Below are 127,500 nucleotides of genomic sequence, written 5' to 3'. Positions count from 1 at the left end.
GTCTCCTCCTCAGGAGGTGGAGGGGCAGGAGATGTCCGACTGGGAGAAGTACGCGGCGGAGGAGTACGACATCCTCGTGTCGGAGGAGAACGGCAACAACCAGTGCAACGAAGTGTAAGGACCGTGCTTCATCCATCACCGAGCAACCGCGGCAACGCGCTTTCCGATCCGCTCACGAATCGCTGGTCAACGTGACGTTTTGGTGTATGACAAGACTTCCTGTTTCTGAACCTATTGGCTTCAGCACTTCAGTCATGTTTTGATAGATGATTTTATTATTGATTGATGTTATTGCATAACTGCATTAAGGAAGTAAACATACGTAAAGTCAGCTTGTTAGGACAGAGGGCCTTCTGGGGATCCCATGTAAGATGAGACTGTTGTGTGGCCATTTTTAGGCTCGCCACCGACTTCTAGAGACTGATTTATTAGCCGGGCCAGGTAAGACACCAAGGAAGAACTAACCGTCCCTAAACTCTCCACCTGTTGACTTCCTCAAAGCCTCTCCTACCGCAGTGTCCACCACCCGCGCCCCAGTTAGGAACAGATGTTTTAATCCTTCTCGACCAAACCTTAAAACGGCCCCTGCAGTGTCTGTCCAGTCTGCATGCGCTCAATACTGACCCTGTACTAGATATATAGTACTTCCTTGTACTATTTTATTGAAACTGAATAATCTTATTTAACTCACCTGCATCAATCACTGCATTGTATTGAAGTGACTCACCGGATCCAAGCGACTTCCTCTGAACTCCGATCTCCCGTCTCTGCAGATACGAGAACCCGCTGAGCCCCATCGGGACCGACGAGCTCGGCCTGAGGGCCAAGAGACACTTCTTCGAGATGCCCATTCCACACTTCGACGAATGCGAGGACGACTACGAATGACCTCCGACCGCGGGGACCCGCCCCGCCCCCAGCTGAGACACGCAGGTCCGGTCCGGATCCCTGCCGGAGCAGGAGGTGGACGCCAAGCCAAAAGACGCTCGCAGAGTGCCATTCAACCACGACTTGACACAGAAACGCAGTCAGAGGTCACTCTGTCGCTCCCCACCACGCAGAGTTCTTCACCCTCACATTTATATCCCCCCCCTCTTTTTACGGCATCTTCACTTGAAATGACTCGAGCAAAAAATGTTTTGCTGCAAATGTATTCTCCTGAGTTACGTGCACAGACTACTACAGTTTCCTCTGCACTCAACCATTTTAATCTACCGGTAAATCATTGGATGGGCACCAGGCAGCCTTTCAACCACTTAGTATTTGAGGGTATTGGCTAATGGGACATTCCAGGGTTAACAACCAAAACTACTGTCGGGTGGTTTGTCGGACGGGGATGGTTGGAGATCGCTGTAAATGCCAAATGAGTCAACAGTACACACACAGAGCAGCCACACAGAGTGTGTCGTATAATGTGTCCATTTATAGGGCTGCCTCACCTGTACGATGTAGACCTCAGCGTGAGAAACGGGGCTCATAAGTTATTAGATATTTATAAATGGGTGTAAATATTTGTTTGCTGTGTTGTAAATGATTTGGCCAAATGTCTTAGACAAATTATGTTTTCTATCTAAGAAAAATATTTCAATGTACTTGAATCCAGGGAATGACTTGTTTTTAACTATTTTCCTCAAATTAAAAAATAAAAGGGAACTATTGCCTTTATTAATGAATATTTGAGTATCTTCATTTTTGTTCCTAGTGCAGAGGTACTCACACACACCACATTTAAACCACAACAGATGCAAAGGGATACAACTTGAACATATTTGTACAGTTTAATTGACTATTTACTACTGCTGTTTGATATTCTGCACCTTTTTATGCATTCCAAACCATCATGGAATATAAAAAATATTCTGGATTTGAGTAAAAAGTGCTTGTCTTCCTAAACTTTGTTTAAAGCATCCTGGAATTTGAAAATTACATACAGTGGCTGATAAAGACAAGCACACCCACTTTAACAAAAAAGTTACAATGAAATTAAGTGCTACAGTACAAAACAAAGTATTAAAAGTGAAAGTACTTAGAGTTCCCTATAATAGAAACTATCATACAGCATAGAGTACCTGTACCTTTTTTGTTTTGATGTGACGAACAAACTTTACATGTGAAACTCTACTGTTCTTAAAGCTCAGAAAAGTGCATACTGGTCCATCTTTACGATAAAAGGGAGCCATCCAAGGTTTATAAAAGTGCAAGTCCCGGTCCAAGAAGCTCACTGACTGTAGAGACGATTGCTACAGAACCGCCTTCTGTCACAGGTCAACCTCCACGGTTTCGTCGTCCACTTCTTTACTGATGACGTGGGGAGGGACCTCTGACTTCTGAGGAGGTTCCACGGGGACAGAGAAGACGTCCGCCTCTGCCGCCTTCCCCGGGAGGCTGCGGGCGGACAGGGAGAGGATCAGTCGGCATAGTGAGGTGACTCTGCTCATTGAGGTTGGGTGACATTCGAGTCTCACCTTGAGCTCACGCTGGGCTTGTGCATTCTACCACATTTGCTTTCCAATGGGCTGACAGGGCCGGGGGATTTGTTTCCTGCAAACGGAAGAGACACAGAAATGCTTGTATTCCGAAAGCCAATAAAAGGCATAATTAAATACTAATTAATGTAACGCCATACCTTCCAACAGGGAGTTTTGTTTGTGGAAGGGGGAGCGGCCGGGCAGATAGGGCTTCCTGTCAGAGCTGACGTACGACACCACGTCCTCTCTTTCGACCACAGCCAGCAGCGAGGCACGGTAGTAGATGAGCGGCTGCCAGCATTCCTCCCTGAGGTTGATGATGTGCTCAGTCGTGTGCTTCTGCAGGTAACAGTATCTGGATGGACAGACATGACTGGAGTACAGGGCTGCAAGTGCTTCTCTCGTTGAGGCCAACAAGAAATGCTTTCTTTTGTCATACTTTCCGTCATACAAAAAATATTGATCAGACATGTAAGTAATATAATCCGGAATTAAGAAATCAAGTAATACTTGCCACCATTATGGTAAAAAATAAATGTTCATGTGCCTTTCCAGCCTTTCTGGTGAGATTATAAGGTTGACAACTGTCCCATAATACCTTTTTGCTTGTACCTTCAAACTTATCACAGAACAGGATTGGTTCATAGCAAGACAGCAACTGAAAAGAATATAGCTCAATCGACTGGTCAAGTCAACCATTCCAGTGCACAAGACTTACAGCGTCTTTTTGTCCGGCTTGAGGAGTTTGCTGGAGAATTCACTGAGGATGGTGAGGTAGGAGAGGTACGGAGGACACGTCGCATCCGGGGTCTGGACAAACCCGCTGAACACAAACTCGACGCCGTTCCTACACACACACAGACACAGACAGACAGACACACACAGAGGAGGAGGAGGGGACGGGAATTACTCATCTCACGTCTTATCTGAAACGAAATGAGCGGGGACCGGCGCCCACCTGTGTATCATGGCAATGGACTCGCGGAACTTCATCACGTCGCCGAAGGTGAGGGAGAAGCGCCGGGCGAGCTCCTTGATGCTGGTGAAGGTCTGGACCCCCGGGTGGCCCCTCCCGCCGCTCTCCTGCTCCTGCCTCAGACGCACGTAGAGCTGTGGGCAGAGAGGCTCAGCTTCAGCTCCGGCCCCGACAGAGCCGAGGCTTCGGAGCGAAGCGAAGGTCGGGGGTCGGCCGTACCTCCTGCAGGCAGAGCAGCAGCGTGCGGGCACTCTCGATCTTGTCCACCTGCCTCGTCCTGTACAGAGTCTCCTTGATGATGTCGCCAAAGTCGTTATAATACTGGGGACGGAAGGAAAGGGTTCACGCGTCCTTCCACAGACTTTAAACCCATAAGGCACCGCGCCGATAGAGCTGAGGATGCCCGCCCCCCACGCCTCCTTTACCTTGGTGTAGTGCATGAGGAGCCCCGAGGCCATACTCATCTCCAGCACACCGTGCACGATGAGTTTACAGTAGGCCCCCAACAGGTTCCTCCGCCTGTGAAGGTCCCCCAGCTTCTCCACCTCAGAGTCCCTGCTGACTGGACGGTCGGATGTTTGATGTGCGGCAACAGAGAGAGAAATTGGGGAATAAAGAAGAATGATGGTTTGTGAAAGACAGGGTGGGTGGATGAGGGGGGTGGGGGGCAATAAAGAGGGAACAATGTGACGTTAAAAATATGTGGGGGGAAGAGAACAAAGCGGGGGAATGTTTTAGTGGGTTTCGGGACAATGGCTTTAGCAGGTGGAAATCAAAGATAACAGCGGAGCAGAGTTATGGTTGTGACACCATGTGGCTTCAATCTCTGGCAGGACTAATAAAAAAAAGGGGGGGGGGGGGGGGGGAAACCGAAGAAACCGACTCTGAGGTGAACCAGAGTTAATGGGATTTTCTCACGGAAAGGCATCGCCCCCGATTTCATAACTTAACTCAATGTGTTTGCCCCCACACTGATCCCTGATCCAGCACTTCATCGAGATCGGCGTGTCTGTGAAGCTCAACCTGAACCGAGCAAATCCAATAAAACCATCCCTTTTTATTATATGTTCAAAAACCAATAATTCCAAATTGCATTTGTTTAAACGTTTTAAAGTTTCGCCATCGGGACAGTTATTGACTTCTCTGGACGACGCGGCGTGAGGAGCGCAGCGCGGCTCAGAGCGTACAGGATGTTGTAAAGATAATGAAACATTTTAAGTTCTAGTCGCCCACCAATAATTTCATGAATAACTTTACTCAGTACCGTACCAATAAAAGAAAAACATTTTTTGACTTCATATTCCGACTTCTCACTTATTCCGACTTTTTGGGTCTCTCAGAACCCTTTTCATTTTGGGAGATGAGAGAAACATTACGTTTCCGGCTGGATCACTTTGCATAACAAAGCGTAACATCCCTTTGGACAAATTATTCATTCCGTTTTCAGTCAAATGATATTAAAGGAATACCTTGGCCATTTAGAGTCGACTGTCGGGTCAGGTTAAAAATCAGAGCCTGCTTATAGTTATTTGGCAGCTCCGTAGAAGAGCCATTAGCCATAAGTGTGGTTGTGCATTTAATGTCTGAATGCATGTACCCAGCCCGTCAATGCAAGCTTGCTCTGTACTTTGCTGGACTGACACTGCCACCTGCTGGATCCTTGTCGCTTAGGAGTCTCCTAGCTTGCTCACGCGCTCCACTGGAAGTATTTGTAAAGCCATTCTCCCTTATGCAAACAGCCCTGGGGTCAGACATTCTCAACCTTGGGGGTTCGCGACCTCACACGGGTTCACTTGATATGCACACCAGGGTTGTGGGACTTTTCTAAGACTGTTTTTTTTTTTTTTTTTTAGGTTAGGTTTGAAATATTTCCGAATTTCGATATAATCTATATGGAGCATCCTCCATGTGTTATGATATACTAAAAGGAAGAGATAACTGCTGTTGTGGGTAGAATTTTGGGAGCTAAAAAACACGGTCAAGGGCCAAAATAGGTTGAGAATCCTGTCTTTTTAGGCGCTGAGAATAAAAAAACAAATGTTTTAAGCATGTTGAATACTCCTTTTCTTAGAAAAATAAAATTGGCTAATAAACTTGACTACGGCCCAATGAACGTTTTCAAGCTCCACAAAGCTGGAAAAAGAGACAAAGAGGAAGCTAACATCTCACCTCTGCTTTGGCTGTCGCCGTCTGGCCCGTTGAAGGCGCGCTCCAGTATGAAGGCCAACAGCGCCCTCTGCAGTTTGGGGTTGGGGGTGTAGAGCAGCGGGCCGTAGGCCGTGGGATCCCACACGTGCAGCTGGTAGGAATGAGCTGTCAGAACATCGCAGACACCCTGGAAAGCCTGAGGAGCAGGAGGCAGAGAGAAGAGGGAGGAAGACTGAACACCTAAGGAGTGGAGGGTCAACGGCACCGTTATTATTTCCCCCAGGAACTTGACCCCGCCCTACCTGATCCCTTATGCTGAGGTTGGGGTGCGTGAGACAGTGATAACTCCTCGTGCAGAACTGGCTCAGCTGAGCCCTCTGGGCCACGGCCTTCTCCTGGAGGGAAGGCATGTTGTACCACGGCTGCTCAGAGCTGAACAGCGAGCGGCGCAAAACACTTCATCCTTTGCCCTCAAAATTATTTGAGTCGCCCCAAGAACTCACCCTGGAGGTCAAGGTCTCCCCACTGGTGTTGAGGCTCCACAGCGTGGCGAAGCAGAGGCACTGCAGGACCTCCAGGATCACCTTCAATGAGTCAGAGTAGGACAGTCAGAGCCCATGTAAGAAGCAAAAGGTCAAAGAAAATTGGTTTGATTTGGAAAATAGAACTGTCCCAATTTTATTTTCTCCATAAAAAATGTATATACAGTATATATATATTTTTTTGATCTTTGGTGGACAAAAAGCTCAAAACGAACATTTTCTCCACCATATTTTCCAACTAATGGGTCATATTTCAACATAAATTCAGTGTTTTTGAGAAGCTTCAAACTGACAGATGACATGTGTTCGTGGTGAACATGGTTTTGGGGCGGGGTCCTGGTGCTACCTGAGGTGGGAGTCCTCCCTGCATGCAGTCTTCCGACAGCAGAGGAGACAGCAGCTCGAACAGGTTCCACTGAGACAGATCGTGACCGCTACAAGAACACACAGATGTCAAAAAATAAATGAAAAACAAATAAATCCACACATGCCCTGAAAACTCAGTGGGAACAAAGCAGATATCTTACTTGTGAAAAGCCCTGAGCTTCTTCAGCGTGGCCAATATCTCTCCCGTTTTCTCCTTGTCCGCACAGAAGACATCGTCCTATGAAAAAGAAGGAACCGTGGGAAGTGAAACACTCTGGCTCACGAGTGAGGACATAACCCGAAACATGTCTTCCCACCTTCATCGACTCCCCCAGCTGTCCTGCCAGTCTGGTTTTCCAGGACTGGACCAGGGAGTCTCTGGCAGGGCAGGTGGTGCGGTGCCAGGCCGTCTCCTCCCTGCACAGGCTGATGTAGGTGCGGGTGGCGGCCTCCAGCACCGCGGGGCCCGAGTGGTGGTCCAACACGGCCCCCATCTCGGCCATCAGGTTCGCTACCGCCTGGAGGGGAGGAAGAGGAGGAGGGCAAAAACAAAGTCACTCGCTTGCAGCGGCTCAAATTTGCATTCAACCTGAAAGGTGAAGTCAACATTTCTATGTTTCTTTGATCAAATACGTGACGGTACAGCCAGCGTCATGTTCATCTTCAAGACAATCCCAACAATGCAAGAATGAAAGAATAAAAATAGCAATATCAATATCAGATGACAGTAGGTTAAAAAGAAAAAAAAGTAAGCAAGTCAATTAAAGTGATATTATGAATAAAATTAAAGTTATAAAATAAAGTGAGTTAAAAGCAAAAGAAAGTCAGACCTCCGTCTTCTCGGCAGCAGGACACTCTGGGAGGAAGTACTGAGGAATCTTCATCAGGGAGGCCACGATGTCGCAGCTTTGTGAAAACTGCCGAGCAACATTATCATCACCACCACCACCACCACCACCACCACCAGAGCACAGACATTACAGACATGAGACAAAAAAAACAGAAAACTAAAAACAAACCATCACTGCAGCCGGTGTCACTGTAATTTTGTTTCCATTCCCCAGATGAATCGCCCCGATACGTGAGAAAAGAGGATTCAGAAACAACAGATACAAACACTGCAGGATGGAAGAAAAAAAAAGGAATACCTTGGACAGCAGCTTGGGAAGCTCCGTGAGGAAATGCTCAGTGAGTTTAGCACCGTCGTCCATCTGAATCTTCCGCTCTTTGGCGCTCATTACCTGGGCACACACACACACACACACACACACACACACACACACACACACACACACACACACACACACACACACACACACACACACACACACACACACACACACACACACACACACACACACACTTTCTATTACCTAAAAAAAACTATCTATAAAAATGATCAAGTGTCAAAATTTCCCAATGTTTTCACATTACGGTGCTCTAGATAGCAGGTCGGGAGAGTATGTCAATCCTCCTTTGTTATGATGTCTGAAACCGGAAGTCTGGACGAGAATCAAGGAATGGAAAAGGAATAGAACCAGTAAAGCCCCTTTCCCCACATGGAATGAAAGTCGTAAATCCACTGGCAATGTTCCATACTGCCGTGATGTGGGAAGAGGAGCCGGTGTCGATGTTCTGTAAGAGTCATTCCGTAAATTTCCCCACTCTTGATCTAGTATAATTTCCGGGAAAATGCCAGTACGGCTGTGAATGGAAGTATGTGGAATGGAAGCAGTAACATTGCCAGAAGCAGGTAGAGTAGGGGTGGAGCCAAATCAGAATACCGGCAAAGCGCAAATAATGTGTTTCTACAGATATTTATTTTGTACAAATATTTAAAAATTTAAAAAATGTGTTTTCGGAAATAAATAAATAAACATTCAGGAAAAAATGTGAGTCCGATACATGGAGCTCGGCTGCAAAGACAAGAAACTGAAACACGTCCAGTCTATGGAGAACTCTTCTTCTTAAAAATGCCACTCAGAGCCTAGACATGTCTTTTAGAGTTAGGGTTGCAGTGCGGTCGCATTGGGCACAAGCACTTTGCTTGACCCCCGGCTGCACCGGAGCGCGGAGAGGGAGCGAACGGACAGGGAGAACGTTCCTTCTCAGGTTGAAAATGACCACACTGATTTAATAACATTGGGTTAGGGTTATTATGTCCAGGAACGGCTCCGTCAGTGGAGGGAACCGAGTCCGTCCCGGAGGGGTGGGGAGGCGGAAACCGAAGCGCTGCTCTCTGAGAGCCAGGGAAAGGGGGGAGAAAAAAAAAAAAAAAAAACAGACTCAGATTAAACGTCTGCCCGACAGACTGTCCAAACGATCGCATCTACACTGGACATAACGTACTGACCCAAACCCACTACGTACTGGATCCATGAGAGTCATCTAATGTGGGAACAGACTCCGCACGGAACTTCTCCCTTTAAGGAGGCCAATGTGTGAATGACTACCTACTGCCTTTCCCAGATATTTATTATCCAGCGAGGTTATGGATTCCATGTGGGAAAGGGGCTTAGGAAATGCAGAGTTGTGGATTTTTCTTTGGATTAATACAGTGGTCGTCAGCCCCCCAGAGATGTGTATCATACAAATCCGTGGTTAATTTTAGGCTCGAAGCGTGGACCTCCACTGACCTTTTTGCCGCCACTTCTTCCCACCAGCGTGTGTCCCTCAGAGGCCTGGCGCACCGAGGCCACCAGGATCTCCACGACAACCGCTTGCTCCGCTCGCATTAAACCTGCATATATCCACACAGAGACACATACACTCATCTGATGTCGACTGGCTTTGAGATATAAGGTTAATATGCCACATATTACAGCTTGATAGGTTGCATATCAGTATTAACCAATGTAAGATTATAAGACAGCAGGGTTGCAGTGATAGTGGATGCATTGTGATGTATTTTAAGGCATTTGCGTCAGGTTTGAAACCGATAAGGTTTTAAAACAGAGTTGGAATCTACAGTATATTGCGACTCTGGTTGTAGGCAACAATTGAGCGGTACATTAACCTTATGCTGACCCGTGTTCTGAGGGGTGGGGTCCTTCAGCAGTATGGAGGTGATGGTGGGCCAGTCCTTCAGCAGGGCTCCAGCAGAGTCCCACAGACTGTCCACCAGGTAGACCACGTGTTTGTGGAGCTGAAGAACCACAGAGGAACCAGACACAACATTAAACCTTTGATTAAGGCTAGAATGCAGGATAATATGAAGGGTCCCGTCGTGACTGACCTCCGACCCCCGGTAAAAGGTCAGCAGGGCCCTGAGTCTGGCGAGCGTCTGCTGCATGTGCACCTCCTTCTCGCTCGCTCTGTCCTGGGCTTTCAAGTCAGGGGCTGGCGCATTGAGAAGTCTGGAGGAGGATGAGGACAAACACATGGGCGTTAGGGGGGGAAAGAGCGAACGCAATTTGGTGCCGTGTGCTTTTTCCTCAAATGTAGCAAACCGCATAGGTTTGCTTACCTGGAGTAGAGCATCTCCCCGGCGAGGGCGGCCAGGGGACGCTGCGAGGAGTAAACAAACTGGAAGAGCTGCTTGTAGTCCCCGTCTGTCACGACCTCGCCACACGACCTGGAGGAGAAAGCGAGAAATGACACCAAGAGGTAAAAAAATAATAATAATAAAAGGGAAAGGAAGGAACATCAACCATGCTGAAGACTCACTTGGAAATGATGACCAGCAATTTCATGGCTTGTACTGCCACCTCATAGTCCTTGTCCAGGGTCATGGATATTATTCGGTCCTGGAAAAGGGGTGCAGAGGTAACGATATTCATACACGTGCACGCACGCACACACACACGCACGGACACAGACCCCCTTCTTCCATTGCTCCGTGGTCCAGTTCTGACGCTTACGTGCCCATTGTAGTAGCTCTTCTAGGGGATCTGACCAGACAGGCTCGCTTTCACTCCCACGCGCCTTAATGAGCGCCCATGACCCTGTCGCCTGTTCACAGGATGTTCTTCCTTGGATCACATTTGGTAGGTACTAACCACTGCATACCGGGAACATCCCACAAGACCTGCCTTGCTGGAGATACTCTGACCCTAGCATCTAGCCATCACAATTTGGCCCTCAGCAGTTGCTTGCACATTTTTTCCTGCTCCCAACACATCAACTTCAACAACTGACGGTTCACTAACTGGCTGTCAGGCCAGCTCGGCTCTTCCTAGAGACGAGATAAGCAGCCGCCTAGGGCCCCATCCTGGGGGGGGGGGGGGGGCATGGAGAGGGAGCGATTGTGGCACAATTTGCGCACCTGTCTCCCTCTGACAGGACTGACGATGCGCGCTAGCGATGTACACGGCAGTGATGAGGTGCCCCCGATCAGCGCGCCAAAACAGTGTCTTTATTTTGGATGTAGGTTGTTTGATTTTACGTCTGCTTATGGCAGGAAACAAGTGCGTATGGGGACACTTTCTCGTGACTCTCTCCACGATCATTTCCTCTCCGTGCGTTACGCTCAGAAAATAATCTTAACGAGTCTACGAGTTGTGCCCCATTACTCCGTGCTCCGTCCCCACACTGTACTTAGTTGTTTTATTTGGAGGAACGGGACGATTCTCTCAGTGTTGCTCCCCACCATCGGGGCGCACAGAGAGCCTGACAATTCACACATAAGAAAATATTTATGATTCCCCAGATTTTTGGGGGGACAGTCCTTGTAATGAGGTCAATGGAACTGTTATGGCCCAAAGTGTAGCATAAGTGATAGGCTTATGTTAAATGAAGAAAAAAAAAAAAACACATTTATTTGAAAACTTCTTAAGAATCAAGATATTGAAATAAAACAATATGTTGATTTCTAAGGCCACCATTTGTCACGTCTATTCAATGCTTCATTCTTCGGCCACAATAATCTAATGACTTTGAATTGAACTATCTTCATTTGGGGGATTTTCCCAGCAAATATTGATTGAACTATCTCTTAATTATATATCTTACACAGACCTGTTTCTTACACACACACACTTTTTTTTTTTTTTTTCATCATTGACTGTCTTCCATCCCATGTTCAAGGGCTTCTGGAGATATATATATATATATATATATATATATATATATATATATATATATATATATATATATATATATATATATATATATACACACAGTGTGTACACACACACACACACACACACACACACACACACACACACACACACACACACACACACACACACACACACACACACACACACACACACACACACACACACACACACACACACACACACGATTGGGTAGGGTTGGTTACCTTAAAGCGGCTGGTGAACAGGTCTAGTTTAGAAAGGAGAAGAGGATCTCCATACAAGCCCTGGAGGCCGAGCACACACTTAAGACGCACGTCAGGAATCTGAAAAGGTGAATTACAGAATGCGATGCATTAATGTCAATTTCAAAAAAGTAGAGTTCACACCTACAGGCCTGTGTCTTGATTTCCTGAGTTATCGTCACCTGATTCCAATGCGCAGTTACACAGCAAGATTTAAAAAAAAAAAAAAAAAAAAAAAAAAATTCTTAGATAAAAGCACATCACATACAGGAGCTGTTGTTTACCTTGTCGTGCATCATCCAGCCTACGTATTTCAGGTAGCTGTCGTTTAGAAAGGCAGAGCTGTAGAGCTTCATCCACACAGACAGCTCCTCCATACACATTGCACGGATTTCTGGCAGCACGTCGCTGCACACGTACGCACAGACAGACAGACAGTAAGCCAGCTCCAAATGCAAAAACAAGACAATCCACTGCCTGCAAGCACATTATTATTTTAAACATGTGGAGAAACTTCATTTTACCGGTATCTCTTGAGAAAGACTCCTTTGAAGATGGCGTCCATCATACTCTCGATCTCCAACCTCTTCTCCTTCAGCTGGAACAAAAATTAGGCCATGACAGACGATGCAGTCACACCAAAACTACATCCTTCTAAATCACGTTTTAAAAACACCATTGTCAGGGCCCACGATTAAAAATTATAGGCTTGATAATCTTTAATTTAATCATAAATATCTCACTCTTCTACATAATTGTCATGCTTTTTCAATATTTTAATACAATTATACACTAATATTTTGAATATCATTCATCATTAATCATGGCCCGCTGTGCAGTCTGCAATGGCAGTGCTGGTCCGTGAGCCAAGTTACACACACACACACACACACACACACACACACACACACACACACACACACACACACACACACACACACACACACACACACACACACACACACACACCTCTTTAATATTCTTCTGCATTCTGTCCAGTCGGGGGGTGCTGTGCTGTCCCGAAGTCTTTGCTTTCTCCACCTGCTGCACTTTCTGTGTGTTCTCCACGCCCACACCCACGCTCAGGCTCAGAGCCACGCCCGCCAAGCAGCTCAGCAGCTTCACTGCTGCAGAGTCCTCAAAAGCCAAAAGTCAGGCAGGGAAGAAAACCAAAAGCGTTTTCTTTCATTTGCGTATGACTGTGTGTGTCCCGTTTCCGCTTACCCCCCAGCGTGCAGGTGTGCCTGAAGGCCCGGACGTAGGAGTCAGAGAGCTCCGTCAGCAGGGAGATGAGCGTGTTCATCAGGTAGCTGTCAAATACGATGCCGTGCTGGCACTGAGACACCAGCACCGACATGAAGTCGCAGAACTCGGAGTGGAACCAGCGGCCGTACGGCCCCGACTGTATCAGAGGATATTCTAAACAGTCCTGCATCGGAGAGAAAGAAGAGATGGATAGTTATTATTCCATGTAAATAACAGCTACACTGATCATCGTGCCTGAGGAGATTTAGTCAGAATCGATAGCTGTTGGTTCTGCAGACCTGCCAACCTTGGGAAAATATTTTGAGTAACACAATAATGTATCAGGGGTCTCTGTGGCATTTGAGTAACTGCAGCTAAATGACTCCATCAGTTATGCACTGATTGCAATTTTCTTGGCCGCTTCGATTTTTGAAAAGTCTAACCTCCGGATTCGGGCTGATTCCATTTTCATTCAATTGTGTGTTCATAATAAAACACTGACTATTAAATATATAACGCTCACATGATAGGACAGCTGCACATATGGACTACCGCTGCAATTTTCAGTTACCATAATAGTGAGATTGCTGATTTTGACACCGTTTATTATTGTTCATTATTCACTATGGAACAATAATAGAGCATGAAACTCTTCCTGAGTTCCAATAAAATAAAATACGACATGGAACAGTTGCTGAGTTCAGTAAAATAGAATATGGGACTGTCACCAACTTTCAGTATAATACAACCTGTAACTCCCACTGAGTTTTAGTAGAACACAACATATAACTAACATGGAAATGTCAAGTTCAAACTTCAGATTAAAGTCTCTTTCACTTTTAAGTGCAAATATACCTTTCTATTTTATGCATATGGTACTTGCCATTCCAAAATAAATTGTAATCATTGCAAAAAAAAAAAAAAAAAAAAGTAATAATAAATGGCCTCCTTCACTCACTGTGCATTAAACCAACTGAATCAAATCAATCGACTCGTTTTGGTCAGTGACTCGTCAAGAACCTCAAAAAAAGAGTCTAGACTTTCATCACGAGTGGAGCTCATGCACTATGAACAACCAGAGCAGACGCTCTGCCTTAGCAACAGTGATAGATACGCAGTCTGCACAATTTTGGAATATTGTCAGGCGATGAATAAAATATTTATCTATTCTTTGTTTACCTTGAAGTACCGCCAAACAGCCAACATTTTCTTTCTGTCGCTCTCTATTTTGAGCGTCAATGTAACGTGGTTGCGTACCACGTTACATAACGTTGTATCGGAGCATTTTTACCAATACATGAGCACTGTATGGGGCATGTCAATTTGACCGGCACAGAATCTGAAAATATATCAGACACTAATCGGCCGGTCACCAGTCATTTTTGGTAGTGATTTTTTTTCGTAATTAAATTATGATAATATTTTTTTTTGCGTAGTTTCACTTGGCATTTCGTACCTGCGTATTTTGACCAAGAATTGCGAGGTTGGTACACAAAATATCTGCAGGTTGGCAGATCTGGTTCTGTCAAGATGTCCTTTAGCAAGACACTAAACTTAAATCACCTCCCCTATCATAATGCCTCGTGGAGTCAAAATAAAATACCTACCATGTGCATCGGCCATGTGACTGTGAGGATCCACGGGAAAGCCATGAACTTTTTATATTGCAGACCGGTGTCCTGGAATACATACACAGTATTCGTATGTATAACAAGTAGAACACAACATTTTAATTTACAAATTAAGGGCTGAGTTGCACAAAGTGACCGAAAACGAACAAGGAGTTCACTTAAAATAAAGTAGGTCAGAATTAGCATTAGCATCTTGTGGAATCCAATCTAATGTAAAACAACTGCTGCAATTTTACGCACTCCACAGAAAAACAATTTTAATTGCATAGATCCATAAACCACCTTGATTTATTGTTCTGTGACTTGTCTTGCTATGTGTGGGCATCGCAACCACCTGGCTTCCACTTTTGTCAAAACCAGACTTTCACACTGCATAAACCAGACACACAAACACAAGCGCTCTCACCTCGTCCAGCTCCTCAACCATTTTGCTCAAGATGTGGGAATCCACTTTGCTCTGACACATCTCTGCTGTGACAAGCCCTGCAAAAAGCATGAAGAAAGCATTGACACCAACTCCCTGTCTGCCAGTGTGTGAGTGTTTGTGTGTAAATATGTGTATATGTGTGTTACAGCTGCTTGCCTTTGCACCCAGAGCACTGGATGAAGAAGCTGATGAGATCCAGGAGAGCGCAGTCTCTGTCCACCACGTAGGCCTCGATCCAGTCGTCAACCACCACCTGCACGGACCGCACAGCATGAGACAAATGTTTATCAGTAGGGATGTAACGGTATACCGTTTTGAGGTATACCGCGGTATCAAGCAACCATGGTTCTGAACCGTAGGCTTTTCCCTGTAATACCGTGCTCATGGTATAAATTTACGTTGCAAAATTTAACATGTAAAATTGTATTCAGCCTCACCTTATGTAGTAATTAATAACCTTATGTAAAGTAATTTCCCCCAGTGCTGGGTTCCGCCATCTTTGTTTACACTTGCTCCCATGCCATAATGGCGTAAAGCAGTATCGCAATGTCGCAAATCATCTGCAAAACTGCTTTACAGGTGGTGTTTGATCTATATGTGACTTATTTTCCATCCATTTTATATTTATACACACACACACACACACACACACACACGCACACGCATCCACGCACCCACGCACACGCACACGCACTATATAAAATACTTCTCAAAAAGTTTGGGATATTTGGCTTTCGGGTGAAATTTATGGAAAATGTAAAAAGTTCACGCAGAGCTACGAGCCTCTACACGGCGACTCAGCTGATCCCATAGGTTTTCTATGGGATTCAGGTGTGGAGAAAGTGCAGGCCACTCCATTTGAGGTGCCCCAGTCTCCAGCAGCCGTTCCCTAAGGATGTGACCTCGATGCGCTGGACCATTGTCGTCCATGAAGATGAAATGAGGCCTGTGTTGTTCATGCAAGGGCACAATGACTGGATTAATGATGTTATTCAGGTAGTATGGGCTTGTCACTGTACCATTCACTAAGTGTAGGGCAGTTCTGTATTGACGAGACACACCTGCCCACACTGTAACACCACCACCACAGGCTCGTCTGATAGGTGACAAGAGTGGCTGCTGCATAGCGCTCTCCTTGACGTCTCCAACATCGTTGGCGGCCATCATTTCTGCTCAACGTGAATCGACTTTCATCAGAGAACAGCACTGAGGCCACTGGTCCCTCGTCCAGCGCAAATGCTCCCTGGCCCATGCAAGACGATGATGCCTGTGCCTGGTGGTGTGGTCAGGTATCCTTGCAGGTGGTCTAGCACGCAGACCACGCTGATGGAAACTGTTTCGAATGGTCTGACGTGACACTTGGGTGCCTCTCATCTCCCTTAAATGTGCCTGGAGTTGAGTGGCATTCATCGTCCGGTTCCGCAGGGCACTGTTCACAATGAGTGTGGGATGTGGCCAAAGGACGTCCACTTCTATGCCTTTCTGTGACTCTTCCAGTCTCTCTGGATCTCTGTTGCAACCTGCTGATGACACTCTGTGACACTCTAAGATCAGTGGCCAATTCCCTCTGAGAACATCCTGTTAGAAGCCTCGCAAGGCGAGGTCCTGTTGATCAATTGTTAGGTGTCGCCTTGGTCTCATGATGTCAAAATGTGAACAGCATGATGAAGAGGACTGTTTAAATACCAATTCTAAATGAACCAGGAAATGTATTGGTCGATTCATGGATCAAACACCTGTTGTGAATTTTGCCGTTCAGCTCCTTGTTAGAGAACAGCAAGTTGTGCAAAAAGTACTGAAACATTGAACAGTTGGACATGTGCATTCAAAAGTTTAGAGAAGGTCAAATTAAGTTCACCTGTAAAGGTTATAGTGTATTTTATCTTCATCCTGAAATTTCACCCCAAAGCTGATTATCCCTAACTTTTTGTGAGTAGTGTGTGTGTGTGTGTGTGTGTGTGTGTGTGTGTGTGTGTGTGTGTGTGTGTGTGTGTGTGTGTATATATATATATATCATCATTGACTGTCTTCCATCCCATGTTCAAGGGCTTCTGGAGAAACTACACTTCAGTCCCTTAAACATATGGGGGATTTTCTTCTTTCTTCTGTGTATCTGATTATTATTAATTATTTCTAGGGCTGAAATTGCTAAATTAGCATTCTTAGTCCCTATTTATCAGTCCACCTGATTTCCATAGTGAGCCAATGTCAAAATAAAGAACCGCAGGTGTCCATCTGTCCTTTGTCATGTCTTACCTGCATGGCACTCCTTCCCATGGTGACCACCTCAAACAGGGTGACAGCCTCCACGTGCGGTCGTTTCCCCTGGACACGACCTGCTCTGCCGACGCTGCCTCGGCTGGCTTTGGCATGGCTGCGCTTGGCATTCTCTGAGCCCACACGGGTCCGCTTCCTTCCTCTCTGTGGGACAGATAGAAATGCACATATATATAAGGCTAAAAATCTATAAAAAGCAATAAAAGCCTATGCCCTCCGCCACCAATGCCCAACAATCAGCCCAAGTCTGTGTATTTTTGTTATATCTATCTATCTATGTGTGTGTGTGTGTGTGGCTTTTAGTGCCGCATTAATGAATCCCAATGGGTTTGTATAACTGCATTGCTCTCCACTGAAAGTAAATTAATTTCAAATGAAAGACCTCATCAGCACTGTGCCCTTGAATGCCTTGGCGATGCATTGAGCACAATGGATTTTTCCTGCTTTTGTGCTGAAAATGCATATGTTCACAAAACTGGATATAGTAAATCAAATTAATTGGTGAAAATATTGTTTTTGATGTATTTAAAGTATACATAAAAATATGAATTTACTATGAATTATAACAAACTGATGATTATTCTTCTTTATTGGATGTTAATTCAGCAGCATGCTCATGCTTCAAGTTTTTACAAGTGTTGCAAAATGCCTCCACATTCAACACAACGGGTGTGACTCGGGCATTCCCAGCACTTGCCAGAACTTCCAGGGACAAACAGCAGAAGTAAAAGTCAATCACCTACCGCACTTTTCTGTCTGTTCTCATTCCCAGACTCATCTCCTGAATGGTTGACTGCTCCGGCGTTGTTCATCTCAACAGCAGAGTTCTCACTAGAAGAAAAAAAAAAAAACAGGATATGCGTCATTAGGGCTGGGAGTTGTTTAAAAAATTACGATAAAAAAAGGGTATCGAATGAAGTACTCTATTGGTATCGGTATCAATTTAAGGATACTGGTATTGGTACTGGACCAATAACAGAATCCTTAAAGTGATATGTGAATGGAAGCCTTCAGTTGCAAAAAATGCCACAGACATGTAGCATAGCCATACTTTTGAACGTTTAGGTAGCATCTTGGGACGCTGAACTGCCAACTCCATGGTCGACTTCACCACCACAGACTGTTGTAGCTGCTGCTGCGGCAGTGAGCCGACCGAACGTTGCATTAAAATCGAAAAACGCTTGCTGTGATTGGCTGGCATGTAGCTGCTGCAGTAGTGAGGCAATCACGCGTTGCATTAAATTGAAAAACACTTGCTGTGATTGGTTGGCTTGTAGCTGCTGCGGCAGTGAGCCAATCACATGTCGCATTAAATCAAAGAATGCTTGCGGTGATTGGCTGGCTTATGGCTGCTGCGGTAGTGAGCCAATCACACATCGCATTAAATCAAAGAACGCTTACGGCGATTGGCTGCGAGCAAAATCCTATAAACTGTCGTTTTTTTTCGAGATCTGGATACAAAAAGGATTGAACACGGTCTCGTTTGACTAGAGAAGTCTCAATACTACTTGGTATTGGGTTATTTCAGTCGATACCTTCAAAAGGTATTGAGTACCAATACCCAGCCCTATGTGTCATATAAAACTAGTGCAGTTACCAGTGAAGGGCACCGTATGGTTGAAAGACACAATCTCCTTACTTTTGCTCTGTCGGCCTTGAAACTGGTGTCGCCTTTGATTCCGGAATCATCGCTCTCTCCGTCCATTATAACAAGGTCTCAGATGTTTGTGTCAGGATCTGGGAGAAAGTTTAAATGTTTGATCCATGACCTGAAGAAATTAAAGATGAGAGCGCCTGAGTAAAGCCAGAAAGGGATGCAAAGCACAGGCCACCAATTGAGAGGTGTCTAGGGTAGGTCGTGACAATTCCATTTAGTATTTATCTAATCTAATACATGGAGGCCATAGCTCTCAGACAAACAGCAGGAGAGGTATGGCTAGGGGGTTGAATGCAACAAGGACAAAAAATAAATAAATACATACAATATGATGACAGGGGTGTTGCTAATGCTGGTTAAATATAAATATTTAGTCGTTTTGATATGGTTTCCAATGGAGAGAATTCGGTGTCACGAACGCTGTTAGCAGCACAGGTTAGCATCATATGTTATTATCTCAGGTAGTCATACTCCATTTCCGGACATGCTGACACAGACTGAGCCCTGATTGGCTGGCGCTTTTGCCACGCCCAGAAACGCCGCAATGTGATTGGACCTTCTGGGCGCCGGTCAGGCTTTCGCCTCCTCTTCCAGAAATGAAATATGCAACAACCCGAATAATCACCGCCAATGCTGTTAACGCAATTCAATCAAGATGTCTTACCGTTAGGAGCGGAATTGCGAGTATTCCTTTTTTTTTTTTTTTTGTGACAGCGCCGCGTTGGATTGCGCCGACAGCAGGGCGAGCGCGCCAAGCTCAACGACGAGCACCCGCGTCCGCGACAGTGGCGCCGCATTGGAACCCGGTCGCGACTCGGAAATCCGAGCTCCGACGAGGGCGACGGAACGAGCGTTTAAGTCGGATTCTCAAATTCGCTCGGGTTCGAGCTTGTCGAGGGAGCAGGTTCGTCGCGGTGACACGGTGGCACGCGTCGTTGCCGGCGAACAAGGCTCCCTTTTGCGTGTGTCTCTATTTGAAAGCCCTCCTAACTTGTGATTTAAACTACTCGGGTGTTTGTTTGTTTGTTTGTTTGTTTGATTCCGATTGTGCAAACGACAAAGCCAAGATGATCATATTTACATGGATGGTTTCATGTTCGCTACCACATGGAAGGCCTGAACGTAATTGTATAATATGCCCTGCCGTGTGTCTGCGAAATGACATCATGTGTATTTTCCCAAAGGATCGCTCTAGAAACGCTGCGCCCTGGTGGTTGAAGCCGCGTGGTACACCCTTCGACTTGCACAGAAGCCTGTTGGTCAATAACTTCGACGCAGGCAGCTTCGATCAGTTAATGTCATTTTTTTCCCATTACTGGTTCATTGTCCTCTCCTGCTTTACATGATGTATTTGACATCAGTTTCCTTGGCGACAGGTTATTTTGGCAAACAGGTGGAGAGAACGACCAATGAATTCATCTCAATACATGATATTGTTGAAATTGTCATTTTATTGTTCTGTTTTGTGTAGAAACGTTGGATTATAATATAACTAGGGGATAATACAGGGAAGCAGGCATACATTCATTGAAACAGAAATTAATCACTGAATCACCTAGGCCTAATATGGGCCACATTTGGTAGCACAAGGTAAAAACCTCAGTTAGTGTGTAAATTAGGTATAGAGTCCCACCATGGTTGTGTCAGGTTAATGAAATCACAGCACCTTTTTTTTGTTGTTTTTTTTACAGTCAGATCAGTGACATATTTGATTGACGCACAAGACCCTTGGAGTAATCGGGTTCACTTCATCAGAACCAAAGCTGTCTTCGGTGGAATTGGCTCTGAGCGTTGGTCAGGTCAAAAACTGGGAGATGAAAGTCAGCGCCGGGTGAAGCTCGTCTGTCAGCTCGTCTGGCAGCAATGACACTGCTGACGCTATGGACCCTGTGATATCTAATATCCTAGACACACACAAAGGAAGATCACCGGTGTTATCACATCAACCGCACAAAGACAAAAAAATGAATGAAAAATGAATTTGCCAGGTGCAACAGAAGTAAAATTGGGAATTTCTCTCACCAGCTTACGTAACTCGCTGCCAGCTGAGGTTCCTGCCTGGAGCCTTCCTCCGGTACCAGGGACTGTCTCATCTGTTTGAAGTTGGCCTCGATATCTTTCTTTATTTCCCCCAAGCACTGGATTCCTCTGAAAGAGCTGACGACTTGCTGCAACAAGGGGATTTTTTTTTTTAAAGGACACATTAATTAAAGCAGAATACGAGAGAATAGCAGCGATTCACTCCACTAACATATAAGACCGAGAGCTGGTGGGCGATGTATTTGTGACTTCCAAGGTGACGGACGTCCTCCTCTAGTTGTTGACTCAGCACCAGAAGCTGGTTCAGTTTAGCGATGTGGGAGAAGTATTCTGTAACACAAACAACACGTTGGATACATCCTCTTGAAACAAAGTTGTATTTTGGAGACATAGTGAACAGAAACTCTACTCTTAAACTAGAAATAGTACGTTTACACACATAATTATACATTGCATTAGTGACATTTTGTTATTGTCACATTACTGTGTAAAGTAAACATTTTCATCTGATGGTATAGGAATCTCTATAATCCTGATCTAAATGAAAGTGGAAATCCATGAGATTGTTTTGTTAAAAAATAACATTTAATATTTATCCTGTATTTATTTAGTCGGCAAGAAACACAAATTAATAGAAGACATTATATTAATTTGCATTATGCATGAGCTCCTCTACTGTATACAAAGTTTCCCCGGTTGGTGGCGAGGTCCACCATTCCTTGAAAGAGGGCACTCCAGAAGTGAAAGGCAGCCATGGTGAATTTGCTAAACCAACGTAGTTATAGTGATATGGATGAACATTCCCCAAAAAAAACATTCACCAGAAAAAGTCATACTTTGGAGGAAAGGAAGTGAATGTCTTAAGAGCGAAGACGAGGGTAAACCCGGATGTCAGGGGGACAAAAGATACGTTTTTTTGGCTGAAGCCCCCTCTCACCATCCATGGGAGGCGTCTCCAGCATCTCCACTGGGCTGCCTTGGATGAGGTAAACCTCCACCCGAGGAAACATGGCTGACAGGCCCACCATGTCGAGGTAATCCTGAGGAGGCGTCAATACACACCGCATTACAATTCCTATTCACAACATAGTACTACACTTCGATTTCACCTTAATTGGGATTATACTTAATAAATAAGAAATACAACCTCCAGCTGCGGCATGGGCTTTGGTAGATGTTCCAGGCACTGCAGCATCTGGTCAAGAATCTCTGATCCTGATGGGTGACATACGGATTAGTGGAGTGACCGGTCTTGCTGTAACGCAGAGAGAATATCTCACCTTGAGTCTGGAAAGCGTCGGACTCCTCTGGGCTGCAGTCCTGGCTTAACTGCTCCTGGAACTTGGAACACAACAGAGACGTCACCTCAGAGGCAACGCGGGCACGGACCATTTCCCTCGTACCTGGCGGCGACATCTGGCGCTCATGGTGGCGATGGGAGCAGCATCTCTACCTGGTGCATCTGGGCCCGGATGAGGAGGTCCAGCTGCCCACAGAGACACAGCATCTCCAAGCCCACCTGCTCGGGACTCAGCTGCAGGGGCATCACGGGTCTCCTCACCTGCAGCTCGACTAACAACACAAAGACAGAGTCCAAGAATCAATGATGATGATTATTATTATTATTATTATTATCATCATCATCATGGAATCTCCACGTTGACTCTTGGCCGGACAATGGTGTCATTTATAAGGAATAGCATCACATAAAGGTAAAAAGTAGAGAAAAAACATTATACTACCCTAAAATACCCCACAGTGACCGGAGTGAATGCAAAAGAATAATCATAATAATAATAATATGAATGTAATTCCACGTACCTTTAAATTTCTCGTGATAAAGGTGCGGATGACAGAGCGGCTCAGTGACGCTCACTGCCATGGCAGTATTTACCTTCGTATCTAGTGAGCTGAACTGATGCACACAGCAGCATACAGGCAGTCGCGTTTCTCATCGAATATAGAGACGAATCAGAATATTCTTCATTTTCTTATCCGAGATAGAGGCGGCGCTTTTTTTGTTGTTTTTCTTGACGCGAGTCGACGCTAAAGAGTCGGGCGAACGAGTGCGATTAAAAGGTTTAATGTGATGTGCAATCAAATCCTCATCGCAGGCGGCGCAGTTCGCACTTGAGCGAAAGTAATATAAATTCAATTCCACTTGAGTACCAATATACTCAATATATATCCACATACAGCGACGAAATCAACGCCCACGCCCTTGAAAGCCCAGATTTCCGGACCTGACACAAACGTCTCTTTATGAGCGACCACCCGGCTTCCTGGGTGACGTCATGTTTTGGGGCTCACAGAGTCACGTGGTGGAGGGAAGCCGACTCCACACAACAAAGCAAAGCTCTGCTAGAACACCACAGAACAAGTCAGTCCCTGGCATCATTTATTAAATAGTAATCAAAAACCGACAAGAGGTCTCATAGATTCTTCTTCATTCGGGATTCCGAAGCAGTCTTACTAAAATACAACTGCATATAAAGTTTGTCACAGTTTTATAGTATTCAAAGCGACAGCTCGAAATAAGAGGAAAAAAAAAAAAAAACACGAAAGGCTGAGGTCCGGATATAATAAAGGGAAAAGGACATTTAAATACTGTGCCGAGAAAGAATATATCTCCAATACCTCCACAGTATTGATCTGACATTTTATATATATTTAAAAAAACAACAACAATGACAATCCTTAGAAAAAAATCGAACAAATGTGGACAATCTTTCAATACTCAAATTTACAATAATGTACATGTCTTGGTAAACAAACCACATTTTCAATAATATTTAGAAGTGCACCTGAAAGAAAAACATAATAGTTTTTATTCTTTTGCATCAAATGCCTGTCTCGTTCAAGACACACCTCTGAGTCACCTGTTTAGCAAGAAACCAACAGAACTTCTGAACAAGTCACTCCCTTTAATATTAGAAACTGTACATGAAGCGTTGGCTGAAGCAAAGAGGGTATATGTTGCATTTTGACATCTTGAGCCGATGGTCCATTCACTTGGTGTGTCCCAGTGTTGAATCGTTCCAATCGGGCTCCGGCTGAGGTCGCTGTCGTCGCTACTGACGACCAGGGGGCAGCGTCAGGTTGGCCATCAGCTCATGCACAGAGGCAAATATTGTGCACTCTCCTTAAGAGAAAGACAGACCAAAATGTAAAAAAAAAACCCCCCACATCCAGTGTCAAGTGAAATGTATATGTATAATAGACTTTTACAGGCTTTGCAGTCCCACATTTAAAGAATGGCTTTGAAAGCACCCCCCAAAGCCCGGTCCCTCAGACAGGTCAAAGAAGAACAAAAACAAACATTTTAATACTATACGAGAGCATTAACAACAGCAAAGATTACTATGTGTTGAAACATTTAGGGATAGTACTTATTCATTTTATCTAATTTATTTTGGGATAGCATCTCACCCTGTCTGGCCGGGTGAAGCTCGTTGAACCTCTTGAGGATGTTGGAGACCATGAGTGCGGCGGCGCCCGACGAGCTGTGTTGCCGGGGAATGTCGGCCTGCTGCGTGAGGCCAGTGGCCATGTCGTACACGATGGGCACGATGATGCTGACCGGCTCCTGGGGCACCGGGATCCGCTGGGTCAGCTGGAGCTGTGGGAGTGGACAGCGGGAGGAGGAGGTCAGCCAGGCAGACACGTCGCTACAAAGCATGTACGACACGAGAGCACGGTGGAAGGGCAGTAACTCACGAAAAACAGCATCTTGGACTTGAGCACCACAGCGATGGTCCCGGGCGGGGCGATCGGGGGGGCACTGGGAGGGATGGTCAGGCAGAACTGGACGTTCCACTTCAGCTGGCCGGCCTGATCGGGGAACTACAGCCACACAGAATCGGACAATGAAACAGACATGTTGCTACGCGTACAGACGCTTCTCCGCCAAGGCACAGGAACTAAACGAGAAACAGTCGGCCCTGAACCTTCTGAAATGGAAACCTATGCATCACCCCTTCCCTAGTACACCTCCACCAAACGGCAGCCCACTCACCAGCTCCAGCTTCATGATGCGCACACAGTCCCTAAGGATGTTGGTGGGAGCCCCCAGCAGCTTGGTGAAGGCATTCAGAGTGTTGTACTTGAAGGGAGGACCAGCCACCTGATGGAAATTGAGAATAACCTCAGTGCACTCAGGTGCAGGTGTATGGGTGCGTGTGTGGTTGTGCGTGTGTATCGCAAGCACCTACCCGGGTCTCAAAGAACCTCTCCAGCACCGGTAGCTCCTCTTGGGACCAGGGGCCGGCGTTCTCCGGCGTCACTTTGAGCTGCAGCGTCTGGTAGTTCTTTGGGTTGAGAGCGACGCGGCACTTCAGCACCTCTGTCTTGAACATGATCACCCCCGGCTCGTTGGAGTTCACGATGGACAACTGGAAGAGGAAGAGGAGAGCGTGAGGTGGCAGCCGGTCACTTCCTTTTTGATAAGCCGTGGCCTGGATAAGGCTGCTCTACTTACGTTGGGCTCCTGCTGGATGATCCTCTGCAGGTGGCGTCTCATGATGACCGAGCCCAGGAAGCGCTCCAGGGGCGAGCAGAGGTAGCTCCCCGCCAGGCCCGACACCAGGCAGGGCGTGGGCGACGGCAGCAGAAGTACGTGCAAGGCGCTGTGGGTGAGGATGGTGGGAATGGAGGCCGCCCACGGCCGCTGAGGTAGCTTGCGGGGTGGAGGCATACTGCTGGGCATGACCTGGGAGCCTGAGAGACACAGGGAGGTCTTGTGTTTCATCTCAGACCAATTCCACACAATAGTTATGGGACAGGCACATCATCTGTTCCAAAATGCTTGAAGCAGTTTTGAGCCATTTGGGTTTTATAGTGAGCATTGACATTCAACTGCTCAATATTCAGCCACAATGCAGCACGCAAAGTTCAATGTTTTTGTATTTTGACCCAATTTGGCGTTAAGCTTTGAAACTGCTTAAAATGACAATACATCTTTGGCAAATATCAAGTCTTGTTCAAACATTTTTCGAATTTCAAACTATTATGTAGGATATGTACTTATTGATTCTAATCACTTGGAAAATCGAATTTGGACACTCCTCAAATTTCTTAGAGCTAGAGTCAGTGCTGAACCACAAGCTACCTCGCATTAAACACCATTCTTCAGGTTTAAAACCTTACAGTGGATTCTTCTTGAAGGATGTGAAAGCGAAGCAAAAGAGCACTCACTTGTCCCGGCGCGTGGAGAGTGGGGGTCGGGGATGGGTGAATGCAGAGAGGGGTTTCCGGGGGACATGCCGTGGATCCGGGCCCCGGGCGAGGGCCCCGACACCTGAGGCGAGCCGGGCCACTGGCTCCTCTGGCTGGGAGACACCATGGCGTACGGAGAGCTGGGGTCCAGAGCGCCTGGGTGAGAAGGCAGATGGCAAAATCAGCCCTCACAGCGAGATCAATTCAAAGCAACAACTACGGCCAGGTGGATGGACATGTCAACCTCGCTAACGGGCCTGTCTCTGGCTAACGTCTACGGAAAAGAAAAGCGCATTATCTTTCAGTCTCGCCCCCGCCAGTCCTCGTCCACACCAGCCTATCAGCGGCCAGCCAGCTTTATTCGGGTCACACCTCCAAACCCCGCCACTTACCGTGGGGGCTCGCAAAGCTGGTCGGGCCCATGGCTATCCCCAGAGAGGAGGGAGACGGGGTGGGCCCAAAGGGAGAGGGGGCCCTCAGGGCTCCGCTGGGGGAGCCAGAGGCATGGATGGTCCCTGCACACACACACACACACGCACGCGCACACACGCACACACGCGCAAAGGGCTTGTCAGACTTTGATGTCGACCAGTTCTCCAAATGCCCAGACAGACAAACACACCCTTGTATACACACACACACACACACACACACACACACACAAACACACACACACACACACACACACACACACACACACACACACACACACACACACACACACACACACACACACACACACACACACACACACACGGACGCAGGCACTAAAGCTGGGTGGGGTGGCGGGTGGGGGAGGGGGGGGGTGGTATCTTTGGCTGGTGGGCTGAGATGGATGGAAGGAGCAGGACTGGCTGCATGCTTCATGTCTTTCTGGGCCATGACGGGTGCATTGATGCTTGCACAATATACAGTACCAATCAGCAGTTTGAGTACACTCGCTGGAAACACTTTTTTCATAATTAACTACATTTTGTGTTGTATACGTTTGTATAAACACTTGAAAATTAAAGTGCGTTACAATACACAAAACAAAACTTGGCAGTATTAAAGCAATTCTAAAATATGTTGGGGGGGGGGGTTATCACTAAATCTTGGACTCATTATACCCACCCCTTGCCTTAATAACAGCCTAACAAGCACACGACATTTGGTTATTAACTTTCATGTGTTGATTTGGATGGATTTACTTCATTTGGAACTTAAGTTCTTACTTTGCATTAAGCTGTCTCCAGACAGCTCCACTGAATAAAGTTGAAGGCCCTTTAAACAAACCAAGTCTGAACTTTTCCTTGACAGGCTGTGATTGGGCCTCTTGGGCACCCATCAGAAGGCCCGCCCCCCATTATATATACTGGGTCACCGCCTGTCATACTACCACTTTGCTTATTCAGCTCTCCGCTATCGGAAGCAAGCCCTCTATAAAGAAAAGAAGAAAGATTTACGTTGGCTACAGACCTGAGGGCCCCTCAGGTCTCAGGTCTCAGCCCTCGCCTCCCTAGTCGTCCCCGTACTGCCTTGGACAAGGTTTACAAGCAACTTGACAACCATCCTTAGTCTTGTTTCGAGGCCACGCTCCCCCACCTCTCTGGATCTCCCTTAGCATCTGTGCCAGGTGGATTGGGAGGAGCTGGCCGCGCACCAGGAATGGCGGAACATACCACGCAACTCAGTGGGGCTCCGAGGTGGAGGAGAAGGGGGAAGGAGAAGAGCCAGGTGAGGAGGCACAACATGCGACTCACAAACTGTCCCAGGGGCCTTTATACCAGGAGCTGCTGCACATCCTAGAGTGGGCTGTGGGGGTCCTGTGGGCAGACCCGCTGCTTCCTCCATGCTGTCCAGGGCGTATTTAACGGAGGCTGGGGATCGGCCTCCCCACACACGTCCCCTCCCGGTGCTGGAGGAGTTTACTCAGGAGGTGAGGTCTTTGTGGGGCGCTCCACACAAGACACCCTCTCCCATCCAGGTATTCAACCAGTGGACGACCCTGGACAATGAGCCGGGGTTGGGACACCTGGCAATGCCCCCCCCCCCCCCCCCCCCCCCCGGAGGAATCGGCGACGGCGAATCTGGAGGAGAAATCCTACAAGGCCGTGGGGCAGGCTGTGGCTCTGGTTAATAATGTCTACCTGCTGCAGGCCTACCAGGCCAGGCTCCTCCAGGACCTGACAGGAAAGGCCACGCCCAAGACGTATGTGAAACTGCGCAAAGGCCACCGACCTTTGCCTCATGATGGCCAAAGGTGCAGCGCAAGACGCAGGGCTTGTGATGGGAATCCCAAAACAAACAAAAAAAAAGATGCCTGGGGGGAGCCCACAAGACCAGATGCATCAATGTGTGAGAGTTGGAGGCAGTCTGGTTGGCCCTGTTACACTTCGCTCTGTGGGTGAGGTGACACGACGCCCTCATATGTTCCGGGTGGCATCCGCTCCCTAGCCATGCATCACGGCGTCAAGGATTTTGCTGTGGGCCCATTTCCACCTCTATTCCATGTCAGCATCTCACATTCAGGGCAGGCCAAACTTATTAAAGAGAGGATGGCCGCAATCGGCCGCAAGCACATTCATCTGCTGGTCATGGACATGATCTGGCGTTGATGCGGCCGAGCAGAGGTGGATCTGTTCACTTCATAAGACACGGCTCATTGTCCTCTATGGTACTCCATTCTGGCTGTATGTGCAGGTAGCAGGGGGCCCCGTCCCTCACTGTGGGGAGAGGGTGCAGCGAGCACTCAGTCCACGGCTCCGGGAAGCAGCAAAGTCTGCGCAAGGGGCGTTAAAACCAAGGTGTATATTATATTTGCGTTTGTAACATATACCTATCAGCCACAACATTAAAAGCACCTGCCTAATATTGTGTAGGCAGGTGCTGGAAAAATAGCTCTGACCCATTGAGGCATGGACTCCACAAGACCTCTGAAGGTGGTATCTGGCACTAAGATGTTAGCAGCAGAGCCAATTAAGTTCTGTAATACTGTTTTCACAACAAAATTTGCCGATAATTTTAGGTGATTGACACTTTTCCCATTGCCAGGAGAAATGCCCTTTTTTTTCCCCGGCGTGTCACGTTCTATGTTCCGAACACGTCGGAGAAGGGGTGTGTCATGGTTTCAGTGTGATTGGGAACAAAAGAGTAGAGGAGATAGCATGTTAAACAAACATAAAACTGTTAAGGTGAGTGACTCGGAGCCCGGCAGGGAGTGTGGGGGTTCTCTGCTGTGTTGCCCACGATGCGATCCCCACACTCTTGGTCCCCCATGTGGGGTTTGGACCCCAAGTCAACACCTTCAACTCTTTGTCATGTTCCTCAAACCATTCCCGCCAATTTTTGCAGTGTGGCAGGGTGCATTATCCTGTTGAAAGTGGCCACTGTCATCAAGGAACACCGTTGACATGAAAGGGTGTAACAATGGCACAATGTTTAGGTTAGGGCTGAACAATTAATCAAATTTAGACCAACAAAGCGATGTAACAGAATGCAATTTTCAAATCACAAAGGTGTTAAAATAAATAAATAAATGTTTTTTCTTTTAATGTTACACAATCTAACCCAGTGATACTCAACCAGTGGCTCGCAAGCTGCATGTTACTCTTTTATGACTAGTTGCAGCTCTTTCAAGTGTTTAAAGTGTTGAACAAAATCTATTAAAGTACTCTTTTAGATTTTTTTCAAATTTTATTTCAAATGAGACATTGTCTGCAGTATTCAGAACTGAACTTCCCATTAGACACGTCAACCTGACATCTATGGAGATCTGTTTCCTGGTAGTGATTAATGATCTGTTAACTGAGTGATTAAAGGCCGATCACCTGGTTTCCACTGGCAATTTTATTATTAATTATTCATATTTAATGATATTATTACGTATATAAGTCATAACCTGGAGCCGCAACTTATCACCAGACGACTGTGTCCAAATCCTCTATCAGCTTCCATGCTACAAGTACCACATGCAATTAATAAATAGAAAAACAGCTTTTACACCATTCCACGGTTTTTATTTAAGCCATTGAACTTAATTTAAGTGCGATATTCCAGAGAACAAGGCATCTATCGCTGCAGCAGACATGCGCAGTAGAGTCTGCACGTCGCTTTCTCTACGTAACTTCCGGTTTGCTGTCTCCGTTCTACATTTGTACATAGTTTGTGATTTATAATATATAATGCATTTTGGGTTGCAATGGTAATAAAAACATGGTAATAATAATAAATTGCAATTATTGCATACATCATGCTTTTCATTCCATAATTAGATATTACTGGTAGCCTTATTTTAAAATGCATAATGATTTGATGGAGTAAAGGGACATTTCAGAAAAAAATGTTTTGTTAATGTGGCTCCTGAGATGGGAAAGGTTGAGTACCACTGCTACAGAATGATTTATTGCTTGTGTTTAGTGAATAATACAGAAGATAAGGAACTTAAAAATAAAATAGAATTCCATACAAATCGCATTCGCAATATTGGTCAAAAAAGTCGCAAATACATAATTTTCCCAAATTGTTCAGCCCCAGTTTAGATAGGTGGTACGTGTCAAAGTAACATCCACATAATTGCCAGGACCCAAGGTTTCCCTGCAGAACATTGCCCAGAGCATCACACTGCCTCCGCCGGCTTGCTTTCTTCCCATAGTGTATCCTGGTGTCATCTCTTCCCCAGGTAACGGACACACATGCACCTTGATGTAAAAGAAAACGTGAACCATGCTCCATGGTCCAGTTCTGACGCTCACGTGTCCATTGTAGGCACTTTTGGCGGTGGACAGGGGTCAGCATGGGCACTCTGATCGCTCTGCAGCCAGCAGCCCCGTACGCAGCAAGCTGTGATGCACTGTGTGTTCTGACACCTTTCTACCACTGCATACCGGGAACACCACACAAGACCTGCTGTTTTGGAGATGCTCTGACCCAGTCGTCTAGCCATCACTATTTGGCCCTTGTCAAAGTGGCTCAGATCCTTACGCTTGCCCATTTTTCCTGCTTCCAACACATAAACTTCACAAACTCACTGTTCACTTGCGGCCTAATATATCCCACCCCTTGACTGGTGCAATTGGAACAAGACGATCAATGTTATTCACTTCACTGTCAGTGGTTTTAATGATGCAGCTGCTAGAATGTTATTGAAACGTAACCGATAAGGTTCAAATTTGTCCGGTAAAATAAATTATTTTTACATCAGTAACATCATGCTGCTTTAACTGATTATACAAATACACATATCATATTACAAAATATTAACTGTTTAAAGACCTGATTTGAAGCAGGTGTACTCCAACTTTTGACTGCTACTGTAAAATCATAGAATAATCTCCTAACATTTAATTGCACATAAACGCTGCCAATCACCTGCTTCTCATTGGTGCTCAAGATGATGTCACACGCAGACACAATTTAAACACAAGATTGTAAAGATGATCAGCTTGATCCATGCGAAAACAGCGTGGATGGATTTTTGCTGGAAAGTGGCACATAAAGCACAAGGCGCGCGCGCGCACACACATACACACACACACACACACACACACACACACACACACACACACACACACACACACACACACACACACACACACACACACACACACACACACACACACACACACACACACACACACACTTCTACCTGGCGACTGGGTGGGCATCATGGATGGCGACGGAGCAACGTTGGCGTGATAAGGTGTAGGTGGTGAGGTGAGAGGGGGATAGACTCCTCCTGTGCCACCTCTGATTGGCTGCTGCTGCTGCTGCGCTTGCAACTGGGTCATCAGGTTGTCCATCATGTCCACGCCCACCGGCGAGGGAGGGTTGTCGTCTTCGTTGACTGAGCGCCTGCGAGCATCCTGATTACTGTCCACAAACATGTTGAGGAAAGTCTGCAAAGGAGGGGAGGAAAGAAGTCCATTGACAAAAACGTATATAAAAAAAAACAGTTATTTAAAGATGTAAATGCAATGGTGTCCGCCTCAGACTAATAAGCAGTACCTTTTGATTCTAGTAAAGGTTTGCAGGTAGATTTTTGGTTTTAATGCACAAGCACTGGTTGCAAAGTCTTCTATAACTAGATTTTCAGATTCCAAGTCCAACAAAATAAGTAATATTTTACTTTTTACTCAATGTAAAGTGGATAAATAACTTCAATTAGACAATCATTATTGCCACTGACCCTTAATGTAATAACCTATCATTGTGAGGGATAAACACCTAAATCAGTCAAACTGTGAAGTTGTATTTTCTTTTCTCCTTTTTCTTAAATATAAATTGCAGCAAGAAAAGTTCCATGGTATTACAAAACCGAGGCAAAAAATAATTCCAATTCCATGACTTTCCCCATTCAGAATTAGTATTTTTTTAAATTCCCTTTACATACATTCACTACAGCCTTTTAGGACTGTGCCCTCAAAACGCAGCTAACTTTTTATAATAATAAGTATGAAAATAATACATTTAGAAAATAATAATAATCAACCATTCAAGTCAAGCACCGGCCGGTTGTTGGGACGCCTGTGCTACCTTGAGTCCCGGCGCGGGATGGAAGCCATCAACAATCTTGGTGTTATCAAAGAGACTGTAGGCTCCGTCCCGGATGGCCACCACACCCCGGCTGCGGCAGTAGATGTCAATGCAGTACATGTTGCGGAAGGCAAGGCGGATGTGCGTGGGCGACTGCGGCAGGATGGAGAAACACTGGTAGGCCGTGTTGGTGCGCTGGGTCAGTCCCAGCATGGGCACCGTGGGCAGCTTGTTGATGGCGTTCAAAGGGGCCTGCGTGTCAGACAGTACCTGGAGAACACGCAACAGAAATACACTCGTAGGCATGTGACTGCAGAGGCAGAGCTAGAAAGTATGTGTGTCTCTCTATTAATATTCAGGAGTGTGGTTTCCTCAACAATATAATAGCATGGCAGCATAGCAAGAACATTTATGGTTCTATGTTAATAAGATTGGGAAAGCTGTGGAACATTTACAATCCTGCCGTGGCTCATTTCAACAGGGGTACCTGCAGGAGCTGGACCACGTTGGGGTTCTTGTTGAACATCTCCTGCAGCTGGTGAAGGATGATGTTGTGGCAGTTAGAGCAGCCAGAGTTGGGCCCCACAGTGCCAAGGGCCAGGTGGAAGCGCTGGCTGGCGGAGTTCCACTGCACGGTGACGGAGCTGCCCTTGGTGCTGCCGTAGCACAGCACCAGCTTGCGGTAGTTATACAGACGGATCTCAGAGAAGAGGCTCAGGTACGACGGCATCTCTGCAAAGGAAATGGACACCCAGTTAATTTTTGATGGCGCATACTACCACTAGGGCTGTCACCATCATGGAATTTTAGTTACAAATAATTGCAATTAACAATTCAATTGTCTTGTCTAATTAACATAGACAGTTAACTTTCCTCTGCTCGACCAATGGAAATGCACCAGATTTGCATTATATTTGTTGCAACATTTATTGCTGAAATTTCCCTTAACCTTAGATGAAATCATGATTATAGAATCTATTGTTATAAAATCAAAGCTCAAGTGATTGAGTTCAGGCAATTATGTTATAATTGTGACAGCTTTACCATCAGGTAATGAGTAGAGCACAGTGCCGACTTGGGGCAGATTCTGAAGTGGTGATCACACCTTAACTTTATCATACTGATGCTGACAGCTAAAGCTAAAGTTTGGTTACATATGTTGAGACAAAAATATTCTCAACTATTTAAGCTTTAAGCTGGGGTAAAATATATTTTTTGGTATATTCATGCGTTATGAATCATGAACAAATTAAATCTCAAATTCTATCGCAATACTTTATTCAGAGACTCGGTCACTGGAATATTTCCATACAATTCAAATTAATAATGCTGTGGGTGTGATGTGATGTGACGCGCGCGCGCACACGCACACGCACACGCACACACACACACACACACACACACACACACACACACCTGGTAGTGCACGTGAGAAGTCCATGACACACTGGTAGAGCTGGCTAATGGCGCTCCAGTCATTGAGGAACATTTCCACCACTTTCCTTCCGCCGACGGGCTCAGACAGTGGGTTCTCGTAGGTCAGGTACACGTGCCGCGTGGAGGCTAACAGAAGAAACGGCAACATTACGACTGACTCAGGGGGTTTGATTCTTTGTCTTGCTATAGTGAGGAGTGTGTGTACCTTGCTCCTTGCTGTGCGTACTGTTCAGGGGACAGTTGGCCAGCACTAGCTCGGCCACCCATGTGCGGTTGTTTCTGCCCTGCAGGCGAAAAGTGCAGTCCAGCAGGGAGCGCTCCAGAGCTTTCCTGGTCTCCTCTCCTACACCCTTGCAGGGGGGGATTCTTGAGGAGGGAGAAGCGGGGAGATACATCAACATTATTTCGGGTGCGTGGATTTCATTGGAAAGATTACGCCCCTTCATTGGCGATCATCTGGTGCATCGGCATGAACGCGTCCATTTAAGGGATACTCCAGTATTGACCTTCTTGTCTGAATCTGAGTAAGATGGACCAAGAGCAAATTTCCCTAAAGACTAGAGTATCTTTTTAACTGCTGTATATGTATGCATTACTTGATGAGGCGTATGGCGTGGCTGCAACCGTCTCCTTCTACTTGGACACCCTGGTTGGCGATCTCCATGTTGGACAGCTACACATACACAGAAAAATAAATAAAGAAACGCAGGACTCAGAGGGAGTAGTAACATCAGAGAAAAGAAGAGATGAGAAAGGCGACCAGGCTGTACCAGGAAGAGCTGATCAGCACAGCATGACATTTTTTTTTTCAAATTTTCTTACCTCTGCTCGGAGACCGATGAAGGGCATGTTGGTGTCACACATGGCTACTAGGTGGGCCAGCTCCTTGTTGAAGGCACACATCTCCCCCGAACGCTTGGGCTTCTTCGGCTCCAGAATCCCCTGGTCTCCAGACAGCTACAGAGAGAAACACACATAGGCACAACATTAAGTATCAACATATTTACCAAATGGATTGAGGTAAAGAAAAAAACAAAACAACCTATGTTTTAAAAAAAAACGTGTTTGAATTCATTTCCCCCCCCCCCCCATAATTTGAGGAACTCAGAATAACTAATTAACCAACTAGTTTATGAAGTAAATCTGACAATAACATTAATAGAAGCAAAATAACCTGACTATCTATCATGAACGTATCAATACAAAACAACTTCGGCTTTTGTTTTTCTTTTTTTAAATGCCAAAGTTGTGACGGCCAGTAGATCAAGCATCACTGAAGGGTATGATGAGTCCAATCAATACCGTCGTCGTATACCTTTCTCTTGGTGCCGGGACGGGCCCCTTTCCCTGACGCGGGGTCCTGCACCAGCTGTTCCAGTTTGGGCTTGAAGTGCTGCAGGAGCTGGGCGCATGGGGGTCCCTCCTCCCCCTCCAACTGAGACACAGAGAGGAAGGAATACTTGTACTGGAGCTCTGTGGGGGAGCCAGGAACATCCAGCATCTCCACCACCTGCAGGCAAATATGGCAGGCAGAAGGAACAAAGTGTTACTGGAACGTGCATGCCTTTTCCGTCAAATATTGGGTCAATAAACTCACAATGTAGTACTGTGGCAGTCTGGTGAGCTTGATGAAGAGCTTGTGTTTGGACAGGCTCCCCGCAGGGTGCGTGGTGGAGTTGGAGAGGTGCAGGACGTCCGTGCACACAGTGGGGAGGTGCTTCACCGACTGCCGACACCGCTGCTCGCCCAGCCAGAATCTGCAGGCGGAGAGAGCGAGGGTTGATTGAAAGAAAGACAAGCTTAACGGTTTAAAATTATTGATTGTACTCGCCTGTGTGCTGTACGCCTGTGAAATTATTTCCCATAAACTACTTTCAGTCTTTCATTATTCAAACCTTCCATCTGGCCTCTCACATTCACTATGCCTCCCCTCCGAACAGTGTCAAACAGTTATTTACACGAATATACTTTTATTTTAAGGCAATCTGTGATTTCAAAGCAATGGATTTACTTGAGCTGTTGAAGCCAGGACACAATGCGTTTCATGTCGTCGTTGATGGTTTTCTCGATGTCGTCAACCATGGACTGATCTAGAGAAGGAACAGGAGAAACACCTTATTGTTTCTGTAGAAAATGTGACAGGGAAATGATTTATAGCTAATATATCAAGAAAGACCCAGAGCGCTTGAACATGTTTGGAGCCAAATTGTCTGTAAATATTGATATGACATGTTGGTGTGTTTCTGCTTCCGCTTGTTCGTACCTATTCCATACAGCATGGGCTGGAACATCCCAGAGTGCAGGTCCACAAATATGTGCAGGCACTCAGAGCGACCGCAGGGTTCCAGTATGGGGATAACCAATGTGGGTAGAGCCGTCTCGATGAATGCTGACATTAAAAGAGCATATTGATAAATTCTCTCGGCTGAATAAATCCTAAGTACACATAGCCAGTCATGATTACCAACATCCTAACATTTAATTTTCCGGTAATACACACACTACGCATTCTCAAGTCTGAATAATGGAAAAGGGTAAAGAACTACTCACAGTTGTCACTAGGGTTGCTAGCTTTCAAAATGGCCTTCAGTTCCTGAAGCTTCTGATGAGAGCGGGCGTGAACGCTGTCGATCAAAAGTTTCTCCACTGAAAGGTGGTCAATCTACAAGATGAGAAAATGATTTATCACAAGATTCAAGCTACATTCTTTAGTTATTACGTAGCGAATGTGAAGATGTTTAACCTTCATGGCCCTATCCATGAGTTTTGAATCACACGCAGGGAGAGGAGGCTCATGGGATATCTGGAGCGGCTTGGAGCCGTCGGATTCGTCGATCTTAATGGTGACTTTGTGCACTGAGGCGGTGCCAGTTTTCCTGCCCAAGACTTGTTGGCTGAAAGAATAATAACAGTGTTGAGAATAACAGCTAAACCAGTTATGGTTAGTCAACTAGGGGTGTGAAGATTCTCCAAATCCACGATTCGATTTCACTTTCGATTTTAAGGTACTTGACATTCTGGTCAAAGCTGCACTGTGCCTTGTACACACAGTGAACCGCCGGAGGAGAGGGAGACGCGCTGGTGCGCAGTGTGTCTCCACTGACGTGGATTTTGCATACCGTAACCGGGAATATTTCTCTGTACTGTGTGTTCACTGTGCAACAAACTGGATGAACTTATATTGAACTTTATTGTTATTTTTTGGTCATATTCGAATTCTATTCGAATTTCATTCCAGCAACACTAATGCCAGGTTGCAGTGTGGAAGGATGCAGCAGACCCTCCGGAGCCGACCGCAGCCCTCCAAACTCCTAACCAAATTTCATGAAAGTCGGATCTTGCCCGCAACAATATGACACCATGTCTGACAATATTACCCACAAAAATACAGGGAGAATAGCGAACCTGCTTATGATTACGAAGTTTGCAATCGAACGCTCATTTCGATTCGGAATCACGACACCCCTATAGTCAACCATTGAAGTTACTGGTGGGTTTTTATTTTATTTTTTTAACCTAATACATGTGTATTATTTGTGTATAAGTGATCCAAATACACATAGGTGCACATTAGTCTTACTTCCAAACGGCGAGTGTGAGGTATTTCGCGGGCAGGTATCTCTCCACCTGCACCAGGTCGCCCCAGCGCTCTCTGACCAGCATCAGGGTTTGCGAGTGGAGCACCTCCAGCTGCAGTGAAAGGCAGAAGGAGTCTGGAAGCAACAGCGCTTAAGGAAGACACGGCGTGGGAACAAAAAAAACCCTCTAAGACTAGGACACTAAGGATAGATTATACTACACATTTTCCCCATTAGTAATCAGCACACACTCGGGGGCCCAGGGACACATACACATCCTCCAGACACATACACTCCTTTTGTAGGAAGCACTCCTTAAAAAAAAAAAAAAAAAAGGGCTGTTTGTATCGAACACAGACTGCTCTTTGAGAGGTGAAGCTGCACCTCTAGCTTCAGTACAGAAGAGGCAGAGCAGAGATGCTCTGATTAGCATGTCGGTGCTCAGCTCGCAAGCTTGATTAAAGAGGACCTATTATGCTCCTTTTCAACAGGTGGTAGGTAGGTAGATGACTCCTAGATCAGATAGGTCTCTGAGCTAAAATATGTCAGAGGTTTATTGCTGAAAATACGACTCAGATTATACATTCTTGCCATTCTAACATGCCTCTATTACCCTCTGTTCCTCGACAAGCTGTTTGAGTGTGTGTGTCGCTTAAAATGAAAATGATGCTGCTTCCCTTGCCCAGTCCAGATCTGTTTGCCCCAGTCTGAGCTCATTGTATCAAGTATGTAAACATTCACTTATTTCACCTTAGCAGTCCACCTAAATCTATTTATGAACAAATTTGAGGTGAGAAATAAGCAATCTAGTTGCTGAAATTTCACTCATATTAGATCTACAAGACATAATGTTAAAGTTTGCTCCGGCAAGGGCACACATCGTTACACTGCACAGGGATTTTTTTGTTTCATTCAATAAACGTTGTAAAATAAAATAAAATAAAATAAATGAAATGAATACACCTACAATATGTTTTTACGTTAATGTTTTGGAAATAAATTGAATGTTAATTAAGACATGTTTACTTTAAATTAAGCATCTTATTTTTGGCTTAGGTGGTTGTTAATGTTTTACACAGCTTTTTAATTATGGCGGTTGCTGGTGCTGCATTGGCTCATGTGTTCGACCTATCACCGTGCACTTATGTCACCGAATGATCCTCTTGTGCCAGTAAGTGCCTGCCCTGGAGTAGGAGCTAAACAAATAAAATTAAAAAAAAAGTCTCTCAAAAACAGTGTTCAAAGAACTACGATCGTACTTAGTTCCTCCAGTGCAGACACAAAAAAGGGAGGGATCACCCAAAGGTTCTCAGAACTATAAAAAAGTTCCTGTGGTGCAAAACACCTAAAGTGACAAAGGACTGAAACATCAATCTGAACAGCTTGGTGAAACACATGTTTTCTGAATTACATAGCTCACAAAAAAACTGACTGGGTTGTTTTATTTCAGTTTGAGTGTTAGTAGGCCCATTAAAGACCCAAATGTATGTGCATAAGCACTGAAAAAGTGACTTTTTCATAATAGGTCCCCCTTAAGGCCCTTTGATGTTAGCTTGGATGCTAAGATGCTCCTTGTTGCATTTCCTCTTTGCCCGAAAGGACTGAAACATTAAAGCTGTGGTTTAAACCATTTATAGGTCTGACTGTTGGATGAAAACACATAATTTGCCTCTCTCTAACGGTTGTGACAGTGAGACGAATGGCACCCTTATTGCGTTAACATGACTGCCGTGTGTGGTTTTGAAATGTTTACAAGATGTGCTGTGTAGGAAAGGTGAAGGAAAAGTAGATAAACGCTGCTGTTCGCATAGCTCTTGACTTATTAAAACGGCAAGTGTTTCCATAAACAATAACATAGCCTACATCAAATGCATTATCCTGCCAAGACTTGGGTGATACTGTGAATGGCCACCGTAATGTTAACAAAAAGCTATTGGGTCGGTAATAGCAAGGCAAGAAGGAAAACAGGTCTTTAAGAGGAAGGAAATTCTGCAGCTGTGTTGATCGTTTGAATGCTGTGCGTGTCTGCTTCACCGGGCAATACTCGGTATGCTACTGCACACACTTTGGGTCCAAAGCAGTAGTTGACACCAGACTGGGACAGAAGCCAATGGTTTCCAGGGCAAGTACAAAAGCACTGGTGTGGACGCGCACGCGCGCACACACACACGCACGCACACGCGCGCACGCACGCACACGCACACGCGCACGCGCACGCACATGCACAAGGATACGCAAGCAGTTGTACATGTCCTGCAGGGGCTTCTCATCTGCAAACAGACGTGCCTGGACTAACTCGTGGATGAAGTTGACCTGCATACTGTGGACCAGGGCTCTGCCATCTAAGGAGAGGGATGGAGAGGGGAAGGATGAATGGAGAGAACAGAATGGCAGGAACATTAATAGAAATTGTGAAGCCAAGAAAATGAAAGGGGCATGGAATTGTTGAGATATGTATGTGTGTGTGTGTGTGTGTGCGTGTGTGTTTTGTTTTACCTCCCGTCTCTTTGTCCTCCACCAGGATCTCCAGCTTCAGCAGCCGCCAGGGAATGTCGGGGTCGTCCCCCATCACGGTCAGGGTGGCCTCAAACTCCCCTTCCACACGGAACTTCACACGACCGTTAGCTGGAGAAGCATTCATGCGACCCAAAACAAGGACAGCCATACATCCATGTTAAGTCTTCTTCAAGGTAAAACTGTTGGAAATATACAGATAAGTTTGTGATTGTATGGAAAAAGACACCGTTACTTACCAACAGTGAGGTTGGCCAGCTGAGGAGGTAGGTCGGTGGTGACAAGGCGGTGGCGGAGAATCTGATTGAGCTGGCTCAGGGTGGTCTGCTTCTCCACCTTAGTTATGGGGTCTGGAGGAATGATCTTATCCTAAAGGTGGATATGTGCACACAGACAGACACACAGATAAAACAATTTAATACAAGTGAGATCAAATGGAAAATGACTGTGGCGTGATTTACTTAAAGTGGCAATCTATAAAATGATCTGTGTTGGGTGGATGACACTTCAAGTCCCAGGATTCCAATTGAAACTGCAACAGGTTTGTTTTCAACATCCGGGTTTACCCTCGATCAACTGAGGTGGTGGTGATGTGTTTTGTCCTTTTTCGTGAATGTTCATCCCTATCAAGAGATTACGGACCCAGGGTTTCGGCAGATTTCAACTTGTTGAATGTAAGACTTTTTAGGACCTTTTTATGACCTTTATGGATGCAATCCAAGTCCTATTAAATGTCCATACTGGCAAAAAAAAAGCACAAAGGATATGAAGGAAAATCTGAGCCCCAATAATGGAAAGAGCATATAGAGAAGGCTGTTTTTTTCTAATGTGGCAGCCAAATAAATATGGAACAAATAGCAATTATGGGACTTTTCAATTCACTTTCATTTCCATTTTAAACCACCAATTTCCTGTACATTCAATCCAGAAAGCATTAGCTGAGAGGGACGGTTTGTGAACAGCCATGACAGTGACCTACTCGTATGCATGTGGGCAGGCGTGGGTAGGACCCTGTGGTGAGCACGTCGATGGCGAAAGGGATGGCGAAGCTGGGCAAACGGGCATGTACCAGGGCATCTCGGGCGAGTGATGCAAGCCTATCAGCCGTATCCACAAACAGGAAGGCCTGCTGGTCCAGGAAGCTGGAGATCATCTGTTACCATGGAGACCAGGGATGAGTCAAAGCGGATGGTGAGTTGCAATGAAAGAAGTTCGTAATAGTATAGTATTTTTCACGGCCACCTCTGATGGTTATCATTTCATCAATACGTACCGCACATTTTTCAACCTTCCCCGCATTGCTCGCCCACTTCACCAGGGCTAAGAGACGCACAAACAACTGCCTGGTCCGGCTGGCAAACTGGACAATCTCAATTTTCCTGGGGAGAAACGGGATATTTATATTAGATGGCATTTCATAGATGCAGTTTATATCTAAAGAAAAAAAAACTTTATACAAAAACTAATAACCCCTTATAAATCTTTCTTTACTCCAGAACAAATCTTACCTTTCCATATCGGTCTTTCTAGGGAGTCTGAAATAGACAAAAGATTGTTATTAGCATCAACATTCTCAATGCAAAAGCGAAACCTCATTCATAAAGTTTATGGATTGCCTGCCTCCATTCAGCAGCTTTCCGATATCCATCCAACCTTCTCCGAAGATATAACTTTTAGATCTAATAAATTGTCATCTGATTTCAATCCAGTTTGAGTTTATCGCCTATCTTTAAGCCCTGCTATTCATGACAGACTTTATCCTATCGAGGACCCTCAATTTGGCATGCATTAGGCCAGGGACCCCATTTGATATGATTTTTTTTCTCGGGACCCAAATCTGAGAAGTTCTTTATTGTTAGTTACTACATGGCTCAGTGGAATGCTCAATACTTATTAGTCAATGACGCCTATCAGTGGCCAGTTATTTTTGAATAATGACTGCCTGTGACAATGGTCATTATTAACAGACAGCAACCACTTCTCCACCTGGATTCACATTTTATGGAAATATTGTGACGTAGAAACGACAATGAAAACTTCAAAACATGAATGCGAATATCACACTTCAGTTAACAGTTAATAGGCATATGTAAGGCAGATGACAGGAGTTTTTTGTACAGTCAATAGTCTTCTACATGTTTGCATTATTAACTATATTGTATTGTTGTGGAGTATTTTTCCTAGTTCTGAAACTAAGCATTCTAGTTATAATATAATTTCAAATCAATATCGCATGTAATAAGCCATGTAATAAGGGGGGAAAGGTGCAGCCAGCCGGTCATTATAGCAAAAGAACCCCCTTCGGAGTGATAGAGGAGCTGGTCCAGCTCCTGATCGGGGTAGTTTGGGATGCAGAGGACCGCTGTACATTATCCCTCACATGTGATTTAGTCCAAACTTCCATTCCTGTCGATACTGCTGTCAAAAATGGTCAAACCCTTCATTGTTTCACATTCTCCAACTGTGCTAAAGTCTTGTAAATGAAAGAACGTTGCTAGTTTAACTAATTCGTCGTTTTAGCTGGAAGACCTCCGGGAGCCTATCGAAGGAGAGCCCCGGAGCGGGTCCCGAACCACAGGTTGAGGACCTCGGCTTTAGCGCCGAGGCCTACGGCTAACAGTGAACTCACAGCTCCGCCAGCAGGGTGATCTCATGGTAGGTCCTCTGCAGGAGGAACTCGATGAGCAGGCTGAGCCGGACGCCCTGCGTGGCCGGGGCGCCGGGCGGCGGAGGTGGAGGCTGGGGCCCCGAGGTGGGGGCCCCGAGAGGGACCAGCTGCCCGTCCGAGCCGAGCTGCACCGGAGCCATTTTACAACGACAATACGGGGCTAGCAGCGACGCTCCCCCTGAAACACAACCACCGAGTCGCAAAAGCCTCCCGCGTAAAAAGAAAAAACAGGCTTCGGGATTCGGGCTTTTTTAATTGCGGCTCGGTGTCTTGTTTCTTTTTTCCGCCGAAACGCCGCTGAGGACACAGGGTTTAGTTGGTCATCGCAGGGTGGTGTTTAGCGCCGTGTGGCCGCCATCTTTGCTGTCGGGAACGATCACAAGTGCGGTCGGTGGGAAAACGTGGAGTGGGGAGTAGAAAAAAAAAAAAAAAAAAAAAAGAAGGATCAGGATTTCGGAGCCTCCCGAATACCCCCCCCCCCCCAAAAAACGACCAATAATCAATAAACAACAAACCCCTGTATCAACAATCGACACTGCAAACACACGGAATTGTGCACGTTTGCATAAATACACAGTGCGTACAATCTATACTCTTACTGCGTGTACCAGGATGGAAACGGTGAAAATGGTAATAACGATATAATATGTACAGCGTTACGACAGATGAGCGTTGAAAGTTTAAACAGCAAAATATTGTTTCTTTTGTTTCCTTTTTCTCAGAATGAGGCTTCAAGGACATATCCGAGGTGGGGTGGGGGATAAATTAATAAATAAATAAATAAATAAATAAAAAAATTAGGATGTGAGATGACACCCGAGTTCACTTGAGTTCAAATCAAAATGAGGAAATACTTGATTTTTCATTATTTTGTTTATTTCTCCCGGACTTGATCAACACGGTGCAAATAATACGACTGCGTTGATGTCAACCGTAATAAGTGACAACGTGGGCAAATGAGAACACAGGCTTTCCATGCGGGAGGCCTATGCAGCGATATTTGGCGGGAACGTTCAGTTGCTTTCATTTTGAAGACATCTGTTTGCGGAGAGGTAAAAAAAAAATGAACTGTTCATGCAGTAACTCATCATTATATTTCTTTTTTTTTTTTTTGCAGATCCCCATTAAACCCCTATTAACCCCTTTTCAACGGGTTAATATGGGTGTCTGAGGCCCCCAAAACATGTCTTTGAAGTTTTTTCTTTTGCTGACAATACCACTCAGATTATGCATTCTAACCATTCTAACATGCCTCTAAACCATCCTGCTGTCGACAGGCTGTTTCAGTGTGTTGCTTTAAATGCAAATGCACTGCTGTTGCCCACGCCCCGGAACTGTTTGTGGCTGGGGGGGGTTATATCACTATATCATACCATACCATATCATTAAACACAAATGGGGCTGTTTTTGTTTCACATAAGAAAAAGAAAAAAAAACAACATAAAAAAGATACACTGCAATAGAAACACACTGTTTTTATTGTTGTTGTTTTTTGAGAAACAAGCAAGGGAGCGTGTGCCACAGCCTACTGTCAACGTTGCCGCCAAATATTTATATTATTCTTATTATTTTTTAGAAAGCTTAAAAATACGGGAGATTTTTAGGAAAATGTTTACAGTTTCTAAGGTTCGCTCTGTTACTTGATAGTTGACCTGTTTCCTTGTGATTTCTAAATAATTACTGTGTTTCAAGTGGTCACCATTACAGAGATCCCCAGAAATCGAATGCGTAGTGGGAATTCAACATCAGTACAATGTGAAACCTTTTTTAAAATCTATTTGTGAGTGATTAAAAACGAATTATGGCAAAAATCAAAATCCCTCCAAAAAAATTGGAAAACTCCAATAGTAACTGTTTAGCTTCTAATGCCTTTTTAAGATATAATTTATGATATAAATAGCTTGGATTTGTTAGACTAGAGTGTCATGATTTCGGTAGGTGGGTTATGTTATTAAGCAGTCAATTATTATTCAATTCATAACTGGAGTGGACTCCTGGAGGTAGTAACATAAATAATATATATATGTATACTATATGCTATGTAGTAATATATCTATATATATGCATATATATATAAAAAACATTTTTTAATTGATTTCATCTCCCACTACCAATACGGGTATAGCTTGGTTTGGTATTTGTCCAATGCCATGTTTGATTGTAGAAATTGAATTTGATGAATAAGAAAATTCAAATGCAAATACAGAAACATTTGCATTTATATTACAACCCAGATGGTGTGACAGAAAGGAATGGAAAAACAATCCTATATTAAATGATCTCAGAAGTATTTTTATGTTTTGCAAATGGATGTGATGGTGGGATAAACATTCTGTTTAAACAAAGAAGTTTATAAAATACTGAAATAAATTTAAATCTTTGCCATTCCTTGGAGACTGTGAAACTGCATGTTTAATGTGAAGGCATTTGAATGTGTACAGTATACAGTCATAACATAGTAAACAACTAATCTGATCAAGAATACAATAAAAAAAACAATCCTGTCCCGCATGGTATCGCATCATTCCCGATGTCACTACTCGTGTGTGTTTTTGTGACAAAACGTAGTTTGGACCGGGCAGGACTCCTCCCGATGAAAGATCTAGTTACATGTGACCCCCTGTCACCGATCAGTCACAAGACAGAAAGTTGTGTAGTGTGAACAGCGATCTGATGACTTTCAAAGTCTGGGCAGTGTGCCCATGGCATTAAATCGGTTCTGAAGATGCGTTTTTGTGGTTCCACAAATAACAACCGCTGAGTACAGAACCACTGGATTTAGAGAATGTTCTTCAAGTTCAAGTTCAAGAGGTCTTTGTGTTCATTGTATGATTCTGCATGATATTCAAGGTTCTTAATCCCTTTTTAAGTAATTGGATGGTGGGGGGTGTCAATACTTCTTCAAATAGCCTTTGTATGGAAGCGTCTTTACTGAACCACCAGTGGTTAGGCTATGGCAGTGGTCGCCAGTGGTGGGTCCCCAAGTGATTTGTAGTAAAAGGTCACCGTTTTTTACAACAATGACTGTTTTGCTCCTAGTTTCACTGTCTCTAAAACTCAGAGGAAAGTGGGCGCTTGGGCGCACTGCCGCCAGGTTGTCAAGGTGAAAGAGGTTTTGATAAAATATCTTCAATATCTAAAAAATATATTTTTTTATATATATGGTCAGGAAATAAATGTACAATATATTTCAAGTCTGCCAGTGTTAACTTCTAACCCCCCCCCCCCCCCCCCAAAAAAAACCCCATTTTCTTCCTATTTTGTCTAATTTCTGTTGTATGAATCTTTTTTTCCCCCCATTGGCCATTTGAAGTGCGCCCATACGATGGAGAGGGGCTTTTTGTTTTTTGTTTTGCTTCCAGTGACGTCTTTCCCGACCTGCGATTGGCGGACACGCAGAGCTCCAGACTTGGCACCGTGAGCCAAGCGCAAACAAGACCACAGGGCAAAAGTGGTTTGGCCAGGTGGACTTTTTAATCAGCTTTGGAAATGATTTACCGCATAACTTCATTCACCCTCCCTTCCAAAAAAAAAAAAAAAAAATGGGTTTGGGTTAAGGTTAGTGTTCGTATAGGAACTTTAAAATCAACATTACCCACGGCCGCCACTCTTATAATATGAGCAGGTCTATGGAGTTTTGGACTCAATCCAATCCGACGGATTGAAAGGTTGGGGTCCAAGAGACGAAACGGAGGGATCTTGATCCGAAAAAAGGGGTTGTGCATCACTAGTCTGTGGCGTCACTCAGAACAGCCCATTTATTTTGGTGCTTTGTGTCACTTTTCAAAGCAGCCCCCCCCCCCCGGTGCGCTGCCCCCCACTGCGCAGCCCCCCCCCCCCAGTGCGCAGCCTGCAATACCGGTCCCGTGCAGCGGGGGGCGGCAGAGTCCGAGGCGCCTCGCGGCTGCCGCACGCTCCGCCGGGGCACGGAGGTAAAACCCGGAGCCGGGAAAGTCCTGGAACCGGACCCGGAGCCGGACGGTCAGAATTCCGGAGCGGGTGTTTTGTGTTGTGCGCGTTCCGTTCGGATCGTCGCCCGCTCGCTGCTCTTTCCTCCAGCAGACGGCGTTTCGTGCGTCAGACATGTTGAAGTGACCCCCGCGTCGTGTGCGTCTTGTCTGCCGGGACCGAAGTGACAAGACCCGGAGAGAGAGATCGGGACTGGATAGAGTTGAGCTGCGGTGCTGGTGGGGGGGGGGACTGCCTGCCTGCCTGCCTGCCTGCCTGCCTGCCTGCCTGCTACCAGCGAGCCGGTGACGCAGGAAAAACACTCAAAAGCGGAGGAAAAAAAAAAAAAAAAAAGCCCCGTTGTAAATAAGATCTTTCCGGTGAGCCGTGGGTTTCCCAGAGAAGCAGACCGCGATATAAGGCCGCGTTTATGTAAGATACGACGACGCGACCGCTGAAGGCCGGGACGCAGCTTGTGGATAGAAGGGGGAAGTCCGATCAAATTCCTGGTGAGTTGTTAGCCGTCGAGCTAATGTTAGCATCAGCTGGTGGTCGATGCCAGGTAATGGAGCGATACATCACACTGCCGTTTAAAGTCAGTTTGCCGGTAGCGTCTTCTGTGTTATGTGGTCATCATTCGCTGACCGCATACCGCCCCTGGATATAGATGTTGAATTTTTTTATTTATAATGGGAACATGTGAAGATCAGACTTATTATTATTTTTAAGCTAACGTAGCCTTCCCAGTCAGCTGAACTCTCGCTAGCATTAGCTTAGCATTAGCCTCGAACGGTCCCTGACACCGTCTACAAATAGAGCGGAGCCTTGCAGCAGAGCGTTTCGTGTTTACACAAGTTGTCGAATCCGTTCTTTCAAGCCAATTCACTTAAACATTACCCCCAAACTAAGAAAATGGCCGTGGTTAATCTTTTGGGGTTTCAGATGGTGTTTTTCGATTGTTTTATAACCCGAATGCAACGCTCGTTCCAGCGGGTGTCAGGAATTAGACGGGGAGTCACTAACGGTCACAATTTTAATGTTAGCTAAACAATGTTGACTAAACGGCACCTGACCGCCTTATTTATTGGGCGCTGCGTCCCACAGCAGGAAGTGTACTCTGTTGTCGTGACCTTACAAACCCCAGTCGCTCCTTTAAAATAAGAGGGATATCAGGTTTTTTTTGGGTGTTCGCTAGCATGCTAACGCCAACTCGTAGGCCGAGTAGAGGAAGAGGCCTGTGTGTGTGTGTGGAGGCCTTCTCTCCGCTGCTCTATCTGGGCGGATCGGCTAACGTTAGCTTAGCGCCTAGCAGGCGTTAACTAACTACAGGTCCAGCTGCTTGGAACCGTAGTTCTGCCATTTCACCCGGTGTAGAACCCGCGTGTGGCAGTCGTCTCGATTTCCTAATATGTTAATATGCGTTGAACGTTAACCCGAGTTAACCCACTTGCGCTCCGTTATTGTAATTCGTGTATTTTATTGTTCATTCCAGAGCCGGTTGTTGTTTTAGAAGGCCGCAGTGGCAGCAACACCTGTCTTATCTAGCTACTGCTTTTACATTTGCATGCGAATGCCATGTCATGCCGCCTCTGCGTTTTAATGAATAAGACGCTTTGTGACGCCTCAGCAAATCCGTGTGTGTGTGTGTGTGTGTGTGTGTGTGTGTCATCACACCACTGATCTGATGCTTCACCCAGTGTCCACTAATGAAGCACCAGAATCTGCTTGTTGTGCCCAAATACCTTCTTGTATACATGGACGCATATGTCTCCATGCATTGTAAAAAAAGAAAGCAAAGAATGCCAAATCGTGTATATATACAGGATATCCAAAGTGTGCCGTATGCTCCAGATACAGATGGGTAGATGGGAAAGGCAGGTTGTACCGGGGGCTCAGTGGCAGTAAGGATGGAGTGGTATTATGGTGTGGACTTTATTTTACACGGCACATGCAAAAGAAACATCCGTTCATTAGGAGTCTAAATGTGTTTGTAGTTTCCTCATCAAGATCACTCTACGTTGGTGGAACTTTAAGCTATGACATGCACGCTTACTTTACGTCGTAATTGCCTGATCTCCCCGTCATTTGAGCATAATCGCGATGTTTTGGTAAAATTGTCCCAATACCACAATCCCCATGTTTCCGCCACAAATGTAGAGGGTTTTTTAAACCGATGTTAGAAATGTCTAAATAGTCTGCTTACATTTTTATCTTCTAACGGTCAACATCAATAAACGACTGCTCTCCAGTAGATAAGGCAAGTGATGACGCACCAGCTCCCTGTTGTTGGAGCCTTTTTAACACCGGAAATGCAAGAAAATTAGTTAGTTTTCATTAGTAGTTGAGCAGTTTGTTGTGGTCTGGTTATTCATTTCCTCATCAAAATCTGATGGGTTTTGTCGCCCTCTCAACTCGTAAACACATGCATACGTGCACTTGCATGTGTGAAATCATCTCTCCCAAACCTTTTTTCAGCTCCTCACCAGGATGCCAGCCGTGCAGCTGCTGTCTCATGGTGTTATTTATATTTTGACACAGTAATGGTTCAATTGTTCTTGGATAAAAAAAAATTAAACGCTTAAGCCTAATTTTAATCGTTTTGATTTGTTTGTTCAATGTTGTTGGATTCTGGTTTAGAGGCCTATTTCTGTTTTTCTCTTCACATGGTAAACGTGTAGGAAAGCATATTAGAGAGCAGAGGAGAAAGGCTGAAAAATCGAGTGAAACAATACTCCTCATTATGATTCGTGGCCTTATGTGCCCTCTGGGGCTCCGGATTATGAGGAACCAAATGGCATATTGTGAATAAAACAATATCAAAATATTTCTGATTGTTGCAGGAGATTATCCTGGTGACCTTTGATAACCATTTAATTAGACGTGTAATTATTGACACCGTCAAATGGTTACAACACAAAGTCACCTAACTTTTCTGAGTCATGGCGTCCTCCTCTTGTCTTATCCAGGACCTCACTGCAATTTTACAACAGGAATCAAGTTTCTGTTTTATGGCCGTGGAGCAAGTTCACTTAAAGGACCTCACCACTTTACTCTTACACTTGAGTTAATGCTACAGTCTCCTCTGGTTAAATATGCTTCCACTTGGGCTTATCTGTGTGTATTTTACACGTTTAACACATTCTTTAATGAATTACATAGCTGCTAGCTCATTTTTGCTGGATTTCATGCTTCGCTTGAAGATTTAGGTAAAAAAAGGGGGGCGGGGGGTTGGTATGCAGTGTCTTATTCCTTTAAAAAAAAAAAAAAAATTTAATGGAAGCTGACTCTACCCACTCGATATATTTTCCTCTCCTTTTGGTACCTTCTTCCGTCGAGAGCTGCTTTCACACATGCACTGCAACCCTGAAATTATCTGGACATTACCCAGAGGAGCTGTATGTGTGAACACAAATGTCAGAATCATTTCGACCAGACTTGACCCAGCCAGCACCCTAGTACAAAGTCCGTGAAATGGCCGATTGAGCAGGTGATTGTCCGGAGCGTTCACAGCGAGTGAGTGGGCTTGTCGCGTGTTGATGACGTCTCTATCCTGGGCCAGTTATTTACCTTTGTGTGGATCTTTGTGCACGGAGCAAGCTGTTTCATACTCCTTTCTGCTTTCCATTGTATTCCTTTCGACTCTTTTGTTTATGTTGTGGACATCCAAATACATGTAGTATCAACGCAAGTCATTAGCCTCGCCTGCCATCTTGGGTGTGCAATCACTCCGCAGTGTCTTTGTGTCACGTCCTGCCTCCTGCACGCTCGACCCAGGCTCCGCCCCTGGTCTGAACCAAACTGAGTATTTCCAGTAGGTCTTAACACGTCTGACCCAGACAATCTCCGGTTGTGTGCTACATGTGTGAAAGCACAACTCCGGACAATGTTTGGAATTCATGTGTGAAAGCAGCATTGGACTTGCGTATATAATATGAGTGAAAACAGTAAGACGTTTTTGGGATTTCATTAAGTTTAGTATGTTACTGTACTATAGCGAAGTTGCACATATCTTTGTAATTAATTTCTCTGATATCTATATTTGGCATTCAGTAGAGCGTAACATCAGGCATAATTAATTTGTAATGGACGGGCATTTGATATCTTTGTATATCATTTTTCACTGTATCATCCAATCATGAAATTAATACATCATCATATTGTGACAGTTTTGATAAGAATTCACCATATGCAGTTCATTTGCTGCAATTTGAGTAACCTACAATTTTTGAAACAAAACAGTTTCAGGTAGGACAGGGAACTGTCTTGTTCTGATATCATACTTCAAGACCTCACTTGTATCCTTTTAACATTAGATTTTGAAATATTATGCAGATATCACAATGTTTATTGTCATTGTCTAGATGAATGGGATAAGTCTTACCTAGTGAATTTTAAACTATAAATTGTGATATCTGCTTATATTGCAATAACATAAGCTTTGTTCATCCAGTGAGTTTTAGACAATAGCAGGAATCTTAGTTGAATCAAAGAGGGGGGAACAAAAACCAAATGGATATGATCTATATCCTCAGTGTTTGTTTCCTCATTAAATGATTTGTGGCGGATATGATATTAAAGATACCTGTGATGACTTGTAGTGGTGGAATACAAGTGGTACTCACTTAACGACCTACCTGTTTAATGACTGTTCGGACTTACAACCAGCTCTCTGACCAGTCTGTATTGTACGCTGCCTATAATATCACGGCGTCTCAGCATCAAGCATCTCATTGCGCATCACCCGATATATACACTATATATGCTATATACACTATATACATCTCATCGCATCACTGTTCTCAGTCTTGTTCCCGCAGTCTGTCAGTATTCACTACACTAGCGTTTGCAATGGCCATGCCCTCTTACCGTCAAATAACGCAGGTCCTCGCCTATCGACCAATTTGTTTAACGACCTGGTTGTAGGAACAGAACTTGCTCGTTTAGTGACGAATACCTGTATTCACTTTTAATTGGTATTCCTTTGCATGTGGTAGCAGTGTACTGTACACTGAAGTGACTTCACTCTGGCGCCACTTTAGTAGGTACTCTATAGCTGAAGTTCTGTCATACATTTCAGATTTAGATACACCTGTCAATTGTAAACAACAGATTGTTAAATGTTCCAAAATACATTGTTACAATAATGTTTTTTCAATTTGACAATGCTTCCACATTCATGCCATCCAGTGCTCTACAAAATAATAACATGACAATGTTCTAGGCAAACACAAACTATTTATGATATGTACACAGAGGTGTGGCAGAAAGCCACTTTTTCTGGCGTCATGTATATTGGCGCTACCACCTTGAGCTTTTCAAAGCTTTCCCCTTTAAAAACTAATAGTGCTTAGTCTCATCCAAAATTATATTGTTTCTGCTATGCACTGAAGGGGGAAAATACTGCTGCACTGGAAGTGATGCGGTTCATATTTTACAGATACCAGGAGGACTGTTACCCTGTTATGTTAGTGAACATTGTGAGCTCTGCAGCATAATATAAGATGAGGAGAAATGGAAGATCTGCTGATAGGAGGGAAAAAAAAAAAAGACAAAACAGGTGGATTGTAAAAAAAAAAAAAAAAAACACGAATTTATTGGTAACACATTTGACCAATGGAAGGGAGCTGATGCTGACAATGTTTAGGTAGTAATAGTGAGATAGAAAAGTTTTTCTATACATCTTAACACAGTAAAAAACAAAAAAACAAAAACATGATTGTTATTTCATATTAGTTTGTGATAGTTCTCTTTGTGCAGAACTGTATATACTTTTACAGCCCTTTGTTGTAAAATGTATTTGGTTCATTCCATGCACCTGGTAGTGCAGGTGCATGACCTGGTCATGGACAGGAAATAAAAGTAAACTAGGTAAATTTGCGTGATGCCAACTTCATGCAAGATTGGCAAGAAATGAAGGTTACCGGTCTATGTATTGGGGTGAATTGGAGTGGACACTTTCCATATGCAAAATATAATGAATATAATAATGCAGTTAAGGGCTTATTGTTGTCTAGCATATTGATTATTTGAACCAAGCACAGTTGGAAAGCCATATACAATTACATATACATGACCGTATGTAATGTATGTGACAAATAATCTCTTGAACTTGAACATCTAAAAACGTTTTGATGTACAATTTCTTGAAAGAGAGAGAACACCACAGTATTTCATGGAATGTTTGCTGTGACGTGCCATGTATAAAACAGACGGCAGGGTTGCTGAACACTCCCAGAATTGTTCATTTTGAACATGATTATGACCTTTCTCATTTATGTATTTATTACTAGAAAAGGGGAATTATTTAGGTTAATTCTTTAGTTTTTCAATTATTTGACATCTTTTATGCATGTATTTGCCTTACCAGTTATTCTTATTTACTCACCTTGAATTCAAAATTAAATATAAGTTACTATAATGTATGCGCCAATATTGTTTCGTTACAGCCTGTATTTATGTGCAGGATGTGTTGTTAAGATGGACAAGCACCAGTGCCAAGTGCTGAATTTGCAGGCGCTATCATGTTTCACCAATCATCATACTGACATTTTGTTAAGCTGTGCCAAATACTCAGCTGATCTGATGGGAATCATCCCAGAGTCAGCTATTCAGAGATGGTAGAACAGGTTTTGGACTCATCTACGGTGCCTTGTTATCAGTCTTGTTAACACTTGTCACTCTGACCTCTGCCTATGGTCTGTATGTTTGGGAACTTGGCCTCTCCTAGAGAGGACCACAATTCAGACAAGTTCTCGAGAGTTGCTTTGATTGTTTTAGGTTTGAGTAAAGTCGTGCCTGCTTAGTAAACTATAAAACCATCAATTTTATTGCTTGCGTGTCTCCTGTAAACTAGCCACTCTGACCTTTATCCTCTTGTCTCTTCCAGGTTATGCAATGGTCTCAGCGGCCCATCCAGACCTCCAGGTGCTTGCGTCCTTCTCTCTTGCATTCGGGCTCTCATCCCTCTGCTCTACAGCTGAGGAAGCTGTGATTTCCCTCCTGGATAGCGCTCCCTAAGAGGCCAAGATTGCCAAGATCTGCCCGGTGGCGAGCATGACGGCCACCACACGTGGTTCTCCGGTGGGGGGCAACGACAGTCAGGGCCAGGGCCAGGGCCAAGGGCAGGCCCCCGATGCCCAGAGCCAGCCTCCACTGCCACAGAATCAGGTCTGCAGTCCTTCTCATCCTTCTTTTTAGCTGCGTTTCCACCCAAAGTACTTGGAACTTTTAGTCCAAAGAATTTTTTTTCAAGGAACTAAAAGGTTCCTTCAGCTTTTTGTTATCTGCGTTCCACCATAGTCTAAAGACCCATGAAGATTAGCATGAAAAAGCTGTTCTGGAAAAAATAAAAAGAGACCAATAAAGGCAACCACGGATCCACCACAAACAAGGTTTACCGCTGAAAATACCCCGCGTTTACCTTGTTTCGGGTAAATTTGATTCTGCCAGGCTCAATACCGTAAGCCTTGCGGAATCAAGCCTCCACTTTGGGTGGAAACGCAACCGACAGTCAGTTTGTGGCTGCATATTTTTTTAAATATGGTGGTTGAAATAAAATGCTGCGGGTACTCGACCAATTAGAAATGTTCGGTGCTGCAAGCCCCACCCCCAAAGATGCTGTACTTTTGAAAAAAGTACAGCATCAAAACTTTTTGGTTTTGAAAGTACAGCATCAAAACTTTTTGGTCCATGGAATAATGTCCCCAGAACTTCATTTAGACCCTGGTCCCTCAGTGGAAACGCACTGTGTTCCTTCAAAGGTTCCTAGTCAATGGAGAAATTTCCCTTGGTGGAAAAGTGGCTTTTGTTTGGTTTAGACGGCTGTGTATCAAGGACACATCCATATACCATTTTATATGCATGCATACATACATACCATTTTTCTTTCCTCTGAAGCCGTTTTCTACTACTTCAACTAATTTAAATTATACCTACCTTCCTAGGTTCCAGAAACAAAGGCTGAAAGAGGGTCTTGTTTTTGATACCTGGGGATGGCCCCTTTAAGTACCGGGCCATGGCGTCATTGTGGCCATTTTTGACTAACGTTAACCGAGTTGAGTTAAAGAAATATGAATGTGCAGTGGACAAACAACAAAATACAGGCATTTCTGAGAAGACACATGAACACAAATGCCATAAAAATATTATATATATTTTTAATTGCTTTATTGCTTTAAGTCAACTATAACATAAAACCCTGACACAGTTCCAAAAGCAGAACATGAAACTGTCAACATGTTTCAGGAACTCATTGTGTCTTTGTTAGTTTTTTCCCCCTCTTTTGAGCAGGAATAACATGGAACTATGTCCTAGTGGTGTTTAGATATCACAGAATATTTATGAGTACATATGTTGATCAGAGTTTCTGGTAGAAAAAATTGGTGCCAGTCAACGTGTCCTGGAAGACTTCAATTTCCCGGACAAATGCGAGCGATTCCAGTCAAATATTATCTGTGTTTATTGAGCTTAAAAACAATTCATAAGCAGGCCAGGTATAATATTTTTTGTTGAAAATTCAAAATAAAATAAGTTCCGTCAGTTAACTTAATTTTTAAAATGAATTAATATTGCCACTTGAAATCAAATAATTTCCGTTCGTGAACAATTAGTTACAAGTGCAGCTGCTTTAATTAATATTTCACAAAAATACAATTTTGATCAAATCAAAAACAAAATAAATACGACACGTACCTCTAAAATATAATAACATTTGTGGTGTTGTCTGTCTTCGTCAGGACATCCCGTCGACATATTTTACACAATGAATATTTACCGCCTGCTTTGGGTCGGAACTTAAATATCCCCAAAAAAAGGATGTACTGTATGTGTCTGTGTTGTCAACGATGCATCTTTCAGTTTCTCTTCTGGATGTTGTGCTTTGTGTCCACTCAGTGTGAGTGTCTACTGTGTTTACAAGCGCCACCTGTCCACGAGGACAGGGCGGGGCTTAGTTCTATATCGACAAACGTGATTGGTCAGAGGTGAAGCTTTCAGATCAGCTTTAGATCGTCCAAACTGATTGGCTTCCCACCCAGCACTCATTCAAATTGTGCTTGACATTATGACCGTAGAGATTTAAATACAGGTATTCCCGTCTTCCAATTTTACTGCTTCAGTGACCACAGACAATGCTATTTGCACCTCGGCTGCAACACATGTAATGAAATTTACCTGGAGAGAGACGAGTAGAAATGTTGTGTAACTTAATGTCTCTCATTGTGAGAGTCTAGACACTGCAGCATATTCTGTTTTTTGTCATTCACCGGCAAGGGCTCAAGCTTAACAACACACACGATCATGCCCGATGGGAGCAGGGTGGGGGGCCTGGGGGGGGCTATATCAATGAACAGAGGTGTGTTTGTGTGTGTGTGTGTGTGTGTGTGTGTGTGTTTTTGCACACACATGCAGGCCTCTTGATGGTAAGAGATGAGCAGCTCTGAGACGTGAAAGGCAAGCTGCCTATGTAGGTCAGCCAAGCAGAAAGAGCTTCTCCACACACCCCCACATTTCTCAAGTTATGCAGCATTCTCACTCGCTCACACAGCTGCTGACGCCACCGTAGCTGCTCATACACAGTCATTAACTCAAGGAAGAAACCGAGGGAAGAATCCCTACACCGGCGCTTAAATATACACAGATGTACACTATCTTTTTTTCCTTTCCTCCCCTCCATTCAGGGGATCTATTGATAACACCCCGCATTCCACACAGTAGCACATTTATGCTTCCTAACCAGACCAACTCAACCCACACACCTTTTGCTTTGTGCCGTCTTAATCTCTTTGAGGGAGATGAGGATAAAAAAAAAATCCACTTGGAGGATTGTTAATTTGTACAAGTGTTTTGGCACCTGCCGCTTTGGACACAAGCTGAACTGCTGCTCATGATACTGTATTCTTGTGATTTCATGTTCCGTGTAATATAGCAGTAATGCAGCTCATTGATAAACTGTGTTTCCCCTTTTTTTTCTCCCCCCCTTTTTAATGTGATTGTGTAAAATTATTGCAGACATCATCTCCTAACTCATCCAATGAGAACTCTCCGGTGAGCCCAACAGTTGAACAAGGTCAGGGGGATGGGCCTCATCAGCTGGAGGAAGAGGAGCCAGCCTTCCCTCACACTGACCTGGCCAAGCTGGATGATATGATCAACAGGTACGGGGCTCGCTATAATGTAATGTAAAAACGCTGTATATTGTCTTTCACTTTGTGATTGTCAATGCTTGTTTTCCCTCAGGCCTCGATGGGTGGTTCCAGTTTTGCCGAAGGGAGAATTGGAAGTCCTCCTTGAAGCTGCTATAGATCTTAGTAAAAAAGGTAGTGCTGGAAACTTTTTGATTGTTTTCTATTGTCAAAATTCATGCAACATTTTACTTTTTTTTTTTTTTTTAAATTTGACTATTTTGTCTGGACCGCTGATTTATTACTCCAAAGGTTGACCTAAATTTTGTTGTTGGTGATCGCACAGAAAAAGCTCTGATGTCTTTCCATTAAGCTGCTTCTGACACCGATGTAGAAAGGAAAATCTGTTGTAGTTTACGATGTATCTCAAAGGAACGGAACGGAGGAACCATGCCCCGTCCCGACAAATAAAGCAACTAAAACACACTGTTTTTAGTTGTTTTATTTGGCGAAACGTGGCACGGCTCTCCACGATCAGGTTGCACAGAGAGCCGTGTTCGTGTCCTGACATGGACGATTCACACACATAAAAATAGATGTATGATTCACCTTATTTATGGTTGCTCATTTAGCTGTTATCCCTATGCATTTTTCCAAGCTTCTATCTGTTTTATCATGTTATTGTAATGCATACTGACAAGAAAAAAAACGACTATTCGACTTGAAGGATCTCAGTCGATTCTCAGGGACTGATGATTCGACTCGTCGTCTTTCAGGGGTCAGCCCTAGTCCCCAGTGATCTGGTCACATGTGGACAGCTCTAAATCCAGGTGTGAGCACATCCAAGATGTATTAAGGATGCACTGAGATCTAAAAATAAAAAAAAAAAAAATTTATATATATCTTGAGCACGGTCTATGTTATGTGGTAATAGCATATTCTGCGGGGAAGCAAAATCTGATCATTTATTCTGAAGCCAGGTGTGAACAGCAATCTTTCAACTGGATCTAGACGCAATCTAGATATATCTGGACACAAGTTACCAAGTCTGAACTGAGTCTATGTCAAGATGAGCTGTAAATAAAACTATCCCATTGGGGGGTAAAAAAAAATCTCAAAGGGATATTTTTTCATTGTGAATTATTTAGCCCTTCATTTCCAACAATTTCCTTTCCCTTAATTTTTCCAAATGGGATATCAGGCAAAATGACATCTGTTTTGACAAAAAAAAAAAAAAAAATTGTATGTAAGTTTTGTTTTCTTTGCAGGACTGGATGTTAAGTGTGAAGCATGCCAGAGGTTTTTCAGAGATGGTCTGACCATCTCTTTCACAAAGATCCTGACAGATGAGGCAGTCAGTGGCTGGAAGTTTGAGATCCATGTGAGTCTCCATTTCACTTTCATGTATAATGATGGTTTGGCACTGTTATCGTATGTTGGTAAAGAAACCATTTTATTCAATGTAGCTCAGCAAGAACATTTACAACAGTGTTGTCCTTTTTTGCCTTAACTTTCCCTTTTTCCTTGTTAGCTGGTTTGATATATTGCATTTGTTGCCCGAGCCTATGTCTTGCCTACAAATTGGGTTCCCGTTAGGATTTCTGCTGAGGAGGAGGGCTGAGGAAAGGAGACACAGCCAGTGGTGATCATTGATCTTTTCACTGAAAGCCGTCAAGGCTGGCTGTTTGGGTTAACTTCTTTCAGGAGATGGATTAATAGGCCCTTTTCACAAAGAAGTCATGATGTTGGGATACAAAAGAAGCTAAATTGCAAATTTGTTTCTTTTCAATGGACTTCTGCACTTGCACTGAAATTGAAAAGGTGTACTCGTTGTGAAATGGGTGTTTTCATTTTGAAATTGGAATTTATCAGAATTTTTATACGTAATCTCCTTTCCTCATCTGCTCTGACTGTTTCCATTAGAACATGAATATTTTGGAAGGAAGCCAATGGTTGCACCCTATCAAGTTGAAAGCATCCCTACACCCTAATAAAACCTGAAATCTGAACCTAAAAGCCTGGTTCTTACCACAATTAAATTCATTCAGATCTGTGTCATACTTGGGAAGGACAAGAAGTGATGCACACACACAGCTGTCAGGACTTTCACATTGATGTATCTCCATTGTGTATTTTATCTTAGTTTTGCCAAATCAAGTTGAGGTTTATAAACTCAACTAGGTTTTAAGGGCTTTAGTTTAGTTTATCAAACTCTAAATCCAGTGAGGTTTTATAAACTTCACCTGATACAAAGATAAGCAGACTTACAACCAATCAGTTGTCATTCAGTGTAATTTGTTCCCTGGCGCATAACCTCTATCAATCTATTGGCGATCTAATATATTGATATTCTTGTGGGTTTTATTATTTGTGTTTGTGTAAACACTCTGCTCACAATATTTTCAGGATCTGATTACACATAACACTGACATCAAGGATGACTCAAGTGTATGTGGAGTATACCTAATAATAAAAAATGTATTAACAATTCTTATATTTGCAATATATTGAAGAATATATATACATTATTGCCACTCTTCATATATTGTAGGGAGTGCAACCATATATTTTTCCAAAAGATATATATTTATTTGTACCTTTTTTTTTATTAAAAAAATAATAAAATAAAAAAAAAATATATATTTTTTTTTATTAAAAAAATAATATAGTTAACACTGCACTTCTCTGGCTTTGGACTTTGATTGATTTACATCCCTCCTTCTTGCCTCAGAGGTGTATCATTAACAACACGCACCGGCTAGTGGAGCTGTGTGTGGTCAAGCTCTCTCAGGACTGGTTCCCTCTACTCGAGCTGCTGGCCATGGCCACCAACCCTCACTGCAAGTTCCACATCTATAACGGCACGCGGCCTTCGGAGACCGTCCCAGCTGGAGCGCAGCTGGCGGACGATGAGCTCTTTGCCCGCCCTCCAGACCCTCGCTCACCCAAGGTCAGTTGTCACCACCTCAGCAGCAGCAGTTGGAGGTCATGAGAAGTTTTAAGGAATTCCATTTTTCTCTTTGTTTTTGAACATTTTTGGGAATAATATCAAAATGATGGTGTCAACCCAATTATCTATTTTTTGATATATATCAACACTTCTGTATTTATATTGATTGTTCTGAAATGTCCTGTCTATTTCAGGTATATTGTGTTTTGGGATGGTGGAATCTTAAATGCATCACTGGATGTTCTGCAGGTTATAGTTCCTCTGCTATTGCCATAGGAACGGCAGGGATTGAAAATGTTATATTCTTCCTCCGTAAGCTTGTGAATCTTCATTTTAGGCAGAAACCGTGTCGAGTGCAACTCTAGCCTGGCTTGCCCTCAGGGCCCCAGTGAAACAAAGACAAACGCTTTGTGCACCAGATTGATAATAGAAAAATATGGAAATCTAATTTAAGTGTACAAACAAACACTTAGCTCGTGTCAGAATGCTGAATGCATAAATGGAAAGGAGGCGATGCCAGGGAATAGTAGTTTTACAATGAAGGCGTGCTGAACGCAGCGTGGGCACAAGGTCAATGTGAATTGTTCTGCAGCGTTGCTGCCTGTCTGCCTCAGTTGGCACAGGGCCCAGTACTACTATGGGTTTCACTGTGTGACTAATATTATTATACTGTTGTTCTTTTTGACTTGCAACAAAACCCAGACCCTTCTAATGTACAAAAAGATTTATTTGCGTCATATATATTTTATGTGTGGACATTTTATTTTTCATCAGTTTCAGAGTTTCTCCTTCTGTCTTTACTTACCTGCACCGATAATGCAGATATGTAAATGAGGTCTCAAGTTCATGAGCTTGATTCAGTAAACAATTCCTTTATGTTGAGGATCCATTCATTAACTACCCCCCCCCATAAAAAATAAGTGAACAAGAGGGGATTTCAATATAGATCATTTGTACACAATATATTTGTTCAACATACTGCATCCAGCAAATAAGTGTCGTTCTGCGTGAAATTACATCTTTTACATATTTTAATGGAATCGAGGTTTACGTCTTCCACAAGTGATTTCTAACTCTGTCTTGAATTGATTGATCTCATTCTCTTCTTTCCTTGTCCCACTCAGGGCTGGTTGGTGGACCTAATAAACAAATTTGGCACGTTAAACGGGTTTCAAATGCTGCACGATCGCTTCATGAGTGGCCAAGCACTGAACGTCCAGATCATCGCTGCACTTATAAAGTGAGGCCATTAGTGGATGTCGCTGGCCAATATTCATATACAAAATAGAGCATTACGGAATATTTTATGACTTGGCAGAGTGCACAAGTCCGTGTTTTCTGATTGTTTGTTCTTGGATTTCTTTTTTTCTTTTTTTTTTTTGGTATATTGCAGGCCTTTTGGCCAGTGTTACGAGTTCCTCACATTGCACACAGTGAAGAAGTACTTCCTCCCCGTCATCGAGATGGTTCCCCAGTTTCTAGAGAACCTCACAGATGAAGAGCTAAAGAAAGAGGCCAAGAATGAAGCCAAAAATGACGCACTGTCCATGATAATCAAGTCCCTGAAAAACCTGGCTTCTCGTGTCCCGGGGCAGGAAGAAACAGTGAAGAATTTAGAAATTTTTAGGTTAAAAATGATTCTTAGGTGAGTATCTGACAATCTTATTACAATTTATTTTTAATCATCAGAGAGTAACATTTTTGTGAAGTTGGTTAACACCCAAATGCAAATCATTGTTTTTAATAGTGTAGCTAAGAATTTAAGGATTTCTGCATTTCGTCCTTAGGTTATTGCAAATTTCCTCTTTCAACGGCAAAATGAATGCACTAAATGAAGTGAACAAGGTTATCTCAAGTGTCTCCTACTACACCCATCGGCACAACCCAGAAGAGGAGGAATGGCTGACTGCAGAGCGCATGGCGGTGAGCTGAAATGTTCACCTCTGTCAATTTCTCTCTGTCTCTGTGTCACTGTCTCTGTGTCCCCTACCCATCAACAACTGTGTTTTCATTCTTTCCTTCTGTAATGGCAGGAGTGGATCCAGCAGAACCACATCCTGTCAATCGTGCTCCGAGACAGCCTGCACCAGCCACAGTACGTGGAGAAGCTAGAGAAGATCCTCCGCTTCGTTATCAAGGAGAAAGCCCTCACCATGCAAGATCTGGACAACATCTGGGCCGCGCAGGTAATTCTACGACTTGATGTGGATGGATGAAAGTATCTGCTTTTGTGTAATTCCCTTAAAGAGAGGGGGGGGGACATCAATTTATAAAGGTTTGTTTGTTTATTTAGATATTTTGGAAACAGTTTCCCTGTTGACGCCTCTGATTGGCGCTTTGTCTCGCTCGCCCACTCTGCATAGCAGCAGCATTATGTGTCAGGTCTGGGTGCACGCGCTGTGCTCTACCATCGACCAAAACAATTTTCTGAAGTTGCTAAAAACAGGTCGCATTAAATTGTAGTTTTAGACCCCTGCGTTTAATGAGCTGTTGTCTTTCTTCCAGGCTGGCAAGCACGAGGCTATTGTGAAGAATGTCCATGATCTCCTCGCCAAGCTGGCGTGGGACTTCTCACCTGAGCAGCTGGACCACCTCTTTGACTGCTTCAAGGTGAGCGTCACTCCATTTCTCTTTTTGTCACGAATTATAAAGTTGTGTTCTGTCTTTTGCCCTGACCTCTGGATGCCGTGTTCTCCTGATGCAGGCAAGCTGGACAAACGCGAGCAAGAAGCAGCGTGAGAAGCTGCTGGAGCTGATCCGGCGGCTGGCAGAAGACGACAAGGACGGCGTGATGGCCCACAAGGTCCTCAACCTGCTGTGGAACCTGGCGCACAGCGATGATGTGCCCGTGGACATTATGGACCAGGCTCTCAGCGCTCACATCAAGATACTAGACTACAGCTGCTCGCAGGTGCCGGGGATGCGTTGGTGTTGATGTTTTGAGATGGGGAGGGCTGCATGAGCGCCACATTAAGGGATGCTAATGGTGTTTACTGTTGCCTGCAGGACCGAGACACACAGAAGATCCAGTGGATCGACCGCTTCATAGAGGAGCTCCGCACCAATGACAAATGGGTGATTCCTGCCCTGAAGCAGATCAGAGAGATCTGTAGCCTGTTTGGAGAAGCCCCGCAGAATCTCAGGTACTGTTTCTGTGGATAGGAAAGGCCGGTCATCTTTTCTATGTGGGACAGGGAAATGTGGATAATTTCATGTTGCTGATAGAAATTGTGACTTATTATATGAAATCATATTCTGATCAAAGCCAGAATTTGCTCGCAGGGGAAACCGGCAGTCATTGTACCCTGAGAAAAACCATGAACTTAATTTTTCACATAGTTGAGCCTTGGATGTCTCCTGCCATTTTGGTCACATTTCCAGAGGAGCCATGCCAATTTTCAAGAAGCTGCTCTCTGTCTCTGTGGCCTCATCCCATATTTCAATATTTTTGCATGGTGGCTCAGTTTTTAGCACTGTTGCCTCGGAGCAAGAAGGTCCTGGGTTCAAACCCCAGCCGTCTCAGGTCCTTTCTGTGTGGAGTTATGTTCTCCCTGTGTTTGTTTGGGTTTCCGCCGGGCGCTCCGGTTTCCTCCCACCATTAAAATACATGTTTTTAGTGGTTAATACTCTTGTCTGTGCCCCTGACCAAGGCACTTGCAAAAGAGCTGGAGTTGGTCCCTGGGTGCTGTAGTGTGGCTGCCCACTGCTCCTTGGTATAGAATGGGTCAAATGCAGAGAACCAATGTCCCCCAGAGGGATTCATAAAATATAATAAAATATATAAAAATCAAGAGATGATTTTGACTTTGATAGAATCAGTTTTCCTCGTCTGTTTGGCTTTGAAAATGTGTGTATGTAATTTATTTATTTTTTGTGCTTTTTGGACAAATTAGTGTTATTAAAGCAGAAAACCGTCCACTCTATTTGCTTCGGCTTTGTTTGTTTTTCCTAATAACCAGCTCTTACGGTCCTCTCTCTCCAGTCAAACGCAGCGGAGTCCCCATGTCTTCTACCGCCATGACCTGATAAACCAGCTGCAGCACAACCATGCACTGGTCACTCTGGTAGCTGAAAACCTCTCAGCCTACATGGAAACCATGAGGCAGTTTTCCAAAGGTTGGCCGTCCCCTGTACCAGTTTTTAAAGATGAACAAATGCATGCTTTTGACTGGGTTTGTCACCTCTGACCTCTGAATATCTTGATTGCCACGCGCAGCGGAACAGGCAGAGTTTGACCCTCAGACGGTGAGGCCTGGGAGCCGCTACAGCCATGTCCAGGAAGTGCAGGAACGCCTCAACTTCCTGAGGTACAACATGACCTTAACGCTCTCACACATGTATGAATCACATGGAGGAAATGTGGATGCCTAAATTAAGAAAAAAATAATTGTTACACAAAAGGAATTATAGAAAGAGCAGGGCTGCGAAATGAAATGAGTGACTTCATTGGTTGTTCCTTTTTTTTCTTCCCAGATTTCTGTTGAAAGATGGCCAGCTGTGGCTGTGTGCCCCCCAGGCCAAGCAGATTTGGAAGTGTCTGGCAGAGAACGCCGTTTTCCTCTGTGACCGTGAGGCCTGCTTCAAATGGTACCTTTCAGCCGCCCTACCAGTTTATAAGTTTTACTTTACCTGTACCATCGTCTCACGGTGTCACTCAATCGTTGTGTGGTCTCGCTCCCGACAGGTACTCGAAGCTGATGGGCGACGAGCCGGACCTGGATCCCGACATTAACAAGGACTTCTTCGAGAACAACGTTCTGCAGCTGGACCCGTCGCTGCTCACAGAGAACGGCATGAAGTGCTTCGAGAGGTTCTTCAAAGCCGTCAACTGCAGGGAGGGCAAGCTGGTGGCAAAGCGCAGGGCGTACATGATGGACGACCTGGAGCTGATAGGCCTGGATTACCTCTGGAGGGTGAGTGTTTAGATTCATTACTTTCAGCATTATCCCAACGGGAGATTTCTGAACTTATCTCTGCGTTCCCATTATTCTCTTCATTCTGATTATTGCATCATGACGGTGTGATTGGTCTATGAGAAACTGGCATCAAAAGATGTTTTATTTGTATAGCTCTCTTCACAACAAAGGTCATGTGGAGCCTACTTTCAATAGCTTTTGAACATTTTCTCCTACACAGCTGTTCATAAGATACAATTAGCTGTGAAAGAGCTTTTTCAACGCTACACCCATGGACCAACACAAATACTAATTATCTGCACTATCGATATACCAGAAGCAGCTGCACTTCCTCGCTCTCTCTCCTCTCTTGACAGTGAGTCTCGCACACACCGCTGCGTTGCCCACATAGTCCCGCCTCCTCTCACTTGCTATCTTCACTAGTCTCATTAACCCCAGTTTGTTATGGTGTTAGCGCATTACAGATGCCAAGTGCAGAGCCTCCGTGACCAGTTTTGAAAGAAAACAGGAGTGCTGTTTGGAAATACTTGGCATTTGAGGCAAAACGTAAATCAAACTCGGACAATTGGAGTACAGTTTTCTTTCTTTTTTCCTCCAGACAGAACTGCGCCATGTGTGTTCCTGTTTTCCTGTGTCTTAATTTTAGTTTGAATTATTTTTGGTTGTTTTCTATCTTGTATGAAACACAATTTTTAAACGCGGTTCTTTTTAGTTTCGGTTCAATAAGGGAACAAAGCGGCAGGGGGACACAACGGAGCGCAGATCATGGGCACCCTGATGCACACCATCGCTGGTGTCCCGTATTATTATTATTTTTTATTGTTTGTCATTCATTTCATACTTTTTTTTTTTTTTTTTTTTTTTTATTACCCCCGACATTTATTCAGTAGATACATTTTTATTTTAAATAAGTGCACTGCAGAGACAATGCAGACAATAACATCAGTGTTAAATAAATGTTCATTTAAGTTCAGCAAATTTGTATCCCATTTGTTGTTATTATTATTATTAAATTGTTGTACTTTATCAGATACTAAAAAATGAACGAAAACATGATATTGGCATTATATATCGCCCATCGGCCACCCTGCTCTCTAAATGTCAGCATCGGCATCAGCCATTGAAAAACCCATATCGGTCGGCCAGTAGTACACACAAACAACAGTGGCGTGCGAGAACTCCCTGGGCATGTAATATGAGACTGCCAGCAGCTCAATGTCCCAACTGTAGATAGTCACCTGAACAATTAAATGTCCTGGGTTGCACCACCTGATTTTAATGAAGAGAGCGAGTCCCCCTCCTTTGCTCTTACCGCTTAACTAAGCATCACTGTCAGCTCTCGAAGTAGTGAATCCAGGTAAATCCACGTCGGCGCCCCGAATGTTGCCGGTTAGTTGGGTTGCCGCGGTTACCGGTGTTACACGGTGTTCGGGCATACACCGATGACATTACTTGCCCACCGCCCCCACCGTCGTTTTGCTTTTTGTTTATTTGTTTTTTTTATAGAAATAAAACCCATATAGTTAATTTTCTTATATTAGCGCAGACGTTCAACATCAAATAAAAAAACTTAATGTGTAGAATACTAAGCGTGTTAGCAATACTTAGTCAGACACTACAAAAGTGAAAGTGGCTACTTTATGCACGCACAGCAAAGTCGTAGCACAGTCTGCGGAGTCACATTTCACTTATCATGAGAGGTGAAGAGAGGAGAGAAAGAAGGCTCTAGACCTTAGATCGGTACCTGGCGCCCGTGCATAACGGGGACACTCTGCACCCCCACCCATTGTAAAATGTCCGGTGTTGGCGGCAACACTGGTGTCGTCATGAGTTTATTAACCGGTGAGAGAAATTCCTCACTGTGGCATCCTTACTGGTTAGCCATGTTTCTGTGAAACAGTAAACTACACTCCTGTAGAGCGTCTTCTCCTCACCAGGGCAACCAGCTTGTTGGTCTGGTTGGCAAGTTCATGTTCCCCATCACAGCCGACCAGGGTTTCAGTTAGAAAAAATTGGTGGCGGTCCACGTGTTCTGGAAGACTGTGTCCCGAATGTTGACTTATATTCTTTTTTTATTGAAGAGTAGGCAACTTTTGCTTATACAACACAAACAGACTTGCCATCCATAAATGCTATTTTAAAAATACATAAATATTAGGCTAGTCTACATGCGTTGGGACAACCGTAAACACAGAATTTCCTTCAGCCGTAGGCCTTAATATTCTCAGATAAAATAAAACAGAATAAGAGCTATTTGTAAATAAACCAAAAATTACATGGAGGCCTATCAGGCTCATAACATTTTAATTACAATGTGGTGCTGCCTACTTGAAATCAAATCGTTTGTTTGCTCTGTGCCTTTTCTCAGATAAAATAAAATAGAATAAAAACATTTTGAAATTAAACTAAAAAAGACATGTAGGCCAGTCGTAATGTCAGAAAGTGAACAAGAAGTGACAGGTGCAGTGTCTTTAACATTTAACATCAATAGAATTTGAAGTAAAATCAAAAGCAAAATAATTATGGCAGGTCAAATTAAAAATAAATGAGTTTGTTTGTGGTGTTGCCCATCTTCGTGTCACATCTCAACATATTTTACACATTTAATATTTGCCGTCTGCTTTGGGTCAAACTTAAATATCCAAAAAACTACAAACTATGGATGTATGTGGCCAGACGATACATCTTTCTCCTTATCCCGATTTGCTCAATTTGGATGCTGCCGCTCTGTATTTGCTGCCGGTGTGTTAACAAGTACAACTTGCACACGGGGGAGGGGGCGGGGCATTTTTCTATATCGACAAACCTAATTGGTTAGAAGTGAAAGGTCAGCTTTAGATTGTCCAAATTGATTGGCTTTCCGTTGCTACCTAGCTAACGCTTCTATAAATGAACAAATCTGTGGAAGACTATCAAAATGATCAAGCCTGTGTTATTTCGACGTCAAGTAAAAAAATATTGCGATAATTATCGCCCAGCACTAATTGAAATTGTACTTAGAGGAAATTATTTTCACCAGATATTATGACCGGAATATGTCGGACTTCAACAGATTTTCATTGTCAAAAACTGACAATTACCAGATAAGTGATACCCAGCTACCAACGGAATATAGAGCTTTTACTGCTTTGCCATTAGCTTAGCCTTAAGCTTAGTGCCAGCTCTGCAGCCCAGTAACTGCGCCTCTGTTCCTCCGGTATGGGGTTCACATTGCTGGCGTGCCCCATTGTTGGGAGTGAGAGCAGCTGTTCCCATGAATAAACAAGGTTTCTTCCACTGTCCTGCAGATAAGAAAAAGCCATATCCATAGTAGGGTTGCCACGGCTACCGGTATTACCAGTGTTGGGCGGTGTTCGGGCATACACGATTACATTACTTGCCCACCGACCCACCATGTATATTTTTATTAATCTATTTATTTTTAAATAGAGATAAAACCCAATTTTAGTTATTTTTTTGCGGATCAGCATCCACGTTCGCACTTTGTAAAATACTAAGCTTTTATCAATAATTAGTTGGACGCTACAAAAGTGAAAGTAGCCACTTTGTGTGCGTGCAGCAGACCAGGAAAAATAATTGTCCCCCCCAATCACAGGAAATGATGATGCGTGCGTGCATAGGAAATGTCGCGATTGGGGGGCAGTTTGCACACCTGTCTCCCCATCGGACAGCACCGGCGATGCGCGTGTCGGTGATTTGGTGCGCGCTATCGGCGCTACAACGGTGTGTGTTTGTTATCGATGTAGGTTATTTTATTTTACTCTATTTCCCTACGGAGGTGAAACTAGAACTGTGGGAAACTAGAACCGTGCGTTGTGACTCTATTACCCCTCCTCCCACAATCGCGATCGAATATGGACAATCATACGATTAATGGCGATTAAATATCTTAATTGATTGACAGCCCAAGTAGAAACATAACAGGAATTGTGTGACAAGATGGATGTTGCCAGAAAGGTTATTCAAATGGGTTAGGTAATAGGCGGCAAGTGATCGGTCACCTCTTGATTTGAACTTGGAGCGAAGGACATTAAAAAAAGTTATCATATTATCCCTACGTCTGAAAGTATCATGGTCCGTGATACGAGGAGACAATAACATATTTAAATTGGTGGTTTGGTGAACTCTGCAATCAGTCAGTTTTGTTTGTTAAATAAGTTCCAGTGCCTCGTAATAAGAGTAAAGTCTGTGTAATAGAAAGTCAACCTTAATACACTTAAGTGCAGGTTGAGTTATGAATTATTTGTCTGATTTCAGTCAAGCTCTCAACGTGTGTGTGTGTGTGTGTGTGTGTGTGTGTGTGTGTGTGTGTGTGTGTGTGTGTGTGTGTGTGTGTGTGTGTGTGTGTGTGTGTGTGTGTGTGTGTGTGTGTGTGTGTGTGTGTGTGTGTGAGAAAGATGTTGCATTTCTTCCTTCCTTGCTCCCTTTTCCTTTCCAAGTGGCTCTTAATGAGGCTATAGTTGAGTCATTGCTCTGCATGACTCCAATTCCTGTGACACACACACCGATAATGCACACTGACTCAAGTGTTGGATGGATGAACCGGAGGCCAAATGCTGATTTCTCCTTTTGTTTCACTCCTGTCACAAGGTGGTAATTCAAGGAAGTGACGACATCGCGAGCCGAGCCATAGACTTACTGAAGGAAATCTACACGAACCTCGGACCAAAACTGCAAGTCAACCAGGTACAGGAAGTTTCTCAGTTAAATGGCTATTCAGCTAGTTAGCCATGTTTACAAGGTTTACTCGAGCCCCAGATATGGAGGCTGCTCCACAGTCTTGCGCGGCGCTTGTTCTCAAGGTTTGTGGCCGTCTGACTCTCGCCATAGGTGGAGATCCACGAGGACTTCATCCAGTCATGCTTTGACCGTCTGAAGGCATCGTACGACACACTGTGTGTGTTGGACGGGGACAAAGACAGCATCAACTGTGCCCGCCAGGAAGCCATCCGCATGGTGCGGGTGCTCACCGTGCTCAAGGAGTACATCAACGAGTGTGACAGTGACTACCACGAGGAGAGGACCATTCTGCCCATGTCCAGGTAGCTGCACAGCACTATAGGGAACTGCTTTTTTTTTCTTTTTTTTTTAATCATCCCATTTCCGAATTTAAGTGTTTTTTTTCGTCGTGCACATATTTTTCTTCTTTGATACTTGGAGGATATATTGCATGAAATATTCACCCTCAAATATATTGTGACACTAAATGTCTTCCACTTGCCTTGTTATCTGTATGGGCCTTATCAGTTGAACAGCTGCTTTTCTATTTTTCATTGTACTTCAATATATTTGATGCTGCTGTTGGGTTCTTAACCTTGTAGTTTAGAATACATCATCCAAGATGGTGACATTGTAGATGTTTGTAAATTTCCCTTTGATTATCGTGATAATGCCTTTATCTGTATTATTTCTGAGCCTTTTTTCAAATGAAGGCGCCTACTTTGGTTTTGTCTTCAGCTTTAAAATAACACCACAGAACAGGCTTCAGTGCATGTCCACTGCTGTGTGTGATTGTCCAGATTTGGTCAAACTTCATTTAAAGTCCTCATCATTTACATGTATTTTTCTGCTTCTCACCCTCTGTACCCCTGCCACCTTCCAGGGCTTTTCGAGGAAAGCACATTACATTGATTGTGCGTTTTCCAAACCAAGGACGTCAGGTGGACGACCTGGATATTTGGTCGCACACAAACGACACCATTGGCTCAGTGCGGCGTGGCATCCTTAACAGAATCAAGGCCAACGCCACACACACCAAAATAGAGCTCTTCATTGGCGGGGAGGTCGTCGATCCAGCTGACGACAGGAAGCTAATTGGCCAGCTCAATTTGAAGGACAAAACGGTAATAATCTTTATTTTCCTGTGAATAGAGCAGACTTGGTGGACTTAGTGCTGGAACAAAAACTGCATTTTCTAATTGAACATGCTATATAGACAGTCATTTAAGCATTTCTATACTGTTAATTATGTATGCAAAACTCACAGTTGAATCTTTAGTACAAATGTTTGTCATTGTGAAAGAAAATGATTCATTAGAAGAAAATGGCGAGGGACCAGACTTGCATAACAACTAGCGATCTTTCAGAGCATTGGATCGTGAATCGTCCAATCACAGTGCTCACAATTTTGTTGTCTTTGCAATTGTACTTAGGTTTTGAGCTATACTATGATCTACACAATATAGTTAAACAGGTTCACCTAGAGCTCTAACCCCTCTCTAGTCTGTATAGGCGAAGACCTTTTATTATAGCCACTGATCTTAAGTGCATATACAGATGTGGACAAATTTGTTGGTACCCTTACAGCTCATTAAAACAATGCTTCATTCCTCCCGAAAAGTGATGAAATTAAACATTTTTTTCTTGTATACCTGCATGCCCTAGGTATGTCATAGAGTAAAGCAAAGACACTGGAAAGAGATAAATTATTGCGAAAGAGTTCAATTATATTCTAAAATGGCCAGGACAGATTTGTTGGTACCCCTTAGAAAAGATTATAAATAATTGGATTATAGGGATATTTCAAACTAATTGTTTTCTTTAATTGGTATCACACATGTCTTCATCTTATAATCAGTCATTCAGCCTATTTAAATGGAGAAAAGTAGTCACTCTGCTGTTTGGTGTCTTTGTGTGTACCACACTGAACACGGACCAGAGAAAGCAAAGGAGAGAGTTGTCGAAGGAGATCAGAAAGAAAATTATAGACAAGCATGTTAAAGGTAAAGACTATAAGACAATCTCCAAGCAGCTTGATGTTCCTGTGACTACGGTTGCAAATATTAAGAAATTTAAGGCCCATGGTACTGTAGCCAACCTCCCTGGACGCGGCCGCAAGAGGAAAATCGATCCCAGATTGAACAGAAGGATAGTGCGAGTGGTAGAAAAAGAGCCATGGACAACTTCCAAAGTGGTACAAGCTGAACTCTAAGATCAAGGTACATCAGTGTCTGATCGCACCATCCGTTGCTTTTTGAGTGACAGTGGGCTCCATGGAAGAAAACCAAGGAGGTCTCCACCTTTGAAAGAAAAACATAAAAAAGCCAGCGAAACGTACTGCCCAGTGTCAGAAAGCGCTGTCTCAGTCGCAGTCGGTCATGGGTCCTCCAACAGGATAATGACCCAAAACACACAGCTAAAAGCACCATAGAATGGATAAGAACAAAACATTGGACTATTCTGAAGTGATCTCCTATAAGCCCTCATCTGAATCCTATCTAACATCTATGGAAAGAGCTGAAACATGCAGTCTGGAGAAGGCACCTTTCAAACCTGAGACAGCTGGAGCAGTTTGCTCGGGGAGAGTGGGCCAAACTAACTGTTGACAGGTGCAGAAGTCTCATTGAGAGCTACAGAAATTGCTTGATTGCAGTGATTGCCTCCAAAGGTTGTCCAACAAAATATTAGGTTAAGGGTCCCATTGTTTTTTTCCAGGCCATTATAGAATATAATTGATCTCTTTTGCAATAATTTATCTTTTTTCATAGTTTCTTTTCTTTACGCTGACATACCAAAGGCATGCAGGTATACATGACAAAATTGCCTTTAATTTCATCACTTTTCAGGGTGAACGAAGCATTGTTTCAATGAGCTGTAAGGGTACCACACAAATTAGTCCACGTCTGTATGCACAGCATCTATCGCTGCACCACTTCTAGTCTACCCTTGATGTTGTGGCTGTAGCTTGATTTTGGGTTTTTTTTTTTTTGGTTTGTTTTTTAATTTTGTTATTATTGTTTAAAATCTGCTTTTGGTGGGAGGTGGGGGGGATTAGAAAAACTAGATTGTTAAAACAAAATATGAATAACATAGGGGTGAGTGGCTTGGGAGATAGTATGTTTGGTAATTGAAAGGTTGCCGGTTCAATCCCTGGATCCTCCTGGTAGCAAGCTGAGGGGTCCTTTAGCCTTAACACTGACACTTAACCCCTAACTGTTCCCGATGAGCCTTGCATGGCTGCCTCCTTCAGTGTATGAGTAAGTTGTAAGTCCCTTTAGACTAAAGCGATATAATGTAATTACAGTGTATGGACTGTTTATTTTGGAGTTGTCATTTTTTTCCCAAAGTGATCTAACATTGATTTATTTAATTAAAATTTGTAGTTGATCACTGCCAAGCTGACCCAGGTGAGTGCCAACATGCCCTCCAGCCCCGACAGCTCCTCTGATTCTTCTACTGGGTCCCCTGGTAACCATGGCAACCACTACAGCGATGGACCCAACCCTGAAGTGGAGAGCTGCCTGCCGGGCGTGGTGAGACAGCTATTTATGTATTTTTTTTAATTTTTGTTTTGTTTATTTTACCTTTTTTTTGTTCCAGGTATTCCCTATTCTATTCCTTGTGTCTGAACGTTTTCACTTGCTAGTGTCTTTTTTTTTCGATGCAATGCGACTCTCTTCTATCTACTTTCCAGATCATGTCGCTGCATCTGCGCTACATCTCCTTCCTGTGGCAGGTGGCCGACCTCGGATGCAACCTCAACATGCCTCTGCTCCGAGACGGAGCCCGGGTGCTCATGAAGCTCATGCCGCCAGGTATGTCTGCACTTTTGTACTCAAACATTTTTGGAAACACTACCCATCTTCCCAGGTGTAAAAAGGTGTGTGTCTGTGTGTCTGTGTGTCTGTGTGTCTGTGTGTCTGTGTGTCTGTGTGTCTGTGTGTCTGTGTGTGTGTGTGTCTGTGTCTGTGTCTGTGTCTGTGTCTGTGTCTGTGTCTGTCTGTGTGTGTGTGTGTGTGTGTGTGTGTGTGCAGACAACACTACAGTGGGGAATCTGCGCGCGGTGTGTCTGGACCACGCAAAGCTCGGCGAGAACAGCCTCAGCCCAACGCTGGACTCCCGCTTCTTTGGCCCATCCCCCTCTCAAGTGCTCTACCTCATTGAGGTGAGTGTCAGAGCAGTTCTTCACCCAAAGCTGTCATCGCCTTTGCAATTGAAATTAAAAAAAAAAAAATCATGAAATCAAATAACACTTAATTAATCCCCTGAAGGAAATTCAGCTGTTAGATTAGCAGAAGATTAATGAACAGTAAAAGACAAAAAAGAGCTACAAAATATGTACAAATCTATAAACAGAAGTGAACTGGGAGTAGAATTATGCTAAAAACTGAGCCCATTATGGGCAGATGGCAGTTATGCTGAAGTACAGAACAGCACTGTGTAGCAATAATATTCAATGAAAGCTCTCATAAATATTTTGGTGAAGTAAATAATGTGTATAGCCATATATATATATATATATATATATATATATATATATCAATAGTCTCATAATATAGTAGTGAAAATAATGGCATTATAATAACAGCCATTTTAATAATGACACAGACGGTAATGATGGTAGTAACCCTAATTACAATAATATATGATAACTACAAAGAAAATAAAACGTCCTACTGCCTCTTTGCTCTACAGGTTGTTTACGCTCTGCTGATGCCAGCGAGCGCCACCCTGGGCGAGGACGCCAGCGACTTCCAGTACAACTTTCTGAAGAGTGGTGGGCTTCCCCTGGTGCTGAGCATGCTCACCAGGAACAACTTCCTACCGTCAGCGGACATGGAGACACGGCGAGGGGCCTACCTCAACGCCCTGAAAATAGCCAAGCTGCTGCTCACCGCTGTAGGCTTCGGGCATGTCAAGGCCGTCGCCGAGGCTTGCCAGCCCAACGCTGAAGGAAACATCCCCGTTTCACCGGTTAGACCACAAACACACTCATTGAACCGGTTTCTAAATGCTGCACAGACGGCGGGTCCAGTCAATCTGTTCACATTCCTTTTGTATTTGTGGCTTCTCTTGTATCCAAGAACCTTGATGAAGGAAGTCTTCAAGAAGGTGCAATTTTGTTCACAAATAAGTATGATAAAAATGTATCCCAATCATTTTGGCATGCTGCCAGTGATATTTAAGAGGTTTATTTGGAAATGAAAATGGCAGAGGAATTTTTAGGAAAACCTGAAGCGACACATGCGAGTGAAAAAATACTTTTGCAGTCGAAGTGAATTAAATAACATGATATTTTATGTAATATTTAGAGGTGATGTAACCAGTGCTTGAAATGGGTGGGTACTCACCGTTACACAGTGCTGGCACTTCTACATTTTACTCTTTGGCGTACCAGGACTTTTTCTTGTGCACCGGCACTTCTCCCAAGCTGCCGGCACTCTGTTCTGCCCTCTCAAGTGGACAAATCCAGCAGGGATATTGTAAAAATAATTGTTTTATTGAGTCAGAGCGCACTATTTTATTGTCATAACAGACAAGCTGCGAGTTCCGGCTCTGGGTTGCCATGACGTCATTGACACGTCCTTCTTTGCGCTTTCTATTTTGCACCTTTGTGGTGGAAACAGCTGGTTTCTGTTCCATCATTGGTAAAGGCTGCTGCCTGCGCTCGAGTTCAGGTGAAGTTCGCGGCAGGAACTGATGCTGTGTTCCTTGGGAACTCGGAAATCTGTAATGTAAGTGTTTCAACATAAAAACTACAGAGTTGTTCAAAACAACAGACGTGTTTTTTAAAATCTATACAAGGGGAACGTTGTTCACGGTCAGTGGTGTGCCCCACTATGTTGCTGTGACGGCAGTTCTGTTATCTTGGTCAATGCAGGCACGAGCAATGGGCACTGAAATTAAAAACTGGATTTTTATGACTTCAATGGAACACGGCATTAGTACTTCCACAGTACACACAGGCGAAAGGACCTTTACTTTACCATATATTTATATATTCTATACAATATATTTACTCTATATTTCTTTATTCTAAAGAAGACTTATAAACCCCGCCAACATCCAACATGGGACTAAGCGGAGTACCGGCACTTTTAAAAAAAAATTCCCACTTCAAGCACTGCATGTAATAGAGTATTGAGAAAGCCCAAATTAAAGTCTTGACAAAATCTGGAAAAATTGCAGATACTAAAATATTGGCCGATGCCAAAATTAATTTCTTTGTCCTCCAATTGGATCCAGTGTTTTCACAGATGATATCGATCGTCATTTACTTTTGTTGGGAAATATTTCCGCTCATTTATTTTGGTGTGTCCGCAGATTAACCAGGCCACTCACGACCAGGCCCTGGTCCTCCAGAGCGCCTTGCAGAACATCCCCAACCCCGCCTCAGAATGCATGCTGCGCAACGTAGCCATCCGCCTGGCCCAGCAGATCTCTGACGAGGTGAGAGCGACAAAGTAGCCTGAACCACCACATTGAGGTCGCGTTAAAGGAGGCCATGCATACTGTGTTCCACATCGAGAAGGAACTATGAACTGATCATCTATTTGGGTTTCAGTGGCTTTCACAACACTGTTCTCCCCTGCAGAACTTCTTCCAGGCTTCAAAATATATCCCAGATATATGTGTGATTCGAGCAGTGCAGAAGATAGTCTGGGCGTCAGGCTGTGGCACAGTGCAGCTCGTCTTCAGCTCCAATGAGGAAATCAGCAAGATCTATGAGAAGGTAAAAATTAGAAACTCCACTGTATTTCTCATTACGTCTGGGTTCTGGATGCCGTTTTGGTATTTAAAGAGTTGTCACATTAGATTATTGTATTTTTCTATAAAGACTATTAATAACTGAACTAAAAACACACCGTAACATTTAAACACGTTTTTTGGTAATTGAAGATTTACAAAGAAACCTCAAAAGTTGCAGAAGGGGGTTTGGGAAGCCTTAATGATGGTCTAGTTGCCTGATGGAGATCTTCATCCTTGCTCAGGATTAAGTGACAAAAACAGCCATTCTGAGCTGCTCTGGCATGTGGGCAGAGTTCAGAACTGAGCGCTTCTAGTGCTGTAGAAATAAAGGCCACCATTTGTTTCACAACTATGTTTTTTTCTTTTTTTTTTTTTTTTACAGACCAATCATTCCCTCCTGTCCGCCATCTATCGGTTAATTAGGGGCTTTGGGTATATATGCTTTTAAGCAAAGTAAATTCTAGAATTGAGCATCTAGGTTTTTAGACATTTTACATAGATCCATGCAATTGGACACTAGTTACGAAGTATCTGTGATTTCCCCTGTGTGAATAACACTAACATACTCCCAATACTTTATTTCAAAAAGTGTGTGTGTGTGTGTGTGTGTGTGTGTGTGTGTGTGTGTGTGTGTGTGTGTGTGTGTGTGTGTGTGTGTGTGTGTGTGTGTGTGTGTGTGTGTGTGTGTGTGTGTGTGTGTGTTTAGTAATTGGTCTTATTGTGTGCACGCTGAGATGACTAATGAGGCCTAGTGCTACTGAGCACCTGCTGCCACCCGACTAACCAGCTGGAGCATCGGCGAAAGCTCACTCCCATTTGAACGCTTTCAGTGGAGGATGTGCAACAAAAAGAAAAGCTTAATTGGACACAAGGTTCCATTAAGCATCAGGTTTGTTCTCCAGCGAAGCACAGCTTTAATGTTTAATGTCTTTCCTGCGCCATATATTCTCAGACGAATGCCCCAAAGGAGCCAGATGGAGAAGACGAGCAGGTCTGCTGTGAGGCCCTCGAAGTGATGACTCTGTGTTTCGCCCTCCTGCCCACCGCTCTGGACACCCTCAGTAAGGAAAAGGCGTGGCAGACCTTCATCATCGACCTGCTGCTGCACTGCCACAGCAAGTACGTACCCACGCCCGTTCATCCCTCCCTAGTTCGGATATGACGCCGCTTTCTGATCCCGATGCTGAACCTTGTGTTCTCAGGTCTGTGCGACAGATGGCTCAGGAGCAGTTCTTCCTCATGGCCACCCGGTGTTGCATGGGCCACAGACCCCTTCTCTTCTTCATCACTCTCCTCTTCACCGTGCTCGGGGTGATTGTTTTTTTGGGGTTTTTTTCAGTCACTTGTCATTTGGGGACTCTCTCGAAACCTCTTGTGTGAAAGCTATGGTGTTTTTGTCTTCCTGGGTTCAGAGCACTGCCAAAGAGAGGGCGAAGCATGCGGGAGATTACTTCACGTTACTCCGACACCTGCTGAACTACGCATACAACAGCAACATCAACCTGCCCAATGCAGAGGTGCTACTCAACAATGAGATAGACTGGCTGAAAAGGATCCGGGTAAGGCCATCTGTAGTCTCAGTTACCGTGTGTCATCTCTTGCTGCTTTAAAAGGCCAGCTTCAGGTTATCAGTAGCTTAACCTTTATACCGAGTTGCTAGCTTTACTGTGGAGTGGAACTGACGACAGAAGATGCATCTGCTGCTCTTCAGGATGAGGTAAAGAGGACAGGAGAGACGGGGGTGGAGGAGACCATCTTGGAAGGCCACATTGGTGTCACCAAGGAGCTGCTGGCCTTCCAGACCCCAGAGAAGAAGTACTACATTGGCTGTGAGAAGGGAGGTGCCAACCTCATCAAGGTACAACAAAAAAATTCAACAACCATTTGTTTTTACAGACAATTTCCCATATTTTTGTCCCATTTTATCGGTTCCAAATAAAAAATTTACAAATCTCTTTCCCGCTCCAGGAGCTGATTGATGATTTCATCTTCCCGGCGTCAAACGTCTACCTGCAGTACATGAAGAGCGGGGAGTTCCCCACAGAGCAGGCCATTCCGGTGTGCAGCAGCCCTGCCTCTATCAATGCCGGCTTCGAGTTACTGGTGGCGCTGGCTGTCGGCTGCGTCCGCAACCTTAAGCAGATTGTCGACACGCTGACGGACATGTACTACCTCGGTACTGACCAACACCATGCCGGCCACCGAGCTAATGTTTTAGGTTTCTGTTTCTGTTTTAGGAGTCAGTTCTGCTTGTAAACCTGTAACTGTTTCCTTTAAGGATGCGAGACCCTCACAGAGTGGGAGTATCTGCCCCCGGTGGGGCCACGCCCCAACAAGGGCTTCGTTGGGCTGAAGAACGCAGGGGCCACCTGCTACATGAACTCGGTCATCCAGCAGCTCTACATGATCCCGCCCATCCGCAACGGCATCTTGGCCATCGAGGGAACAGGCACCGATGTGGACGACGACATGTCGGGGGATGAGAAGCAGGAGAACGAGGTAATGGACTTCTAATGGGATGTATGGACGCTTTGCGTTGCCCGATGAAGATTCTTCATCCTTTTTCAGCCCTCGGTGACTGACAAAATGGCCAACTCCGGGCTTAAAGGCCATGTGGGCTGAGGACATGAGAGCGACCGAAGTGCTGCTAATTGATCTGAACTGCACTTAACAAACTGGTTATCGCCAGCTGCTCTCTTTGACCTTACAATAAGAAACAACCACCACATTATGTATTTCAAACAGCTATTCCAAAACGCAGGTGTACATTACATTTACATGTTACATTGTTACAGCCCTGAAGTCTTGAGATTTGCAGCTAACTTCGCTTCATACACGTGCATTTTGTTTTCAGAATAACGTGGACCCCCGCGATGAGGTGTTCAGCTACCACCACCAGTTTGATGACAAACCCTCCAGCAAGTCGGAGGACAGGAAGGAGTACAACATCGGGGTGTTGCGCCACCTACAGGTCATCTTCGGCCATCTGGCTGCCTCCAGGCTGCAGTACTATGTCCCGAGGGGATTCTGGAAGCAGTTCAGGTATTTAAAGAGCTTTCACTTTAGATTTTTCGATAGTACTATGAATAATGGATCTGAAAACACACTTTTACATTCAAACACATATTTTTGACAGTTTTAATCTCAAAGTTGCCCTAGTAGCCCAATGACGATCTTCATCCTTGCTCAGGATTGAGTGACTGACAAAAGCAGCCATTCTGAGCTACTCTGCTGTGTGGGCATGGCTCAGAACTGAGGGCTTCTAGTGCTGGAGAATTAAAGGCCACAGCTTATTGACTTTATAGAACAGGGATTTTAGATTGCCGTTCCCTCTTACCCCATAACACTGATCTTATTTTCACTAATGCCTCCTTCCTGTTTTCATTTCCTTTTTTTCAGGCTATGGGGCGAGCCTGTGAACCTGCGGGAGCAGCATGATGCTCTGGAGTTCTTCAACTCCCTTGTGGACAGTCTGGATGAAGCTTTGAAAGCCCTGGGCCACCCGGCCATGCTCAGCAAAGTACTCGGAGGCTCCTTTGCAGACCAGAAGATCTGCCAGGGCTGCCCCCACAGGCAAGTTCTCACGAAAGTTTGCAAGGAAGTATTTGTGGCTGCCTCTTCAGTTCCTCTAATCCTAAACAGTTTTTCTTTGTTACCAGGTATGAATGTGAGGAGTCCTTCACCACGTTGAATGTAGACATCAGGAACCACCAGAACCTGCTTGATTCAATGGAGCAGTATGTTAAAGGGGACCTCCTGGAGGGAGCAAACGCCTACCACTGTGAGAAGTGCAACAAGAAGGTAAAACCATGGCAGATGCTCTCTGCATTTCACCCAGTACTTGTGTACAGTTCTCTATGTGTTTACTCTCTAAAGTGTTAAATGCAGATCACCAGCCAGCCAAACTCTGTTCATGAATCGGAAAAGTAGCACTAGCGCGCCTTTAATGATGAATCAAGAAAGTCAAATTACACCAGTCAGGAGAATGAAACTTAAATGTGATCTATATTCTAAATAGCTGCCACAGAAGGTAACCGGCGACACAGAAAAGACCGTTCAGGAATAAAGCATCACTCATTTGCAGAGCCTGACCGATACGTCGGCCATTATTTGACTTTTTGACCACATCAGGATTGACAGTTGTGCGGCCGATATGTCCGGATTTTTAAATAATATATTTTTTTTATTATAAATTATATTAAAAAAAAAAAAATCATTGGCTCTTTATCCTGTACTTGTCTGCTTTACACTACTTTTAAGTTACTCACCAAAATAAGTGTTGAAGTGTGACTAGGCATTATAAATCCATCCATGTTTGTTTACATTCACGTTAGGACACAGACGCTGCTCTCCAGGAAGCGATGCTGCGACCATGGGAAACTCAGAAAACAAATTTGTTTCAGAAGTGATGATATGTTCACTGGAACTTGGAAAAAAATTATCATAGGAAATTCATTTAATATCGTTTTTTCAAAAAATGTAATATTTTAAAAGGTTTAATTTTTTCAAATATAATGCGCTAATTTTGCATTTTTTTTTTTGACAAAATATTGGTCAGAACATCGATAATCGGTGGGCTAGGACTCAACAAAATCAGGATCAGCATCGCACCCTAAAATCTGGCGTCAGACTTTGTCCACTTGAATGAATCTCCATTTCTTTTCCAATTAGCTTTAGGAAGATTCATTAAAGTTAGTATATAATGTAATGTCGTCTCTTCTCAGGTGGACACAGTGAAGCGCCTGCTGATCAAGAAGCTGCCTCCTGTCCTGGCCATCCAGCTGAAGCGCTTCGACTACGACTGGGAGAGGGAGTGCGCCATCAAATTCAACGACTACTTTGAGTTCCCCCGGGAGCTGGACATGGAGCCCTACACGGTGGCGGGTGTGGCCAAGCTGGAGGGCGACGACGTGAACCCAGAGAACCAGATGATCCAGCAGAACGAACCCTCTGAGCCCACGCCCCCTGGCAGCTCTAAGTATCGCCTGGTGGGGGTGCTGGTGCACTCAGGCCAGGCCAGCGGCGGACACTACTACTCCTACATCATCCAGAGGAATGGTGGCGATGGTGAGCGCAACCGCTGGTACAAGTTTGATGACGGTGACGTGACAGAGTGCAAGATGGACGACGAGGAGGAGATGAAGAACCAGTGCTTCGGCGGGGAGTACATGGGGGAGGTGTTTGACCACATGATGAAGAGGATGTCGTACCGCAGGCAGAAGCGCTGGTGGAATGCCTACATCCTCTTCTATGAGCGCATGGACTCCTCGGACAAAGACAGCGAGCTGGTCAAGTACATCTCAGAGCTCAGTGTCTCGACCACCAAGCCGCACCAGGTCAAGATGCCCGGTGTCATCGAGTGCAGCGTCCGCAAGCAGAACGTTCAGTTCATGCACAACAGAATGCAATACAGCCTGGAATATTTCCAATTCATTAAGAAACTCCTGACCTGTAACAGTGTCTATTTAAACCCTCCTCCAGGTATGTATGTGTGTGTGTGCCTGTGCGTGTGTGTGGGAGAGAGACTTAAATGAAAACCATTCACTGAAACTGTAGATGATCAGATGTAGCTCTTTATTTTTCTGCCATTCTTTACTACACTTTTATGATATATGGTGCTTGCTTACAATAACAAAGGTCTTTTGGGATGTTGGGACCAAAGTGATGGATTTTTGTTAATGTATTACGATGTGCTGGCAGTGACTTATGCAATGTCTTCTCTAGGAAAGGGCGAGAAGTTTAAGCGGTCTGTTGATTTGGTAATTTAATGCTGAAAAGTCGCCTCAATTGAGCAAAATTGCAATTGGTTGAACTTGTGTACATTTTTGTGATTGCCAAATCGCAATATCCTGAAGGGACTGACTTTATCATGTCCACCAAAATCCCAGACAATGTCTATAATAATATTGGTATTATAATGATATATCGCCCAGCCCAAATGTAGACTCATTGGAAGTGAAATTGCAAAGCTACAGTTTTGGTTTATACAATCCACATCCTCCTTCAGCTGATGTCACTGGTGTCTGTGAGAAGCAGGCTTCCAGCTTGCCATCTTGAGCTAGACGGGCATAAGCTGCCAAGCAACACTGGACATTAGTATCTTATTTCCAGCGATACTCGCTGCTGCCAAGCCCTTGTCCATGAGCTTGGCAGCAGTGTGTATGTTCTTCATTGAAGTTCCCCTGAATCTAACAATATTTTGTGCAAATGCATTATTAATGACCCCAGAGCCCAAGGGGCTGCGAAGGGAAATCATCAACAAGGCTAATAATCAGTGTAGAGTCACTCGTTGGGAAAGAAGAAAACTAATATGCTGAGATGCATCATTAGTCTTTGATCCACTACGGATTCAGTGTATTTGATGGAATTGTAAGTGAAATCTACTTTCCTGTGTTCCATATGTCTTAAAGTACTATGTGTAATTTAATCATAAAGAAATGGACAGGCACATCCACAAGGCATTAGAGAAAATGGTTTCCGTGGCTATTAAAAGATGCACATTGTCACCATATGTGCTCTGGTTGCATTTATATTTTTAATTTTTGGAGGATAATAATCAAGACCAGTGTTTTAAAACGAATAAGTGGAAAGTTATTTCAACTATTGAAACATGGAGACTTGTGTTCTTTCTGTCATAATCTTAAGCTTCATTTCCTGCACATTAAACACTCACCCCCTTGTGCTCTCTGTGTTGACCAGGACAAGACCACCTCCTGCCAGAGGCAGAGGAGATAGCTATGATAAGTGTTCAGCTGGCCGCTCGCTTCCTCTTCAGCACAGGATTCCACACTAAGAAAGTAGTGCGAGGTCCCGCTAGCGATTGGTAAGTTGGGTCAGCGCGTCCTACAACCTTCGCATCAGTTCCTCTCTTTTGTTGCTAACCCCCCCCCCCCCCCCCATGGCCCTGTAGGTATGACGCCCTGTGTGTCCTGCTGAGGCACAGTAAGAATGTACGCTACTGGTTTGCACACAACGTCCTGTTTGCCTACGCCAACCGCTTCTCAGAGTACCTGCTGGAGTGCCCCAGTGCTGAGGTCCGGGGCGCATTTGCCAAGCTCATAGTCTTTATCGCACACTTCTCCCTTCAAGACGGCCCCTGTCCTTCTCCGACTGCCTCCCCTGGACCCTCTGCTCAGGTATGACTCAGAACCGCTGTAAAGGCCTTCTCCAGTTTAGCTGTCAAGCGAAGATCTATATTTAATCAGTTTGCTGTGCTGTTGTGACACCTATATAATCAGACGTTGGAATGACCCTTGCGGGTAGGGGACTGAGAACAGTTTTCTTCAAACATAAACATCACAAATTAAGCTTTTCATCGACACAAGTTTAGCAGTAAGCAGCAATTATGAAGAGTGAATGCGCTCATGGTGCCTCTCAAGCGACAGTTTTGAGAAGGAGGATTTTCCTTTTGTAGATGGCTGATTCACTCGATAGACTGTCTTTAGTCATCCAGTCATGAAGATGCCAAATGGGTTTGGAGAAATGGTTATATTTCACAGTGGGTGGCCCTACTAGGTTATATAATCAAACAATACAATTTTCCGGGTACATTTACAGTTGACTCCAGACAGAGCAGCCATGGCATGCTGATATTTAGAGGAATTATATTCACCTGATGCTGAAGCCCAAGTCTGGGCATTTATAGTCTCCTACATCTACATTTAAAAAGGAACAATAATGAATGAATGGGGATCGCAGAGAGATGCATGGCTGAAATGAGAGGCTGTGTTTTTTCCAAAAATAAGTATAAGGAGTGGGCCGATCATATGATAGTCATAATCAGATTCATATCCGTAAAATGTAGCCCAATTGACGTGATCTCGGGGAAAAAAAACGGAAGTTGCCTCCAAATGGCAGTGAAAGAAGCTACTCGCTTTTATTGTGGGGGGGGGGGGGAAAGAATGGATGTTATTTATCACTGTTGCTTTTGCACTCTTAAAATAAGAGTCTGCCTCTAAACAGTTTAAAGATTGAGATGCCTCACCTTATGTATGTCGTGCCAGATAGCAGACGCCAAATGTTGCAATAAATAAATGTTGTTAAAAAGTTCCAACGACTCTGCCACACCTCAAAATGCTCACTCTGCATATATTGCATTCCACTGTGTTGCTTTGGCACTCCATCTTGAAATAATTACACACCGCAGACATAATGTTTAAAGTCATGTAGCGGAAGTTTTGTCCTAGAGTTTGTTACTGTAAATTTTGACACTAAAATTTTTATTTTATTAAAATGTATATCGGCCCAAGATATTTATCGGTCTCGATTAGAATAATCTGTATCGGTACCCGCCCTGCGCGACTTCTAATTAAAACCATGCCAAAATGCGTGTTTCCATCAGGGATGTGATAACCTGAGTCTGAGTGACCACCTGTTGAGAGCCGTACTCAACCTGCTCAGGAGAGAGGTTTCTGAACACGGCCGTCACCTGCAGCAGTACTTTAACCTCTTTGTCATGTACGCCAATCTAGGTAAGGACCACAGAAAAACACTCCACCAAACACGCTTGTCATGCGCATCTGCTCTTCTTGTGTGACTTAATCTCTCCCTTTGAGACCGAACAGGGGGTGGCGGGGATAACCACATGTCATTATCAACTCATTTTCTCTCCCAGGCCTAGCAGAGAAGACCCAGCTGCTCAAGCTGAGCGTCCCCGGCACCTTCATGTTGGTGGCACTGGACGAAGGCCCTGGTCCGCCAATTAAATACCAGTATGCCGAGCTGGGCAAGCTCTACACTGTGGTCTCCCAGCTGGTGCGCTGCTGCGACGTCTCCTCCCGCATGCAGTCCTCCATCAACGGTGAGTCCACCACAGTCTTTGGTACAAGCTTGTTCTGCAGGAGCGACTTGAAGTGGGGTTGAACAGCCCTGTGGAGACCTTTTATCCACTGACAATAACTGAGGGTTTCTAGTGCCACTGTCGGACGCCATCGTTCGTTTATAAATCAATATACCAGTGATTTAACATGACTGTTCCCATCCCCTCCAGGCAATCCTCCCCTGCCCAACCCCTATGGCGACCCCAACCTGACGGCCCCCGTGATGCCCGTGCAGCAGATGGTGGTAGAGATCTTGTTCGTCAGGACCAGCTATGTGAAGAAGATCATCGAGGACTGCAGCAACTCCGAAGAGACGGTGAAGCTGCTGCGCTTCAGCTGCTGGGAGAACCCGCAGTTCTCCTCCACGGTGCTCAGTGAGCTGCTCTGGCAGGTAAAAAGGGATTGAAGGGTCCCTCGTTAGATGATAAACACACACTGCTCTGGTTGAGCAGCCATCGCAGTTATCGCAGCACTTGTTCGCTGGTCCGGGTAAACGTTGTGTGTCTGCGTGCAGGTGGCGTATTCCTACACCTACGAGCTGAGGCCTTACCTGGACTTGCTGCTACAGATCCTGCTCATTGAAGACTCGTGGCAGACACACAGGTAAGCCGGACTGTGCACGGTTGTTGATATCAGGATTCTCACGTGTCCTAAAAAACCCAGAATTCCATGATCTAGTTTTTACAGTCATGAAATATGACAAAATTGCAGCTGAAATAAGTAAACAAAAAAAAAAATGAGTGGAGAGGGCCTTTTTAAAAAAGAACACATGATCAGGTCATGGAAAATGTCCTGGAAAAAGATTTCATGTAGACAGTCGGGGAAGCCTGTGATATGCTGCAACTTTTCGTCCTTGGGGTCGTCTTCATCGTTCAAATCCCACCTCCTCTGCTTGCACAAGGATCCACAATGTTCTCAAAGGCATCCCTGATGACCGAGATGGGCTTTTCGACACCATCCAGCGCTCCAAAAACCACTACCAGAAACGGGCCTACCAGTGCATCAAGTGCATGGTCGCCCTCTTCAGCAACTGCTCTGTGGCGTACCAGATACTGCAGGTACGCAAACCCTCGCTGACGCTGCCGCCTCCCTTGACATTTGTGCGTCGTCGATGTTTGTTTTTTGGAAGTTTCATGTCTGTACCCATTTTGCGTTCCTCGCACAGAGTAACGGCGACCTGAAGCGCAAGTGGACGTGGGCGGTCGAGTGGCTCGGGGACGAGCTGGAACGGCGGCCGTACACGGGGAACCCACAGTACACCTACAACAACTGGTCGCCGCCCGTCCAGAGCAACGAGACGTCCAACGGCTACTTCCTGGAGCGCTCCCACAGCGCTCGCATGACGCTGGCCAAGGCCTGCGAGCTCTGTCCCGAGGAGGTAACGGCCCCGTCCGGCATCACGCTCCTACCCGCTCGTTTCCACACATACACTACTAGTACTTTACACACTTTTCCAGAATGTCTCAGTGTTATCTCCTAGTCCCGATGCTTATTGTTTCACTACCACTCCCTGTTGCATGCCTCCCAACTATGCTGCTATGATGTTGGATTTTTCTGCTAACCACACCACATTTTGGTTACTATTGTTCTTGTGAGTTTTCCATCGGAGTCTCCGGGCTTGTAGATGAATATAAAAGTATGAGGGCTGTGTGTAAGATGCCAAAGTGATATTCTAATTTTTTCTTTTTTTTCTTTTTTTTTCTCTTTACTATAGGTAGGGCTTTTGAGTTTTCGACAGTTTTATTCCAGTATTTTTCCCCCTAAGATGTTTTCAATGATTGATAAATATAAGTTATATATTTTGCTTTTTACCTTATTTTTGTTACGAAGCATATTTAACTTCATAACAGAATAATCTGTAGATGTCGTGTTTTAGCCCAATTGATTCTGATCCTAAATGAAAATGTGTTTTTTAAAAATTATAAAAAAAAATACAAAAAGATAAAAACGCTACAAATCCACACTTGAACAGTTTATTGACAATTGTCAATATGCACTATTAACTGCCATTTCAAAATAGTGTCACTTAACGAAGCACGAGGTGGTATCTGAAGAAGACCCCGCGATGCCGAAATCCTCGTCGCCACAGCAGCTTTTGCCAGGGGAAGGCACAGGACAGCAGCAGCACACTGTAAGACTCAGATACCCCGACAACAAGCTTCCTCTGCCACTGTCGCCATCCTCCGTCTCTCGGGTTGTCCACGGGGCGTCTCCCCCCACCACCTAGTCGACAGGGAAAGTAGAGAGGCAGCCAGACTGACGCACAGAGAGAGCAATTGTTAGGGAGGACGGTCAACTTCCACCCCATTGTTCGTCACATTTTGCCCAAACGTAACAGTTGCACAAAAGTTGAGTACAGAAGAAATCATGCCTCGCGGCTGTGAAACAGAGCCTTGTTCAGCCGAGCACTTTTCAAAACTATCAGAGCTGCTTGTCCCCCCCACGCTCCCTCTCCCCCCTAAAAAGCAAGCTAACTGTAATGCAGTCGGCCTCCTGCACAACTGATCGAAAACTCTAAGCCTTGGCTATAGTTGACATAGTGCTAGTATTCTTATAATGCTGTCAAATCTTACTGTGCAAGATGGGAATGCTGATTTTTGTTCTTCTGCCTGGAGTTGTAGCCAGTGCATTCATACCTAGGTGCAGTTACACTGAGGTCTCTTTTGTTCATGTATTTTATGAATTGTTTTAAGACTTAGAACTTCTTGGGGCATTTTTTTATTTTATTTTGACAAAAAATAATTAAATAAACTTTTTGGGCTTTAGAGGAGCTCACAGAAAATCCAAATACCAAAAATAGCATTTGACCGGAGATGTTGTGGATGATTTATACTTTGTTTTTAATTTCCAATTGTTTTATAGACATTTTTAGTCAATGTCTTTTTAATGAAAGCACTGGGAATCGACACACAGATAGGGAATAACAGGAAGAATCGGTTACACAAGCTTCAGGCATGATACTAAAGTGAGTCTAGAGCCTGCAAATTTTTTATTTTTTTCCCCACTTGTCCTTCTGTCATGGTGTAATGTGTCCATCGCTTGATGTTTTAGATGTAGACACGCAGCATACTGAACTGGACTACATTTATATTATGACTAGATTGCTTTAAAATTGAATGAAAATTTAAAACATCATTTTGTATGAATATCAGATTCACAATCTGTGAACATCAATTTCAACAGAACCAGTGTGACCGTACTCAAACAAAGGTAAAATCCTTCTACACATGTAGAAACCTCATTATAACTTGTTACAATAAGAGTCTGCCACACATTGGTTTTGAGATTTTATTTCTCCTCACACAGTAAATGATCGGCTGGTAATAGCAAGAAATCCTTAATAATAAAATACTGCAAACTGTGTTGTCTGGAGAATTGGCATCCCCCCCCCTCCCAAAAAAACTTTGATTTGCATTTAACAAGTCAAAAGGTGTAACTGTGACGTGTCTTCCATATTCCCAGGAGCCTGATGACCAGGAAGCGCCCGATGACCAGGACTCCTCCCCACCAGAGGAAACCTCTCTCTACCCACACTCTCCAGGAACCACCCAGTTTCAACAGGCAGGCCACCCTTTAACAGTGTTTTTGCAAATATTAGACCCTAAAAGCAAATTTCAACAAACCTTTGATCTGATAATGCTTGTCCATATATTTGTCCAAATGAGTCTTCAAATGCTCTTCTGTGTCAGGGTTTTATAACATCAGAAATGTTGAACCAAAACAGAACTGGATGCCCTTTCCCCTGATCATCAATGATCCGTGGTCATTGAAATGCAGGGTAAATGTGAAGTTGTGTGAATATTTAATGACGGTTCATGCTCCAGTTGTGTATCATATCCTCCTCTGCCATGCAGGCTTCTAACTGTGTCGTCTTCCTCCCCAGAACAACCACCCCCACGGGCAGCCGTACACAGGGCCCGCCGCTCAGCACATGAACAACCCCCAGCGCCCATGTCCCGCCGCGGCTCCGGCCCCCACTCCGGGGCCGACTCCGGGCCCGACCCAGACCCAGACCCCGACCCCGACCCCAGGCCCTGTTCCGGCTCCCGGTCCAGGTCCACGAGCACAAGAGAACTGGGAGAGCAGCGAGGAGGTTGCCCCCGCCCCCAGCTCCATCCCAGCGCCTGCCCTTCCCAAGGAGTAACATGCCCCCACCACCCTTCCTCCACTGTGCCTCGAGCCTCCATCACCTTGCTCTCCCCCCTTTTCATCCACCGATCAACAGAGCTCCTTATCGGGACAAACTCTTTCTCTCTCTCTCTCTCTTGTTTTCTCTCTCTCTCTCGCTCTCTCTCTCTCTCGCTCTCTCTCTCACTCACTCACTCTGCCCCCCCCCCCTCCCCGGGGGCAGGGCAGAGTGCAGCCCCCGCCCCTCTCCAGGACAATGTAGAGCGTTCCTCCCCCATCGGCCTGCGAGAGGTGTTCTTCCCTGGCCTGGAGCTGCCAGCCCATGTGACTGGAGCATGATGGTGGCTGCAGAGGTGAGCGGAGCGGAAAGTTGAAATAGAAGGAAAAAAAAAAAAAAGAAAAAAAGGAAACAGAGCAAAATGTTCCCAGACCTGACGATGCTGATGCGCTTGTCGACACGACGAAAAAGGTGTACATAGTATGTTAATGTGATTGTTCTGACTGTTCTAATCACCCAGTAGCATAACTGTGTCTGGTTTGCTGTTGGGAGATCTTGCAGATCTGATGAAAAAAAACAAAAAACGGATACTATAAATAAACAAAAATGGAAAAGAAAAAAAAAAAAAACTGTAAGAAGACAAAACTCCTCTTTGTTTTATCACCCATGCTCAGCAGTGAGGTTTGGTCTGCCATCGGACGATTACTGGTCATTCAACTGTAGGAGGACGCATTGTTATTATCATAATTGTATTATTATTATTATTATTATTAATAAGATCCTTGGCAACCTTATGACCCATGCCAAATCAACTCACAAGCTGTGGTTGGTTTTAAGAGTGAGACGTGGAATGGTTTGGGTGAAGTTTTACGGTGTTTGGTTGATGTGGAAAAAGCGGTGATGCAACATTGTTCTGAAACTTATTGCCTTTCTTTTTTTTTTTTTTTTTTTTTTTTTTCTCTCTCTCTGGTTATTAATTCAATCCTTTTGAAGCTCTAGTTAATATGCTGTAACATTTAGCATGGCTTCTCACCAGAATAGTGTAGCCCAAGGGAAGACTTGTGATCAAGACAACATACAGCTGTTCTTAATCCACAGCTCCGAAGGGGACGTCCCCCTCAAGGTTTTTTTTTTTTTTTGGTTTTTTTTTTACACTCATCTACCCCTTGTACATTGAAGGCGCTATTTTGAACCAATGTATGAATAAGTGGCTTTTCAATTGCACATTATTATAATCCTCCAACTTCACATTTGGCAGTCAGTTTCGGTGGGATAGACGGCTTAGCTTTTCATTGATAGGATTTATGAAAAATGAAACATATGCAACAGAATTTCTACGTTGGACTACCTGGTGTATAATAGACTGTGGTTTGCTTCTGGTTCTCTTCAATTAAGCCTGGTCTTAGACAGACTTTCCCATTGGCTTCCATTCTTGTGGAGAAGGTCGGACAGGGCACCTCCGGCTGTTGGCCGGACAACCGATCCTGAGCCGTGGTTCGAAGAGATCTCTCCTCCCCCTCCAAGCTGAATAGGTTCCACAGCAGGGGTGTACCATAATAGCGGCTGGTTAGTTATGTTGCAACTTGAGTTCAAATGTAATTCTGTAGGAGTAAAAGGTAAACATCAGTAAATACTGTATTTAATTGGTAACTTGAATGCGTGTATTTTTGGGGATTTTTCTTTTGTCTAAAACATACCAAATACTCCTGCAAATGAAAATATTCTGCCCACCGTATTATATTTAAATATTTTGCTCTTATTTTATAGAATTTATTTTGTTGTATTTCACTAAAAAATAGAATTTGATTTAAGAGGAACATTTTGTCCTTGTGTTATTTTTAAAGAAGATATTGACTGTACAGAGTTCTGCGCCCTGTTTTTTGCCGACTTTTGTTTTGGCCATGGTGTGACGTTGAATTCTGGAGCTACAGTCGCGATGTGAACTTTCACTTTGTGAGGTTTTTTGTGCACAGAAATATAACAAAAGCATTGCGCCCTTAGCAAATAAAGAACATGAAATCTTGATTGCGTGTCATTTGTGCTCATGCTTAACATTATAGAAAAGATGTATATTAAATTTAACTTGCAACTGTTAAATGAAGATACATATTGTGTCCTCATATTAGCCAACCAGTTTCTTGTTGGGACCTAGACTGGTGTATTTGCTTTGTGATTACACCTTTATACTGATTAAGCAGTTCTAATACTTTTATAGCAGACAAGGTTTCCCCTGGATGGTGCATAAAATGACATTCCTCCAGAAAAACTAATTTTAGCAAGCCAAATGCACTTGACACCCACTTTCTCAATAGTCTGGCTTTTGTACTTTCGGCTTAAATCATGTAGAGGGGACAGCTTGTCTTGGTTAACCAAAGTAGGATACCGCTTCATTTTCTGGGGTCAAAACAGGCCTGAGTTCAAATGACACCTTAAGATTTTGAACTACACGCAGACCTGCCAACCTTGGGTACATGTTTTGAGTAGCACAATGTATCAGGGAGTCTGGCGTTTGATTCACACCATAGCCATCCGGCAACGTGTCTCCTCACATTGTATGCAAGCTACCACGGTCAACTCTGGTTCTCAGGATGTACTGCTTGAAATACATCTTGCAAAAGTTACCAAACATGTTTACCAACTAGACCGATTGTGATTTTTTTTGGACCAAGTCAGATCTGCTGTACGTTGGCGACAAATACATCACGTGATCTGATCACGCTCATGTAACTGGACAACTGCACAAGCAGACCACCGCTGCAATTTTCAGTTACCACAATGAGATTTCTGGTTGACGGTTTAATGGTTCATTATTTTTTGTAGTTTCAGCTGGTGATTTATACTTGCATATTTTGACAAGAATGGCATAGTTGGTACAAAAATACATACGGGTTGGCAGGTCTGTACACAGCACATCCCAAACCGCACGATTGTTATTCCCACCATGCAAACTAAGCATTCTCCATATGTGGCTTCGATGCGGTCACCAAAAAAAGGCAAAGGAAAAAATTGTTCTGGAACAGATTTTATTATGAAGACATGTAGAATTAGTTCTCCTTCTCTTGGACAGTCTTTGTTCCACGCAGTCTGCCTGTGCGACGGGCAGCAATAAGACCGACCTTGCGACCAGCGGGTGCGTCCCTCCTGATGGTTGAGGGCTTACCAATATGCTGATGGTTACCACCACCGAAGGGATGCTCAACTGGCTGCAAAGGACACAAGTGTTAATTTCACAGTTATAATCACAAAGCCCTATGTCTTCAAGGAAAAATATCCAAATTAAGTGTCCACGTACGTTCATAGCCACACCACGGACACGTGGCCAGCAGTTCCTCTTGGCCTTGTACTTGTGGTAGGCACGACCAGCCTTCAGGATGGGTTTGTCAATACGTCCACCACCAGCAACCACACCTGGCAAAAAGAACAGCCAAAACTCAACAAGTGCAGATGTCCACCGTTTATCTATTCCAAATCAATCAGCCCCCTTGAATATACTTGATATTCGTTTTTGCAAAACCGAAGAAAGTTGTCACAGGTACTATGCTCAACTCTATATCTCAGAGTCTTAAATCATATTCGACAACACAGCAATACATTAATTCAAACTGTGTAGGGCAAATAAACACTTTCGGCATCAGAAGGCGTAATTTATAAATAAAATGGACAGGCCTGTAACCAACAATGGCAATATAACAGTGGTTCAAAGCGCCAAGTGGGCAATCCAAACAACTTAGCGGCGATGGGGAGGTTTCTTACCGACAACTGCTCTGTTGGCAGAAGAAATGACCTTCTTGGAGCCAGAAGGCAGCTTTACCCTGGACTTCTTGGTCTCTGGGTTGTGGGAAATGACCGTGGCATAGTTTCCGGAAGCACGGGCCAGTTTGCCCCTGTCTCCTGGCTTCTCCTCCAGGCAGCAGATGATGGTCCCCTCAGGCATGGTGCCAACAGGCAGGACGTTGCCAATGTTCAGCTGAGCTGTGAGAGGAGAGATGATTTCAGTGCTTGTGGCAGGCAGGAGTTTCACCTTCACCCACCAGAGGCACAGCAACCAAACCTGGCAGGGATTTCTCAACAGACACCATTGTAGGCCACGCAGAAAATGTGTGCGTGGATAGTAATTGATCGCACAATCATAGCTACCAGCTATAATGAAAGCAGATTATAGTCTCGTAATCTAGATGTACACTAGTGTCGTTTCAAAGATGTTATGCATTTAAAGATCCATCAGACCTGATCTTTTATCGGAGTCTGACTCATTTAACAACCATCTTTCACAAGCAAATTTGTGAAATTTTAGTTTGGGGGTAGTCACTAGAATTGTGCTGAGACTCAAGCAGGACTTCCTCCGGGGATCAGTCATGGTGGCCCTCCCGTGTCTAACAACAGTTAATTGCTTCAAACTGAAGAAGTGTTACGACCAATGTTTGGACTCAAATTAATTTTGTTTTTCTATTATATGTTTGAGTTGTGACTAAACTAGTCGGCCAGCGTTGCCTTTGAACGATCCATAACAGTGTGCCACAACATCAAAATAAAACACGTCATGTCCCTCCAGTCCTCACCCTTCTTGCCGCAGTATATGAACTGTCCGGTATGGATGCCTTCGGCTGCGATGAAGAGCTCTGTCCTCTTCTTGAAGCGGTACGGGTCACGGAAGGCCACTTTGGCCAGGGGAGCACCACGGCCAGGGTCATGGATGATATCCTAGGAGAAAAAAATTCACTCCATTGCCATCGGGAAAATGTTTTCACTACATTTCACCTGCTCTAACCTCCTGGGAGCGGTAGAGCCAGTGACTTGGTCAGGGGTATAGGCAGGAGCGTTAAAACCTCAACATGCGTGACGAGTGCTAGTCACAGATCATTGATGCCCGTCATGAAAACAAGTCCTGAAAGCATCTTGAGAACATCCTCATTACCTTCACGATTCCCTTGATGTAGCCATGGCGTTCAGCAAAGTCAATGTGACGGAGTTTAGCGGCACCTTTCCTGTGCTTTACGTGGGCTTTGAACACTGAGCCCGCACCTTTCCTCTGTCCCCTAATCACACGTCCCATTGTGTACTGAAACAGAGGACACTGACGTCAGTTCACAATCCAGATACTTTCGAACACACATGAGACCCGATTGCTGTATAAACTGGACCTTTGAGACCAAAAGTTGGGGTTGGAGAGGCAACGCGCACTAGTACAGGTTACTTAGCCAGCCAACACCAATTCGAGTGATGTTTTAAACGTTCAGGAACATGCCCATCGGAATAAAACGTGTCCGTGCGCAAAGTGGATACTTTATTGGCTATTATTTATGTTTCTGAAAATAGTTATGATTTGTTATCCATTGCTGATATAGTATGACCGGCACATTTGGCTAATGCTAGTACATGCTAGCGCTAGGCCGTGTCACCTAGCTACGTGTCGCTAAATGTCCGCCTTTAAGCATCAAGGCTAACATATCGTGATGAAATATTCAAGTGGAATTGTTCTTTGGCTTCGATTACACGTATACAAATGATGTTTGGAAACGGATGAGCTAAACGCGAGCACGATTTAGAGTAGATTTGTCGAAGAGAATAGTGTAGATGTTGTCGTACCTAAACTCCGATGACGGAAAGAGGAAGCGCGAGGGCGGAACTTCCGTTTTCTTCCGGGGAACGACGAAGCAGAGCTGATGGGAAATGAAGGCGGAAAGTTTTAATTACTGCGAAAGCTGAAATTGTTCTTTTTTTTTTTTATTAGACTCTCTGTGTGTGTGTGTGTGTGTGTGTGTGTGTGTATATATATGTATATATTTAATTTATATTTTATATATATATTTTATTTATATTTATATGGATAATATTTTTTTAGATTTACTTATATTTATAAATATTTATCTAAATTTTAATATTTCCTTTTTTTGTATGATTTCATTTGACTTTACCATGTCTACAAGGGAAAACTGACATTGGTAAAATAAAACACAGTGGGCAACTCTTTTAATAATAACAAGAGCCCTACCACAAAATAAGACAAAAACTATATATATATATATATATATATATATAAACGCAAAATAACAATATAGATGACAAATAATTTCTTGTACTTGAAATATAGACGCAATAAATACTGCGTACCATACATCTCCCAGCAGGTGGCGCAATCTAGACTGCATGACGAGTATGCGTGCGACAACATGCTTTGGTGATTTTACAAACGCAGGGAGCGAGTTCTTACAGATGACAGAATATACGTCTTTATTCCCAGTGGTCATACAAGCAGCAATGGATCGCACAGAAACACAATCACTACACTGTGTAGTGCGAGTGCCAGTGTTTGGGTGCGAGCCAAGCCTCGCGTTCTCTGAGCAACCAGCCCGTCCCGACCGGCGCGGCCCTGCACGGTCATTTTCTTTTGTTGAAGTATGAAAGAAAACGCTCATACGTTCTCCCTTGGGAGATCGGTAGTTGTTGACGTATTAATAGCTATCGTAAGTAATCGTAAAAGTGAATAAACACCGTATCGCTCTTGTTATATATAATAAAAAAAAGACTTCGAAATGATGTGAATATTATTTTTTTTCTGCCCGACGGCAGAGTATAAACGGGGGGGGAGGGGCGTCGCTTTATGTGTCGCTTGTCCTGTTTACATCCACAACAATGTCGCTTGCAGCGGGCGACGCGGGGGGCCGGGGCTTCGGCGGCAGAAGCAGCGACGCCCGGCGGCGTGCGGCGGTTCTGCCCCATGTAGACACCGGCGGCTTACACGCGTCCGATTGAATGGAAGCGGCGAGTGCGGTCGTGCAGTGAGGAAAAAAACAACATTTTATCGTCAGCGTTTGGCAAAGACAAAAGGTTCGGGACGGGGTGTGTGCTTTTGCAACCGAGCAAACAAGGCTGTACGGTTTCACTTATTTGCAGGTCTTATTCGGTAAAAAAAAGTATTCCATGTCTATTCTTTACCTGTCCGTTGTATATTGTATTTGTATTTGTGCAGCACGTTCCACACACAAATTCAGTTCAAAGTACAACATGAGCCATACAATGTATGTCTATTATAAAAGCACAGAATATATAAAAAAAAAAGGATACAAACCTAAGTGCACCTTAGAACAGGCCTGCACACACAGATGCACTGATAGATAAGAAATAAACATGACGCACAGACGTGGCTACATATTTCAAACTTTTGGTCACGGTTTCTAGGAGACGTCACGACTACCCGCCGACGAGGCTGGGCAAAGAAGGCGCACGAATACACGCACACAGGGCCAGCAAGTGTCTGATAATATTTATTTTGTCACCTGTCCTGTTGATGTCTATCATATAATATCCCTCGACTCAACTCCAACCCGAGTATCCGCCCGCGAGGTGCGGCGGTTTCACGGGGCGGCGCTGAAGCGTTCAAGCGCGAATCAAACCACTTCCGGTACCGGTGGGCCGGTGACGCACCACGCTTTCTGACGTCTTAACCACGTGACGTTCGTAATTCGATACAAGCTCCGCCCCCAACGCGCCGAAGAAACCGTGCGCCTCACAAGGCTGGAACAAGCGTCGGTGCCGAGTGTCCCGGTGAACAGCTCGACGGAAACCCTGTCGTTTCAGAGAAACCGACCCTTTCTTTTCAACCGACACCATTTGTTATCTTCTCGCGAACGGATCGAATAAGAATACGTTTGCCTTTTGTTTAAAAAAAAATCGCGTTTCGTGAAGTAGCGCCAGCTAGCCGGTCGTGCTAACAAAGAACAGCCTTTCTCCTCGGTATCACCCCCCCACCACTCTCTTTAGTTATGAGTCATGTGGTCGTCGATAATCCACACGGTCTAGATCAGCAGGTGAGTGCTTTTATTTGATTTACACCAATTTATAATGACGTATTTTTTTGTGCCGTATTGTATTTCAGTTTGGAGGTTGTTTGCTCGAAGGTATTGCATTCGCCGAATCACTAGGGTACCTAGCCGGGTTAGCTTGGGCCCTCTCCAGGCAGGCTGGTAAAATGGTGGCGGTCATGATCATGTCGCCATCGGAAAGATTGCGATGGCGGAGATCGGGCAGTACGCAAATAAATGAAGCGGGGAAAATTAAGGGCGCTACGTAGGAAATATATTTATAATCTAAGGCAAGTGAATCGAGTGATTGAATAAAATAATTTCAAAAATGGCCAAAGGGGGTCTATCAAAAATAGATATACATATGTGTATATATACGCACAGCTAGTAAAAAACGCTCTTTATTTCCTACTCAAGTAAATAATCCCCAACACGGAACGTGGGTGATTCTTATTACCTAATCACCCACTTTCTAAGGTGTGTGTGTAAAGGGTTATCTGGACGCCGGCCGGTGAGGTGAGGCCTTCAGACCATGAAACGTGGCGCAGGAGGAAATAACGCGAGGAATAAGCACACATTTTGCCATTTCCCCACGCAAAGGGAGAAGGTTTTTCCCCCCCTCCTCAACTGTCATAATACCAGGCGCGTGTTGGGGATCTGATCCGTTTGTTCAGATCAGCAATTTTTTTCAGTTATGGGAAGTTAGATAACCCAGTCCTATGACTCGCGAACGAGTCGTCCGTTGCGAACGAATCTTTTTGTTGACTCTGAAGTCACTCCGCACTTTGTTACTTTGCCAAAGGAAATATTTTGGAGAGAGTTGGGCTTGTGATCATTCCACTCGCAACTCTGAGCCAACTGGTTTTCGTTCATACCGACTACATCAGACGAAGGATGAGTCACATAACCGGCTCTTTACTGAGTAACTCGCCAAGAACCAAATGTAAAAAGAGTCGAGTCTTTCATCACGGCTTTGTGGCATGTGATGCAAATTTCCCACAGTCATGGAACGAGTTGATCCTGTGTAGTCTTGGCTTTACAACAACCTTAAACTACCTGCAGTCTTGTAGCAATACATCTGTCATACTACATACATCATTTTGGGAATTAAAGTTTTACATCTCTAATCCCCCCCCCCCCCCCCCCCCCAGCTCGCTGCCCTAGACTTGAACTCTGCTGACGGACAAGGCGGAGGAACCGGCAGTAAGTAATGTTTTTAAATGTGTAAATGCATGTTATGTCACATTTTCATTAGGTCATTTAGCAGATGCTTTTCGCCAAATTGATAGAACATTTTGTTGGTAGTCTAACCAACTGTATGTCACAGAGTGCTTAACCTCCTCCAGGAATATGTAGTGTTAGTAGAGTTAAAAGTTTGTATAATGTAGTGTAATAAAAAAAAAAAAATATATATATATATATATATATATATATATATATTAGTATAATTAGTAAAAGGGATGGAGGAGATGGAGATCCACATGAGATGGAGCTAGAATTCTAAATCTTACATCAGATAGGTGGGTCATGTTCTTTAATTGACTGTAGAGCTGCATTACCAATAACCTTTTTAATAGGTACAGTTGTCTGCTCAATTAAAATCATTGTGTGTGTATATAGTGTGGGAATGCGATGCCATCTGTAACACCGGTTCCCTCCCTACCCAGGACGCTACATTCCACCTCACCTGAGGAACAAAGAAGCTTCCAAAAATGGTGAGCCTAATCTTGTAGCTATCTAGTGACCATCCACATAAGCGCCGCCAACTGTGGGTTTCTTTTGTAGATTTAAAGTCTATTTTGAGAAACACAATTCAGACGATTTCTTCTAAACCGGTTTTCAAAAGAAAATCATCAAATGGCTGTACACCTTTTCGTCATGTTAACTGTAGAGGGGCAGTCATGTTTGTTGCTGCTTAGCACAGAGGTAATGGAGGTGAACAGCCTTCATTTTTTTGTAGCCATCTATTTAAATTTTTGTTTTCTAAACACCAATAGAAAGCCACCTGAAGTGGATTTTGGGTCCGTGCATAATGGCTTACTCACGGCTAGAGACAGCTTAACTAGGACAAGTGGTGCTTACTGCAAAACCATACACGACCCTATATTTCACCCCAGTCTGATCACAATTAAAAGATGAAATGGGTCAGATTTCCCTTTTCTGGGACACGTTCCCTGTCTGGCTAAAATATCTCAGTTCACTGAAGTCCAGATTTTTATTTTATTTGTTTTAATTAGAAAGCTTAGCTGTTTGCAGTTCTGATTTTAAGAGACTCCTGAAAACTGTTCAAGTAAGTGAGTTAAAATAACTTTTTTTTTTAAATGCTTGATGCCAGAAGTAAGTTGCTGTGTTTGCAGTTCTGCCAGTACACAATGCTTGACATATACACCTGTTTTGCCTCTTAAAGGCCTTCATCCAGATATATTGTCTGATTATTGTTTTGTAATATGTTATCTTGGACATATGGTACTGACTCTCATGTGTCTACACATTTTATGTTTTTCCCCCCATTTTGCTGTTTTCTTATTTCACAGCAGGAAATGGTTATTCCACTGGTAGACAGTGCGGTTATTCAGTGGCACCTGTAAACCCCTGTAAGTCCCTTCTGTCTGCTTTCGCTGAGGGCAACCTGCATTCCCAGATGCATGTTTTAGCCATGTACACGCCAGCAAAGCCATTGTGAAAGGGAGAGGGCTACTTAATAGCTTCACACTATAGCTTAATGAGAGGATTTTTTTTCAGTGATTTCTCTGGGAATGCTGAAGTTTAAATTATAGGGATGCCAGTTACAACAAAAGATGTGTTTGTTGCAACCAGCTAATTTTGATGCCATTTCAAAATGCATTTTAGTCACTTTATTCAGGTATTTTAAATGTTTGAATTGCATATTTTAGGCATGGTTTAGTTATTTGGCACCCAAATAAAAACACACGCTTTACCTCGTTTTAAAGTAAATGTTTCCTCTAATGTTCTAAGTTTATACTGACCAGTGCCATCAACTGTGGCAGCCAACAGAGCACGAACAAAGTCATAGAAATGCATCTGCTGTCAGATGGGAGAACTGTAGGACTGGTAACTATTGGTGCTAAACCAATGTCAACACTCATACTGTATTAGGCAGTAATTATGGGCAACTCTTTTTATAGTCTGCCTCCTTACTTTTACTCAGGTTACCCAAGACTGGGCTCTCAAGAGCTTGCGTTTTACCATGCCTACAATGGGGGTTGGCCAAACAAATGTGGTATATCTTCATGCACCTGCATGTCACACCACCTACTTGGCTAAGCAAATACATTGCTGAGCAATTGCATACAAAAAGCCCATGCCTTCGCCAAAATTGCATATGGCCTATGCTTTGTTATGATTGCTAGGACAGCCCTGGCAGTGTTTATTTTATTTTTTTTACGATATAAAGGCTTTGCAATTGCTTGTGATGCATGGTGATGGTGCTTTGGATATTCTGCTCTGCACCACTGATATGCCTGTCTTACTAATGACATGGCATAATGTCTGAAGTGGGAAAGCATTAGAATAACTATTAGCCTCCGCGTACTTGTTGGACCCACCCATCATATTCCATCTGCCCATGACAGATGGATACCCTCAGGCTTAGGTGGGCCTGGAGAAAGTGATTGTATGTCTGCAACATTAAGATTTTATACTCAAAACCAAGTGCTCCAGCTGCCCTAGTTTCTTTTTTTATTTTTTTTATCTTTTTTTTAAATTTTTATATTAAAAAAAAAAAAATATATATATATATATATATATATATATATATATATATATATATATATATATATATATATATATATATATATATATATATATATATATATATATATATATATATATATATATATATATATAAATAAAAAACAACCTGCCTATGATTTGGGACGCAATCCTGGTGTAATTGGTTAGTGCTCATATCTGTCTTGGGAAATTGTTTTGATGAAATGGATTGACCATTTCAGGGCAGGACAAAGGGCTGCAATTATTAAATACTCGTTAATGTCATCAATGTAGTGGAATATTGATTTGGAAATTGACATCAAGTCAGTTGTTTTGGGGTTTTTTGCCAGCTTAATTTCAAAATCTAGCACTTCCCTTCAATGTATTGCCTTCATAAAGACTTGAATAAGTCAAATATTTCTGGACTTGGATTTTGAGAGGGTCGTTTGTTTGGGTTGATGTAGAGACATTTTTTGAGTGTCAGTTTCTGACCCTGCTGCATGGTGTGCTTGGCCATGTTGGCTCAAGGAAGTGAATGAGTGTTTGTGGACGTTTCATGCAATCATCTGGTTGAGGCATCTAGTTTGGTGTTTCAGTTTCAAAGCGTTACAGTGCTTTCCCCACTGCACTGAAAGTGCTTCACCAACTGGGCCAAAATGTTCAAGTAAGATCCTCATGCCATCCCACAATAACTGGTAACTTGTATTTGAAGATCACAATGACCCATGGTACGTGTGCCTGAATGTCCTCACATGCTGCTGTTGGCATTGATCACAGCCCCAGCACCACTGGCCTCTGCCACAGCCTGCACCAATAACTGTTTGGGTGTGAATGGGGATCGCTGTGGTAAATGTCCCCTGCAGGTAGAGATGGGCTTAATGGCTCCTCTGGGATGTCGTTATGTTCACCCGGGCAGAAGACACTGTATTGACTCCCAAAAACACCCATGGGTTCAAACTTGGAAAGTGAAGTGTTCCAGCCCCCCTTGTAGTTTTCAAATGGGTGCAAATCTGTCAGTTGGCTCTACCATAATAAACAACGCTACAAATTAGGTGAAGGTGAACTACGAGCAAAGCCAAAAACGCTCAGGATGAAACCTCACATGGGCCTTTCTCCCTTTCTTTCCCCACAAAGACTCACCCGGATGGGATGGAGGACGCAGCAACGGATTTGTGAATGGTTACCACGACAACCGTATGAATGGGGGCTTTGGAGGCCGCGGACCCCCTCGCAATGATAGAGGTGGGCGTGGTGGCTACCGTGGTAACAGGGGCGGCTCGTTTAATCAGCCAATACAGAATCCAGGTGGGATAACCTGTAGTGCCCAGCGGTAGCGTAGAAGAATAGCTTTAGATCATATGGCCATGACACACAGGCCAACAGGGTTGGAGGGGGGTAAAATGAAGGCAGTAATGAGTGAGGAAAGTAACAGATTTTATTTTTCTACTTTCTCACACTTTCCAGAATATGGACATTATCATTTGTCTACTGAGATGGTTGTGGTTGAACCATTTTATATTCGCAGTCTTGGAACGAGGGAGACTGGAATAATACCAAACAAAATCCGGATTATATATCGCCAAAAAAAACTAGGTGTATCGTCTGCGTAATGCACCCTACTACCCCCAATTAAATGCTTGCCGCTTCAAGGTCTTGTCTGACCAGGAACAATGAGAACATGAATGGCAATCAGAGTACAAATCTGTGGTGGGTAAAATCTCATTTGAGGATTTTTGATTTGATGTTCTTCCACAGGCTTTGGAGGTGATGGCGGCTGGGCAGGTACCTCTCGGGATGCTGCCTACAACAGTTTTGGTGGCCGTTCTGATAGGGGCAAGTCGGCTTTCTTCAATGACCGTGGAACGAGCTCCAGGGGAAGGTGAGGGAGATGGGGTGTTTAGAATTGAGGAGAAACACAATTGCATTGTTCCACCATGGGTAATCGGTGTGCATACTGTGTGATTGTTAGGTATGAGCGCGGTGGCTTTGGCGGTGGAGGAAACAGTCGCTGGGCTGAAGACTCCAGAGGGGAGGAAGATTGGTCTAAACCCACCGCACCCAACGAGCGCCTGGAAAAGTAAGACCTGGATTGGAGCCAGATCCTGGGCAAATAAGCTGGCCATTTTGTTTCACTGACACTGATCGTTTTCTTCTTCAGTGAGTTGTTCGCTGGCAGCAACACTGGGATTAACTTTGAGAAATACGATGACATTCCTGTGGAGGCCACCGGAAGCAATTGTCCGCCCCACATAGACAGTGTAAGTTTGCGATATGTAGCAATGGTTCAAATACATGCAGACAAGACATGTTCCCATTGGCTGACGATATGCATGTCTATGATGTAGTTCCACGACATCGACATGGGGGAGATCATTATGGGCAACATCAGCCTGAGTCGCTACACCAGGCCCACTCCAGTTCAGAAGCACGCCATCCCCATCATCAAAAGCAAGAGGGACTTGATGGCCTGCGCTCAGACGGGTGAGAGCTTTGAAATGACCCTCTAACCAAATTTCTTAGATTCAGCCCTACAAATGATCGACCGTCTTATGTTTAAATATGTTGAATGTTCACAAGCTAAGATGCTCGCCAGGATTCAGTGCATGAATGCAACTTTTCTTTTTTGGTGACTTCCAAAAAGTATGAATGCATCTTTGTCCCTAGGCTCGGGTAAGACTGCTGCCTTCCTGCTGCCAGTGCTGAGTCAAATCTACACAGAAGGACCAGGAGATGTTTTGCAGGCCGCCAAGAATAGCGGACATGTACTGGAAACTAGATATCTAATGCACCCACAGAACATAAACATCTCCTGCACATTCTGGCATCACAACATGTTGGCATTTTTCTCTCCCAATCCACAGGATAACGGCAAGTATGGACGGCGCAAGCAATACCCCATCTCCCTGGTCCTGGCTCCAACCAGAGAGCTGGCCCTGCAGATCTACGATGAGGCCAGAAAGGTGAGCACACGCATTGCATGTCTGTGAACATCACATGACAGTTTGGTAACTAAGACCCAGGGCTGGGTATAAATGTGTATATACTCAAAGACGACTAAGTTCATTGATTTCAATTTCCGGCTTGATTTGAAAGTTCTAACATTGTTTGGAAGTCCTTCAACCGTTTTCCCTCATTGTGTTTGAAATGACAATATTGAATTGTGGGTCAGTCTTTTGAGATCCTGGCAAATACCCAGCTCAACTACAAACAAGTTTCACAAATCAACTTGATCTGTGAATAAACCATTTGTTCTCTTTTACAGGTTGCCTATCGCTCCCGTGTTCGTCCCTGTGTGGTGTATGGCGGTGCTGATATTGGCCAGCAAATCAGAGACCTGGAGAGAGGCTGCCATCTCTTGGTGGCCACGCCAGGACGCCTAGTCGACATGATGGAAAGGGGAAAGATCGGTCTGGACTACTGCAAGTGAGTGCAGCCTTTAAAACACCGATATTTGAACCTTCTGGTTAAATGTCTTACATTACATTGTAATAAATTAACATTGCAATATGAAATAAAGATGACACCTGACAAGTATGAAACGTGAGCGCATGTCACTTAATCTAAAGACCGAAGCCCCTGATGCACGTGTGTTGTGCTGTTTTTCTGTAGCTACTTGGTGTTGGACGAGGCTGACCGCATGCTGGACATGGGCTTTGAGCCCCAGATCAGACGCATCGTGGAGCAGGACACGATGCCACAGAGAGGCACCCGTCAGACCATGATGTTCAGTGCCACCTTCCCCAAGGAGATCCAGGTCCGTCGGAAAACATCCAATATTTTTACTGCCGCACACCTATGAGCGAAGTCCTGGTTTCACAGGTGTTTTTTTTTTTTTTTTTTTTTTTTTGCTTCTATTAGATTCTTGCTCGTGACTTTCTGGAGGACTACATTTTCCTTGCTGTTGGGCGTGTCGGCTCAACCTCTGAAAACATCACCCAGAAAGTTGTCTGGGTGGAGGAGAATGATAAGAGGTCATTCCTCCTTGACTTGCTCAACGCCACAGGTGAGCAACACCCCAAACCCCCTCCCCCCACCACCCCTACCTGTTTTGTCTGCCCCGTGTCAGGCAGAATCTGCCCTGTCTCAATTACTGTAACCAAAAGATGTCTTAACTAGAACAAAGTGCAAGGATCCAGTTGTTTATTTGGCAAGAGGTCTGACTATGTTGTGAAGCTGTGAAAGTTGTGTGCTGAGCAGCCTCACGTTTACTAGACGGTTTGGTTTTTATCTCAGTCATTCCCAGTGATGTTCAGGAAAATGTGGCTGAGGTCCCAGAGAAACCCGGTACGTATGAGAATTCAGTAATTGGTCTGATCCACAAGTCAGACATCACACCCCACAACTCATTCCCACCCCCTGCTCCCCAGCTGACATACCCCCTTGATTTTCTTTATTTATTTTTCTTTCTATTTCCCATCTTACATCTGAGAGCTTCTAGCAGCAGCCTTAACATTTGCCAGGCCCCAGTAAAGACTATGGTAGGCAGCAGATATTGGAAGGCAGTGGAAAAATAATTCTTGGAGTTTATTTTATTATTTACAGGAAGCCAAGCAAGTGTTTTAAAAATAAATATTTATTTTGTTAGTCATTTTAAGCCCATGGTACTTTGACTGATCAAACAATGTTATTTAGTGAAAATATATTGCGTCCCATAGCTCTTGTACTACCATGGTTACTGGTGTAACAGTCCCTACTGCAGGTAAACTGAAGTGTAATGTCCATATCAAGCATGCAGTCATCTACTGTTACAGTGGTAGTGAAGCATGGAGAGGCCCCCGCGTTGGATGGATAGCTTATTACTACAAGATCCTCAGGTGCCCACTAATTTAGCGAGCCAACATGGAAAGGTGGTAAAATTAACTTTGGCTGCCACCCTTTGGTGAGAACCGACTTGGCCAGTAAAAGCACACATGGAAGATGGTTATAAAGGTCTTATCCTCCCAGATGTCATGTTGTTATAATAGTGGACAGGGCACGTTTATTGGGCTTGGGCCTTGAGCAGAGAAGTCACAACATTAAGGAATGATGTGACTGTTGATCTGGAATGGCCTTCCCTCCCCCACATCTCCCTTCAGTCGTCTCTTTATGACAAGCTTTTATCCTGAGAGCCATTAATGCCCAAAATGTTTTTTTATTAGAATTAATTCTAACAATCCTTAATGAAAGGTATTATTTCAGCTAGTATTGATCAATTAATAACTGGGGGGCAAAAAAACAGAAGTAAGGTTAATGGTTGTCAGTAAATGCAAAGCTTCTTATGCCACCCTGTCCCCCGTCTCATCTTATGTTGCGGTTTTGATTTTCCTTATGGTACTGCACTGGCTGCTCTCGTAGTATGACAGCAGTTTTACGTTCCTACTCCCATCTCCTCTCAGCCTTGAGTTACCTTTCAGTTCACCTCTTTTTACCCGTTTATGGTACTTTCTCTTCATCGCGTCGTTCTGTCCGTCTGCAGCAAAAGAGTCCCTGACACTTGTGTTTGTGGAGACCAAGAAGGGAGCCGACGCTCTGGAGGACTTCCTGTATCGTGAGGGCTACGCCTGCACCAGCATTCATGGGGACCGCTCCCAGAGGGACCGCGAGGAGGCGCTGCACCAGTTCCGCTCGGGACGCTGCCCCATCCTCGTGGCCACAGCTGTAAGAGAACACACACGCACTCTCGCACACACACACGCCGTACAGAGAATCCCTCCCTTCTTTAACTTCTTGTGACTGCTGCTTCAGGTAGCTGCAAGAGGTCTGGACATCTCCAATGTGAAGCACGTGATCAATTTTGATCTGCCCAGCGACATCGAGGAGTACGTTCACCGTATCGGCCGTACGGGGCGTGTGGGCAACCTCGGTGAGAACAGCGCACTCAAAACAAGTTATCTTGGAACGAACCTTCAGAACACTTTTGCACATGTACATGGCTCTGTACTCACGCTGTGTGATGCTTTTGCACAGGTTTGGCCACGTCGTTCTTTAACGACAAAAACAGCAACATAACCAAAGACTTGCTGGACATCCTGGTGGAGGCCAAGCAGGAGGTTCCCTCCTGGCTGGAGAGTCTGGCCTACGAACACCAGCACAAGAGTACCGGCCGCGGACGCTCCAAGAGGTACGGCTGCACCTTCGGTTTGTTCTGCTAGGGCTGTGATGTAGCTGCAGGGTTGAGCTCATTACTGTCATCACCGCAAATAATAAAGTATGTTTTTTTTGGAATGTTCTTCCGTGCACCGTCCCCGCAACAGTGTGGCTGTCCGTGACAAATATAAAGATATATTTAGCTTCTTCTGATGCCCTTAATTTATAATTCCCTATTGTAGGTTCTCTGGTGGATTCGGAGCCAGAGATTACCGACAGACACCTGGTGGTTCCAGCAGCTTCAGCAGCAGCCGTGGTGGTCCGCGCAGCACCGGGGGCCACGGAGGCAACCGTGGCTTTGGTGGAGGTGAGAAGCTTTCATGTTCCAGTCACTTGACTACTCTTGTGGGTCATTTACATGACTGGATTTCTCTCAACTAAAGTGATATTTCCACTTAAATATAGATGTTTACGGAAATTTGAGCTGGGGAATCTTGAATGCGGCATCCACTAGTTGTTTTTAAATCCTACTACATGGACCAGAGCTCACCACTGACTTTTCCTCTCAGGTGGCTTCGGCGGAAACTTCTACGGCGACAGTGGCTACGGAGGAAACTACAGCCACTCGGGCAGCGTGGACTGGTGGGGGAACTAGTCTCCATAGGAATAGGTTGCTATGCCAACCCAGCCCCACGAAAACCACATGTTAACTTTAGCCAGACCTTAACGAAACCCCCCTTCTGTGTAGCTTCACTGACACACAGTACATTACCAACCCTGATTCTCTGCCCGTTCACTTCTCTCAAAGTGGAAGTGCGGCGCGATCGCTCCGACACGCCACCAGCACGCGCCGCCGACTGGAGACGCAGAGATTCGCACACCTCATAAAGTGAGCATGGCTGCTGACATGCGTTGTCCGATAGCAACCTCGGACCGTCATTGTTAAGAGTTTTTCTTTCTTTTTTTTTAAATTGAGTTTTGTTTTGAAGAAACCGGCAAAATAACCTGAGGATCATTTGTATGTTAATGTACTGTGCCTTTTGAATTTAAAAAGAAAAAAAAAAAAGGAAATCGATGTTTTCATTTCACCAAACGAAGTTGGCCAAGAGCTCTAAATTTGTCATTACTGTTTTGTTATTTGGTGAAAAGCATTAGAAAAGCAAAACTAGGCTTGGACTTACTCAAACCTTGGCAAACACTGGGGTGTTGTGGCTCGCCCGAGTCACGATTCCATTTGAACTTCAAATTTATGGAAGGACGTCATGTAGCCTTTTCTACAGTCAAACAGCTTCTGGAGCCATCACTATAGGATCAGATCGTGCTGGGACTCTCCCGGTGGAGCTAACTTATTCTAAACTTAAGGGACAAAGAGTTGAATTACCTTTCGTTCGCTCACTCTATCCTGGACGGGCTCCTCTTTAAGGATATGGTCGTCTTTTAAATAGCCATTCCTGTTGTGATCTTAATTAACACAAAGTCATTAAGCTCGGTGCCAACACTCACTGAGGTTTAAACTAGAAGATTAAATGCTGGAGCTTGCTACTCCACATTTCTCGATTGACTTGACAGTGTTACGGCAGCTAGTATGTTACAAGTGCTAGCTACATAAAGTGGGCGGTGTTTTTTGTTTATTTATTTTTACTTGAGACATTTTTGGTGCTGGCGCGTGCACGATTGGGGGGGGGGGGGGGGGGGGGGAATGGAGTCAAGTCTCTTGATTTCTGAAATGTTTCTCTACAAATATGTATCAAAACAAAAAATGCCTGCCGTCTTGAAAGTGAAGTTCAAAATCGCCGCATAAGGACCACGGCATCGGGGGCGGCGCGCGGGGTTAGCGGTGCCAGATCTACCGTTAACCGCGAGGCCCAGACTGTATTCTACGCATGCAAGTGTTTTGTTTTTTGGTCAAGGGGGAAAGACGCGTGAACTGAGTCGCAGGCTTATCTTAATTCCAAAGGTTTTCTCTTTTCAAGCTGCGTTGGAGGCATGGTTCATCTTAAAGACAGAGTGAGATCACGGAGGTTTATCAGTTTAACAGCAAAAGGGCGGAGCAAGGCAGACTAGCACTCCGGCCACTGGGGTTTGGGGGGGAGGGGGGCGGGAGGGGGTTAGGATTGGGCACCACCAATCGCTGTCAGTGGCTTTGGTTTCCATGGCTATGTATTCTAACCGTGGAGGGGGCCAAAGGTTTTTTTTTTTTCCTTTAGTTTATTTTTATGGGGGTGGGGCGGGAGGGGGGGTGTCCGCTTCCTTTCGGGACACAAGGACTGTCTACTCCTCTGGGAGTTCATCTGCTCAGACGTGGATCATAGATCTGGCTTCTCCTTCAGAGGAGCAGGCGAGGGAGGGGAGACGCGGCATCTCACCCCGGTGCTCGGTGTTTCTCCTCGGGTGTGTTGTGCCTTGAAAACCTTCTGTTTGTTGTTTTTTTTTTTTTTTTCGTTTTTTTTTTTTTTTTTTTTAAGAAATTGAATTTAAAAGCGGATGCACTGACAGTGTTGAGTTTAGGATTGAATGGTGCTACTTGATTTAGGTGTGTAGGCCCTTGTACGTCGTGCCCATTGAGTTTTACAAAAGTTGTTTTATTGCACATCTAGAGTTTTATATAGATGTCTTGGATATATGTCCTTAAGCTTCCAAATGTTGTGTGTGAGGAGATAGTGGCAGGAAAAACGCAGCTTGTTTACAAAGGGGAAGGGTTCTCAACGTTATACCAGGATTTATTTGGGACCAGGGATTTAGCAGTTGGGGAATTTAGCCATTTGCACACAGATTTCTAGATTCTACTTTTGCTGCTAGTTTTGTGTAATTTATTAAGCATTTTTGACAAATATTTATTTTTGTAAGCCTCAAAGTGATTCTTTGAAAGTTTCAGAAACTTGACCAAAAGACAGTACAAAAACACTGGCACTTGAATGTTGAATGTCACCTGTATGCGTGAAATTTATATATTTCGGGGTAGTGTGAGCTTTTTAATGTTTAAGATGCATTGGACTCAGTAATTAATATCCACAGCTGTTTCAAGGCCTCCTCAGGGCCACACATCAATTAGATTCCCAATTGGCCATCAAAAATTTGAATCAAATTGACAAAATGCCAAGGTTTGGAATAAAGTTGTCAAAAGAGCAAATCAATTTCCTAAGCGTATCAGTGCAGAAGTGTTCAGATTCTCCAATTGTGTGCATTGTGTTTACGATTCTTTACTCTTAATTTGACCTGATTTATTTTTTTATTTTTTTTTTCCTCCAGTGAATGTCTGGCACATGGCAATCTTTAAAGAAAGGAACATGTGGTTTATTCTCCTATTGTTGCATATTATCGTATCTGGAGTTTTTCCACGAGCACAGAGCAGGTCTCCACTGCTGAGGCAGGAGCCGGGACCTGCTCCGTGCCTCGGGGGGGAAGCCCAGAACTCTCTAGGTGTAGACTTTGCTTTCTGTAATAGCGTAGATGCTAATGCACTGCATGAGAAATACTCAGCTGTGCGATTGATGTATGATTTTACCAAAATAAAGTTTGAATGCAAAAGTTTCTCTGGAAAAAAAACAAACCTAAACAAAAACAAGCATGTTTCCGACAGACTGTTGTATTGCAGAGGAGACTTGTTGCTGGTAGCCTTTTGCATATTTACATTGTGTGGTTGAAGGTGGTTAGGCAGCAACACTGAATTAGGCAAAAAGTTTCACTTTTGAAAATATAAAAGTTAATTTGTAAAACTAACAGTGTCTTGTCTTTTTCTCGAGTGTGCTTTACCCCCCCCCCCCTTTTTTTTTTTTTAAATGTTTAAACATTTCAACTGAGTGTTTCACCGGCCATCTCATCTGCAGATGACTTTACTTCAACTTAAATTTGCCAAATGAAAGTCCTTTTCGGAAGTCTTCCAGGTCGCCAGTCTGTCCTCGGGAAGCAACCTCTGCTTAAACCTGGCTCAGTTCGCAATTAACTGCTTTTTTTTTTTTTTTTTTTTTTTTGTGTATGAAACTGGATAACTAAATGATAATGAACAGCCCCGCTTGTACTTCCTACTGTGTGTACATCAGGCAACTGGAGATCACACTCCCATATCGTGTTTTTGTTTTCCTTGTATCCCAGACTCATTTCCTCATGTGAGACAACGGGCCGTCACAAATCATACCTGCTGTTATATGGGCAGCATTTTTTTTACAACTCCAGTGGGACGTCCCACTGAGAAGCCTTCATTACTAGGAAGCTAGAAGCATAAACCCATTGGATACCATTCAATGAGAATTTAAATATGACTATCGATCAGCAATTAACCGCCCTCCGAAGGGGCTGATACAAGTCAAACGGAGACTTTCTCGGCCAAAACTCCACGGTGACATGACATCACTGAAATTCGGGCTGTTCTTCAGAGTTCTCTCTCTGTCCCTGCATGCATGTGTTTAATCCGAGCGCTCTGTCCGGGCTCTAGGCCTGCGCCGGCAGAGTGCCTCTAATCCCTCTCCAGCCTCCCATCATCTCCATCCACCCCTCTCTCTCTCCACGGAGGGGATTTGGCTGCCATTAAGAGATGGCTACACGCAAGAGAGTGTTTAGTGTGAGTAGTGATGATGGAACGACCCTGCGGCGGCGCGCACGACTGTGCCCATCCCACATGAGAACTGTGTCAGCCAGAGGTTCCGCTGACCCTCTCCAGTTGCGCCTCGCGGTGCGGGCAGGATGGACGCACGCACGTCGATGTTCGTCACACATGAAGCCGGTCTTCAGGAACCTATCTCCAGGTAAAAAAAAAAATGTGGTTTAGCTTTTGAATATTGAACGTTCTCGTATCTCATCCCTGTTCATCGCCTTGAGAAACCGGATTTTGGTTTATTTCTACATTTGTGGGTTTTTATTTTTGTTGTCGTACTGTTCCAGATCTCCATCAATCCTGGCATGTTCCGCACCATAGACTGCAGACATGACTGTTTCTGCTTTCACCGGTTAGTGCTCTGCTCTTCATCACTTTTCATTTCTGGGCGACTCTTATTTCCCCCCATAAAGCCTGAAAACCCGTCTGTGAACCAAATGCCAAACCTCTTTAACCGACAATTTAGTGGATTTTCCTTCAGCCATACCTAGACTACTATATGTCTGTGCGACACTTGTAGCTGCTTTGCGAAGACCCAGGACCTTCCATTAATGGATCAAATTTAAAGCCTGAGCAAAACTCAACTGAACGGCAAAATCCCGAGTGCAGACAATGGCCATTGTTTATTGAGGGCTAATCTCTAATGTAAGCCGCTCCTTCTAAATCACGTCCCCGCCGGGGCATGCTGCCGAGACACTTTCGCCCTGAAAATATTCCTCAGCCTGACTTTCAATGTGACGCCGGTGTCCAATCCTTACTTCGCTGCAATTACTTAGATTCTGCCAATCGCTTCGCTGGCTTTGCAGCCCTTGACCGTGTCCCGCTAAAAGAAAAAATTCCGTCCTTCGAAATTATTCTGCATTTCGAGCTGCTGACTTTAAAGTAGACCAATGAGCAATTTGACCTGGTTCGTTTGACTTTCAGACACCGACATGATTCACGGGCGGAAGTGATGCTTTCCATACCGTAGACTCAAAAGGGGCGATCTCTAAAACCCCTTCTAGCCAACTCTGCGTTCTCGTTTGTGTGTCTAGTATTATTCGTAAGCCAGCAGCTGGCTTGTATGACTACGTGGAGTCACAAAATGAGGGTATTATCCTAAAACTTCAAAATAAAGTCGGTGAAATCCCCCCTTCATCATCGGCAGCGCTAAGCAATCCATCTGTTGAAAAGGATTTTGATGGAAATATAGTTTCAGACATGAATCCTTTTTCCTTTTTCGATAAGTCTGTGAGGATCTCTTTGCCCAAAACATTGAGTAGTAATCATACAATGATGCACCAGATATGGATTATGTGGTAAAAACGGTATGGATTTTCAATGAAGCCTAAATAGAGACGCGTCAAAGACAAAATGTCCAAATTGGCCCTCCTGAGTCTATTATCTTAAGAGCAATTTGTTTGTCTTCTCAAACTCGACCCCTAACCCGAGAGTGAAAATCGGTTCCTCTTCCTCTCCGCTTTCCCCTCCCAGTCTGCGTGCTCTGCCTGCTGCCCCAGGCCGCGCTGGCGCTGTGGGCGTGCGTGCGGGCGTGTCCGGCGGCGTGCTCGTGCACGCAGGAGAAGAGCTGCAGCGTGCTGTGCGACCGGTCGCTGCTGGCCGAGCTGCCCCGAGAGTTCCCCTGCGAGGCGTCCTCCATCAACCTGGAGAAGAACCGGCTCAAGTTCCTCTCGGAGAGGGCCTTCGGCACCCTGCCCTCGCTCAGGGCCCTCTCCCTGGACCACAACAACATCTCCTTCATCACCCCCGGAGCCTTCAAGGTCCTTTCCAGCTCCCTTCCGTCCTGCTCTCCAGCTTTACCTTCCCGTTTAAATAACTCCCGTTTGGTCTGATTTGAGAACTGCTGGTCAATAGAACAAGTTCTGCCGACACTCAACGTAAAACTGTAACGGTCTCTCGTAGGGTCTTCCCAACCTGGTGGATCTGAGGATGGCCCACAACGACTACATCAGCTACCTGCACACGCGCACCTTCACCGGGCTGAAGAAGCTGGTGCGGCTGGACCTCTCCGACTGCAACCTCTTCAACATCCCCGACCGCATCTTCCTGGAGCAGGTGGCGCTGAAGGAGCTGCTCTGCTTCCAGAACAACTTTCGGAGGGTACCGGGGGCCATCAGGGGCATGGAGAACCTGACCCACATCTACCTGGAAAAGAACAAGATCGAGGCCGTGGCGTACAACTCGCTGCTGGGCCTGGGCAGCCTGAGGTACGTCGGCGAGAGGGACCGCTCTGACTCGCGGCCCCCAAAGCAGGTTACGGGAAGCAACTGTTCATTTGGTTATCTGCACAACGTTCACTTCCTGGACATTAAATGACGTTAGCGTGTGTTGATATCCTGTCACGATCTTTCAAGGCCTTCCATCTTTTGACTGTGAGGCTTTCAGTATACCTATTGGGTTTTCCCCCGGCAGCTACAGCTATATAAGTTGCAGTTCTACTTCCGTAGCCCCCTTCCACGTATGTCATAAAGTAAACTCCGTGGTGGTATTATTTCCTAGCAGTTTAACGTCCAGGTTTGTCGAGGCCAATTCTTATAGTAATTAAACATGCTACTACAAAAAAAAGTGATGACTCGCAATTTCATGACCTTCGGCGTGAAACATTTGCCATGAATTCAGACCCATTGGAAGAAAAGTCTCACGCGTGCCTCTCCATAGGTACCTGAATCTGCAGGAGAACCGCATCAATGTCATCCACGACCAGGCCTTCCAGGACCTCTTGCGGCTGGAGAACTTCTACCTCAACGACAACCTGCTGTCGGACCTGCCCCCTGCCACCTTCAAGGGCCTCAGCCACCTCAAGATGCTCAACCTGGGGGGCAACCAGTTGACCAATGTGTCGAAGACCTGGTTCAGTGACCTGGTGGAGCTGGAGGTCCTCTACCTGGACAGGAACCGGCTGCTCTACATGGAGGAGGGCTCCTTCGAGAACCTGACCAGTCTGATCACCCTCCACCTCAACAGCAACAACCTCACCACCCTTCCCTTCCCCGTTTTCCAGCCCATCTTCTTCCTGGGGCGCCTCTACCTCTTCCGGAACCCGTGGGAGTGCGACTGCCGGCTGGAGTGGCTAAAGGAGTGGATGGAGAGCTACAAGCTGGTGCGAGACATCCCCTGCGCCTCGCCGTCCTCCGTGGCCGGCCTGGACCTCGGCGAGGTGGTGTTCGCCAAGGCGAACGGCACGTGCGTGGACCCGGCGGAGGTGAACGCCACCGCGGCGTTGCCGGGGGCCCTCTCCACCACGGAGGACCCCTTCAACAGCCTCATCGCCAAGCTGCTCCAGCGGGAGCTCACGAAGGAGATGGGGAACGCGTCCGAAAGCCTCCGCAACGGCACCCTGCTGGAGGACGGGATGCTCTCTGCGGGGGTGGCAGGGCTGTGGGCAACGGCGAGCCAATCCAGTCTTTATCTCCTCTCGCCGGGGTTGGTCTTGGGCTTGCTCAGCCACATGGAATCGGGCGTCCATGTATTAGGCACTTGAGAGTCGCGCCCATCGGGTTGGCATTCTGACCGGTGGGTACCGTGTCAGAGGAATTATGCCTAATTAGTCTGTGCCAATAAGATGGATGGTGTTTGGACTCCACTCTGTGAGTAATCTCAGGTGGATGGACATTGGTGTCGAGTCTGCCCTGCCAAAGGCTTTTTGGGAAGCCGCCTGACGCCGCTTCCACATGAGTACATTAGTGCTTCCATCACCCCATCGCTTTGGAAACACCTGGACAGAGCTACGCTTGTCAGAAGTGCAACGAGACCGACAAGGGGAGGATCTCGTTTAATGTTTTATCTTCAGAAGTACGGTTCATTAACAGCTGACTCAACACTACGACAGTTTACTACACCGGGACCGGTTTTTAAAATATGTATGTGAAACTCTGACCTATTACGTACGTAACAACCTTCGATGAATGTGAGTTTAATTAATTTTACCCGACACTCCTAGCATTACATACTCTGTGGGAATTTATTTTTTATTAATTCATATCTATGCGTAAACACGGAGGAGATAAAAGCTTTTTTTTTTCCTGTAGTTATCTCCTGAACAGGTCCCCATCACCCTCGCTCTCCACGTGTTGCGTTCAACTCTGTAAATGTAGGTTCAGTGGCTTTTTCTGTAAATGCATTAATCTTCTTATTGCATGCAGCTCATGTGTCCTGCGGGGATGGAAAGCCAGTACACAGTGTAATGTAATAAAGGGTCTGCCGCCGCATCTGCTTCCTACGGATGGATTGTGTAACGTTGACAGATTTTTATTTATTTATATATATATATATATATATATATATATATATATATATATATATATATATATATATATATATATATATATATACACACACACACACACACACAGTCACACACAGACAGTGTAATTATTGTCTGCTGCTGTTGTTGTCATTTTCCACCTTTGGTCCCTCATTGTGTTGGGTCACAGCTACCGATCCTGAATGGTGTTACTGGGCTATATATATAATTTTTTTCCTTAATAAAAAAAGAAAATGGCGTTGTGCTCTTAACCGCCCCTCACGTTCCCCTTTCAGCGTCGGAGAGGCGTCGACTTGCTATGGCGGTGAACTCCAGTTAATCTGTACTCTGCCTCGCTAGTCCCTTAATGTGGGATTAGGCTAAAACCGAGACAACCGCTGGGGCGTGGAGGACGGGATGCTGACATGTCCAGTGGCTCATCTCATCGCATCGCTCTCATTAATGGGCTACTTTTAACCCGCACCCTTGGGAGCACATGTTGGAGGATCGGGTTAAGAGTTTCCCTTTTCCCTGATGTATGCCAAGCTAAAATGGCGAAGGAGGTGTGTGATTTCGACCAGATTAAGCCGGGACTAGTAGTCAGTGATTTATTTCTCTGTACGGACATATCTCTTTCAAAGCTTCCATTGGTGTGAGACCGCTCACCATGGTCCATTTGTAAAATTTCCATCCCGGTCTTATTTGCTTATGAAACCATTTTCCTGGGTTCCTTTTTACACTTGGATCTTATTTCTGTGACTTGGATCTGCACAGATCAAGTAGAGCATGAGAATCAACGGTACCATGTACGATGTTTTAATCCCTTTATCACGGGGAATATCCATTGTAGTGTAGCCGTGAGATAAAATGTGCAAATCAACGCTTTTTGGTGTTTAATTGCCATGTCAGAAGATTTGGAACGACCACTTATTTTAGTACGGTTGTTTTCGTTGTTTCATCGATGTTTCAAAAAACTAACATCCCCAAAAATATGACCTTAAAAAAAAAAAAATCTGATTATACAACAGCAAAATATTGTGATCTAGCCCTGGTGCGTTGTAGTCACTCAGATTGATAGAAATCCAGTGGAGGAAAGCAACGAAATACAAGTACTTTGTTACTGACCAGTTTAAGTATCTTTTGACTTTTGCGACACTACATTTCAAAGCAAATATCTGTACCTTTGACTATACTGTAGTTTTTATTTTATTCATCAGTATCTATTGTTTATATGCATTTTTTAAATCACTGTGCCACCACCTATACTATTTTATTGTAATTGGTGCATGATCACTCATAACTTTCAATACTTCAAGTATATTTCATCGCTTATACCCAAGTGGAAATGTCAACATGGTACTGTCACTGGAGTAATTTCTTCATGGTATTTGTACTTTTACTTTAGTAAAAGGTCAGAGTACTTTTTTCCACCACTGCTGAATTCCCAAGCCGACAATCTATCCTCTTACTGCAACTAATTGATGTACTTAACTGTGTCTTCTGCATTTGTTAATATTAAATGTATTAACAATATAGATTTTTATTAATATTTTATATTAACAGAATTAAATACTAAAGGCGAAATTGAGCAGCTATGACAAAAATGGGTTGTCAAGGGAACCAGGGGATAACTTTAAGGGAGGTTTCTCATCGTGTTGTTTGCCAAAAACCTATAATAGAGACGGATTCATTCAAAATGTGAGCTGTCACCAGGAAAACAACTAACGGCTTCCTCAATCACTGTAGAAAAATGGTGATTTCATCGAATATAAGGACCCTGTTAATGTGTGTCGAGGGAAAAGAGCCACTGCAAGTGTTTTTTTTTTTCCACCACATAAAAGGAAATGTATTTTAAAAAATTGTTCATACTGAAGAACTTTTATCATTGCAATGTCATTTACACAGGGGCAATCAAATGCCAGTTTGTCATGTTCATATACACGGTTATTCCCTTGCAAAGTAGTCACCTGCGTAGCGTGAACCTACTTCAACAGATACACAAATCTTTAACAAAGAATCATTGTTTCATTGATTAAACTTAGTTGAAACAGTAATACTCTGGGACAATACATCTCTCAAATGGCAAATAAAGAATAACATGGAATTATTTCCAAGTATGACAAATTAAAACAATTGAGACATTTGATTCATTACTGTCTTTTCTTTTTCAAGCACATCTCACTATATGATTGATCTTTACAAATGCGTTGTTTTGTTTAGAAATGTTGCCCGAGATGCTGGGGATGTGCATAGGTGTCAGGTCGACGTCCGGCTGATGTTGCAGCTTGGGGTTTTCCTCTCTCTCTCTCTCTCTCTCTCTCTCTCTCTCTCTCTCTCTCTCTCTCTCTCTCTCTCTCTCTCTCTCTCTCTCTCTCTCTCTCTCTCTCTCTCTCTCTCTCTCTCTCTCTCTCTCTCTCTCTCTCTCTCTCTCTCTCTCTCTCTCTGGGAAACACTGGCTGACATCCTGGAAGCTGGCAAATGTCCACATGCATGACACCTCATTCGAATTCTCAAACGTTTATGGATTTATTTAGAAGAGACAGTACACGGCGGAAAGAGCGTAGAGGTATGCGTCTCGTGGTGTGTGTTGATGCTATCGAAAAAAAAAAAAAGCTGAAACTGAAGGCGAACAGAATGGAGGAATAAATGTAATAAAAAAAAAAAGAAAAAAAAACGGATGGTTGAAATGATCTGCACTGTGCTTTTTCTTCAGACCGCTGAGACAGAGAATACATACCGACAGTTGTCTTCACTAGGTAGCTAAAGAACTACAACACCTGACTGGACTGTGTGTGTGTCGGGCTGTGGAGGGAAGGTACACCGTACTGTCTCTTTAAAACAAAACACCTACAAAAATGCCGCCTCCTAGCTAGTTTACAGACACGACGATATTCATTTTGTTTTTAACTTGGTTTTTGTACAACACTACCACCGGGTCGCCTGTACGGGGGCGGAGGCTGATCGCCGCTGAGGAACTGACGTCGTCGAGTGCAGTGCGGAGCGAGGTTTCGTTTCGTTGGGACTTCTTGCGGGAATGACGGGAGTTTCCAGGTGTTCGGGTGGGGCTGGGGGGGGGGGGGGTGGTCAGGTCGGCGGGAGGGGCGAGGAGTCTGAGAACGAAGAAAAGGGGGGGGGAGGAGGGAAGAGGAAGAAGGGTTGCGCCGCTCAGTAGACCCAGGAGACGGGCACCCACTGGCTGGTGGTGCACACCAGGTCGATGGCCTCCTCCAGGAAGCGGATGGTCTCGTCGATCTCGTTGTTGATGATGGTCTGGTCGAAGTAGTGGGCGTACGTCTTCTGCAGGATCTCTGACTCCTTCTGAAGCCCGCTGCAGGGACTCGTCTGGGGATTTGGGGAGTGAAGAGTCAGAGGGTGAGGGATGCGCGACGGGAGATCTGGGGGGCTGAGAGGATGGCACCGGTAGCTACGGCTGTCTACACTACCGGCGGAGGGAGGGGCCTACGGGGGGAAACTGCTCCGGACGCGATAGGGTGGTGGAGGGAAGGGCAGCCTGCGTGGGCTCTCGTCCCGTTTCGGCCTCATACTCACTGTCAGCGTTCGACACCACTTGGGCATCTGAGATTGCCGCCAACGAAACGAGGCATGCGGCGTGCAAAACAAACAAACAACGGCAGAGAGAAGGATGAGAGAGGAGAGTGTAGGAGGACAGCCCGCCAGCCCGTCGAAACCATGCCTCGTCTTTCCCGGGAAGGTTTTGTCGGATGACTGAAGCGAATGACTGGAGTCATCTCAGAGAAAACACATTCTCTCTTGGCACATTTCACTGGGTGACAGGACCAAGTCTGAGCAGTTTTGTTTGTCTCATGGAGGTTGAATCGAATGGATCGAAGGACTCTGTAATGTGGAGGACTGAGAAATACCCGCCGGTTGCCCCGAGAATCCACTGATACGTGTGCTTTTCTCTTCCGGCAAATAGGGATTTCTGTTCCTTCTCATAGTGTGTGTGTGCGTGCGTGCGTGTGCGGGCGCTCCTACCTCATTGATGCCTGGTGTGATAGTCGGTGCGGCAATGAAGACCACGTATGGCGCGAACTCCGCCGTCCGCAGGACCTTCAGGGCCTGACGGACAGACGTGTAGAGAGGTTTAGAGGCGAGACGCGCGGACCCAAGGACCCAGGGGCCCGTGTTCAACCGGTAAAGGACCTCAACACACACCTGAGGCTCCACATCCAGTATGGATATGAGGCCCTGTTCGTGGATCTTGCGGATGGTCTCCAGCCGCGTCCCGTACATGGCGTCCTCGTGGCTGCCGTACTCCAGGTACTCATTGTTACTGATGTCCTGCATCATCTGGTCGTGGGACACGAAGTAGTAGTTCTTCCCGTTCTCCTCGTCCTTCTTGGGTGGTCTCGTTGTGTCTGTGGGAAGTGGACGGACACACAGTCACCGTGGTTATATCTCCGGCGCTATGCTCCGGAGCGTCGGGGGAAAAAGGGAAGAAGTTTCTCCGGTTCTCACGTGGGATAGGGTAGGCGAATCTGTCGGGGTGTTTGGTGATGAGAGTGTTCTTGATGTGCCTCCTGCCCACGCCGTGAGCGCCTGAGGAAGAGCAGCGCTCACAGTCAGTCACTCGGGCCGAAGAGGCGGGCGGCGTTTCCCGGCGTCAATCGAAATCGGCGGCCACTCACCTAATAAGACAAGCGTTTTCCTCTTGAAAGCAGGAAGCTTCACGACCTCCTCGTACGTGACGAGATCTAGTTGGTCAAACACTGGAAGGGAAGAGGACGGAAGGAGAGCGAGTGAGGACCAACGCGGGCGGAGGCACCACCACAACCAGGTGTGTGTGACGTCCAGCCGTGTGCCACGGGAAGCCCAGCGCCCTGCGACCTTCATTCATCCTTGGACGGGACTGAGAAGGTAAATAATCCAACATGTGGTGAAATGCGTCCTACAGTGTGGGCCCCGGTGGCACATGCTCAGACACCACCACTACGGGCGCGGGGGGTGGGGGTTGTAGGGTGGCGACAATTGACTACTGTTGAATAAGAAGTAAAACGCCACTTTGGCCAAAGGAAAGTAGACTGACAATAAGGGAATGGCACCAGATGCATTATCTGAGACCTGAGGTGAATTTTGAGGAATGACCGGCAGAGACAGAGCCGGAACTCGCCTATAACTTCTGCTTAAGAGGTGGAATTGGATAAGTCGAGCAAGTTATTTTATCATTGATTGAAACAAAGTCTAACGGACTCCAATGAAAGCATCAATGAAAGATTTAATTATTATGAAATAAAATTCACCATAGTCAGGGTGAATCTGATGTGGTAGTGAATATTCATCTGTGCTCGGTTAGTTTTTAGTGGACACGTAAATATTGTTTTTTAACGATCAGGGCAGAGAGAGAGAGAGAGAGAGAGAGAGAGAGAGAGAGAGAGAGAGAGAGAGAGAGAGAGAGAGAGAGAGAGAGAGAGAGAGAGAGAGAGAGATGAGAGAGAGAGAGAGAGAGAGAGAGAGAGAGAGAGAGAGAGAGAGAGAGAGAGGTAGGTAAGGATGCCAGATCGACTGGAGTCCAGATGTCAGAAAAGGGGACGAGCAGGGAACGGGATTCCCAGACTCTTGGATGTCCGCGGCATTCTGGGTAGAGCTCGAGCGGAGAGTTTCCCTGCACAACGTGTCCTCGGTCCCACCTTCAACCCCCCCCACCCCGTAATGTGAGACTCCCATCTCGGAGGACGGCTGACATGTGAAATACAATACCCACAAGTCATTGGGTTCTCCTGAGGAACAGCTGATTCTGGGGTGAGCCGAGAGCTCGGCTGCTATTGTGTGTGTGTGTGTATATGTTCTGGACTGTACAACGCCACAGATGCAGAACTCGATTTTCACTTACCGAACCCACTTGTTGCACAGATTACAGTCGGGGGTTGGGGTGGAAAAACGACAGCGCACTAAAACAAGCAACGCGGATGCGTCGGAACGGTCCGTTCCCGCAGAAGCAAAACGCTCGACACGGCAGTGACAGCCGAGGTCGTCTGGAGGTTAAACAAAACGACAGAATCAGACAGGAGAGAAAGAGGATATAGCCAGTGAAAGTGAGCCAGAGTTACGACTATAAAAAGAAAAAGGTGTGTGCGAAGCGAGAGAGAGAGAGAGAGAGAGAGAGAGAGAGAGAGAGAGAGAGAGAGGAGAGAGAGAGAGAGAGAGAGAGAGAGAGAGAGAGAGAGAGAGAGAGAGAGAGAGAGAGAGAGAGAGAGAGAGAGAGAGAGAGAGAGAGAGAGAGAGAGAGAGAGAGAGAGAGAGAGAGAGAGGCGTTAGCCGCCATCACTGGTTACTTACATGCAGAGTGGCCGTTCAGAAGGACAGCGAAAGAGATGAACAAGGGGGGGGGAGGGGGGAGGTCATAATATGGTTGGTTACAACAGCAGAAATTACCTGACGCGCTTTCACACACGTTAAGCACTTTACAAAACAGCCGGGCGGCCATGCAGCGCCTGCACCGTGCTCCAACCGCGAAGGTGAAAACGGAGACTGAGACATGAACACCATGTCATAGCGTCGGGGTAGGATGGTGGGGGGAGGTGGGGTTCAAGCATTTGGGATGGTTTCAACATTCACAGCAACACCGAAACTCAGGCAGTGATTTTGGATCTCTGGTCGAGGCACACAACGGCGAGGGGGGCGGACGTGAGGATGAGCGGCCACGGTGCGGCCACGTTTAAGTGCTACATGCGAGCAGAGGTAACGTGCCCCCCACATCCCACCCCGGAGGGCCTCCCTGTTATCAGACTCAAAGTCGGCATGCTTATCAGCACACACACACACACACACACACACACACACACGCGCACGCACGCACGCACACACGCACACACGCACACACGCACACACGCACACACTCCTGTCTTCACCCCGTGCCGACATATCCAATCAGGGTTAGAGGTTAAAATCCAACTACTTTGCTTATGCTGCACATCCGGCTGAACTGGGTCTAAAGCTCACGTCCCATAATCCCCTGAGAGAAACGGTTTGTTCACAAGTGAAGTGGTCGACATCTTTATGGAATTACATTAAAAAAAAACTAAAAAAAAAAAACAACCGCCAACTGAATACACAAAATAATCACTATACCCTTTCAAATAAGACCAACCCAAAATAACCCCTCGCCGTCCTCTTGCTTGTTCTATTCCTGTCCTCCTTGGGTTCCGGGGAGCGTCTGCTGCCTGTAACAGATAAGTTTTGATGCACGGGGGCCAGGCTTCAGCTCGTATTGGAGACCTTGACCTCTTAGGGGCCCACACGTCTAAGCCGGGCCAGGCCGCACTTCCTCGGCTACGAGGGACAGGTTTTACAAGGTTTTACAACACATTGGGTGTGTGTGGCTGGATAGAGGGGCACCCTGAAACCCCCTAGACCTCTCACCGTTATCTCTTCCTTTTATTCCTCCTTGCCCAAGTTAACCCTTTCCCCCTTCAAAAGAATTAACTCCAACTTTTGTTTTTGCAACATACTTGGTGTGATCAACGTTATCTGAGCAGTTGCGGCTGACACACACACACACACACACACACACACACACACACACACACACACACACACGTGACCAGCTCGGTTTTTTTCCTCTGGCCTGTTCCGCTCACACAGCGTGGCACATTGTCTGGCAGTGAATTGCTCTGCTCAGTGCTGCCACCCATTTTCAAATACCGCTATGGCACTGTGGCAGTGTAAATATTGAATTTGACCGAGAGCAGGATCGCTTCTTGGCAACTGTATGCTACGTGTTTACCAGGTGGTAGCACACTGCATTACGTATGAACACTGCAAAAATGTGCACATGCACACTCACCAACCCACATCAAAGCATGACATTTAGCATAGCCACTGACTCCACCTTACTTTAGGGGCTAATGACGTGCACATATTCCTCTACATCTCCTGTTTCCTCAATGAGTATTTCTGTTTCTCTCTATGCGCTGAAAGCGGTCCTGCTTAGCAACGCCAAAGCCAATACATATATGATATACTGTACTGACACACACAGTAATGCATATATTTCTTCTTACCATGAGTGTGTACATTCAAAAACTGCAGACATGCACAGATGTCACGGGACTAATGACCATTGTAAGGTTTTCTAACATGCATTTGAATGGGTTTGAGTAAAGACTGAATGTGTGTGTGTGTGTGTACCTGCGTTGTGCTTGGCCAGATACTTGTCTTTGTACTGCTTCTTCTTCTTGCCAAACCAGGTACAGCTGGCCTGCTGTTCCTGCTTTGTCTTCTCCATTGCTATACACGCCACGCGCCTTCGACACACACACACACACACACACACACACACACACACACACACACACACACACACACACACACACACACACACACACACACACACACACACACACACACACACACACACACACATATATTGGTTTCTAGTGATTGTAGCTCAGGTTTTAAGAATGAGGTTTCAGGGAAAATAGTGTGTGTGTGTGTGTTTGTTTTTTTTTTACTCTTCTGCCGTAGTCTCAGATGTCTCTAGCTATTGACTTGTTTTCTTGTTTGTTGTATGTGCGTCTCACCACTCCTGTAGCTCCGGCGAGGGGATGAGGCCGGCTGTGCCGTTCTTGGTGTTCTCCAGCTTGCCCTGCCACCAGTTGTGGTCGTCCTTGGAGATGATCTGGATGATGTCGCCCACCTGGAAGCGCACGCCCGCCTCCTTGCAGGGGATGAGGTCGTCCCTCGCCGGGTCGTACTCGAACTGAGCCCTCACGTAGATCTGCAGCGGAGAGAGGGCGAGGGTTTGGGGACGGTCAGCAGAGCGAGGGACGTGCGAGAACTCGGCGGCACATTCGTCCAGAGGATGGAGAGAGAGAGAGAGACGGGCAGAGAGCGAGAGAGAGAAAGAGAGAGACAGAAAAACAGTCAGAGAGAGAAAGAGACAGTGTCCTGAGTGTGTGTTATCGGTGAAGCCACGGGGGTCTCAAGTTGTGGGGGGGGGGGGGGGGGGACACTCTGAAGTGGGACTGGAGGAGGAACGCAGACGCAGCCGGAACGTTAAGGAGCCTCTGAAGCGCCGGTAGTAATTATGGCACCGGCATCGCCTATTTCCTCGTTCAAAACACCGCCTATCCCTCTGCATTATGGGACGGCTCATACGGCTCAATAGCTTCTACGAAAAAAGGGGAATATATCTCTCTTTATGTGGTTATATAGTGGTAGGTGGGTGATATAATTTTTTCCCTTTTTTTTTTTTCTCTGGGCGGGCTGTCTCTTACCTTGATAGACATTTTATCCTTGATTGGAGGTCTGGGTACGATCTAGGATGTGAAAGCATCACACACACACACACACACACATCATGCAGTAAAATGGGCACTCAATGTCTGAACAGCAGTAATGGGTTCTTAAGAAACTGGCGAGGGGATGGGTGAGATGGGGGCCGGGAGGCGGGCAATTGGGGTGGTGGTGGTATGGAGATTAGGTAACAACAAAAGTCTGGACTGCCAATGTGATGTGATTACCCCAATTACGCCCTAATACACACACACACACACACACACACACACACACACACACACACACACACACACACACACACACACACACACACACACACACACACACACACACACACACACACACACTGTTTCGCACTGTACTGGAGTGCAGAAATAATAAATGGCAATGCTATTTAAACCAAGCTCTGAGAGAATAAAACAATTTAGAAGCTGCCAAGCTGTTGCGTAAGATAAGCCGATTGTGGAGTCTACTGCCCCCTAGTGTCTGGATCTGATATGGCCACGACTATGAGACGCCACTGCTCACCTTCACTGCCACTCGATCTGGTAACATCCTAGTCAGAGGGCAGTAGATTTCAGGTTCCTTTGGGGATTTTGGAATCAGAAGCAAAAATTATATTACTTTGTCTAGACGCAGCAAAAGAAGCGTCTTCAATGAGATGATGGACTAATGAGGGATTGAGGGTTAGACACCCATGAGGAGCCAATGTTACATTTTTTAGACTGGAGTTGTCCGCAATTACAGACCTTGACGCCGCTCACTGCCAAAGTACAGTGTAAGTGAGTGTAAGTAAGTAAGTGTGTGGCTGCATGGAATAAAACTTGTGATGTGACAATATCACAAATATTGGTAATATTGGTAATATCTCTCTGTTTCCATGCCAGTGCCGTCATTATGGAAGGTGTACTTCCTGCTTTAGCCACACAAGGCAAAAGTCGCCATAGCCTCAACCACATGGAAAATATCCACTTAGGACCCAAAATAAACCTGATAATTGATAACTTCAAATGGGGAATCAATTTGTTCATACTGGACGACAAGCTCAACCACCTGAGCTTCTCAATTACAGGCCGTCTTTTGGCCTCGTGAGGAGGTTTGGCCGGCTAGTAATTGCACGGTGCCAGCGCACTATTCGGAGCGCCAAGGAGCACACGGGAGGTGTGGGGGGTTTATGCATGTGCGAGTGTGTGGGTGTGTGAGGCCAAACGTGGTGACTGCTGCTGTGATCAAACAATATTAAAATTCTATTGTACTTCTTTCCACCCTCAACGCTGGGCAGAGCACTGGAGAGCACTTTGGCGCAACACGGCATATTCTAATGCGTTTTGGTGTTGGTCCAACATCTCATCCATCCTGTTTAACGAGGGGTCGGGTTTTGGCCAAGCACAAATCCTGGACGACGGCCTGAGGAGCTCGGGGATGGGTCGGGAGCCACGGTCAAGAAAAAAAACAAAACGACAGCATGCAACCTTGTAAATGAAGCCGGATCGTTCCGACCCCAGTCCAATGTTTAAAATAAGGCAGGAGGCGGGTGGGGCTGCACTCACCGCGGGAAGCTGCACAAACACAATCACGCACACGGTGCTGATTCAGGGCGGGTGGACATGAGGACTTGTGTGAGAAGGAAAGAAAGAAGAGAGAGGGAAGGGAGGTCGAGACAAAGGAGAGGGAGAGGAGAGAGACGGGGCTGGTATTCTCACCTGTCGACCCTTGGGTTGGATTGTGGACGGCAGATCCTGCGGAGGTAAACCCACCACGATACACAACAGTTTAGTGGCACGGAAGAAATGCGCCGCGGGTAAAACAAAACAAAAGGACACAAACGGGACAACGACAAGGCAGCGTCATCACACCAACACGTGCAGATTCACCACACTCTACTCAGAGAGAGAGAGAGAGAGAGAGAGAGAGAGAGAGAGACTGAGGCAAAAAAAGGAGGGACAGAAGATGAGTCTGTTTTTTTTTGTTTTGTTAAAGAGCGTCTCAGTGAGCAGAGGGCAGAGCCAAGCAGCTACGGCGACCGTCCGAAGTCTTCGGTTAGGAGCGCTATCCCCCGAGTGACCGCCGGAAGCTTTAAGCAGACACACCAATTTGGTAACGGAGATATCGGACGTGGGGGGGGGGGGGGGGGGACCTACCACTACCACTGCCAAGACAACAACTACTACTATTACTACTTATTCGGGAGAAGCACAAATGGACATGGGTACAGACGGCAGAGAAGGGGGGGGGGTACCCGGGCCTGTCTGGGGTTTGGGGTCTTTTTTTTGCTCTTTTCCCTTTTTTGTTGTTGTTGTCCTTACCAAGATAGAACTGTTAATGCTGGAGTGGCCGTTAGCAGGGGACTGCCTGGAGGTGGTGGGGGACTCTTTCTGAAATAAGACACACAGGTCAACGACACAAATACATCTCTCGACACACACACACACACACACACACACACACACACACACACACCTGAACTGAGGAAGGGC

At 44.8% G+C, this 127,500-nt stretch overlaps 9 protein-coding genes across 16 annotated transcripts in view; 4 read left to right on the top strand and 5 right to left on the bottom strand.

The window, feature by feature from the left end:
- The window catches only part of ppp2r3b (protein phosphatase 2, regulatory subunit B'', beta), an 11,321-nt gene extending 9,648 nt beyond the window's left edge, over positions 1 to 1,673 (top strand). Inside the window, exons 12-14 of one of the 2 annotated variants that reach the window (XM_080018649.1) lie at positions 14 to 114; positions 399 to 441; positions 774 to 912. In XM_080018649.1, the coding sequence (XP_079874775.1) occupies positions 14 to 114; positions 399 to 417 (120 nt within the window). In that variant the 3' untranslated portion in view covers positions 418 to 441; positions 774 to 912. Of the gene's footprint in view, positions 1 to 13; positions 115 to 398; positions 442 to 773 lie in introns of both variants that reach the window. The other variant, XM_080018648.1, reaches the window with a different exon arrangement.
- Positions 1,674 to 1,799: 126 nt separating this feature from the next.
- On the bottom strand, positions 1,800 to 19,784 carry LOC307243728 (cohesin subunit SA-2). 3 transcript variants are annotated; one of them, XM_080018646.1, is made up of 32 exons: positions 19,683 to 19,784; positions 19,001 to 19,130; positions 18,105 to 18,192; positions 17,341 to 17,505; positions 15,241 to 15,337; positions 15,064 to 15,140; positions 14,634 to 14,705; positions 13,006 to 13,210; positions 12,751 to 12,908; positions 12,306 to 12,379; positions 12,066 to 12,189; positions 11,764 to 11,862; positions 10,167 to 10,246; positions 9,967 to 10,074; positions 9,736 to 9,856; positions 9,528 to 9,645; positions 9,137 to 9,240; positions 7,649 to 7,741; positions 7,331 to 7,417; positions 6,818 to 7,018; positions 6,662 to 6,738; positions 6,481 to 6,568; positions 6,096 to 6,176; positions 5,895 to 5,987; positions 5,614 to 5,788; positions 3,870 to 4,006; positions 3,664 to 3,765; positions 3,427 to 3,578; positions 3,187 to 3,315; positions 2,627 to 2,823; positions 2,466 to 2,541; positions 1,800 to 2,385 (listed from the first exon to the last, which is right to left on the bottom strand). In XM_080018646.1, the coding sequence occupies exons 2-32, from the start codon at positions 19,048 to 19,050 to the stop codon at positions 2,259 to 2,261; spliced, it is 3,555 nt and encodes a 1,184-aa protein (XP_079874772.1). In that variant the 5' UTR covers positions 19,051 to 19,130; positions 19,683 to 19,784; the 3' UTR covers positions 1,800 to 2,258. The 3 variants fall into 3 exon arrangements, with proteins under 3 accessions (XP_079874772.1, XP_079874771.1, XP_079874773.1); XM_080018645.1 differs by lacking the exon at positions 19,683 to 19,784 and adding an exon at positions 19,344 to 19,452; XM_080018647.1 differs by lacking the exon at positions 19,683 to 19,784 and adding an exon at positions 19,344 to 19,427 and having other exon boundaries at positions 19,001 to 19,098.
- A 718-nt stretch (positions 19,785 to 20,502) lies between these two features.
- On the bottom strand, positions 20,503 to 23,237 carry LOC307244443 (uncharacterized protein). Its single transcript, XM_080019600.1, has 8 exons — positions 22,880 to 23,237; positions 22,512 to 22,630; positions 22,339 to 22,399; positions 22,206 to 22,273; positions 21,996 to 22,098; positions 21,270 to 21,388; positions 21,041 to 21,186; positions 20,503 to 20,922 (listed from the first exon to the last, which is right to left on the bottom strand). The coding sequence occupies exons 1-8, from the start codon at positions 22,938 to 22,940 to the stop codon at positions 20,814 to 20,816; spliced, it is 786 nt and encodes a 261-aa protein (XP_079875726.1). The 5' UTR covers positions 22,941 to 23,237; the 3' UTR covers positions 20,503 to 20,813.
- Positions 23,238 to 23,962: 725 nt separating this feature from the next.
- med14 (mediator complex subunit 14) lies at positions 23,963 to 43,255 on the bottom strand. Of its 2 annotated transcripts, XM_080018593.1 has the most exons (29): positions 42,944 to 43,255; positions 41,823 to 41,849; positions 41,588 to 41,693; positions 41,294 to 41,467; positions 40,554 to 40,683; positions 40,297 to 40,425; positions 40,035 to 40,142; positions 37,803 to 37,935; positions 36,966 to 37,116; positions 36,773 to 36,884; positions 36,486 to 36,611; positions 36,234 to 36,312; positions 35,820 to 35,979; positions 35,538 to 35,732; positions 35,045 to 35,179; positions 34,819 to 34,895; positions 34,428 to 34,588; positions 34,202 to 34,348; positions 33,273 to 33,517; positions 32,786 to 33,055; positions 31,899 to 32,148; positions 26,665 to 26,787; positions 26,252 to 26,428; positions 25,536 to 25,774; positions 25,270 to 25,449; positions 25,074 to 25,181; positions 24,776 to 24,901; positions 24,488 to 24,677; positions 23,963 to 24,200 (listed from the first exon to the last, which is right to left on the bottom strand). In XM_080018593.1, exons 1-29 carry the CDS (start codon positions 43,120 to 43,122, stop codon positions 24,130 to 24,132), a joined length of 4,308 nt encoding a protein of 1,435 aa, XP_079874719.1. In that variant the 5' UTR covers positions 43,123 to 43,255; the 3' UTR covers positions 23,963 to 24,129. The 2 variants fall into 2 exon arrangements, with proteins under 2 accessions (XP_079874719.1, XP_079874720.1); XM_080018594.1 differs by lacking the exon at positions 26,665 to 26,787.
- Positions 43,256 to 47,051: 3,796 nt separating this feature from the next.
- usp9 (ubiquitin specific peptidase 9) lies at positions 47,052 to 91,142 on the top strand. The gene is made up of 47 exons (XM_080019313.1): positions 47,052 to 47,439; positions 53,817 to 54,097; positions 56,939 to 57,084; positions 57,167 to 57,246; positions 58,320 to 58,432; positions 59,783 to 60,001; positions 61,126 to 61,241; positions 61,395 to 61,646; positions 61,789 to 61,924; positions 62,035 to 62,187; positions 62,507 to 62,611; positions 62,706 to 62,912; positions 63,008 to 63,144; positions 63,984 to 64,117; positions 64,218 to 64,308; positions 64,475 to 64,588; positions 64,686 to 64,914; positions 69,508 to 69,603; positions 69,748 to 69,959; positions 70,520 to 70,760; positions 73,020 to 73,169; positions 73,331 to 73,451; positions 73,671 to 73,801; positions 74,332 to 74,610; positions 75,961 to 76,086; positions 76,232 to 76,369; positions 77,339 to 77,505; positions 77,589 to 77,697; positions 77,799 to 77,945; positions 78,098 to 78,244; positions 78,355 to 78,562; positions 78,665 to 78,885; positions 79,241 to 79,428; positions 79,786 to 79,959; positions 80,046 to 80,187; positions 81,111 to 81,867; positions 83,086 to 83,209; positions 83,297 to 83,522; positions 84,728 to 84,857; positions 85,001 to 85,186; positions 85,376 to 85,596; positions 85,720 to 85,808; positions 86,107 to 86,263; positions 86,371 to 86,583; positions 87,226 to 87,336; positions 88,668 to 88,766; positions 89,089 to 91,142. Exons 2-47 carry the CDS (start codon positions 53,984 to 53,986, stop codon positions 89,347 to 89,349), a joined length of 7,917 nt encoding a protein of 2,638 aa, XP_079875439.1. The 5' UTR covers positions 47,052 to 47,439; positions 53,817 to 53,983; the 3' UTR covers positions 89,350 to 91,142.
- A 1,195-nt stretch (positions 91,143 to 92,337) lies between these two features.
- rpl8 (ribosomal protein L8) lies at positions 92,338 to 94,938 on the bottom strand. The gene is made up of 6 exons (XM_080018749.1): positions 94,918 to 94,938; positions 94,247 to 94,390; positions 93,891 to 94,032; positions 93,085 to 93,303; positions 92,624 to 92,739; positions 92,338 to 92,534 (listed from the first exon to the last, which is right to left on the bottom strand). Exons 2-6 carry the CDS (start codon positions 94,382 to 94,384, stop codon positions 92,376 to 92,378), a joined length of 774 nt encoding a protein of 257 aa, XP_079874875.1. The 5' UTR covers positions 94,385 to 94,390; positions 94,918 to 94,938; the 3' UTR covers positions 92,338 to 92,375.
- Positions 94,939 to 96,855: 1,917 nt separating this feature from the next.
- On the top strand, positions 96,856 to 108,593 carry ddx3xa (DEAD-box helicase 3 X-linked a). 3 transcript variants are annotated; one of them, XM_080019401.1, is made up of 19 exons: positions 96,856 to 97,139; positions 98,285 to 98,336; positions 98,801 to 98,848; positions 102,000 to 102,107; positions 102,621 to 102,744; positions 102,835 to 102,942; positions 103,024 to 103,123; positions 103,211 to 103,346; positions 103,530 to 103,627; positions 103,727 to 103,825; positions 104,128 to 104,288; positions 104,475 to 104,619; positions 104,724 to 104,868; positions 105,099 to 105,149; positions 106,321 to 106,502; positions 106,590 to 106,707; positions 106,812 to 106,965; positions 107,174 to 107,298; positions 107,501 to 108,593. In XM_080019401.1, the coding sequence occupies exons 1-19, from the start codon at positions 97,095 to 97,097 to the stop codon at positions 107,584 to 107,586; spliced, it is 2,085 nt and encodes a 694-aa protein (XP_079875527.1). In that variant the 5' UTR covers positions 96,856 to 97,094; the 3' UTR covers positions 107,587 to 108,593. The 3 variants fall into 3 exon arrangements, with proteins under 3 accessions (XP_079875527.1, XP_079875529.1, XP_079875528.1); XM_080019403.1 differs by lacking the exon at positions 102,000 to 102,107; XM_080019402.1 differs by lacking the exon at positions 105,099 to 105,149.
- Positions 108,594 to 111,611: 3,018 nt separating this feature from the next.
- Positions 111,612 to 115,003, top strand: nyx (nyctalopin; the record flags this gene model as incomplete). The annotated part of the gene is made up of 5 exons (XM_080019548.1): positions 111,612 to 111,673; positions 111,810 to 111,874; positions 112,996 to 113,282; positions 113,425 to 113,729; positions 114,181 to 115,003. Exons 2-5 carry the CDS (start codon positions 111,853 to 111,855, stop codon positions 115,001 to 115,003), a joined length of 1,437 nt encoding a protein of 478 aa, XP_079875674.1. The 5' UTR covers positions 111,612 to 111,673; positions 111,810 to 111,852.
- A 3,816-nt stretch (positions 115,004 to 118,819) lies between these two features.
- caska (calcium/calmodulin-dependent serine protein kinase a) overlaps positions 118,820 to 127,500 on the bottom strand; it is a 110,178-nt gene continuing 101,497 nt past the window's right edge. Inside the window, exons 19-27 of one of the 2 annotated variants that reach the window (XM_080019675.1) lie at positions 127,330 to 127,398; positions 126,727 to 126,762; positions 124,306 to 124,502; positions 123,914 to 124,029; positions 120,415 to 120,495; positions 120,245 to 120,325; positions 119,942 to 120,144; positions 119,762 to 119,845; positions 118,820 to 119,107 (exon numbers count right to left, since the gene is read on the bottom strand). In XM_080019675.1, coding sequence (XP_079875801.1) covers positions 118,931 to 119,107; positions 119,762 to 119,845; positions 119,942 to 120,144; positions 120,245 to 120,325; positions 120,415 to 120,495; positions 123,914 to 124,029; positions 124,306 to 124,502; positions 126,727 to 126,762; positions 127,330 to 127,398 — 1,044 coding nt within the window. In that variant the 3' untranslated portion in view covers positions 118,820 to 118,930. The remainder of the gene's footprint in view (positions 119,108 to 119,761; positions 119,846 to 119,941; positions 120,145 to 120,244; positions 120,326 to 120,414; positions 120,496 to 123,913; positions 124,030 to 124,305; positions 124,503 to 126,726; positions 126,763 to 127,329; positions 127,399 to 127,500) is intronic. The other variant, XM_080019676.1, reaches the window with a different exon arrangement.

Source organism: Zeus faber, assembly GCF_960531495.2.
Source record: "Zeus faber genome assembly, chromosome: 18".
NCBI lineage: Eukaryota > Metazoa > Chordata > Actinopteri > Zeiformes > Zeidae > Zeus > Zeus faber.
Note: the sequence above shows the minus strand (reverse complement) of the source record. Positions and strands in the feature narration are given on the sequence as shown.

What these genes read in the sequence shown, in the direction of transcription:
- LOC307243728 (XM_080018646.1), bottom strand. Translation starts at nt 19,050, where the DNA reads ATGATTCCGGAATCAAAGGCGACACCAGTTTCAAGGCCGACAGAGCAA. An exon ending in AGAACAGACAGAAAAGTGCG is followed by an intron (nt 17,506 to 18,104) that starts GTAGGTGATTGA and finishes TCTGTCCCACAG; the next exon opens with AGAGGAAGGAAGCGGACCCG. An exon ending in TGCAGAAGAATATTAAAGAG is followed by an intron (nt 12,380 to 12,750) that starts GTGTGTGTGTGT and finishes TTTTTGTTCCAG; the next exon opens with CTGAAGGAGAAGAGGTTGGA.
- LOC307244443 (XM_080019600.1), bottom strand. Translation starts at nt 22,940, where the DNA reads ATGGCAGTGAGCGTCACTGAGCCGCTCTGTCATCCGCACCTTTATCAC. An exon ending in TTATCACGAGAAATTTAAAG is followed by an intron (nt 22,631 to 22,879) that starts GTACGTGGAATT and finishes TTGTGTTGTTAG; the next exon opens with TCGAGCTGCAGGTGAGGAGA. An exon ending in GCAGCGAGTTACGTAAGCTG is followed by an intron (nt 20,923 to 21,040) that starts GTGAGAGAAATT and finishes GTGTGTGTCTAG; the next exon opens with GATATTAGATATCACAGGGT.
- med14 (XM_080018593.1), bottom strand. Translation starts at nt 43,122, where the DNA reads ATGGCTCCGGTGCAGCTCGGCTCGGACGGGCAGCTGGTCCCTCTCGGG. An exon ending in TACGCACAGCAAGGAGCAAG is followed by an intron (nt 34,349 to 34,427) that starts GTACACACACTC and finishes TTCTTCTGTTAG; the next exon opens with CCTCCACGCGGCACGTGTAC. An exon ending in CTTCTCACGTGCACTACCAG is followed by an intron (nt 33,518 to 34,201) that starts GTGTGTGTGTGT and finishes TTTCCTTTGCAG; the next exon opens with AGATGCCGTCGTACCTGAGC.
- usp9 (XM_080019313.1), top strand. Translation starts at nt 53,984, where the DNA reads ATGACGGCCACCACACGTGGTTCTCCGGTGGGGGGCAACGACAGTCAG. An exon ending in ACCTCTTTGACTGCTTCAAG is followed by an intron (nt 62,612 to 62,705) that starts GTGAGCGTCACT and finishes CTCCTGATGCAG; the next exon opens with GCAAGCTGGACAAACGCGAG. An exon ending in TCAATTTGAAGGACAAAACG is followed by an intron (nt 70,761 to 73,019) that starts GTAATAATCTTT and finishes TAAAATTTGTAG; the next exon opens with TTGATCACTGCCAAGCTGAC.
- rpl8 (XM_080018749.1), bottom strand. Translation starts at nt 94,384, where the DNA reads ATGGGACGTGTGATTAGGGGACAGAGGAAAGGTGCGGGCTCAGTGTTC. An exon ending in ACATCAAGGGAATCGTGAAG is followed by an intron (nt 94,033 to 94,246) that starts GTAATGAGGATG and finishes TTTTTCTCCTAG; the next exon opens with GATATCATCCATGACCCTGG. An exon ending in CATATACTGCGGCAAGAAGG is followed by an intron (nt 93,304 to 93,890) that starts GTGAGGACTGGA and finishes CTCCTCTCACAG; the next exon opens with CTCAGCTGAACATTGGCAAC.
- ddx3xa (XM_080019401.1), top strand. Translation starts at nt 97,095, where the DNA reads ATGAGTCATGTGGTCGTCGATAATCCACACGGTCTAGATCAGCAG. An exon ending in GATGGCCTGCGCTCAGACGG is followed by an intron (nt 103,347 to 103,529) that starts GTGAGAGCTTTG and finishes CTTTGTCCCTAG; the next exon opens with GCTCGGGTAAGACTGCTGCC. An exon ending in CAACCGTGGCTTTGGTGGAG is followed by an intron (nt 107,299 to 107,500) that starts GTGAGAAGCTTT and finishes TTTTCCTCTCAG; the next exon opens with GTGGCTTCGGCGGAAACTTC.